This window comes from Balaenoptera musculus, chromosome 3 (genome assembly GCF_009873245.2).
Source record: "Balaenoptera musculus isolate JJ_BM4_2016_0621 chromosome 3, mBalMus1.pri.v3, whole genome shotgun sequence".
NCBI lineage: Eukaryota > Metazoa > Chordata > Mammalia > Artiodactyla > Balaenopteridae > Balaenoptera > Balaenoptera musculus.
In genome coordinates, this window is record NC_045787.1 from 35,016,047 (window position 1) to 35,160,225 (window position 144,179).

General features: G+C 38.7%; 1 protein-coding gene across 5 annotated transcripts; it reads left to right on the plus strand.

Moving 5' to 3' along the window:
- Positions 1–12,849: 12,849 nt before the first annotated feature.
- Positions 12,850–109,865, plus strand: NNT (nicotinamide nucleotide transhydrogenase). Of its 5 annotated transcripts, none has more exons than XM_036845315.1 (22): positions 12,850–13,073; positions 23,832–24,035; positions 28,624–28,853; positions 31,228–31,445; positions 35,098–35,185; positions 40,196–40,284; positions 44,131–44,318; positions 61,557–61,690; positions 61,973–62,164; positions 62,705–62,858; positions 66,222–66,383; positions 67,199–67,309; positions 68,165–68,310; positions 69,528–69,723; positions 72,332–72,565; positions 73,866–74,026; positions 75,200–75,379; positions 82,887–83,046; positions 85,176–85,257; positions 104,201–104,319; positions 106,405–106,520; positions 108,059–109,865. In XM_036845315.1, exons 2-22 carry the CDS (start codon positions 23,885–23,887, stop codon positions 108,206–108,208), a joined length of 3,261 nt encoding a protein of 1,086 aa, XP_036701210.1. In that variant the 5' UTR covers positions 12,850–13,073; positions 23,832–23,884; the 3' UTR covers positions 108,209–109,865. The 5 variants fall into 5 exon arrangements, with proteins under 5 accessions (XP_036701210.1, XP_036701214.1, XP_036701211.1 ...); XM_036845319.1 differs by having other exon boundaries at positions 12,874–12,941; positions 108,059–108,465; XM_036845316.1 differs by lacking the exon at positions 12,850–13,073 and adding an exon at positions 13,347–13,481 and having other exon boundaries at positions 108,059–109,027.
- Positions 109,866–144,179: the final 34,314 nt, after the last annotated feature.

Consider the following 144,179-nt stretch of genomic DNA (forward strand, 5'->3'; position numbering starts at 1 on the left):
ATGCCCCCCACCCCGGCCCATCTCAGTTCACTGTAGATATTTATCACAGTAGGTCACACTGTGACCAAGCTTTACTCTCTTCCCTTTTCTCTTCCCCTCCAGAAATTTTAAGAAAATACCCTACCTTTCAATGAAACTCTCCTCCTTTTCATCTTCTACCAGTGCCGTCCAATCAAAATAAAATGCGAACCACAAATGCAAGCCACTTATGTAATTATAAATTTTGTAGAAGGCACATTACACGAGTGAAAAGAAACAGGTGAAATTAATTTCCATAATATAGTTTACTTAACCCAATAGATCCCAAATGGCATCATTCCAACATGTAATTAATATAAAGATATTAATGAGATTTTCTCTTTTTTCATACTAATCAAAATCCAAAGTGTATTTTACATTTTCTGCATATCTCACTTGGGATTAGACACATTTCAGGTGCTCAATAGCCCCCTGTGGCTAGTGGCTACCGCATTGCACAACAAAGTTCTAGACATTATTTATGTGTAAATTATTGTTTTAATCAGTCCTGACGGTGCTAAAGCCAAATGAAGGATGAATATAAGTAATGAAAAGGAGGGGGAAAAAATGATTTCTTTACTGTTAGATTGAAACATCTCCACAAATTGATTGTAGCCCTGTATTTTAAGCAAGCCTTAATGTTTTTCACCATTGTCATCTTGAGAATCATTTCAGTTAAGAAAACTCTTTTGAACCATTTTCTCTTCTTGCTAATGAAGAAAACACTGACATCTTCACCTAAATGAAAGAGGAAAATGGCTCTGATGAAGGCAATCGTGAATAAATGATTCATGCTGTTGATTGTTGGCAAAAATAATGAAGTCAGGGAAGGAAGCCAGCACAAAGTGTGGTTCCTTGGTGCTGAGAAAGAATGTAGGGTTCAAAGTAGGCCAGAGCATTGGTTTGGATCCTGGCCTAGACCCTTAATGCCTGTGTGGTCTTGGGTAAGTAAGGGATTTAGCTTCCCTGGGCCTCAGTTTCCTCATGTATAAAGTAAGTATGTTGTAGCACTGAGCATATATTACAAAGACAAGACAAGATTACAATTTAAAAATTAGATGAGGTAATGCCAATAACATAAAAATCCATTTTTTTAGGTAGTCGTCAGTCACTTCTTGCCCGGTCTTTTCTACTGCATAGGAAAGCCGCACAAACTGTACACTCAACAACAGAGTTATCCTATATGTTCCACTAAAGCAGGTGCTCCAATCCTGTCTCAGGCTTTTGTTTGCATTCACCACCCTTTATTTCCCCTTAGAACTTTTATGATGCCTAACTCCTTTTCCTTACCTAAGACTTTCTTATCTGAGGATGAGGCTATTCTGCATCCATGGTGACATCAGGGTATCTTTACAGTCCCTTTTGTTAGACAAGTTAGATAATTGAGATGTTGTCCTTTGCCTCTCCCTATTTACTGTTATATAACTTTAGCCCTATTCTCATGACATATGAAAAGTGGACTTGGGGACAACATGAATGGATTTTTTTACACTGTTGTTGCTCTGATTCTCAGGTCTTCAGATTCAGGCTAGAACTACACTACTAGCTTTCCTGGGCTTCCAGCTTGCAGACATTAAATCATGGAACTTCGCAGCCTCCTTGAGCACATAAGCCAATTCCTCATAGTAAATCATATATATATATATATTATATATAATATATATATTAGTTCTCTTTCTCTGAAGAACCCTAAGAAAGAATCTGATACTCAGAAGTGGGGTGCAGCTGTAACAAATACCTTAAAAATGTGGAAGAGGCTTTTGAACTGGTTAATGGGTACAGGCTGGTAGTGGTTTTTGATGCATGCTAGAAAAAGTCGACATTGCCATGAAGGGGTTGTTAATGGTAATGCTGGTCAGGGCTGAGAAAGGAAAAGAGGAGAGCTGTAGAGAAAGCTTCCATCTTCTTAGAGTATACAAATAATCATGTACAGAATGTTGTTAGAAATATGGACACTAAAGGTGATTCTGATGAGGTATCAGACAGAAATGAAGTTGTTTTTGGACAACGGAGAAAAGGCAATCCTTATGATAAAGTGGTGAAGGTCCTCTCCATCTGTGAACCTGTGAAACCAGCTAAGTGATGTGCTTCCACCCAGTCTGTGGTATTTTTGTTAAAGCAGCCCAAATTAGGCATTTATTCCAGAGAAATGAAGATTTATGTTCACACGAAAACCTGTACCCACATTTTTATAACAGTCTTGTTCATAATAGCCCAAACGGGGAACACCATAAATTCTTTAACGGGTGAATGGTTTAACGGTGGTATTCATACCATAAAATACTACTCAGCAAGAAAACCACTGATAAATGCAGCTTTGATGGCTCTCAAGGGAATTATGCTGAGTTAAAAGAAAGTAATCTCAAGAGGTTATTGTATGATTCCATTTATACATGACAAAGTTATAAAGATGACAAAATTATAAAGATGGAGAACAGTTTAGTGGTTGCCAGGGATTAAGGAGGGGGTGGGATTTGGAGAGAAGTAGGTGCGGCTATTAAAAGTAGGTACTATGAATAATCCTTGCGATGGAACTATTCCTGTCTTAACTGGTGGTGATCACATGAATCTACACATGTGATTAAATTGCATAGAACTAACTACATGTGTGCACACACACATACACAAATGAGTGCATGTAAAACTAAGGTGGGTGTATTGTATGTTGTCAGTTTCCTGGATGTGATATTGTATTATAGTAATGCATGGTTACGTAAGATATTACCATCAGAGGAAACTGGGTAAAGGGGTAATGAAATCTCTCTGTATTGTTTCTTACAACTGCATGTAAATGTACAATTGTCTCCAAGTAAAAAGTTTAAAAAATAAGCCTTATTTCATTTTATTCCATCACTCCCCACTCTTTCTTAGCTAATTCTGTTCACTTTTCCCTGCCCAAATCATCATGGCAACTAATATATCATTTTTAATTAATGGGGGCCTCCTTAACAGAGAGAAGAATTAGCTGATGTGTTTGTTCTCTTGGGTCTCATTTGTGTGAATTATATTCCTCTCCTAGTCTCCCGGGCCTGCTATGAAATGTAGCCCCAAGCCAGTCAGCACTTGACTCCCATCTGGATCAGGGCTCCAATCCATCTTCGAGAGCCAGGAAACTGCCTGGGATTTCCCCAACATCTAGTGCACACATTGGTTTAATGTTGATCTCTTCGCTGGACTATAGCTCCATGAGGATAGGAATTCATGCATTTGTTCCTTCAGTAAATATTTTTTGCACGTCTACTAAATGCCAGACACTGTTCTAGGTGTGAGGACGCTCAGAGGTGTGAGCTTAGTAGCTGTGAAGTGTGTGACACTAGAAGCAGGAAGACCTGTTTGACGGCTGTAGCAGAAATTCCGGTGAGAAGTGATAATGGCTACTAAGGTAATGGTTGTGGGGTTGGAGAGAAGGACCAAATGCAAGAGATGTTAGAAGGAAGCTGACAGATGTGTATAAGGCATTAATGAGAGGCCAGAGACAAGGATGACTCCCAGGTTTCTGGCTTTGCTGCCTCAGTCCCAAAGAGTGAGAAAACCAGAGGAAAGCAGACTCTCACCGGGCCTCTCGCTAATTCCATTTTGGACATTTCATTTGGCACCCGGAGCATCCAAGTGGAATTGTTCGGTCAACAGGTAAGTCATGGACTTGGAGTTCAGAGGGGTGTTGCCTAGAGTTAGAGATCTGATAGCTGAAGCCACAGGAAGAAATGAGATAACTTAGGAAAAAGTATACAGAGGCAGAAGAGGAAAGAGAAGCACCAAACTGAATGGCTAGGTCGAAGAAGAGGAATCTCTGCTTCTACATAGGACAAAAACTGAGAGAAGACAGTGAGGAATAGAAGATTAAAGAGGGAAAGCCCAGGAGTGTCAAACTGTGCCAAGATGTCAAATAAAAGTAGGATTCTAAAGAATCCAGGAAAGCACACCCATTCCCTGAGTTTGAGCCCTGAAGTCACTTAGGCAGCTGTGTGCTGTCTGAGGTCATTACAGAGCTCAATGAACAACCACCCCTGGGAACCACGCCCTCCTTCACTGAGCCATCTTCTGACTATAATTTGACTATCTGGATAGATTTGCATTTTGAGAGGAAAAATAACAACAATAATAGCTAATATTTAGCACCAACTCTGTTCCAAGTACACTTTACATGGATTATCTCATTTAATCTTCAAAACAACCCTATGAGGTAGGTTCTATTACTTACTCCATTTTATAGATAAAAACACTGAGATTCAGAGACGTTAATTAACTTGCCTAAGATCACATAGTTAACGAGCAACTCAGTTTTATTAAGTCAAGAGTCCACAAACTGAGACAATATGCTATACTTTATCTCCAGAATAAGTGGATGACACTGATACAAACATTCTATTCTGTTTGGGTTATATTTCTCACTATAAATTAATAAATAGGCATTCCAGTGATATTATCAATTGGAATAATATAGATTTGTGAGTGATTTGGGTGCAAGCAATTGCCAGTATTAGGAAGTATAGACAGCTCTAAGCTTGACTGTGAAATAAATGGGAGAGATATGAGAAGTTTGCAAGACAAGTGTATTAAGGACGTTTTTGTTGCTATTATGGGTTTGTTTTGTTTTGTTTTGTTTTTAATGGGAGAAAGATTAGTTTGTTAGCCAAAGACAATGAGGTAAGGGAACACATCAGGGAAGAGGGAGGAAAATTGAGAGATTAAAGGACCAGAGGAGGTAGCAGTTCATAAACTCAAAGTACAGGCAGCAGGAATAATTTGAGATGGGAGAGAAGCTATGTCACTAAGAAATGGAAGCAAATGCAGATAAACTGCAGGAGAGGGAAGGTGCTGGAAACTTCAGACAGTCTCCATGTTCTCAGCAAAAAAGAAGGAAATGTCTTTACTTTGAGGGTGGGAGACATAAAAGAAGGGACTTGAGAGAGGGGCAACAGTTGGAAAAGCTGCTCTGGGAGAGGAAGCTGAGGAGGAAGGGGGAGTGCTCACAGGAAGACAGCTGGGTGGTACCGAAAGTCCCCCTGAGGTTGGAGACCAGGGTCTTGTAGGGGCAACACTCTGAACAATTTCGTGACTTTTCTCTAGCAACTCTTCCCAACCTGATATGGAAAATGAGAAGCCTGTTAGTGGGAATGTAATTTCATGGTGCAGTTAAGGCAGAAGAACAAAAGCAGAAGGGGCTGAGAGGCTGTTCATGGTTTCAGCTAGCTAGAGGAAGGGTTAAAGATGAGGGTGATAGATTGGAAGGAAAAGGGGAATCAAAAGAAAGAAATAAGGGAGTTGGCATGAAAGTGGTGGTCCGAGCATGAGACATGAGAGTTAAAAATTTTAGAGGAAGTTTCGGTGAATAGTTCCATGTACAATATTCTACTAATTGTACAGTTCAACTAATTGAACTGAAGTGCTTGCTGGCCAGCAGGAAGGTAATGTAATAGCTGGGAATGCTATTTTCAGCGTTGAAATTTGGCATTCAAAAGACAATTAGGAATGTCAATGTCTAATGTATAAATGTCAAGTATGAGGCATGTTCTGCTTCCCTATCTCTGGCACAGTGTATTCATTGCCCTTTCTGTTGGCACCTAGATTCTATCATTAATATTTTACTACACCTGCCAGGCTTATTTTTTAAATTAAATATTTTATTTTGAGATAACTGTTTATTCACGTGCAGTTGTAATAAATAATACAAAGAGAATATTTGTACTCTTTACCTAGTTCTCCCCAACGGTAGCATTTTGCAAAACTACAGTATAATGTCACAACCGGGATATTGACATTGATACAGTCAAGATATAGAACATCTTCATCATCATAAGGATCTCTCCTGTTGCCCTTTTATAGTCACATCCACCCTCCTCCTTAACTCTAGAAACTTCTAATCTGTTCTCTATTTCCATAATTTTGTTATTTCAAGAATGTTTTATAAATGGCATCATACAGGTATGTAACCTTTCAAGACTGACTTTTTTTCTCTCAGCATAATTCTCTGGAGATTCACCTAAGCTGTTGTGTGTATCAATACTTCATTCCTTTTCATTGCTGAAAAGCATTCCATTGTAAGGATATACAACAGTCTGTTCAACCTGTTGAAGGACATCTGGGTTGTTTCCAGTTTTGGACTATTATGAATAAAGCTACTATGAACATTGATGTACAGGTTTTTGTGTGAACATAAATTTTCATTTCTCTGGGATAAATGCCCAGGAGTATAATTTCTGGGTCATATGCTAGTTGCAAGTTTAGTTTTTTAAGAAACCACCGAACTGTGTTCCAGTGATGAGTACCATTTTACATTGTCATTAGTGACGTGTGAGTGATCCAGCTTCTCCCCATCATCGCCAGCATTTGGTATTGTCACTATTTTTTTTTTTTAGACATTCATATAGATGTGTAGTGATGTCTCATTGTGGTTTTAATTTTCATTTCCTTAATGGCTAATGATGTTGAACATCTTTTCATGTGCTTATATCCCTCTTTGGTGAAATTTTTTTAATGCCTTTTGCTCATTTTCTATTTGGATTTTTTTTAACTGTTGAGTTTTGAGAGTTCTTTATATATTCTAAATACAAGTCCTTTGTAGATCAGGAGGGAATTTTCTCATGTTGAGTTTAAGATATATGTGGATATCTCAGTGGAAATGACCAGCAGGCAGTTGGCTGCATGAGTCTGGAGGTTAGGAGAGAGATTGGGGCTGGACATTAAGCTCTTGGAGTTGTGATAGCACAGCTGACATTAAACTGGAAGGAAGACAATATTAGAGTTAAAAGGAAAGAGGGCCAAGAGAACATTTGCACATTTAAGCGGTGAAAGAACTGAGAAAGAATGGTTAAAGAAGTAGGAGCAGATAGGAAAGTGGTAAGATGAAAACCAGAATCTGGTTTTTGCTTTTTTATTATGGGTAACATCTAGCATTAAAAAGAGATCTACAAAGAGATGACGTTAACAAAACTGCTTAAAAAGTATTTGAACTAGAGTTTTCATCAAATGCAACATTTAAAAAGTTAAGTAATAAAAACCCTCCAGAAAGTAGGCATAGAGGGAACTTACCTCAACATAATAAAGGCCATATATGACAAACCCACAGCCAACATCGTTCTCAATGGTGAAAAACTGAAACCGTTTCCTCTAAGATCAGGAACAAGAAAAGACTGTCCACTCTCACCACTATTATTCAACACAGTTTTGGAAGTTTTAGCCACAGCAATCAGAGAGGAAAAAGAAATAAAAGGAATCCAAATTGGAAAAGAAGAAGTAAAACTGTCATTGTTTGCAGATGACAAGATACTATACATAGGGAATCCTAAAGATGCTAACAGAAAACTACTAGAGCCAATCAATGAATTTGGTAAAGTAGCAGGATACAAAATTAATGCACAGAAATCTCTTGCATTCCTATACACTGATGATGAAAAATCTGAAAGAGAAATTAAGGAAACACTCCCATTTACCGCTGCGCCAAAAAGAATAAAATACCTAGGAATAAATCTACCTAAGGAGAAAAAAGCCTTGTATGCAGAAAACTATAAGACACTGATGAAAGAAATGAAAGATGATACAAACAGATGGAGAGATATACAATGTTCTTGGATTGGAAGAATCAGCATTGTGAAAATGACTATACTACCCAAAGCAATCTACAGATTCCATGCAATCCCTATCAAACTACCAATGGCATTTTTCACAGAACTAGAACAAAAAATTTCACACTTTGTATGGAAACACAAAAGACCCCGAATAGCCAAAGCAATCTTGAGAAAGAAAAACGGAGCTGGAGGAATCAGGCTCCCAGACTTCAGACTATACTACAAAGCTACAGTAATCAAGACAGTATGGTACTGGCACATAAACAGAAATATAGATCAATGGAACAGGATAGAAACCCCAGAGATAAAGCCACGCACATATGGTCACCTTATTTTTGATAAAGGAGGCAAGAATATACAATGGAGAAAATACAACCTCTTCAATAAGTGGCATTGGGAAAACTGGACAACTACATGTAAAAGAATGAAATTAGAACACTCCCTAACACCATACACAAAAATAAACTCAAAATGGATTAAAGACCTAAATGTAATGCCAGACACTACAAAACTCTTAGAGGAAAACATAGGCAGGACACTCTATGACATAAATCACAGCAAGATCCTTTTTGACCCACCTCCTAGAGTAATGGAAATAAAAACAAAAATAAACAAATGGGACCTAATGAAACTTAAAAGCTTTTGCACAGCAAAGGAAAACATAAACAAGATGAAAATACAACCCTCAGAATGGGAGAAAATATTTGCAAATGAAGCATCTGACAGAGGATTAATCTCCAAAATATACAAGCAACTCATGCAGTTCAATATCAAAAAAACAAACAACCCAATCCAAAAATGGGCAGAAGACCTAAATCGACATTTCTCCAAAGAAGATATACAGATTGCTAACAAACACATGAAAGGATGCTCAGCATTACTAATATTTAGAGAAGTGCAAATCAAAACTACAATGAGGTATCACCTCACACCAGTCAGAATGGCCATCATCAAAAAATCTACAAACAATAAATGCTGGAGAGGGTGTGGAGAGAAGGGAATCCTCTTGAACTGTTGGTGGGAATGTAAATTGATACAGCCACTATGGAGAACAGTATGGAGGTTCCTTAAAAAACTAAAAATACAACTACCATACAACCAAGCAATCCCACTACTGGGCATATACCCTGAGAAAACCATAATTCAAAAAGAGTCATGTACCACAGTGTTCATTGCAGATCTATTTACAATAGCCAGGACATGGAAGCAACCTAAGTGTCCATCAACAGATGAATGGATAAAGAAGATGTGGCACATATACACAATGGAAAATTACTCAGCCATAAAAAGAAACAAAATGGAGTTATTTGTAGTGAGGTGGATGGACTTAGAGTCTGTCATACAGAGTGAAGTAAGTCAGAAAGAGAAAAACAAATACAGTATGCTAACACATATATATGGAATCTAAAGAAAAAAAAAACTTGTTCTGAAGAACCTAGGGAAAGGACAGGAATAAAGACACAGATGTAGAGAATGGACTTGAGGACACGGGGAGGGGGAAGGGTAAGCTGGGATGAAGTGAGAGAGTGGCATGGCATATATACACCACCAAATGTAAAATAGATAGCTAGTGGGAAGCAGCCACATAGCACAGGGACATCAGCTCTGTGCTTTGTGACCACCTAGAGGGGTGGGACAGGGAGGGTGGGAGGGAGGGAGATGCAAGAGGGAAGAGATATGGGGATATATGTATATGTATAGCTGACTCACTTTGTTATAAAGCAGAAACTAACAGACCATTGTAAAGTAATTATACTCCAATAAAAATGTCAAAAAAAATAAAATAAATAAAAAGTTAAGTATAAACATGTTAACTGCTATTATGGAGTTTATGATCAAGTAGTTTGACAATGGTAACTATGTAATATATAGTTATATTTTTTAAAAAATTGAAGGAAAAATTCAATTAGGTTGAGTATTAAAAAAGCAAACAAGTTTATAGGAAAATTCTTCTAATTATTAATACAAAACAACTTTCACCTGAGTTTTCCCCAAATAATTTGAACTTTCACTTTAAACTCAAGAGCTAGTAAATCTACCCATGTTAAAAAAACAACAAAAACCTGTTTTTACATTTTGTACCCTTAAACACACAGACTGCCCCTGTAGTGGGTTGAACAGTGCCTCCCCAAAATTTGTGACTACGCTTATTTGAAAATACAGTCTTTGCAGATGTAATTAGTTAAGGATCTCATCCTGGATTTAGGGTGGACCTTAAATCCACTGACTGTTGTTTTCGTAAGAGGAAGAAGAGGGAGATTTGGGCACAGAGAGACACACAGAGAAGGCGGCAATGTGAAGAGGAGACAGAGATTGGAGTGATGTGTCTACAAGCCAAGGAACACCAGGGATCGCTGACAACCAGAAGCTTTCTCCACAAGCTAGGAGAGAGGTGTGGGGTATTTTCTCCCTCAGAGCCTCCAGGGGAATCAACCCTGCTGACACTTTGATTTCACACTTCTGGCCTCCAGAACTGTGAGAGAGCATATTTCTGTCATTTTTAAGACACCCAGGTTGTGGTAATTTGTTACAGCAGCCCTAGGATATTAATATAGCTCCTATCCCTCACCATTTTCCCAGGCCCCCAAAGATATCATTAAATAAATAATTTTTTGTATTCATTAAAAAAAACCTAGATTTTTATCACTGGCCCTTACTACATGGAGAGAACAAAGGTGTGCTTAGAGATGGTGTTTTAGGTGCTTACAGTTGTAAATGCAAACTTGTTTTACTTAACTTAAATGGCCAATTATTTAACTTTGTGCTGGCTGCTTATTGTCAGTTCTCCTCTATCCTCTTCCAATTACTGTTGATTAGTGTAAGTTCATTCAGTCAGTTAATATTTGCTTCCTACAATCAAACACACTTTTGATTGGTCTGCCTGAGAGAAGAGGGCTGAGACTGACATTAGTGATGGTTGCTTCAAAACCTGTCAAGTGTCTGTATAATTAAAAATCCCCGGAGTCTAAGCATATTATCTCATTGGAGTTGTTTACTTTGCTAATAATTACTTATAAAAGGGAAGGTTGAAAAAACAAACTGCCGATAACTGTTTAAAGTAATAACCACAATGAAAACACATTAAATTGACCTGTTCTCTGGCCTGGTTTTAACTAGATGCAGGGTTTTGGTAACATGTTATCTTTGGAGTTAGGTTTCTGATCACACATTTTCTCAGGCTTAGCCTACATTTTGATTTTTGGCTATTGGGCACCTCTGTGGTTTGAGGCTTCAAAGCTGACTCTAATGGTGCGTTACACTCTTCTAAAGATTTAAATCTTTTTTGCTTTGGATAGATTAGGACTCTAAATATTAAATAATATCTTTAAGCATTTGTGGGTACAAAGTCTCCCAAATTTTAGAGGGTTTAAGTTTTGATGTGTATCTTGACTTTAAAATATATTTAAAATTAAAATATCCAATCACAGAACAATCTGTAATGAAAACTTGCATATATGTGAGAAGTACTGTTCTAAGTGGGATTGAAGGCTGAGAAGGCCAAGGAGGAAGGAGCAGATATCAAAATGGACAAAGTCCTCACCACCTAATAGGGGATACAAAATCTTGGCAAAAATTTTATACAAGACAGTGTCTAAGATTCAGAAGCAACTAACTTAAAACAAACTTTTGGAAATATTCCTATTTTCTTTGGTAATTCCTATGACTATATTGTAATGATTATGTAGGAGCTTAAAGCCTAAAACAATCCTCCAAATGACAAATGTTTTCATCTGGAGCAATGCACGCAAATTACGTTGGACAAATGAGCAGAATGAATTTTTAAAATTACCATACACTGGGCTTCCCTGGTGGCGCAGTGGTTAAGAATCCGCCTGCCAATGCAGGGCACATGGGTTTGAGCCCTGGTCCTGGAAGATCCTCCATGCCGTGGAGCAACTGAGCCCGCGAGCCACAACTACTGAAGCCCGCGCGCCTAGGGCCCGTGCTCCGCAACTAGAGAAGCCACTGCAATGAGAAGATGACCCGTGCGCAGCAACAAAGACCCGATGCAGCCAAAAGTAAATAAAATAAAATAAATAAATTTATGAAAAAAAATTACCATATACTTACTATTTAAAAGAAAAAGTGAAAATCGATATATCATCTTTGGATTTGCTCTCCAGTCATATAATCACAAATTAAGTCAAATTAAATAAGCCATTGAGAATTTATTTAAGCCAGGGTTTTTCAGTCTTGGCACTGTTGCTGTTTGGGGCCAGATAATTCTTTGTTGTAAGGGGCTATCCGGTGTAATATAGGGTGTTTAGCAGCATCCCTGGCCTCTACCCATTAGATGCCTCCCCTTTCCAGTTGTGATGACCAAAATGTCTCCTGACACTGTGGGATAAAATTGTCCCCAGCTGGGAACCACTGATTTTTAAGCCTTGGGAGAGAAAAGAAGAAAACCCCTGCTCCACCCCCCAACACGTTTTAAACCTACCTTAGTTTTTTCCCCAGTTTTATTGAGATATAGTTGACACACAGCAATGCATATGCTTACGGCATACACCATACTGATTTGACTTACATACATAGTGAAAGGAGCTTAGTTTTAATCCTTATCAACTACTCATGCCTTACTGTACTTGCAGTATTTTGAAACTGTTTCTAGGGTTGCACTTATCACCGTTCATTATTATTTTAAAACATGAGGCTGTGTCCTTTCCTGTCTGTGAATTCTTCCAGGACAGGAACAGTGTTTTTACCTCGTCTGGATGCAGTGGAAGTCCTCAAGTTGTATGACCTTTTGTGTTGGTTAAAGACAAGAAATGTTCTCAAAATAAGGGTTTCCCTGTAGTTTATTTCTTTTTAAGGATATGGAATATCTGTTTGCCTCATGCCTTTGAGATTCATAATTTTTAACTCATCTTAGATATCTCAATTAAAGTAAAAATGCAGTGACCATACTGACACTTCGTGATAATTCAGCTTTGGGTAAGCGAACCAATTTATACTCTCTACCTTATTATTCCCACTTTTAATCAGAAGACACCTGTAGACTAAGTAACACAAGTCATTACGTTTCAGCGTCCTTCAGTTGTTTTGCCGAAATCAGCCTAGGCCTAGTCAGGACACTTAACGTCCACCAAGGGCGCTCTCCAGCCCCTGGATATTAATACGAACAGAAGCACACGACTTTCTGTGGGCGTGCCGTAGGAAGACCAGTCAGCAGATGTGTGTTAATTTTGGAGCCTTGACTTCTTCTCAGAGGAATTTAACTCCACCCCTCCGTCCGGAATGGAAAAACAACGCCCCCATTCCCGCCCTTCACCACCTCCTGGCCTCCTCCCACTTGTCCTTTGGTCTTCTGTTTTAGAAGTTCTGATTTTTCCTAGACAGCTAGAGGAAAGTCAGGTACCAAAAGTGGAGGTCTGTTATTTCATTCGTTCTGGTGGGACACGGGAGAGGCGATCACACTTTGTAACTGGCTCTCCAGGAGAGGACCAATGTAGCCCTGGAAACTTCAGCGCCTGCGTTGGGCTCCAGGTTTGATTGACAAGGACGGGCCGAGGGAAAGTGCGGGGGGGCGGGGGGCGGGGAGGCCGCAGGTCGAGCCCGGGACAAAGAGGTTTTTGGCTGCCACCAAGGAGAGGGAAGGGCTCCTTGGGGTAACTGGCCTTTGTGCGCTAAGGGGCATTTCGTGAGGTCGTTTTCTCATTCGGAGAGAGGGCTGGCGGGCGGGCGGGCTGGTGGAGGCGGCCGGGCGGGAAGAAGGGCCCGGCGAGGAGAGGGCGCTGGGCCGGGGTGGGGACTGTGCCGTCGTCACGTGGCCTCAGCCACCACCGGCTTGGGGCTGTTCTTCCGGGTTGGAGGCGCCGCGCCGCGGGGCTGGAGCCCGGGTCTGCCAGCGCGGCGTCCCCTCGCAACCCGCGGCCGCCCCGCCTCCCTGCCAAGGTGAGCGTCAAGGCGGCGGCAGCCGGGGCGCGCTCCTGGGGCGCAGCTGGGAAAGGGGCGCGGGGCTGGTCCAGAAGATCCCGGCGCCCGCGGAGAAGGAGACCTGTCAAGGAGCCGAAGGGGGCGGGGTCGGCAGTGACCCCGGCACGTGGTGGACCCTCGGGAGCCTTGGGCCGGGAAGGAGAACTGTGCCTCGAGGGCCCCCTTTCTTGTCTCGAGCGGGGGCGACGTGGAAGCAAGTGGGGGATGGTGGATTCGAAAACTGCGTCTTCGCTGAGGGCAGGAAACGAGGTGTCAGCTGTGCAGGTGCAGATTTTGGAGCTTTGTGGGGCGGCGGGAGTTGTACGGGGTTGTTTCAGGTTACAGGATGGAAGGAGGGAAGGAGGTCATAGAGGACTCTTGGTACGGGGTGCACCCGGAGAGGTGGCACCTGGACGCCCCGAAATTGTTCTTGAACCCGGAGGGAATTTGGGGTGGGTGACTGGCTGGAGACACAGTTGGTGTCGAAAGTTGTGAGTGTATGTCGGAGGCGGGCTGGTGGTGGTCGGGGCATGCCTCTATTGGGCCGAGAGTGGGGCCGGGGCTGGCAATGCGGGAGAGACAGCGGAGGGGGCAGAGCTGATTCGAACTCCGGAGGCGGAATGACTATTACGCCGCCTCGGCCAATCGGCTTCCGGGGAAGGTTATAAATAGCGGTCCCGGGCAGATGCCAGCAGGGTGGCAGTTTAGTTGCAGAGGGAGGAGCTAAACCCGTGGCTTTGGGCGACGTCACGCTGCCTGCCAGTCTAAGCTTTTGTAGGGTATTGTGTCCTTGGTTGGTTTGTCTCGTTTTAGAAGTGTAACTTGTTTAATAAAGTTGCAGGCGTCCTTTATTTGCCCTCTGGTGCAGGGAAGTCCTTAAGGAATCTGTTCGTAAGGAGTCTTGTAGGACAGGCTCTGTTAGGAACGGTGAGGCTTGTGTGCTTTAATTTAAAATATTTCGCTCTTCTCCAGGGCACCCCTTTTACTTGCAAACTTTGGCTTTTTTTTTTTTTTTTAAATTGAATGGACAGTTTAGGATTGCTTTCTTATCAGCAAGTGTGCCCAGGCTGCTTAGCTTTGCTGATGGAATCACTTTTCCACAAAGCTACATAGCATTTAATTTTTAAAGGAAATTTCCTGAAGCTCCTTGGAGAATGTGTTCATAGATCCCCAGGCTTCAGGTTACCTATCCCTAGTTATTCATTCACTCAGTCAAACAATACTTGTTGATTTCCTCTATTTTGTGCAAGGCACTGGGCCAGAGGTAATACCAAAGTGAACACTGATAGCAATTAAGATACTGTGTCCTTTTAATCCTCACAATAACCCTATATGATAGGTGCCATTATTATTTTCCCCATTTTAAAGGTGGTGAAATCAGACACAAAGAAGTGACTTGCCAGGGTGACACAGCTAATGCGTTGCAGAGTGGGGCCTTCCAACCAAGAGTTCACCCTCTTAGTCTCAATGCTGTCCTCTCTCAGGTGCTTGCCTCCAAGGATTTTAATCTATTAGGGGAAATATTTACCAAAATAACTTACATTAAACGGCTGTATGAATGCCATACTAAAAAAAACAGTTTTTTTTTTCAATTTTGAGTTGTAAAGTTTTTCTCCATTGCTTAAAAGCCATAGAAGACATGGATAATATAACAGCAGAGCTTTAAAGCGAAGATAGGAGAAAATGTGACAATCAAGGTGGAAGGCTCTTGAATAAGGGCCCTCTGTATCTGCAGTTGCTCCCCATCCGAGGATTCAGCCAACCATAGACTATGTATATTGTAGTATTGTTAATATTTACTATTGAAAAATAGCCACCTAGGAGTGGACCCATGCAGTTCAAACCCCCGTTGTTCAAGGGTCAACTGTACTATCTTTGATGTAAACAAGTACTAGGCTGTGATAGCATGGTTCAGATATTCTCTGAATATCTTTCAGGGTCATTTTTATTTGATTTAGGCTTAGTGACATTTTCAAGTAGGCAGGGCTAATTTTCCAGGCCATGAAATAGGACTTCAGCTTTAAAGCATTGCAAAATCTCATCTAATCATAAAACTTCTAGAGCCTAATGGGGTCCTAGAAAGGAGCTTTCCTGTGCTCGTTTTATAGATGAGCAGACTGCGGTGCTGAGAGATTCAGGTCAAACAGCGAGTGAGTGGCGGCAGGCTTAGACGATACTCGGCCTGTATTCTAGCCAGCTTTGTTCTTTTGCTGATGAGGTCTGGCTAAGCCTGACCAGTGAGAATGGTGGTTGTTGGGGAGCTGGGATGATCCAAGAAGAGAAACTAGGGTAAGTGGGGAAGTTGGGATAGGACTAGGTCCTTGGTAATGGTAGTTCAAAACCTCCCTCAAGACAAGAATTATCTTTTTAAAAAAAAATTTTTAAATTTAATTTAATTTATTTTTTTATACAGCAGGTCCTTATTAGTCATCAATTTTATACACATCAGTGTATACATGTCAATCCCAATCTCCCAGTTCCTCACACCACCACCCCATCCCCCTGCCACTTACCCTGCTTGGTGTCCATACGTTTGTTCTCTACATATGTGTCTCAGTTTCTGCCCTGCAAACCGGTTCATCTGTACCATTTTTCTAGGTTCCACATATATGCGTTACTATACGATATTTGTTTTTCTCTTTCTGACTTACTTCATTCTGTATGACAGACTCTAGATCCATCCACGTCTCAACAAATGACCCAATTTTGTTCCTTTTTATGGCTGAGTAATATTCCATTGTATACATATACCACATCTTCTTTATCCATTCGTCTGTCGATGGGCATTTAGGTTGCTTCCATGACCTGGCTATTGTAAATAGTGCTGCAATGAACATTGGGGTGCGTGTGTCTTCTCGAATTATGGTTTTCTCTGGGTATATGCACAGTAGCGGGATTGCTGGGTCATATGGTAATTCTATTTTTAGTTTTCTAAGGAACCTCCATACTATTCTCCATAGTGGTTGTATCAATTTACATTCCCACCAACAGTGCAAGAGGGTTCCCTTTTCTCCACACCCACCCTCTCCAGCATTTGTTGTTTGTAGATTTTCTGATGATGCCCATTCTAACTGGTGTGAGGTAATACCTCATTGTAGTTTTGATTTGCATTTCTCTAATAATTAGTGATGTTGAGCAGCTTTTCATGTGCTTCTTGGCCATCTGTATGTCTTCTTTGGAGAAATGTCTATTTAGGTCTTCTGCCCATTTTTGGATTGGGTTGTTTGTTTTTTTAATATTGAGCTGCATGAGTTCCTTATATATTTTGGAGATTAATCCTTTGTCCGTTGATTCGTTTGCAAATATTTTCTCCCATTCTGAGGGTTGTCTTTTCGTCTTGTTTATGGTTTCCTTTGCTGTGCAAAAGCTTTGAAGTTTCATTCGGTCCCATTTGTTTATTTTTGTTTTTATTTCCATTACTCTAGGAGGTGGATCAAAAAAGATCATGCTGTGATTTATGTCAAAGAGTGTTCTTCTTATGTTTTCCTCTAAGAGTTTTATAGTGTCTGCTTTTACATTTAGGTCTCTAATCCATTTTGAGTTTATTTTTGTGTATGGTGTTAGGGAGTGTTCTAATTTCATTCTTTTACATGTAGTTGTCCAGTTTTCCCAGCACCACTTACTGAAGAGGTTTTCTTTTCTCCATTGTATATCCTTGCCTCCTTTGTCATAGATTAGTTGACCATAGGTGCGTGGGTTTATCTCTGGGCTTTCTATCTTGTTCCATTGATCTATGTTTCTGTTTTTGTGCTAGTACCATATTGTCTTCATTACTGTAGCTTTGTAGTATAGTCTGAAGTCAGGGAGTCTGATTCCTCCAGCTCTGTTTTTTTCCCTCAAGACTGCTTTGGCTATTTGGGGTCTTTTGTGTCTCCATACAAATTTTAAGTTTTTTGTTCTAGTTCTGTAAAAAATGCCATTGGTAATTTGATAGGGATTGCATTGAATCTGTAGATTGCTTTGGGTAGTAGAGTCATTATCATAATATTGATTCTTCCAATCCAAGAACATGGTATATCTCTCCATCTGTTGGTATCATCTTTAATTTCTTTCATCAGTGTCTTATAGTTTTCTGCATACAGGTCTTTTGTCTCCCTAGGTAGGTTTATTCCTAGGTATTTTATTCATTTTGTTGCAATGGTGAATGGGAGTGTTTCCTTAATTTCTCTTTCAGATTTTTCATCATTAGTATATAGGAATGCAAGAGATTTCCGTGCATTAATTTTGTATCCTGCAACTTTACCAAATTCATTGGTTAGCTCTAATAGTTTTCTGGTAGCATCTTTAAGATTCTCTATGTATAGTATCATGTCATCTGCAAACAGTGACAGTTTTACTTCTTCTTTTCCAATTTGTATTTCTTTTATTTCTTTTTCTTCTCTGATTGCTGTGGCTGGGACTTCCAAAACTATGTTGAATAATAGTGGCGAGAGTGGACATCCTTGTCTCGTTTCTGATCTTAGAGGAAATGCTTTCAGTTTTTCACCATTGAGAATGATGTTTGCTGTGGGTTTGTCGTATATGGCCTTTATTATGTTGAGGTAGGTTCCCTCTATGCCCACTTTCTGGAGAGTTTTTATCATAAATGCGTGCTGAATTTTGTCAAAAGCTTTTTCTGCATCTATTGAGATGATCATATGGTTTTTACTCTTCAATTTGTCAATATGGTGTATCACATGGATTGATTTGCGTATATTGAAGAATCCTTGCATCCCTGGGATAAATCCCACTTGGCCATGGTGTATGAGCCTTTTAATGTGTTGTTGGATTCTGTTTGCTAGCATTTTGTTGAGGATTTTTGCATCTATATTCATCAGTGATATTGGTCTGTAATTTTCTTTTTTTATAGTATCTTTGTCTGGTTTTGGTATCAGGGTGATGGTGGCCTTATAGAATGAGTTTGGGAGTGTACCTTCCTCTGCAATTTTTTGGAAGAGTTTGAGAAGGATGGGTGTTAGCTCTTCTCTAAATGTTTGATAGAATTCACCTGTGAAGCCATCTGGTCCTGGACTTTTGTTTGTTGGAAGATTTTTAATCAGTTTCAATTTCATTACTTGTGATTGGTCTGTTCATATTATCTATTTCTTCCTGGTTCAGTCTTGGAAGGTTATACCTTTCTAAGAATTTGTCTGTTTCTTGCAGGTTGTCCATTTTATTGGCATAGAGTTGCTTGTAGTAGTCTCTTAGGATGCTTTGTATTTCTGCTGTGTCTGTTGTAACTTCTCCTTTTTCCTTTCTAATTTTATTGATTTGAGTCCTCTCCCTCTTTTTCTTGATGTGTCTGGCTAATGGTTTATCAATTTTGTTTATCTTTTCAAAGAACCAGCTTTTAGTTTTATTGATCTTTGCTATTGTTTTCTTTGTTTCTATTTCATTTATTTCTGCTCTGATCTTTATGATTTCTTTCCTTCTGCTAACTTTGGGTTTTGTTTGTTCTTCTTTCTCTAGTTCCTTCAGGTGTAAGGTTAGATTGTTTATTTGAGATTTTTCTTGTTTCTTGAGGTAGGCTTGTATAGCTATAAACTTCCCTTTCAGAACTGCTTTTGCTGCACCCCATAGCTTTTGGATCGTCGTGTTTTCACTGTCATTTGTCTCTAGGTATTTTTTGATTTCCTCTTTGATTTCTTCAGGGATCTCTTGGTTATTTAGTAACGTATTGTTTAACCTCCATGTGTTTGTGTTTTTTACATTTTTTTCCCTGTAATTCATTTCTAATCTCATAGCGTTGTGGTCAGAAAAGGTGCTTGATATAATTTCAGTTTTCTTAAATTTACTGAAGCTTGATTTGTGACCCAAGATGTGATCTATCCTGGAGAATGTTCCGTGCACACTTGAGAAGAAAGTGTAGTCTGCTGTTTTTGGATGGAATGTCCTATAAATATCAATTAAATCTATCTCGTCTATTGTATCATTTAAAGCTTGTGTTTCCTTATTTATTTTCATTTTGGATGATCTGTCCATTGGTGTAAGTGAGGTGTTAAAGTCCCCCACTATTATTGTGTTACTGTCGATTACCTCTTTTATAGCTGTTAGCAGTTGCCTTATGTATTGAGGTGCTCCTGTGTTGGTTGCATGTATATTTATAATTGTTATATCTTCTTCTTGGATTGATCCCCTGATCATTATGTAGTGTCCTTCCTTGTGTCTTGTAACATTCTTTATTTTAAAGTCTATTTTATCTGATATGAGTATTACTACTCCGGCTTTCTTTTGATTTCCATTTGCATGGAATATATTTTTCCATCCCCTCACTTTCAGTCTGCATGTGTCCCTAGGTCTGAAGTGGGTCTCTTGTAGACAGCATATATATGGGTCTTGTTTTTGTATCCATTCAGCAAGCCTGTGTCTTTTGGTTGGAGCATTTAATCCATTCACGTTTAAGGTAATTATCGATATGTATGTTCCTATGACCATTTTCTTAATTGTTTTGGGTTTGTTTTTGTAGGTCCTTTTCTTCTCTTGTGTTTCCCACTTAGAGAAGTTCCTGTAGCGTTTGTTGTAGAGCTGGTTTGGTGGTGCTGAATTCTCTTAGCTTTTGCTTCTCTGTAAAGCCTTTGCTTTCTCCATCGAATCTGAATGAGATCCTTGCTGGGTAGAGTAATCTTGGTTGTAGGTTATTCCCTTTCATCACTTTAAGTATATCATGCCACTCCCTTCTGGCTTGTAGAGTTTCTGCTGAGAAATCAGCTGTTAACCTTATGGGAGTTCCCTTGTATGTTATTTGTCATTTTTCCCTTGCTGCTTTTAATAATTTTTCTTTGTCTTTAATTTTTGCCAGTTTGATTACTATATGTCTTGGCATATTTCTCCTTGGGTTTATCCTGTGTGGGACTCTCTGTGCTTCCTGGACTTGGGTGGCTATTACCTTTCCCATTTAGGGAAGTTTTTGGCTATAATCTCTTCAAATATTTTCTCTGGTCCTTTCTCTCTCTCTTCTCCTTCTGGGACCCCTATAATGCGAATTTTATTGCATTTAATGTTGTCCCAGAGTTCTCTTAGGCTGTCTTCATTTCTTTTCATTCTTTTTTCTTTATTCTGTTCCGCAGCAGTGAATTCCACCATTCTGTCTTCCAGGTCACTTATCCATTCTTCTCCCTCAGTTATTCTGCTACTGACTCCTTCTAGTGTAGTTTTCATTTCAGTTATTGTATTGTTCATGTCTGTTTGTTTGTTCTTTAATTCTTCTAGGTCTTTGTTAAACATTTCTTGCATCTTCTCGATCTTTGCCTCCATTCTTTTTCTGAGGTCCTGGATCATCTTCACTATCGTTATTCTGAATTCTTTTTCTGGAAGGTTGCCTATCTCCACTTCATTTAGTTGTTTTTCTGGGGTTTTATCTTGTTCCTTCATCTGGTCCATAGCCCTCTGCCTTTTCATCTTGTCTGTGTTTCTGTGAATGTGGTTTTTGTTCCACAGGCTGCAGGATTGTAGTTCTTCTTGTTTCTGCTGTCTGCCCTCTGATGGATGAGGCTATCTAAGAGGCTTATGCAAGTTTCCTGATGGGAGGGACTGGTGATGGGTAGAGCTGACTGTTGCTCTGGTAGGCGGAGCTCAGTAAAACTTTAATCTGCTTGACTGCTGATGGGTGGGGCTGGGTTCCCTCCCTGTTGCTTGTTTGGCCTGAGGCAACCCAACACTGGAGCCTACCTGGGCTCTTTTGTGGGGTAATGGCGGACACTGGGAGAGCTCACTCCAAGGAGTACTTCCCAGAACTTCTGCTGCCAGTGTCCTTGTTAGCACGGTGAGCCACAGCCCCTCCCCCCCCCCGGCTCTGCAGGAGACCCTCCAACACTGGCAGGTAGGTCTGGTTCAGTCTCCCCTGGGGTCACTGCTCCTTCCCCTGGGTCCCTATGCGCACACTACTTTGTGTGTGCCCTCCAAGAGTGGAGTCTCTGTTTCCCCCTGTTCTGTCGAAGTCCTGCAATCAAATCCTGCTGGGCTTCAAAGTCTGATTCTCTAGGAATTCCTCCTCCCATTGCCAGACCCTCAGATTGGGAAGCCTGACGTGGGGCTCAGAACCTTCACTCCAGTGGGTGGACTTCTGTGGTATAAGTGTTCTCTAGTCTGTGAGTCACCCACCTAGCAGTTATGGGATTTGATTTTACTGTGATTGCACCCGTCCTACCATCTCATTGTGGCTTCTCCTTTATCTTTGGATGTGGGGTATCTTTTTTGGTGAGTTCCAGTGTCTTCCTGTCGATGATTGTCCAGCAGCTAGTTCTGATTCTGGTGCTCTCGCCAGAGGGAGTGAGAGCGCGTCCTTCTATTCCACCATCTTGGTTCCAAAATCCAAGAATTATATTTTATATATCTTTGTATCTCCCTCAGTTCTTGGCATAGATTCAGTGAATGTTTCCAGTGGGTGGCTGAATTCTGAACTTATTTGCTCTCTGTTCTCAGCCATGAATAACCCTAGAAGTGACCTATGAATGAATGAGGAAGGTATTTATTGACTCAGGAATGCTTTAGGACTGCGGTGAAATGACATATATGGAAATGCTGTGAAAATATAAAACCTTCTATTTGAATGCAAAGAATTATTCACATTTTTGATTGCATGCCTGAACACATCTTGCATGCTCCCTCTTCCTTAGCTTTTTTCATAGTATTCTCTCCTTCTCAAACGCCTTTCCCTTCCTTTTCTTAGCCTTGTAGGAGGACATGATCTCCTTTGATGCCTGGAACTTTGGATTTGTGTTACTCTGCTTTCCATGTTATTACTTGTTGACTTTTCTTATCTCCAAGTCTGTGACCTATTCCAGTTTAATTCTACAAATGCTCCTAATGGCTGTGCCTCTGAGACTCAGCCCTCAGTACATGTTTGTTGAACTAAAGGACATCTTAAGAATAAGCCCTGGGCTTCCCTGGTGGTGCAGTGGTTGAGAGTCTGCCTGCCAGTGCAGGGGACACGGGTTCGGGCCCTGGTCTGGGAAGATCCCACATGCCTCGGACAGGCTGGGCCCGTGAGCCATAGCTGCTGAGCGTGTGCGTCTGGAGCCTGTGCTCCGCAACAAGAGAGGCCGCGATAGTGAGAGGCCCGCGCACCGCGATGAAGAGTGGCCCCCGCTTGCCGCAACTGGAGAAAGCCCTCGCACAGAAACGAAACCCAACACAGCCAAAAATAAAATTAATTAATTAAAATACTTATTAAAAAAAAAAAAAAAAAAGAATAAGCCCTACCTGGATCGAGCACTTCTGTTCCCATTGTTGCTTTCTGGTGTTTGTAGGAAGTTGCTTCAGGGAGTTGTGGCAGTAGTTATGACATAAAAAATGAGTTAGACCCTTCTTCCTCTGGAAGCTGGAAGTATGTTTATGGAGTCTGCTGGGTTTGGGTGCTGGACCCCAGGAGGGCCCGCATGATGGGGCAGAGCCTAAAGGCATAGTTAGTGGAGTTAGCTGAGGTTGATTGATGGAGTTCCAGGTCCTCTACTTCTTCCCATTTTTGAAGGAAAGAGAGCATTGGGAGTCAGGGGGATGGTGGGAGTGCCTTCCATGTACCCCTGGGGATCTGCCACGGAGGGTGGTTGAGGTAGCCACTGAAGCCTCAGAAACAGCAAAGGTCAATGACACTTCACCTTGCTCAGTTAGAGCTGGCAAAAACTGGCCACTTGTCGGAACCACTGAGAGAATTCCTAGTTATGCCCACATCTGCCAGCACAAACCTATGTGATAAGGTTAACCATGGAATTTTTCTTTCTTTTTTAAAATTGGAGTCATGTTCCATGCATGTTTAATTTTCTTGTGATGTACACCTAACAAACATGAATCTCTCATTCACTGAGTCAATCTAGGTTTGGGGGGGTATCTCACAGGATGAATACCCTGCTGCACTGAAAAGTATGCAGGTGTTTTCTGTATAACACGGTGGCTAAACAAGTACTACTGTATTGTACAGTATTTTAGACAATCTAAGGGAAATTATTGGTAATTTTGATTTTACGCAATTTTTGCTGGACAAGCTGACTTAGACAGTAACTTTCATGTAAGATGTGACTGGACTTTATAGCATTTTTTTTTAACTTTCCAGCTACATTAAGGATCAATTAGACTTATGTGACCTAGGCTTGGAATTGAATAGTGAGTTTATAACTACAATTTAAGTGGGAAACGGATTCCAAGTTTTAAATACCTGAATTGGAAACAAACTTTTGAAGCATCTTCTGTAAGTAAAGGACTTGGCAAATAAATTCATTGTAGATGCCCACATTTAACTGTTATTTTCCAACCTCTTTGAATTAGCTGGGTTTTTTTTTTTTTTAATGTTTTTGATGTACAAAAGGCAAAGTATGTTTTTCTCAGCACATAAATGTTTCGTTTTCTTTCCTTTAGTGATTTACCTTCAAGGAAATTGGGGATTCAGAAAGTTGGGAGCTCCTGTGAACATGGCGAACCTACTGAAAACAGCGGTGGCTGGCTGTTCCTGCCCTTTCCTTAGCAGTTTGGGGTCCTGTAAGGTTCTACCTAGGAAGAAGGATTTTTTACGAACATTTCATACACATCAGGCGCTGTGGTGTAAAGCCCCTGTAAAACCAGGTAAAGTCTCACTTCATGTCATGGGAGCCAATAGATCTCCTGATGATAGATAAAATAAGGCACGCAGTTTTACAGCCCTGTGTTTGCCAGTGATCATTTTGAGTAAAAAACGAAATGAGTGCTTTCTTATATTTTCCATGTATGGAAGTTCCTGACTGTCAGTGCTAACAGAAAAGAAAATATAACAGAAAAAAAAAAGTCAAATCAGTTGAGTTGTACCCAGGGAACTATTGCTCATAGTATCTATTTCTCCTAGCAGCTCTTCCTCTTTCCTGGTCGGTGTTGGGGAATTGTACATATATGGCTCAGCTATGCTCAGGAATTAGGAACTAGGTGTATTAATTGATCTGCATTAATGTTTCTTGATTTAGTAAATGGCAACTTCATCTCAGTTGCTCAGGTCAGAAAACTTGGAGTCATTCCAGAGCCTCATAATCGGTATAGGTCAGCTCTACCTTTTATCTAGACTCTCTCCTCTTCTCACCATCACCACTGTTATCCTCCTGGTCCAAGCCACTATCATCTGTCACCTGGATTATTGCATTAGTCTTCTAAGTGGTCTCTGTGCTTTCTACTTCTGTCCCCGACAACAGTCTGTTCTGTACGTGACAATGAGAATAATCTTTTTAAAATGAAAGATCATGTCACTCTTCTATTCAAAATTTGCAACTAACTTCCTAGGTCACACAGAGTAAGAGCTGAAGTCTTCTAGTGGCCTACAAGGCCTTCCTTGCTAGGACCTCCACTTGCTTCTGTTCTGGGGTGCAAGCCAGAAGGAGGAGAGTATCAAAGGGGAACCTTCTAAGCTGAGTCAGATCCCTTTAAGCATCTTGCCCAGAGACCCTCCTAGCACTCTGTCTACACCTCATTGGCCAGAACTCAGACAGGTGGCAATATGTAGCTCTAAGGGAGACTTGGCCATTTAGTTTTTTATTCTAGATGGCAACATACTCAAATAAAAATAGCATTCTGTTATTTTTAGGGGAGGAACAGCGTGGTTATTTGAGAGAAACCAGAAGTCTTTGCCGTATAGAATAATTCCCTTTTTGTTTGTAGGACTATTTGTGCATTAAGGACGCCTAAACTGCTAGGTTTTTTGAGTTCTTATGTCTGCCTTTTGTAGATTTCACAGCTCTTTTCTTGTTCTCTCATGATAAGTCACTATTGGCAGGGTACCTGCCTCTGAGAGCCCTCAGCCTTATCTTCAGATTTTTTTAAAGTGTTCTGAAAAGCCAGATTATCCAGTGTGATAAAATTGTGTATAAAGTAAAAGTCAGTAACTACTTTGAGCACATGGGAATTGTCCTTGTGAGTGAAAGTGCGGACTTCAAGATCTCTATATCAACTATGCATGAGACTTTTTTTGTTTGTTTAATTTCTGGTTCTTGACTGTTTCCTAGATAATTATTTTTTACCTCTAAAAGATGAGGGTCCTATTTATTCCTTAATATAACCACACTTTCATTACCACATTGAAAAGCATGAAAAGTAATTTCAGTCAGTTTTCATATTTTCTCAATTTTTTCTTTTCTCTTTTTTTTTTTAACAGTTGCCTTGTCCAAACAGGGTCTCTTTTGATCTGTATGTTCCTCTCCTCTGTTTTCTTTTTAATTTATTTTTTGAAGAATTTAGTTGTCCTGTAGAATTTCTCACATTCTAGGTTTAGCTTATTGAATTCCCTTGGTATTATTTAACCAGTTTCTCTGTCGCTTGTATTTTCTGTAACATTTAGCTAGAGCTAGAGGCTTGATCAGACTCAGGTTTGCTTTTTTTGGCAAGTGTACTTCATAGGTGATGCTGTGTACTATCTGTTGCAGCACATCAGGAAGATTAATCAGTGAGTTTAGATGCTCTCAGTGTGATCCATCTATTGTGAAGTTCCCATCAGTTTTTCACTCAAAGGCTGTAGCAGTCATTTGATTGATGATCATTAACTAAATCTGTGATTTTATCAGGGGCTTTAAAATGGTGATATTCTATCATTTTATCTTCATTTATTAGCTAGAATTTTTCTATTAAAAAATCTTTCCCTGTATTACAGTCATCCCTTGGTATCCATGGGGAATTGGTTCTAGGACTTCCCGTGGATACCAAAATCTGCGGGTGCTCAAGTCTCTTATATAAAATGGTGTAGTATTTGCACATAACCTCCACACATCCTCCTGTACACTTTAAATCATCTTTAGGTTACTCATAATGCCTAATACAATCAAGTTTTGCTTTTCAGAACTTTCTGGAATTTTTTTTTCTTTTTAATATTTTTGATCTGTGGTTGGTTGAATCTGTGGATACGGAGGGCCAACTGTATTTAGTTACTCTGAGATTGTACTGGAAGGGTGGGTAGATGTTTGATTATTTTCCATTATTTACTAGTTTTGCTAATCTGTTCGTTTTCTTATGTATACATTTTCTACTTCTGCTGTAACAGATGATCACAAACTTACTGGCTTCATATAACACAAATTTATTATTTTACACTTCTGGAGGCCAAAGTCTGAAATGGTTCTCACTTCCAGAGGCTCTAGGGGAGAATCTGTTTCCTTGCCTTTTCCAGCTTCTGGGGACTGCCTGCATTCCTTGGCGCATGGCCTCTTCCTCCGCCTTCCAATCCAGCAGGATAGCGTCTTCAAATTATTCTTTGACTGTGATTCTTCTGCTCCCTTCCTCCACATTTAAGGACCCATGTGATTACATCGGGCCCACCCAAATAATCCAGGATATTCTCCCTGTTTCAAGGTCAGCGGATTAACAACCTTAATTCCATCTGCTACCTTAATTCTCCTTTGCCATGTATTGGGTTCTGAGGATTAGGACATGGATATATTTGGGAGACCATGATTCTGCCTACCACACCTTACTTTCTCCAGAGTTGACCAATGAAGCTTTTAGAAAATATTTATCTTTTGAATATTTTATTTTTTGAATTTTGAAATATTTATTATTATCCTGAACTCATGGATTTTAACATCTTTATAGATGTATTTTACTACATTGCAATTAATTATCCTTTTGATGCTCAAATTGGCTCATATTTGGCCAGCAGAAGCCCTTTGTGGTTGGATCCTAAATCCTTTTGATATGACTTCATTTGTCTTTGGTAGCTTCCTTGGCTTATATGTAGGACCTAGATAATTTGAGGTTGTCAGATAAGTGAACTCCAGATAAGTTTATGTAATTTAATTTTGCACATTAATTCAAGATATTTGCCAGCTTTCAATTATTTTCCTCCCTCTCTTTTAAGTAGAGAGCAAGATTCAGCATATGTTTGCCTTTGGCTTACTATCAATTATTACTGCTTAAACAGTGTGGGATCTAAGACTGTATGTCCAAATGCAGCTATTTTAGGTTGATTTAGTCTCTCTAAGGTCTCAATAAATTACTCTGTAGAGATAATTTGATTTATTTTTTTATTATATGTATTCAGAGTTTAGATTGCTAGAGTGGCTTTTCTAAACTTTAGTAAAACTTATATAGAAGCAGACGCTCTTCATTAAAAAAAAATATCTGTTTGTGTCCATATATTGAGTAAAACAACAGAAGAAACTAGTCTACTTTAGCTAAGTCTGGTCTGAACCATATATAAATAATTTAACTCTTGTGTTATACAGGTTCTTTTGTGTTGCAGGCAACACAATCACATCAGGTTATATTTTGTGATGAGGGTTTATTTTTACGGATTCTTGGGAAGTATGGGAGCCCAGGAAACCCTTCATCTACTTCTTGGAAAAGTGGGATGTTATTCTGAATTTCATAGCCATGACTCCTCTGCATGTCCACTAATGATGTTTCTACTACTGTGGCTGCTGACCTCCCTTTGATTATCTCATGGCTGTGTTTATGAATAGCTGCTGCACCATTCTACTCTCTTTGTCCTTTTTGGTGGGTCTTGCATCCAAACTCCCTTTGAGAGAACCTGATTGGGTTGGATAGTCATTGGCCAACATGGAGTGTCCTCGGGCAGAGTTCCTGTATAAGTCATCTCATGGGCTGCTGGTTTTCCGTAGGTTTGGCCTGTAGGCTGTTATCTCTGATCCAGCTGCCAACCCCTGGTCTAATCAGTTGTGGCCAAGAATGGAAGGTCTTAAGATACAACACTTGGAAATCTATGAAGAATCGCCTGTGGCCAAATTGCCAAGAAAAGGACTTTGGGTGTGGCAGGCCATCAAAGTGTCTAGTGTAGGATTGTTTTTCAAAATAGTTAATTACTTCTGTCTTCCTTAAAGGTAAAGACCAGGAGACTATAAACCTGAGAGAGTTAGTTAGATGAGTGGGGTTAGCCTGTTGAGTGGCCTTTCAACGTATTTTTCCCTAAGAATAAACTAAGCTAGTTATAGGCCTTGAAGAGAGCCATTTGGTTAAATAAAATATTTAGGATTTTCAGGAGAGTGGGTATAAAAATTTCCAGTCATCTTATCAAAAAAAGTCAAAAAATTATGAGTATGAATCAGGAACATCATTTTGAACAGCAACCTGTATGTGCAGTATATTTTGAACAGACTGCCCATTTCTGTTTTCTGAACCATATTATTAAAACACTGACTTTTGGTGTTGTTATTTACCAAATTTTTTTTTTTTCACTTTGTTGTAGGAATTCCATATAAGCAACTGACTATTGGGGTCCCCAAAGAGATTTTCCAAAATGAGAAGCGAGTGGCATTGTCTCCTGCTGGCGTTCAGGCCTTGGTCAAGCAGGGTTTTAATACTGTTGTGGAATCGGGTGCTGGCGAAGCTTCCAAGTTCTCAGATGATCACTACAGAGCAGCAGGTGCCCAGATCCAAGGGGTGAAGGAAGTGCTGGCTTCTGATTTGGTGGTCAAAGTAATTATTCCTTTCCCCCTTCCATTTATGGCATGCTGACTTTTCTAACTCTTCTTGTAGAAAGATTACCTCTTCTATGCTTATAGTTTTTCATACTTTTAAATGATGCTTTTTTTCTCAAAGAAATGGTTGCATGTTGTGAATATTCTTCATGTTCCAGTAGAACTTTTATCAGGCAATGTCACCTATATTTAACCATGAGAAAAGAAGAAGTGATCTTCCTTTTTACATTTGCTATGTGGAAATTCCCTTCTTATTGCCTAGGGAAAATTTGCGGTACATGGTTCCTATATGTCCACAGTACCCTCAGGTGAGTGTTTAACTGCTTCTAGAATGGAAAGGAGGCATGGAACTCCTCCTGGGACCGAATGTAGAATGATCTACAGGTATGTTCCTGATACCTTGAAGGAACAGTGATTTAACTGACTTAGGTACTATTTCTAGAGAGGGAAGACTATTCTGGAAAAAGCAATGTTGGGCTTAGAGCAGCCTTACCTGCTTTAATAAAAGGTCCTAAGGTAATGTGTAATAGAGGTCTATATGCTAAAGAGCTTTACAAATAAAATCTTGAGTAAAAAATCATGTAGAGAAAAGAAGAGAGACTGTATCTGAACATTAACTTAAATCCTAAGCCTTCTGTAACCAAGGCAAGTAAGGAAGTATGGATTAAATAAGCATGATTATCTGGTTAAAATAAGCTTCTTACTTTTTCAGGATAGACCCACTTTTTTTCTACATTAATTTCTAAAGGGGAATCAATAACATAGTTTTTTTAACATACAGTCCACTGAATAACTTGATAGGGTCTTAAATAGTGTTTTTTTTGCAGAGACACAAAACTTTTCTTCTATAGAAAATTAATAACAATATGATATGGAGATAAATAGTAATTCAGTTTAAGTTTTTAAGTGTTTAGGTATAGTGATACTTGGTAATGTAACTTGGTATAATAAAAGAGCTTAGAGAAAATAGAAAAATGAGTATAATCCATTCTAATGTATGTTCTAGTGGCCAAAACCTTTTGAGATGTCCCACAAAAAAGGATTAGTAGGGTGCACATAAGTTTTAGAAGTGCTCTGTGTTCCTTTTAGGGATTCACAATGTGTATGAGCATGTTAAATGCACTGAGAAATCCTACAATATAAAAACTTAAGTAACCTTATACTTGTACTAATAAACTACTTGATCTTAGGGTCTCTTTTTTGAGTCAAGTCTGTTAATATCCTGAGGAGCTAGTGACCCGAAAAGCACCTTCAGGGAAACGTTCTAGTGGCTTAACTCACTCAGATGTCAACAGTCTCAGCTGAGCATTTGATAGGGGCCAGGAGAATTAATTCAAAGTTGTCCTCTAATTTTTATTAAATCTATATTATAGATTCTCACTGAGGAAAAATAGACCTTGTCAGAGAGTCTTAATTAAAGTCCAGAACCTAAAATCACATGCAGCACCAGATCAACAACTGAAATGGGAATAGCAGATAAAGGTGTCTCATAGGTAAATTGAGATGAAATGCTGTGAAATGACAGTATTGACCCAGTGTTTGTGTTTCTGTTTCCTTTTAAAACATAAGTCTCAGAGCTGTTTTTTTTTTTTCTGTGCTTACTAGCCTAAAAGCACTACTGCTGCAAATTGGGAGCTAATGAAATGATATACTTTAAGATTGATTTTAAACAGGGATGTGAAACACATTTTAAAACACCTTTTTAAATGGAATTTTAAAAAATTTGGCTTGAAAAAGTGGACGTTTGAAACTTTCAAGCATGTGCAGTGTGTGTTCATTGACTGATACTTAACAGAATATATTGTAGCTTTTTGCTTAAACCCAATTCAGTAAGGCTACTAGTTTGAGTTGTGTTCATCTATAAATATTCTTGTGGAATTTTAAGGTGACATAAATTGATACATATTACCATGGATATTTTAGTTTATGTTGTTCTTAACTTCTCACCACTCCAAATGTTTGTGCTTGCCAAAATTAATAATAATTGAATCTTTGAACACACAACAAAAACTTCCTGCCTGTTTATTCTAATGTGTCTTAATTTTACCAGAGTAATAGATTTTGGGAGAACAGGTTTGTTGTAGAACCTACATATTTTTTTACTGCTCTACCTGTCATTATCAAACCTGTCCCAACCCTATTTCCAGGTATGTGTGCTCCTTACTCAGACCAGGTCATAGGTTCAGTGAGACGATAGGTGGCATAGATCTTTGTGTGCTTTATTTTGTTTAGGAATTGAGTCAGAAATTTATTGCTGAGAGATTACTTCTGGAGTGTTATTTCAATCATGGCATATTATTTTAATTGTTTTGTTTACTTAAAAATATTATAAAGGCATTTACATTTTTAATTGGTGATGACTTTTTTCTTAGGTGCGAGCCCCTATGCTTAACCCAACGTTAGGTGTTCATGAAGCTGACCTTTTAAAAACATCGGGAACACTGATTAGTTTTATTTACCCAACCCAAAATCCAGACTTGCTAAATAAACTTTCCAAAAGGAAAACTACAGTTCTGGCGATGGACCAGGTTCCAAGAGTCACAATTGCTCAGGGATACGATGCGCTAAGCTCCATGGCCAACATTGCTGGGTAGGTTGATTCTTTTCCATTCCCGCTGAACAAAAGCACAATGGTGCTATAGAAATACTCTCACTGTAGCTCTTCTCTCTTACAATGATTTTACTTGTAATGATTGTTGGAGATTGCAGCCTTCTGAGAGTGCACTTAAATTATTTTTAAGACTTGTATTGTTTCACAGTCATCAGTGGGAAATGACTCTTCACTTTGCATGCTATTGTACACTACTTTTTAATCTTCATGGGGAGAAGGGAAGTAGTATTTCCTTCCACCAAAGGAAATGACTTTTTTTTAATGAAATGCAATATCTTAATATCTGTTTTCATGAAAAACTGTATGGTAAGTAAACCACAGTGTTAGTAATTTCTAATTATCCAAAAACCTTAATAGAGTAAACTCATATTTTACTGAAGTCGATAGCAAGGGTAGTGATAACAATTTAGAACAAATGATTTAAAATTCACATAGATCTAGTACTGTTTTGCAGACTGTTAGTCATAAAGGATGAGAAAGGGAAAGGGTGCAATGTAGAAAGTCTTATTTTTAGTTTACTAATTATAAGGCTTCTGAGCCTATGCTAAGAAAGTACTTCTGACTTCTGAATACATAATGTCCCAAATTTTGTTCTTTGGAATTTATCTGTTCTTTAACAGGGATACACTGTATTTCATGTGTGTGTGTGTATATATGTGTATATTTATGTATATATTAGGTTGAAATTACTGTTTTTTCCCTCAGTTTTATTACAGTATGACTGACATAGAACATAGTGTAAGTTTAAGGTGTAAACAATGATTTGCTATATATATATATATATATATAGTGAAATTATTACCACAATAAGTTTAGTTAACATAAATTGCTGTTGTCATAGGGTCAAAAATGGTTGGATATTAGCAGTTTCATATGGTTCAATCTATTGTATACATATTGGTAGATTTACCATTTTAATTAGGTTTTACGTAGGTAAATTCATAAAATATTTAATGAATAGGGAAAATGCGTGCACTTGAGGAAGTTTCATCTGGTGTCAAAACCCATATTGATAACTGAGGACTAACTATGGCCAAGATGGCAATAAACTTCATTCGCCCACCAGCACTAATGCATTCCCCATTGATTGCCTGGACCACTGTGTATAAAAGAATTCCAAGGCCCAATCAGCTCAGAGGAATGTGGCTGTGACTGAGTAACCATGCCTGCCACGGGGCAGGGATAGGAATAGCTATGTGAGTACAGTGTATTGCTGACTCTGCCTGGAGAGTGGGAAAAATCTGGAAGTCAGATGATGCTTATGAAATCAGCTCATCTAAGAAACCTGTTGAATTAGATTTTAAGCATGAAAACTATTAGTAGTGACAAATTGCTAATATGAATGAGGCATCGACAAATGAAAATGTTTAAAAAATAAAACGGTGCATGAAAAAAGACTAACCTGAATAGACGCTTAAAGCTAACACACGAACTGAAAGTTTTCTTAGGTTTCATATCTTAGATGTAGCATATCAAATGTGCCACAGATTCTACTTTGGGTTTCACCTTGTTCACATTTGATATAAATGAGATGCAGTAAACAAAAATGACAAGTTAACAACACATTTTGTTATCCTTATGTAATATGGCAAGTGGTTGGTTTGAAGATATTTCTTGTGATGTGACTTAATACTAAGGGACAAAATAAACTTTTGTCATATTTATTTAGTTTTGGAAGAGTTATGCAATGTGGGACTTAAAATTTTATATAGGAAATGTACAATGTAAAGTTTTAAGGGCGCTGTTGATTTTTGTCATGTGAAATGCACATGTGTGAAAGGTTATCCCAACCAGTAGCTCTAGATCAGTGGTTTTCAGCTGCAGAATCTTTTGAGCAAATGAAATATGAAGCAATATAAACAAATCCAATAAGAACAGAGTGGTCTTCATTGAATTGAGGGATGGAAGGGTGTCTAGAAACATTCTCTCTCCGTTCTCCATCCCAACCACAGTGGCCCCAGAGTTGGCTGAAATTTGAACTTTTGGGGATCCAGGGACACAGTTTAAAGAATCACTGTCTTACGTCCTGAGCTGATATATGCAAAAGGCATAGTTTGAGATGAATCATCTAGTATACTTACCCATACAATGTGTGATAAGTCATTACCTAACTCACACACACAGCTGTATTACCGTGAAGACGTGCTCCTTCTGGTTCACTGATGTTCATTCTGAGCCTTTTTGCTTTCATCAAAAAAAAGGCCCACTTTTATCACCTTTTCCCACTATCAACGTTTTCTTGTACATTTTCTGTGTAATCAGTCTCGTTTTTGTTTTTTTCCAGTATAACAACTGAATCTTTTAAAACGTTAATTCCAAAATTAATTCCTTATAGTGACCTTTGAATCTTTATCATGTTTGCCCTTTGAAAATTTCTATCACTTGGATTCAGAACTAACAAATAATGTAATCATTAAAATATTTTTCTGCTCTAATATGATTTAACTTAAAGTAATAGTGGTAACTGTTCCATGCTTTTGCATTAATTATTATATCAAGTATTATTTTACAAAAATATGACCAGGGAAAGGTTTTTTTTGTCAACTAGCAGGTGGATCTTATCATTATAATATTTGCATTATGATATTAATCTGTGTATCATAATGTTAAGGTAGAGTGTGTGTTACTGAGAGTGTGCAAAAGTGCCTTTTAAGTATAATATAATATGAGAATGAAACTAATGTAATAGGAAATGAAATTAGTGTAATAAAAACATCCTGTTAAAGAAAAGGTGGTATAAATTACTAGTTTTTGACACATAGAGCGTTTCTCTAGCTAAAAACATATTTACCAAGCACTTATTGTAACAGGTTTTATGATAAGGGCTTTACCTGCATTATCTCATTTAGTCCTCACAACACTAAGAGACTCTTTGTTCCCATTTTAGAGATGAGAAAACCAAGGATTAGAGAACTAAAGAAATTTGCCCAAGGTCACAAAGCTAGTTAGTGATAGAACTTGGACTTGAACTGAGGTCACTCTGTCTCAAAATCCCATGGTTTCAACCATTAGAGATCAAGGGAAGTGTTTTTTGTTGTGAGGTTGGAATTTTGAATTTTATTATGTACAAGCATATAGCCAATCTACTTTTTTTAATTTAAAAGATTTTTTTCCTCTATTATGTAAAGACTACACAGTCAACAAGGAAAATTTGGACAATAAAGTAAAACAGAAAGTTTGAAGTATCTGTAGTCCCAGCTGCCAAAGAAAACCATTGTTAGCATTTTCTTGTCTTCCCTTCATTTCTTTTTTGTATCCCAACTGAGCTTCTGTAGTGCTCATTACGAAGAGGTCAGAGAGCGTCACGGGTAAGAGTGTGCCTCTGTAGGCAGCATGCCAGGGTCAGACGTCTGGCTCTGCCATTTACTAGCTGAGGGATCTCAGTCAAGTCTCTTCACCTCTGTGTGTCTGTTTCCTCACCTATAAAATGAAGATAATAGTTATACTTATCCATAGGATTGTTGTGAAGATTAGGAGTAAGCATATATACAGCACTTAGAACTGTTTTTGACAGATAGTAGTCACTATAAAAATGTTAGCTATTCTTATTCTTTAATAATTTCTCCTACATAAACTTAAGTTCTTTAATTTTATAGAATTATTTATCCATTTATTTTTCTATTTTCTTAAGTTACAAGGCTGTTGTACTAGCGGCAAATCATTTTGGACGTTTTTTTACTGGTCAGATCACAGCTGCTGGAAAAGTTCCTCCAGCTAAGGTAGGTAAAACTTTAATATTTCTTCATACTATGAATTAGGCAAGAGTATTATAGTTTTTAAATAGTTATTTAAAAATGTTTTGTTTGCAAATGATGACGTCCGTATCATATACAAATATATGGCAGAGCCTCAAAGCTACTTAAGGTTACTTGAAAACAATGAATTTTGACATTTCTGGAAGTTCAATTTTTTTTTTCTGTTTTTCACTTTCTAACTTGAATTGTTTTTTTTTTTTTAATTAATTAATTAATTAATTTATTTTTGGCTGTGTTGGGTCTTCGTTTCTGTGCAAGGACTTTCTCCAGTTGCGGCAAGCGGGGGCCACTCTTCATTGCGGTGCGCCGGCCTCTCACCATCGCGGCCTCTCTTGTTGCGGAGCACAGGCTCCAGATGCGCAGGCTCAGTAGTTGTGGCTCACGGGCCTAGTTGCTCCGCGGCATGTGGGATCCTCCCAGACCAGGGCTCGAACCCGTGTTCCCTGCATTGGCAGGCAGATTCTCAACCACTGCGCCACCAGGGAAGCCCTCTAACTTGAATTCTTAAAGGGATTTTGGATGACTTGTTTATTAGTAATTGTTTAAAAAGCCTCGTGATACATTCAGCAAATTCTCAGCTTCCCAATGATTGTGACACATTGGCTCAGGAAAGACTTGGTTTTCTCACTTTTTGCCAGATTTTGGGTCAAGAGGACAGGAAATAGTAGGTGGTATAATCAGGGTGTTTGGCAGGGGGAAAGGGTGCAGTTTCTTTAATCTATATTGAGAGCAGAGAAGAGCAGTTGATGAGAGGTGGTGGTGGCTAGGTGAAAGAATAGATTATGCTGTGACCCTTCGAGGCCACAGACCCTAAATAATAGTGTAAGCCTTTTAGCAAAGTATAGGAAACAGGACCTTAAACGTTGTCATCTATCTGCAGAGTATACTCTGTAGGGTGCAGGTTTACTTGGTGCTTCCTGCTCTTAATTACTTTGTTATATCAACCCAGAGCTCTCAAACAAAATAAATCTTCTAGGAAAAATGAAAAAAAGACAATAGCAGCTTTGAGAAATCTAGTTATACATGGCTTTAAAAACAGACCAGGTGAAGACAGTGGCACGTGGTTCAAGTGGAGGCCAGAATACTTAACAAGAGAGTATGAGCAAGCAACACAGAGGTGTGATACGTAAAGTGATTACATCTGACTTCTTTCTCAGGATCATAAGAAAAGGTCTGGCCCTCATGGTGGCCAGAAGTTGGCTGCTGTTCTTAAACTGGCTGAATGCTTTGATGCACAAATCCACTACTCAGTTTTGGTTAGAATCTGTCTGGAAGGTGAGAGGAAAGCTGTTAATATAAGGGATTAAAAAGTGAAACAGAAGACAAGAGGTGTAAAGGAAGGAGAATCAGTAAGCTTTTAAAAGGTGGAAAAGTGACTCTCTTTACTGAAAATTTAAATTGCAGCTTAAGGGATTTTAGTTACATGTCAGAAACACTTTCCTGATATTGAAGAATTGGACAATAGATGGACTTATCAAGGTAGATTGCTTAGGGACTTCCCTGGCAGTCCAGTGGTTAAGACTCCGTGCTTGCACTGCAGGGGGCATGGGTTCGATCCCTGGTCGGGGAACTAAGATCCTGCATGCTGTGCAGCACGGCCAAAAAAAAAAAAAAAAAAAGGTATCTTGCATAATATTTTATTTGGGTTTCCTTTAAACATGGTGTGTTCTTACATGTCTAGAATGAGCTAAAATCAATCGGTTGATGGCTTTTGACGTGCCAGGCACTGTTCTAGTAGCTGGGGATATGGCATGAACAAGGCAAAAAAATCCCTGCCACAGAAATTTACACATAGTAGGGACGACAGTGAGGAGATAAATAAACCATCAAACACATATGGGAGATCATTTTAGATAGAAAAGAAAAGAACAGCATGATACGGTGGTGAGTCATAGGAGCAAGCTACTGTAGTTAGGGTGATGGGGAAGGCACCGCTGACATTTGATTGGGACCTAAAGGGTGGGAAGAAAGAAAGCGGGGTTCAGGATTCTAGGCCAAGGGAACAGCACATATAAAGGTGCTGTGATGGGAAAGAATTCAGTGCTTCTAGGAGAGTAAAGAAGGCCATTGGTCTTCGAGTGTGGTGAGCAAGGTGGAGAGTGATCTGAGATGATGTTGGAAAGGTAGGTCGGGGCTGGATGATGTGGGGCCTTTCTTATGGGTCATGCTACAGAGTTCAGATCCTCTTTTTTCTTTTTTTTAAAAAATTTATTTATTTATTTATTTATGGCTGTGTTGGGTCTTCATTGCTGTGCATGGGCTTTCTCTAGTTGTGGCGAGCGGGGGCTACTCTTCATTGCCGTGCACGGGCTTTTCATTGTGGTGGCTTCTCTCGTTGCAGAGCACCGGCTCTAGGCGCAGCGGGCTTCAGTAGTTGTGGCACGTGGGCTCTAGAACGCACGCTCAGTAGTTGTGGCGCACAGGCTTAGTTGCTCCGCGGCATGTGGGATCTTCCCAGACCAGGGCTTAAACCCATGTCTGCTGCACTGGCAGGCGGATTCTTAACCACTGCGCCACCAGGGAAGTCCCAGATCCTCTTGCAGATGAGGGAATGTCTGATTTAGGATTGTTTAGGAAAAACTCCACTCTTGCTCCTGTGTCTCTCCTTAACTTTCATATAGAACACTTCACTTCTGATACTTCCAGTCACCAAATGTGTGGGGATTTTCCCCACACCAAGCAATTCTGTGACACCAGCTGGGTGCCCTACAATTTCACTTAATTCTGAAACTATCTGCGTGGAGATAGCATCAGATCTCACAGGTTAAGGACTCAGGCCCACAGGACTGTCCCCACCCCCCTTCAGATGCCAGTCACAAGTCTAGGTTGTCACCTGTGCTTCTGACAGGTTGGCCGTAAGTCAGAGGTTCCCACAACCCCCCTTGGGTTCAGTTAATTTGCTAGAGGTGCTCACAGAACTCAGGAAAACAATTTACTTCCTATTTACCAGTTTATTATGAAGGCCTATGATAAAGGATGCAGATGAACATCCGGTTGAGAGAGATGACTAGGGAAAGGTATGTGGGATGGGGTGTGGGGCTTCCATGCCCTCTTTGGACACCATTCCTGGAAGCTTCCAGAACTTCCTGGAACCCTGTACGTTTGTGATTTTTATGGAGCTTCATAACGTAGGCATGATGGATCATTAACTCCATTTCCAGCCCCTCTTCCCTTTTTGAAGAATGGATTCTGTCTTTTAAATTATGGGGTCTTTTGTTATTTCTTGATTCAGGATAACTTGGCCCAGTCCTATGACTTTTACTTATTTTAATTTCATTTTTTTTTTTTTTAGTGGTGGTGGGGCTTCGGTGTGTGGAGTGGGGATTGGTGCCTTGGAGCCCAGCAGCGTCTTGTTCCCTCTGGTCCCTCTTTGTCCCCTTTCTTGTAGACCCCCCAGAGAAAGCATTCCCATTTAGATCAATTCACACAATCTCTGAGACAGTACCCCGGGGTCACCAGAGCACAGTTCCACTAGCCTAGTCTTCTTAAAGAGGCAGAAGAAGTGGGCGTGAGGGGTGGGTGGGAATTTATAAACTTCACTCTTTCTGTGGGTGGCTTGTTTTTTTTTTTTTTTTTTGACTGCGAAGTATAATAGGTCTTTTCTCTGGAAGGCCCATTCCAGATTACATTGTTCTTAGTTTGTTTCTTAGAAGGCAGGGAGACTCTTGTTTCTGAGGAATTCTATGATTTTCTTGGCTCTGATCCTTCCTTGGTTAGGGAGATTAGTTACATTGCTTTGGATTTCAGGTGCAGTTCATTGAAAGTGGATCAAAATTAGGTGGTTGGTCACCTGCTGTTCCTCTTAGAAGCTCAAAATAGGAGTAGGTGTTTCACCAAAGTTGTACCCGTCTTTGAAACTTACTTTGATATTTTATGAACATAGAAAACCTTAAAATTTGAGAGGGGAGAGGGAGCTAGAATACTATAATATATAGTATTAGTAGAAGTAGCTTTGATAGTGTGGGAAAGAACCTGTCAGTCTTTAACATATGTAACACTGATGGTGTTGTATGTAGCTTTTACACTGAGATGCTGAGAGTCACACTAGTTTTAGTGAAGTTTTTGGCCTTTGCCATCAGCTTTAAAAAACTTTTTAAGGGCTTCCCTGGTGGCGCAGTGGTTGAGAATCTGCCTGCCAATGCAGGGGACACGGGTTCGAGCCATGGTCTGGGAGGATCCCACATGCCGCGGAGTGCCTAGGCCCGTGAGCCACAACTACTGAGCCTGCGCGTCTGGAGCCTGTGCTTCGCAACAAGAGAGGCCGCGATAGTGAGGCCCGCGCACTGCGATGAAGAGTGGCCCCCACTTGCCGCAACTAGAGAAAGCTCTCGCACAGAAACGAAGACCCAACACAGCCATAAATAAAATAAAATAAATAAAAATAAAAAAATAAACAGGAGCTGTTGTTTTAAAAAAAAAAAAAAACTTTTTAAAACAGTGGTGGTCCGGGGAATTCCCTGGTGGTCCAGTGGTTAAGAATCGCCTTCCAAAAAAAAAAAAGAATCCACCTTCCAATGCAAGGGACTTGGGGGTTCGATCCCTGGTTGGGGAACTAAGATCCCACATGCCGCGGGGCAGCCAAGACCGTGCGCGGCAACTACTGAGCCCGCGAGCCACATCTAGAGAACCCGTGTGCTGCAAATACTGAGCCTGCCCACCACAACTAGAGAGAAGCCCCTGCGCTGCAACAAAGAGCCCGTGCGCCGCAACAAAAGGTTCCACGTGCCGCAAGGAAGATCCCGTGTGCTGCAACGAAGAAAAAAAAAAAACCCGAAAAACAGCGGTGGTCCAGGTACAGAGTAGCCTATCCACACAGTACATTTATTCAGGGCTGATCATCACCACCAGCACCACCTGGTGTATTACTGCATGCTGACTGTGTACCCGGCCCTGAGAGTTACTAGCGGATGATTTTACATAATCAGTTGATCATGAACTTTATTTAAAACTTACGGGTTCTGCCTTCTTTCCTAGATTCTGATAGTCGGTGGCGGTGTGGCCGGGCTGGCTTCTGCAGGTGCAGCAAAGTCGATGGGTGCAATTGTTCGGGGATTTGACACAAGGTGAGGGCTTTACTAGCGATTGCTGTTAAGGTAGAAACGTTTTGTTTTAGATGGATGTTATGCTTTCCTTTTGCAAATTGAAGTAGCACGCTGAAACTGCTCTGTAAGCTCTTTTCATTTAAAAGTGTATCCATTTGTTCAAAGTTAACTCAAAGTGAAAATGTATTACTTAGTGGAAAAAAAAAAGTTTAAGGACTCATGCCCAGTACAGCAGAAATAATTTTAAAAAATTGCAAATGAACTGCTCACACTCAGTCTTGTATTTTCATGTAGATTAGCAATGGGACCAGAGTTCTCTGTATCCTGACTTTCTACCATGTTGCTCTGCTGTGTTTTATTTCTGTTCAGAATGTGTTTAGTCACTAGGTAGGGCATGAACAAAGATGTTTGTGAGTGTGAAGAAGGGGAGTAGTATGGGAGACATCTTGGAGAGCAGACTGGGGTGGGGGGTGAGGGACGTGCTCGGCATCGAACAGACGGAAGCAGATAAAGCTGACTGGGCAGCAGTAGAGCCGCCAGGTGAAAGTGCTTGGTTATGTTCATTGCATATTTCTTTAAAGCAGACACATCAACATTTTCCTGGAATTTCTTTAAAGTAGACACATCAACATTTTCCTGGAATTTCTTTAAAGTAAAGAGAAGTTGAATTAAAATTGTTCTTCATTGCAGAAGACACTAGATACTAGCTTTTATTACGTGTTTTTTGAGTATTGTTATCATTTATGCGTTCCAATACTTTTTTAAGGTTGAAACATGTAGTTAGTTATTATCCGTTGAAGTCAGTAGAGGAAAAATACCATTACTAATCTTGAATATAGAATGATGAAAAAGAAATGCAACCATTCAAAGGTAAAAAGAATATGACATTTCAGAGTAAAGGCTGTTCCAATAGAATATGGTTTACAGTGCTTACCTGGAGTTTAGAGGGGTGATGTGCTGATAAAATGCTGTCTTGCTGAAATGAGAAAAGGCATTTCTGAAGTAACCAGGACACAAGCCAGGGATAGCCACAGTTAAGTATGTCATTAGTCCTAGCTTTTAATTTTTAATGTTTGCAGATGTGAAGTTATTGAAGACCCCCCAAATCTGGCAAAAGTAGGTTGTTCAAGTTTTCATTGTAGTGGACAATACTATTAAAGTGGAAGTGTATATATTTGACTTGGAGATGATGTGAAACTCAAGTGTTGGGTTAACTACTGAGAATTTATAAAAGTTTTGTTGATGTCTTTGGTTTAGATTATGTAGAGAGTAGACAGCTAGAATATAGCTGTTGCTTAACTTCATTTTTATTTACAGTTTATTAAGATAACTCAAGTATACAGTGAAGAAAGATGTGGCTGATCTGATGTAATGCTTTTCTTATAATTATAGCTCATTAGTTAATCTAATCACTATTTTGAGACTGGGGGTTAGTATCATGTTATAAATGTGAAATCTAAATATGTTGGAAAACACACTTGATTATAAATTCTTGTTGGAAAACTGAATGGTATTATTTTCAGTTAAACACCCTAAAAGCAAGGAAAACTCATTGCCTAGCGGTATTATATGGGTGTGATTTTCTAAATTCTTTCAGACAATAACTAGGAAATTCCACTCATTGCCTATTGTCTCTATTACAAAGTTTATAAAGTCTTTACTTTCCTTTTTTGGTGTGTATTCCAAAAAGCTTTATTTGCAAAAACAATTGGCTGGTCAAGAGCTTTAGTTTTCAGATACCTGTACTAAATGCTTACTCTCTTCCAGGCATTGTGCTCTATGCATTATTTGTTCTTTATTGTAAGTATATGAAATAGGAATAAATAACCCTATTTTACATAATATTAAAAGAAATATAAATCAGTTTAATAACTTATCCAGTTTACTTTTTCTGATTATAAAAATGCTTATTTTCCCAATTCAGAAAAATATAAAGAAGTACAAAAAGTGAAAATAAAATACCCTACAACCCTGCTAGAGATAACTATTAACATTTTAGTATATGTTCCCTTTTCTACACATTAATTAAAAATGTAATTTTACTAATAGTACAATTTAACTTACTTTTTTACTTTTTTTTAACTTAGCAGTAGATCATGAAGCTCTTTACTTATCTGCAAACATATTTAATGGCTGCACAAGATTCATTGTATAGAAATACAGTGACTTGGGGCTTCCCTGGTGGCACAGTGATTAAGAGTCCACCTGCCAATGCAGGGGACACGGGTTTGATCCGTGTCCGGGAAGATCCCACATGCTGCGGAGCAACTAAGCCCGTGCGCCACAACTACTGAGCCTGCGCTCTAGAGCCCGTGAGCCACAACTACTGAGCCTGCGCTCTAGAGCCCGTGAGCCACAACTACTGAGCCCACGTGCCACAACTACTGAAGCCAGCACACTCTAGGGCCCGCATGCCACAACTAGTGAGCCTGCGTACTGCCACTACTGAAGCCCGCACGCCTAGAGCCCGTGCTCCACAACAAGAGAAGCCACTGCAACGAGAAGCCCGCGCACTGCAACCAAGAGTAGCCCCCGCTCGCCACAACTAGAGAAAGCCCGCGCGCAGCAATGAAGACCCAACGCAGCCAAAAATAAATAATTAATTAAAAAAATAGACATTTCTAAAACTTTTTAAACCTGTATCCCTTTGGATAACACCAACTCAAATTGGCCTAAACTATAAGAAAATGTGTTATCTCTCCGAAGTGAAAATCCATGGAAAGGACTCCCTTTTCACGCTAGAGGCAGCCGCTGGTCGGTGCCATCCAGGACCAGGTTCCTTCTGTCTCTCCTCTCTGCTGTCCTCAGCTCTGGCTATTCCCCCTGTGGTCACAAGTTGACCTCCGCAGGCAATTTGGGTTACAAGCTTCCTTGTTCAAGTCAGCAGAAGCGGAGAGAAGCTCTTGTTCATCCATGCCTTACCTTTTCTGCCCTGCCTTCTGTATCCTACCTTTGTGTCTGCTCCCCGACCATGACAGTTGCAAGGGAACTGATGGGCTCAGTCCACTGTTTCCCAGACTTCCCTTACGGCAAGAATTACCTACAGCTCTTGCTGAAAATAGAGCTCCTGGCCCCTCTGCTGGAGATTGTAATTCAGTGGGTCTCAGAAGGGGCCTGGGAATTTGAATTTTTAACAAGTGCCTGGAGCGACTGTTGTCGTTAGGGAGGTTTGGGATTCACTGTAGTGGGATGGATGTTGGTGAGTTAAACACTGTCCGCCACAGAGCTGAGAGCTTTGTTGGCTCTGGTTTCCCAACTAGTACACAGAACTTGGCTAGCATTTATTTATTTATTTTTAAACTGAATGTATTTTTACATAAGTTAAATGTGTTGGCTCTTCACATTTTGCCATTTATGCCATTTATAGGTCGCTTTTCTCAAACACAATTTAATGAGGACTAGGGGCAAAAATCACTTTGTAGCAGTATTTCTAAGTAAAAGAGTCGTTTATGTGGGAAAAGTCCCTGTAAGTCAGAACATTTACAAGTGAAAACCTCAACTTGAGTGATTTGAATGATGTCAAATCTGAATGTAGGTCAGATCTCACATCATCAACAGTGGGACCACTGTCAAGAAACTCAGGTAATTGATGACTGGAGTTGGCAGTAGTGAAATTCCTTTTGTAACTTAACTAAGTAAGAGTTGGAATTTCCTATAGTTTTTTTTTTTTTTTCCGGAAAAAAATATTATCATAAAGTTGTTACCTGCCTTTAGAAAAAAATTCAAACGGTCTGGTCAGAGACCTCAAAAGAAAGTTTCTACTTTTGAATATGTAGAGTTTTCTTAAAAATGTGTATGTAAATGATGATCTTGATTTCTGTATTAAGGACCTGAAATAACCACTGCTTTCCCTTCAATAATCACCAGGGCCGCAGCTTTGGAGCAGTTCAAGTCTCTGGGTGCTGAGCCCTTAGAGGTGGCCTTGAAGGAATCTGGTGAGGGACAAGGAGGATATGCAAAGGAGATGTCCAAAGAGTTCATTGAGGCCGAAATGAAGCTCTTTGCTCAGCAGTGCAAGGAGGTGGATATCCTTATCAGCACAGCACTTATTCCAGGTGTGTCATTACGTTAGTGGTTATCGATAAAGCAGTTTTACTAATGAGACTTCAAAATGAGGGTGAATAATTGTTTAACGTTTGCATTTCTTTAAGTAAAGATTGATTTACTTTCTAGAGAATGAGAAAGCACATGAAAGGCAGAAAAGACAAAATCACTGTGGCCCCTGCACAAAAACAGTTATTAATAATTTGTATATTTTCTTCCAGTCTTTTTTTCTGTGTATTTTTATCTGTTCATAGATCATATTCTGTGTACAGTATTATATTTGTAAGCAATTTGCTTTGTTTACACCCTTGATAATTGTTTTTTAATTTATTTCTGTTCTCTTTGTTAAGATACTACATTTCTATTGTAGGACATCTAAACAGCACTGAAAAATATGAAGGAAAAAAGTACAGATTGGAAGTTCTACCAGAGTGACCATTATTTTTAAAAATTTATTTATTATTTTTAAAATTTTATTTATTTATTTACTTATCTTTGGCTGTGTTGGGTCTTCCTTGCTGTGCGTGGGCTTTCTCTAGCTGCGGCGAGCCGGGGCTACTCTTCGTTGTGGTACGCGGGCTTCTCATTGCGGTGGCTTCTCTTATTGCGGAACACGGGCTCTAGGCGCGCAGGCTTCAGTAGTTGTGACTTGTGGGCTCCAGAGCACGGGCTCAGTAGTTGTGGCACACGGGCTTAGTTGCTCCACAGCATGTGGGATCTTCCCGGACCAGGGCTCGAACCCGTGTCCCCTGCATTGGCAGGCGGATTCTTAACCACTGCACCACCAGGGAAGTCCCATTATTAATATTTTGATGATCATTTTTTTATACATGAGAAGGAGAGGGGGACTTTGTGTGTGTGTATATATATTTATGGAATTTCCCGTATATGTTTTTTACTAAAGGTTATGATACTTTGTTACTTTGTAATTACTTCCTTTGACTTGTTTGGTCTTTGCAATCAAATCGTGAGCTCTTTGATGTCAGGAATTACTTTTTAGTCCTTTATAACATGCTTTTCTGAAGAATAGATGCTTGATGTCAAACCAGCCAGCATTTATTAATCAGTAATAAACAGTAAACAGTAGCTTGATCTAGCAAGACTTGGGAGTGAAGAAACTCTCTACCTTTTGTATTTCTATCTCCTCTCCTGTCCTTTGCTTCTGTTATTGAATAGTGACTACCATGCTGACTCTAATTTTTTTACCTTTCTAAAAGAAAGTGGGCCAGATAATGAGAACTTACAGGGTTCAGGTTACCTGTGTTCGATCCTCCTAAAGGAGCCTTGCTTTCTCTCGGGGACCGTGGAAAATTAGGAGAAGCTGCTTTGTCATGAGGTTCTGGGAAAGGAGAAGTTCTCTTCTGGCACCCCCTTCCCCCAATCTGGCTAATATACACCCAAGGGCAGGAAGCTGATTGGCAGCATATCTGTGAGCTTGTGGGGGAAAACATGCCTCTCAGGCTCTTCTTTCTGTCCTCTGTTTACCCACATGATACCCAATAGGTGAGCTCTTCTCTCCAGACATCCCCATCCCACCGGGGCTGGCTAGATGAAGCAGACAGCGGGAGAGTGACATGGGCTCAGCCCATAGAAGAATCTGTGTGTGTGTGGAAATGAGGCTGGGGTTGGTTACTGGAGGTGGGTGCAGATCAGACAAGGCAGGGGCCACAGGTGGTGTTTGTGAAATCTGCCAGCGACAGTAGGACTCATGAACAGGTGGTGGCAGGAGAGCACTTCGGGATTCATCCTTTCCTTTTGTGGCGGTGGCTTCTGGCTCAGCTGTTGCAGGTGGCTTTCAAGGAAGGATGGGGTGGCTTTTGCTGTAGCCACCATTTGACCTTTGAAAGGTAGTTGCCTGTTGGGGAGATGAGTTGGGAACTGACTGTATGTAACAAGTGGCCAGCAGAGGGTGCTAAAGCATTTACTCATGCAGTAAATGATGAAGCCCTGAAGCTAGTAGTTTTAAATCATTCTCTTTATAAATAACTGAGTAGATCCACAGACATAGAAAACAAACTTAGGGTTACCAAAGGGGAAAAGGGTAGAGGGATAAATTAGGAGTTTAGGATTAACATATACACACTACTGTATATAAAATAGATAACCAACAAGGACTTACTGTATAGCACAGGGAACTCTACTCAGTGTTTTGTAATAACCTATGAGGGAAAAAGTCTGAAAAAGAATATCTATATCTATATATCTATATATAAAAGCTGAATCACTTTGCTCTACACCTGAAACTAACACAACCTTGTAAATCAACTAAACTTCAATAAAAAAATAAAATAATAAGAAAAAGAAAAAATAAAGTATATGTCACTAGGTTAAAAAAAAGAACTGAGTATACTTTGGATATAGTATATAGAATTATTATTGATGGTAAATCTTAAAGTAAGTTATAGAACTCAAGACTTCTTATATAAAACGCATATGGACTTTTAGGACCTACCCCCCATAGTATCTTTTTTTTTTTTTTTTTGAACAAAAAAAGGGCATGTGAACAGTTGACTAAACTTTAACCTCTTATTTTTTATAAGTAGTTTACAGTAAGTGTACCTTAGCAGCAGTTCAAATTATATGATAGTGTTAAAGAGGACTTGTTGAAGAAGTTTTACCAGTTTGTTCTGCTGAGCCTTTCCCGTTTTCAGCCTTTTCTGAAGCCATCTGGTCAAAGCAGTTTAAACTTGCACAAAGTCCCTGACCGGTGGATTGACCCAGAGTTCACACTCACAAGGCTGGTCTGAAAAGCACCTTTCTGTTACTTTTTTGGTAAGCCCCCCCAAAGAGAAAAGCTAATTTGAATATAATAAGGAAGAAGATGATCTTTCTAAAGATCTTTCATATCCCTAGGGGACTGAAACCTGAAAACCTGTGAGCATTAAAAAAAAAAAAAGATTGAAAAGATTATATAAAGGTACACATGCCCTTTGAAAAACAGTGTCCTTGGCATTGTACCCTTACTGGTGTTTGTCCTGAGCCTTTGCATGGGTCACCTGATGGTGTATCTTGCTCCTGAAAGACTCTTGGAGAAGTTCTTCTAAAGTTTTCCTTGAGTGGATCCAAAGGGGATTAAGTTAAATGTCAGAAGTTCTCCAAGTTGCGCTTCCTTAGACCGAGATCCTCGTGGCTGTACTGAAGACCTGGCGTGGATAAGAGCACTGAGAGAGGAACATGGGCAATGAGCTCGCTTCAGGTAGCAATCCTGTGGAGTTGGTAAATTTTCATTCCTCCTAGGCACACGTCAGTCAGTGGGCTTGGACACACAATAACGTTGTACTTATGAGGATCGTAGGTAAAATGAAAGGTTTCTGTAGCTAGCTACTTATTATGCTGCCTGGTATCTTGTACCATTGTCTAGACCCCCTCAATTGGGTTGGGCGATGGATGCAGGGCTAGCATTTCACTTAGTACAGGTAACTTCAAGAGAGGGCCTAGCAGACAGTCTCATTTTGTGGTGCTGTGCCCACGAGGGAAAGCTCCCAACCTTCCTCTCCAGCTCCGTGACCTTTCGGGTTACCACTAAAAAGTTCGGCAGCCCCCCTCTCTGATAACGTTCAGGCCGTGCTCATAATCTTTTCCAGGAAACCTTTTGAGACACAGGAGATTTTTTCAGCATTCTTATTGTTCTGAAACCCTTTTAGAGAGACTTTTCATAGACTTGGAATGTTTAATCAGGAAGAAACTGAATCAGGTTGAAAATCTGATTCGTAAATTAGGGATTATAGCGGTGGGGTGAGGAGAATCACAGTGGTTTAGCAGTGACTGTGTCTTAGGCAAATTTTGCCTAAATTCCTGTGAGAATTAGGAGTACCGTGGGGCACACGCTAAATCTACCCTGACGGAGACAACTTTCTCCATTTAGAACCTTTCCTGATGATGCCTAATTAAAAATCATAAGCATCATAGGGTCATCTGGCTTTCCTGCTCTCCCCTTCCCCACCTCAGGTCCTGCCCTCATTTCGTAATTGAACCATAGCTACTGGGAAGCCTGGGGTTTTGTTTAGTAATGACAGTAACTTGGACCACTCAAGTTCCCAGCATCATTAGGTAAAGGCATCTAAAGTCCTCAGGATTGGACCACCTCCCCTCCCTCCCCACCCCACCCTTACCTGTGCTCTAAATTTTGCACCCTTTAGTAAGGTATTTCTTGCCTTTCAGTTTCTAGTCCTGATTGAGCTTTTGGACCTCATGTGAAACTCATTTCTTGCTCTCTGGGCCCGATTTCAGTCACGCGTGCTGCTATTATCTCCACAAGGAGGCCAAGGACTTTCAGGCCTTGCACATATTGTTCCTTCTCTTTGGAATGCTGTCCCTGCCCTTCCCTGCCTTTTTTTTTTTTTTTTAAACATCTTTATTGGCCTATAATTGCTTTACAATGGTGTGTTAGTTTCTGCTTTATAATAAAGTGAATCAGTTATACATATACATATATTCCCATATCTCTTCCCTCTTGCGTCTCCCTCCCTCCCACCCTCCCTATCCCACCCCTCTAGGTGGTCACAAAGCACCGAGCTGATCTCCCTGTGCTATTTGCCTGCTTCCCACTAGCTATCTATTTTACATTTACTTATAGTATATATAAGTCCATGCCACTCTCTCACTTCGTCCCAGCTTACTCTTCCCCCTCCTCGTGTCCTCAAGTCCATTCTCTAGTAGGTCTGTGTCTTTATTCCCTGCCTTTTGAAGTCCTACTGAGCTCAGCAGTTTCTCCAGAGTTCCTGCCGTCTCCTGCTCCGTAGTAAACACTCTTTTTTCTGCATTCATAGCATCTGCCCGTGCCTCAAATTCCAGTAGTTCTCAGTCTCACTGCCCTTTAGTTGCCCTGGCTCATCTCTGCCACGAGGGTGCTTACCAGGGAGCCTTGTGTACAGCTGTGGCTCAGCAGATGTTCCTGAGCTAATGTGGGTTCCTTCCTTACTTCTCGGTTGGTACAATCCCTTTTATTTTTCTGGTGCTATCCAAGGAAAGAAAGAACACTCTTGGATAGGAATACTGCAGCAGCTAATTTAAGACTGGGAAGCTAGCTTTCTTAAATTTTCAAAAGTAGGACACTGGCCACGTTTGCAGTTTGAGGTGTTGAGCTAGGCCTCTCAGGAGATAGAATTAGGAAGTAGTGGGAAGGTCTGTTCAGGAGTTAGAAAGTGTCCTATCAGCCAGGAGGGAAGATATTCATTGCTTGATTATAAATTATGATCCCTTAGGCCGTATATCCTTGCACCTCTTTTTAGGTATGAACCAGATTAGGGTAACAGTCCTTTTAATTTTTATCTATATCAGATAGGCTCTGTAGTATACACCCATCAGAGGAGCTTTGTGGCAATTTTGCATGACCCTGGAGAATTGGGAGAGGGTGTTTTCCCTTGATATACAAGGGCTTTACACATATGAGACCAAACCTGAGGGATCTCACAGTCTCCTGGAAAATCAACATTGGTTCTCCATTGGATGCTGCCTGTCTCTTTGAAGCCATCTTTCATATGGAGTAGAAATATAATACAAAAGAGTAACTTTCCATAGTAACTTTCACACTTGTTCTTTTAGGCAAGAGAATAATTGATACAGCAGTATACTCTTCGTTTGTGAAATTCCACAAAGATAATATTGTTTTGATGACTACACAAGGTCTTCCCCTAAAGTAAAGCTTTATTTTTCAGATTGTTTCTTTCGTTCTGTAAACATTGTGGTCTTATAGGACAGTGATAGATCAGGGATTTTCAACTATTTTTGAATTATTTAACTTTCTTTTACTGACTAATCTGATTCATCTACCATCCTCTCCTCCTTTAAATGCATTGTATGATTGTATGGAATTTTGTAATATTTCTTGTACAGAGTTTCATTTGTTTTGAGAATTTTGAAGGACAGAGAGAAATACTTAAGTGTTGCAACATCAAGGGTTGGTAACCACAGGCTGTCTATACACCTCTTGGTAGCTTTCAACAGAGACAGGGCAACTTGTCATCAAGAGGAAGATGCCAAAACTGTGGAGTTTTCCGTCGTCATTATCAATCTTGACTATTTAGAGTGTGTTTGAGCACATTTAGTGAGTGACTGGGCCAAATTTAACGAATGTCCTGGTAGGAAGATTTATGGCACAGAATTATGTTCTGGTTTGGTCTGTTATTTCTCCCAAAGTACGTTGCAAGATTGGAAAGCACTGTGCTTCCCTCCGTGGCAGTCCCTGAGTTGAAAAGGATTGGGAGGCTGAGGCTGTCCTGTCTCTGGTGAAACAGCACCCGATAGATAGAGTTACAGCTACAACCAGCACTTTCCACCATGGGCATTTCTGTTCTTCCTTCTTTCCACTTTCTCTGTACTTTCTTATGTCTCAGTATTAGTTAGGATGGTCTAGCTGCTAAAACAAATTCACCCCAAAGCTCAGACATTATAGAAATTTACTTCTTGCTCAGTTAGCAGTAATAGGTGGTTGACACATTGGAGGGCAGCTGTCCTTCAGGTGGTCCTCTGGGGATTCAGGTACAGCAATGTTGTCATTGTTATGAGGCTGTGAAGGTCACTCAGGGCACTGTCTCTGTTCCAGCCGGCTAGAAGCAAAGGGCCATGGAGGAGTGTGCATGGGACGCCCAGAAGTGGCACACACCACCCCTGCTCACATTTCTTTTGCTAAAGACCTAGTCACATGGCCAAACCTAACTATGAAGGAGGCTGGGAATTGTTGTCTAACTGTGCCCCCAGGGATAAGAGAACATTGTATTAGTTTGCTAAGGGTGCCGTAACAAAATCTCACAGACTGGGGAGCTTAAACGACAGAAATTTATTTTCTCACAGTCTGGAGCCTAGAAGTCCAAGATCAAGGTGTTGGCAGGTTTGGTTTCTTTTGAGGCGTCTCTCCTGGGCTTGGAGAGGGCCTCTTCTTGCTGTGTCCTCACATGGTCTTGGTGTCTTTTTTGTGTCCACATTTTCTCTTGTTTTAAGGATACCAGTCAGATTGGATTAGGGCCCACCCGGATGGCCTCATTTAATGTAATCATCTCTTTAAAGACTCTATCTCCAAATATAGTCGTATTCTGAGTTACCGGGGGTTAGGGTTTCAACATGTGAATTTTTCTGGGGACACAATTCAGCCCATAACAAATGTGGATTTTGGTGAGGAGCTAAAAGCTTCTTTCCTCTTCCCCAGTTTTAAATTTTACCTGCTTATGTTTAATCCATTCATTGGCAATCAGATCATGGATTTAGAACCAGATAGAGTAGATTCCAATTCCAGTTCCACTGCTTGACAGCTGTGGCTCTCCGAACCTCAGATTCCTCATTGCTGAAAAGGAAGTAAACCTTTTTATCTTGCAGAGTTGTTTTGAGGACTACATGAAGAAAAAAGCCCAGTGTAGGGCCTGGCGCATAGAGCATTAGCATAATCGCCTTTCTTCCATTGGTGATGCCTGGCCTTGCAAATGGTATCCAGACTGAAAAGCTTATTGACTGTTGCAATAGAAAGTCCAGACATTCTTGAGCATTATGTGGCATGTCAAAGATGTTCTCTGAAATCATCAGGCTTATGGACATACTCACGAAGTTACAAAAGCATTGCCATTAGATGGCAATCTAGCATGGATTCCACTGTGGAAAACCATGGCTTAACTTGCTTTTTATCTGACTTTTCTGAAGATATCCATTTCATTAAGGCTTTTTTGTCAATCTCATTCTGACTTAAGTTTTTTTTTTTTTTAATTTTATTTACTTATTTTTGGCTGTGTTGGGTCTTCGTTGCTGCACACGGGCTTTCTCTAGTTGTGGTGAGCAGGGGCTACTCTTCGTTGCGGTGCACGTGTTCTCATTGTGGTGGCTTCTCTTGTGGCAGAGCACAGGCTCTAGGCGCGCAGGCTTCAGTAGCTGTGGCACGTGGGCTCAGTAGCTGTGGCTCACGGGCTCTAGAGCGCAGGCTCAGTCGTTGTGGCGCACGGGCTTAGTTGCTCCGTGGCATGTGGGATCTTCCTGGACCAGGGATCCATCCCCTGTCGCCTGCAGTGGCGGGAGGTTTCTTTTTTTTTTTTTAAATCTGACAATTGGGTCCCAGACTTAATTAGTATGTTGCAGAGCAGTTTTAAATTTATTTTTTTATTTATTTTTGGCTGTGTTGGGTCTTCGTTTCTGTGCGAGGGCTTTCTCTAGTTGTGGCAAGCGGGGGCCACTCTTCATCGCGGTGCGCGGGCCTCTCACTATCGCGGCCCCTCTTGTTGCGGAGCACAGGCTCCAGACGCGCAGGCTCAGTAATCGTGGCTCACGGGCCTAGTTGCTCCGCGGCATGTGGGATCTTCCCAGACCAGGGCTCGAACTCCTGTCCCCTTTATTGGCAGGCAGATTCTCAACCACTGCGCCACCAGGGAAGCCCCCGGCAGGCGGATTCTTAACCACTGCACCACCAGGGAAGTCCCCTGACCTAAGTTTTCTGACATAGAAAATGAGATAAACGGCATTATTTCTCTTTTAAAAAATAACCTCCTAATTATTTTATAAACAAATGTATAATAAATATTCATTAATTTTTTAGGGATTGGTAGCTAATGTACATCTAAACATGTATTGGAGGGAAGACAAAGAATGTTATAATTTATAAAAGAATATTATTTAATGTATTATATATAATATATAATATATATTATATAATATATATGTTTCCTTTCTATGCTACCATTTAGGTTTGGTAGGTTGTTTTCCTTTTTTTGAGAATTCCCATAGCTTATGAAGCCATGGTAAAGCCTTGACTGATTTTGATTTTTATCTATACAGAATTTTGCAGCTATGACAGGTCAATTATTGAGGTAATCCTCAAAAAATTTTTATAAATGTGTTCTTTAATTATTAGGTAAAGGCTTGTTTTCAGGTTTCTTCTTTAAATAGATCTTTAAGGATTTCTCTTATCTGCTAAAACATGCTGTTGACTAATCATATTTCCTATGTATTATATTTAGAAATATCTCAAGGCATCCAATTTGTAACAGTCAAGTTTTTGCCACCTGGCTTTCTCTCTGGTTCCTTATACAAATAATTAATTAGGCAGAGAAAATTTTCATCTAGTTCCAGGAATAGAACTCACAGATAAAGCTTGACTGGTTAAGCTTGGGTCAGAATCTCTTTATGTTCATGAACAAAGCTATCTGTAGCCTCTCTAGTGATAACAGAGATGGAGGGATTGTATCCGTGTGTTGCTCTGTGCACCACAGGGCTGGCAGAATCAGAGACTTATTAGATCAGTGGGTCAAATGTTCAGCAGTTTTTTGCCACATCCAATCTATTACATAACCAATTATCTTTTGTTTTTCATATGTATACATATATGTATAAAAAGCCTTTTGTCCTTATCTGTAACATTTTTATAGTTTAAGACTCAATATTTTGGACTTCCCTGGTGGCGCAATTGTTAAGAATCCGCCTGCCACCGCAGGGGACACAGGTTCGAGCCCTGATCTGGGAAGATCCCACATGCCGCGGAGCAACTAAGCCCGTGTGCTACAACTACTGAGCCTGTGCTCTAGAGCCCGCGAGCCACAACTACTGAGCCCACATGCCACAACTACTGAAGCCCGTGCACCTAGAGCCCGTGCTCCACAACAAGAGAAGCCACCGCAATGAGAAGCCCATGCACCGCAACGAAGAGTAGCCCCCGCTCACCGCAACTAGAGAAAGCCCGCGTGCAGCAAACAAGACCCAACACAACCATAAAGAAAGAAAGAAGGAAAGAAGTAGACTATCATAAAGAATAGGAATGTGTTAAAAAAAAATAGACTCAATATTTTAACCCCATCTATGATTTTGTAATTCCAAAAGAGCCTTTGGTGTGTATCGATTAGGGTGCCTTTGGCTGCCAGAAGCAGAAATTCCAACACAGTCTGCCTTAAACAAGAAAGGAGATTTGCTGGGTCTCGTAGCTGAAGGAAGCTAGTTATAACTGGATAGGTGTGCGTCGGGACTCTGCTGTGCCGCTTTGTCCTCTTTTAGCTCCGCCCTCTCTGAGTTGGTTTCATCGTCAGGAGCAGAGGCAGGCCTCCACTGTGCGCAGCACACATCCAGAGGGCAAGGCAAGCCGTTCTGATGGCTCCCTCTTGAAGAGCAAGGGAACTTCTTTTTCACAGGCCCTTAGCACACTTTCCCTCATTCTTATTGGCCTTGACTGGGTTACATCCCCACTTCTGAACCAATCCATGTAGGCAGGGCAATGAGATGCCCCTCAGCTTACACCTGGATTTCTGAACTGGTCTTCAGTAGGTGCTGAGATTACTCTTAGGCCAGCCAGGCCTGCCTCTGGAGTAGTTTCAGGTCATTTCTCCTGAAGCTCATGGACTGTGTGGAGAAAATGGAAATCAGAGTAGTGACAAGAGGGTGCTGGATAAACACTAGTGCTCAGTATAAAATTGTATGCTTAGAATGACATTTCTTAATGTATAAATACTAAAGTTCAGAACATTTTTACATGCTCTGTTTTGCATGTAGTCAATATATAGTATTGTGTTGCATTAAAAATTATCCTTTTATTTATAGTACTTGTTCATGAGATATCTATTTTGGTTTGCAGACATATATTCTATAATTTATATTATTAATCTCTTTACTACTATACTGTTAAATATACCATGTTCTTGTTAAAGCAGAAAGGTTTTCTTTTTGCTTTGTTTTTATAAATTTATTTATTTATTTTTGGCTGCGTTTGGTCTTCGTTGCTGCGCGCGGGCTTTCTCTAGTTGTGGCGAGTGGGGGCTACTCTGCGTTGAGGTGCACGTGCTTCTCATTGCGGTGGCTTCTCTTGTTGCGGAGCACGGGCTCTAGGTGCACGGGCTTCAGTAGTTGTGGCATGTGGGCTCAGTAGTTGTGGCTCGCGGGCTCTAGAGCACAGGCTCAGTAGTTGTAGCGCACGGGCTTAGTTGCTCCGTGGCACGTGGGATCTTCCCGGACCAGGGCTCAAACCCGTGTCCCCTGAATTGGCAGGCGGATTCTTAGCCACTGTGCCACCAGGGAAGCCCAGAAAGTTTTTCTTGAGCCTGCTTAATTTGATGCCTTACAGGCCAGGAAGTTAGGAATTTCCCCATCTGATTAAATGCCATTGAATAATTCCAGTAAATAATGCTAAATGCTCTTTGGAATTATTATAAAATTTTGTGGTAAGCATTTTTCATCTTGGTGTCTTGTTGTTCTTAATATTTTTAGTGGTTTCCTATTTTTCTTTATTTCCTTCTTCCTTCCTTACTTTCTTTCTGTTTTTTTTTTTGTGTGTGTGTGTGTGTGATTAAAGTTGTTTGTGAGGGCTTGAATCTTTTTCCAGTAAGATAGAATCTGAGAATTTATTGATTTCAGATGATCATGTTAGGCCTGATTTATTCAGAGAGGTATAATATATTGCAAAACTTTCCAGTAAATCTTTAGCTGTTGAGATTTAGTCTAAGCCAAATCTCTCTTTTTTAATTTATTGTTGTAGAGAGGCCAGTGGTATATTCTTTTGCCGCATAGTGATAAGTTGTTAAAGCTATTTTTAGAAAACTAATTTTTTTCTAGAAATTTTTGAATTTACTACTTTAAGAACTGCATCTTAGTATTCGTTTAATGAGAAAACATGAGTATGAAAAGATACGATGAATTCAATCACATTTCAGAATAACTTTGTGTGAATCACAGCCATACATACATACGTCTAGAAACAGTGCACATGTGTGAGGCATTTTTTTCTGTCTATTGTCAGTTCTCGGTGCACACAGAGATTCAAGGTTGCCTTACACTAATCTTGGCAACTCTACTCACCCCAAATAATGGCCATCCCAAGGCATCCAATTGGGAAACTCTATAATTAAAACTTTTAGATGAGTGCTATAAATATCTCAGCTATTCTCCTAATAAAAATGTTCACTACTCTTTGAATGCAACCTCTTTCAGTCCTAAACTATTAGACCTTAGAGCTGTAAGTAAAGCTTTCCTTCCCCATCTAGCCTGCACATGGTAGGCACGAAGTTATTACTTGAATCAATGAATGGATGAATACTTGAATGATGACTGTGAGTGAATGATGTCCTACCATTGTCTTGGCAAAAGTATGGAAATAAACTCCCAACGGGGAGGGAACTGAGTAACCTTACCAGGAACTTAATGTCCATGAACCATAAGGAACCAAGAAATATTTCATGAAGTTGAACATCTTTCACCCACAGTTTGTATTGTGCCAGGAAATATATTAAATTTTTTTTTTCTCCTTGTTAATTTTTTCAATCATAGTGATTTTTGGGGGAGGGTGGTTTGAAGAGATGTAACAGTCTTGGTCTTTTTGTATATCTCATCTTTTGCAGATAAATGATAAAATTAACAGAAATGAGCAGTCAAAAGGGGAAAGCCCAATTGTGCCTCTAAAAAAATACCTCTTATCTGCCTTCTTTTATTAACTCTTCTGCTTTCTACAGTCCTGTCTTGAAACACCTGATATGCTCATTTGATCTTTTATCCTTGTGTCTAGGATCTGCCCAGGGCTGTCACTGGGGTAATTATGGGACATCTCTATATGGGACATCTCTAATTAAACATTGGATATATTCTTTTCTATGTTATATATTATAAAAAAATCTGTGCACATCTTCCTGTCTGTTATCCATCCTTAGTTATATTTCTGTCTCCCTGTATAAGTGTTTGGATTCACTCTTTGAAAGGCTGTCCTAACTGTATAGCTTCCCTTGCTGTAGCAGGGAGGGCAGAGGATTTTGAGTTCAGTGTTTTCAATTGGTAAATTAACAGACTGGTTAAGGGCATTTCTAAGTTATTTTAATTCTTCTAGTGCAACTCTTTAATCTCTGTCCTCAGCTTAAAGGGGGAAACTTTAAAACTTTATGCTTTATCTGTTTATTTTTATAAAAATAGTATCTGACTTTTGTTGGAAATGCAGTAAAGTACAAAGTAGAAAACAAAGATCATTTGTGATGCTTCTACTCAGTGAAAAATACTCTTAACATTTTACCATTTTCTTTCAGCCTTTTTTCCATGCATTTTTATCATGTTAGATGAAGATAAAATATCTTTCTTACTTTATCCACTTAATATTATTATATCATAAGTTTTCTCCCTTAACATAATAAGTCATTAAGAACTCTTCGCAAATATATTTTAATGGTTTTGTGGAATTTTCTTGTTTGAATGTACTGTATTTTACTTAACTGTTCTCCCAAAGTTAGCCTTTTCATTTATTTCCAGTTTTTGTCAATTAAAAATAATGTTCTAACATTTTTTTTCTGCTTTATTCTTGTATCTGTATTTTCATTTATTTCCCCAGGATTAATCAAACCTTAGAAGTAGAATTACTGGATGAATGAATATCAGTATTTTTGGCCTGTTGATACACACTTGATCTACTATGCTTTGCTGAAAGATTATACAGTTCATAATTTCATTAGCAGGTTTTCCAGCTAATTGTTTCATTTCAGCAGTATTTGGATTTTGTTGACTCTTTCAGTTTGAGGGCAAAAATGTTTCTCACCCTTTGTACTCACATTTCTTTCAGTCTTACTGAGGGTGAACTTTTTTCATTTGGTTGTTACCATTCTCTTTGAGTTGGCCATTTGTATTTGCTGTTCATTTATCAATTAGTATCTTAGTGTTTTGTTTTTATTTAAATTTCTGTGAGCTTTTTATTATATTAATTTTTTGTCATGTTTATTTTTTTTTGAGGATAGTAATACATACCTTTTTCATATTTAAGTCTATTGACGTTTTCCTTTGTAATTTTTCCCATTGCTGTAAATTTAGGAAGTACTTTTCAATATAAAGACAGGAGAGATATTCACCAAGGTTTTCCTTTTTTTCTTTTCTTTATGGGTTGATTCTTTTCTTTTATAATTAATTCTGACCTATAGAGTTCAGAGTTTAGTTTGAAGTAAGGTATTAGGTTTGGGTAGTTTTTTTCCCCCAAAACCTAACTAATCATTTTATTGCTTTGGTTCCTTCCATTTTGTGATGCCACACTTACCTTACATTTTTTTTTTTAAATTAATTAATTAATTAATTTATTTTTGGCTGTGTTGGGTCTCCGTTTCTGTGCGAGGGCTTTCTCTAGCTGCGGCGAGCGGGGGCCACTCTTCATCGCGGTGCGCGGGCCTCTCACTATCGCGGCCTCTCTTGTTGCGGAGCACAGGCTCCAGACGCGCAGGCTCAGTAATTGTGGCTCACGGGCCCAGCTGCTCCGCGGCATGTGGGATCTTCCCAGACCAGGGCTCGAACCCATGTCCCCTGCATTGGCAGGCAGACTCTCAACCACTGCGCCACCAGGGAAGCCCCTTACCTTACATTTTTATCATAGTAGGCCATCAGGGTAAGATAGTATTTTGAAATTTCCTTCTCAGTCTTTCCCTCCCTTGACCTAATCTTTTGAGGATTTGCTCATTTGGAACATTTATGTGCTACTCGGCTCCTCTTTTGGCTCCCTTTCTTCCCCTCTTCTGTTTTTAATTTGCATTTCTGCACTTTTCAGAATTTTCAAAAAATTAAGCCACATGTGAGTTCTTAAAGGCAGCTGCACTGTTATATTCATCATTGTATTCCCTGTAGCCCTTATTGAATTTTTAAAAGTATTACATTAAAACAAGCTCTTCTAGAACACTTGGGAGATAAGAAAAAGCACAAAGAAGGAAATAAATTATTCCTAGTCTTACTACTCAAAAGACATCCTGATATTGTTAAACATTATACTCTATAGAATTTGCTAGGAACTATATAGTATATGTAATATTTTGTGTGTGTGTGTGTCTGTGTATCTATATACGCACACACACACACACATACTTGAAACATTCATATATATGTATATATAAATTTTTTCTTACTGAATGTGAACATCCTATACATACTGTTTTGCTGTGTGCTTTTTTTTACTTGTAATAATTCCATGTCTTTTAAACATTCCTCTATAACTTAAGTATACTTTTTTAACATACCCTCCAGTTATTTGGCTATGTACTAAGTAAAATACTCTTACGTGAAAGAAAATGCTATCCTTTCAAAAGTGGTTGAATTTCAGAGTGATACTATGGACGGAACACCTGTTATCTCTGTTATGACACAAATGTGTGTGTGTGTGTGTGTGTGTATTTAAAGTTGTGTCAGCCACTGAAAAATTGTTTTGTGAAGGTTGAATAAGTAAAATCAAAGAAGAGAAATAGGTGGTACATCAGATGTTTGCTAGGGAGCCTAAATGGTTTTGGCCACTTGACGTCTTATAAAGTGGGCAGCATTACAGATTCAGGGTCTGATCTGTAGCTATAGATATCTCAGAAGGAAGAAGGAATCCAGAATTTCTAGGGCAGGAGAAATTAGTTCGATGCCAAATTAAACTTGTGAGGTTGATGGTCGTAAAGTTGGTGTGGTTAGAATTCAAAGGGGTTGCACCTGGATCCAAATTGGTTCTGGCCAAAAGAGTAGCTTAAGGCACGTCGACCTAAGACTGGAGGGTACAAGTAAGGTGGGAGGAAAGGCTGTGACAAACGAGAGTCTGGTTAATAAAGAAGAGGCTCTGGACAAGGGGTGGGGGTGGGTGGTGATGACAGTAAATACCTGGAAAGTACAGGTTAGCCCTTTAAATTTGCCACTTTATGGCAAATTTATGGCAGCCACGTCACCCAGAGCTTTAAATCACTGCAGTGCTGGTCAGCATGACCTTTATTTTGGGACGAGTCCTCAGATGTATGTTGTTTGCATCCCCAAATTCTCCTGCTCGAGGAAAGTTTAAGTATTCAAGATACCTTTAGTGGACTACAGTGCGGGAGGGTAGAGGACAGGAATATGTAATTCCAGAGAATTTTGAGAAGTGGCGAAACTACCAGGACTAAAGGGTGTTGTCTTTAGGAAAAGATCTCCTCATTCTTGCTCTTTTTCATGGAGACTCAGAAGAGAGAACCAGAGCTTCTCTAACAAACCATTGTGGCTGGAGCAGAAGGTCCAGTGGGGCAGGAGTGAGAAGAAATGCTAAGAAGAGTGCTTCAACCCGGGGAGAAAGGCCTTCGGCAATAGGAGGCTTAGGAGTTGGATTTGATCTTGGCAGTATAAAGTTTGCATTGAGAAAGGAGGTACACCCACATGTATCTTTACAACTTTTTTTTTCACATGTGCTACAAAAAAATGTTATTTTTCTTTTTTGAATCACATATATTCCAGTCAAGTAGATTGAAAAGCAGATTATTACCATGCAAATTTTACTTTGAATTAATTTCCATTTATAAAACTGACAGTGCTTTTTACTAAAATTCTGTAGACACAGAGTTGAAAACTTTCGAAAGAAGAAAAAAAGATAATTAGGCTATTAACTCTCTGCTTTCCTGTGGCCAATCTCACAAGTTTATTTCCTTTTTCTTTTGGCTTAGATATTTACACTGTTTTATGAAACTTGAACAAGGTATTATGCCCACAGTGTGGACCCCTGTTGAACATATTAATTTATGTTAGCTTGAAAAATCCTTATGTTTGGTGCGTTATCCTCTATGTAAGGATTAGTAAATGATTTATTATAAAATGTGAAATATCTCATGATGGGCAGGCTTCATGAGAGCAGGGATCTTTTCTGTTTATCTACCAGTAAACTCTCCAGCACCAGGCATGGAGCTCGACTCACCAGAGGTGCAGAATAAGTAGTTGTTGAGTGGGAATAAAAATGTATGAGTGATTCCTAAGATTTTTTGGAGTTGTGGTATCCTACTGTTTTCATTTCATGGCACTTCCCTGTCTCTCCTCGAAGTTATCCTGTGTTAAATTAAAGTAGATTAATATAGCATGTGGGAAAATCTGGTGACATCGGTTAAGATGATTGGAAATACTTTATTTTGTAATTCATAGATTACTATTGAATGTTCCCTTGACATTTGTGATCTTTATGAATCGTCCAATTTGGGTGCACATAGTTTCCTTACTAGCTTATTTATTATGCATGTTTTAAAAAACAGGCAAAATGTTGATCTCTTCATGAGTGGTACTGGGTGTAAACCAGTTGGAAAGAGCAGTGCTAGCTGAAATTTCCATGCTTAGCAAATGACAAGGCTTGCTCTCTGGCTAAGCGGCTCCCTCCCACCCACGGACTTTGCAGCTCAGACTCATCCTATTTCTTCCTTAGGAGACTGACCAGTCTCACCTGTGTTATGAACTTTAGGGGGTCTCTTTGAAAGAGTTGAATTTTCAGATGTTAAATTCCTGGGTATCCAGAGACTCCTGTAATAATTAGAATATAGAGTTTTAAGAAATTACCATGTAATTTGTACTGTTTTCTTTGGTTTTATTAGGTAAAAAAGCTCCCGTTTTGTTTAGTAAAGAAATGATCGAGTCCATGAAGGAAGGTTCCGTTGTTGTGGATTTAGCTGCTGAGGCTGGCGGAAACTTTGAAACCACCAAGCCAGGAGAACTTTATGTTCATAAGGTATAGCACAAAGCTTCCTCTATCTATGAACCTGTTCCTATATCTTTAGTGATTTGTGAGAGGGTGTTTATTGCTTGAAATATTTAGAGAAACTGAGGCCTGAAATTTTCTAAAATTAAAAATAGTCACATTTAAAGCTCCTTTTGAAATATGTATTTGTGAGTGTGTGTGTATATTTATAAAGATTTGTAATTTCAGAACTTAGCCTTGACTGAGAACTGTCCTAGAAAGAATATGGGCATTTAGTAACAGACCTTTCTGACTGTATTTTTGTTTGTTTAGGGAATTACTCACATAGGCTACACAGACCTTCCCAGCCGAATGGCCACTCAGGCCAGCACCCTGTATTCCAACAACATCACCAAGCTCCTGAAGGCCATCAGCTCTGACAAAGACAATTTTTATTTTGAAGTGAAAGATGACTTTGACTTTGGTACAATGGGTCATGTCATTAGAGGAACTGTAGTGATGAAGGTAAGTAAAGAGATCTGTTTCTCCTGTGTTTTCATTATACATTTGTTTTAGGATTTTTGTTTATGGAACGATCCTATTTTGGAATTGGGATATATTCTAATAAAGTATCGATGTGTTGGGTTTATGCCAATAAAAATTGTTTAAAAATGTAGAACAATTTAAAGAAAAATATTGCAAGATTTATATACATGTGTGACTCACCTAAAATATGCATTGCTTTTGAAAAACAGAAACAAAAAAACAGGCAAAAAACCCAGAACTGAATAAAGTAAAAATTAAATATTCCCCCCCCACCTATCTGCTTTTAAGTTTGTTCTGTATTCTTCCTTATATGTTCTATACACATACTAATTGTACATCTATGTATGTATGCATGACACAGACATTATATATTTATATACATGTGTGTTATATATTTATATAAAGTGATGTTATAAATTGTGTGAATTTCTATATTTATTTAAAATTATTTTTCAGAGAAGAGTTTTTCCCCAACACTGGATTGACTTCAAAAAGTGCTATTTTTCTAATTTCTGTTAGGATGGCGAAGTGATCTTCCCTGCTCCCACGCCGAAAAATATTCCTCAAGGTGCCCCAGTAAAACAGAAGACAGTGGCTGAGCTGGAGGCTGAAAAAGCAGCTACGGTCACGCCCTTCAGGAAGACGATGACATCAGCTTCTGCATATACAGCAGGTGAGGGTCCCATCTATGAAGATTTAGTCCAAATTCTTTGAACTTTGTGAGTAATGTATTAATTGTCAAAATTAGTAAATGAAATGCTGTTGTCCTTTGTTGGATTCCATCAGGACTTGGGCCTGTTAGAAGCAATTTTCACATACATGTCATCTGTCCACCTCTGTGGACGTGGAGACTGCATTGTATACCCTCAGAGATGCAGGCACTGGGATAAATGCTGGATTGAATGAGTATGAAATAATACATAGGCTGTTAATACTTTTCTTTTATAGAAAACATTTAAAATATAATCGTTAATATTTTTCTATATATCAAATGAGTATTGATGTATGTCAGATTGTGTTGGTGTTAAGTGCATGTAAATGTGGTTATTGGTTTATTTTTTGTGGTTTATAAAACATCACTTGTGATTATCTACACCTCTGGGTAAGACTGGGGAACCAAATATTTGCATTGAAGAATAAACAGTAAGTTATTCACCTAGTAAAAAAAAATTCAATTTTTAAATTTTTATCTCTGTCTTTACAATTTAACATAGATTCTTTGTTTTCTAATTCACCTTCATGAAGGCAGTAAAGAATTATCGTAAAATAATGATAAATATTCATTCTGGCTATGAACTGTTAGAGTCTGAAATATGGATATTTGATTTTAAATTGGTTTCTGTCTCATAGAATGAATTAAAAATGTTTAGATTTGCTTAGAGCCAAAATAAAAACAAAACAAAAGCAAACTATAAAGAATAAGGACCAGTACAAAGCACACAGAATTCTTGTAGCCTCAGCATTCTCCAAATTCCCATGTGAGTCCAGATGTTTTAAAGCTAAATATGTAACTCTCCTTGAATAAAGAGCAAGTCTCAGCAAAATGACTGAAAAAGCCTTTAGTTGCGAACATTGTGAATAGATGGAGCAGTGTCCCTATTTGCTCTTACTTGTTAAAAAAAAAGAAACCATATTACTGTATTGTGCATGGAGAGTACTGTCAGCAGGGTTGTAAATTTCCATTTCTCTTTACAATTCATAAGGAAATGTAGTGAGGCATGAATGATGATTTATTTTTCTAGGTTTCTCTTATGTTTATTGAGTCAAGATTTATTGCATTTTAGTAGATGTAACATTGGCATATTCCAGTGAATAAAAGGATGGCCTTATATTTGTTTTTCTGTGCCCTAAAACTTCCTCCTTTATAATAAAACCGAGTGTTTTTCTTGTGTATATGTTAGGAATCTATTTGACTAGCATTCTTCAAAGAATGTGATTTGCTTTTTTTCCCTTTTCTTTTTTTCTCTGTTTTTCTTTTCTATTTCCTGTGTTATACAAACTAAATATAGCACATTTGAAATTACTGAATGTATTATAGAAAAGACTTTAGTTTATTAAATAGTTAAAAAGAAAACCTGGGGCTTCCCTGGTGGTGCAGTGGTTAAGAATCCGCCTGCCAATGCAGGGGACACGGGTTCGAGCCCTGGTCTGGGAAGATCCCACATGCTGCGGAGCAACTAAACCCGTGCACCACAACTACTGAGCCTGCTCTCTAGAGCCCACAAGCCACAGCTACTGAGCCCGTGTGCTACAACTACTGAAGCCCACACGCCTAGAGCCTGTGCTCCGCAACAAGAGAAGCCACTGCAATGAGAAGCCCGCGCACCGCAACAAAGAGTAGGCCCTGTTCACCGCAACTAGAGAAAGCCCTCATGCAGCAACGAAGACCCAACACAGCCAAAAATAAATAAATTTATTAAAAAAAAAAGAAAAGAAAACCTTCAGATGTGGGATTTCTATCTTAGATGCCCAACACAATTGACTGCAGGTTATGGTAATTTAGTGCTTCTGAACTAATGTGGGCATTTAATGAGTGCTAGGCATTGTGCTAAAACACTTCATGTGCCTTAACTCATTTATTCCTTATAAGTACTCAGTAAAGTGGGCATATTATTATTTTCTTTTTCCAGATGAAGACAGAGAGGGTTAAAAATTTTACAGATGAGGGTACTGGAGCACAGAGAGGTTGAGTAACTTGCCTGAGATCACACAGCTGACAGGCAGTAGAGCCAGGATTTGAACCAGGCAGTCTGGCTTAAGAAAACATGTCCTTAAATATAACCCTGCACAGCCCTTCTCTGATGTTTAACTGAAACACAAAACAATATTCTGTCTAACTCTCCCTCCAGATGGTTAACAGGCCATCCATTGGAACCCTGGAAATCTTGTATGTGGGTAGGAAAATAAAAATTAAAACTACAGAGACTTCCCTGGTGGTCCAGTGGTTAAGACTGCGTGCTTCCACTGCAGGGGGCACTGGTTCAGTCCCTGGTTGGGGAACTAAGATCTCACATGCTGTGTGGGGCAGCGAAAAAAATTAAAAAATTAAAAAAAAAAATTAAAACTACAGTCTTATTGACTGATTTAAAGTTAAATGAATGTCAACTGCTAATGTTCCAGCTATGCCACTTGAAATAGTTTATATCAAGGGATAAAAGTACCTTATTCAAAAAAGTTAAATTCCAGCTTCCTGGTCACCCATTAGCATTTGGTTTTCACTGACCACTAGGTAACCCTTTCCTCTGTTGTAGAACAGCCATCCACATGTTTGCTATTAGGAAAGGCGATAATTAAAGATGTATGTTGAGAGCTGACTGTTTGTATTCTGCACATTCTTAATTTAATTCGCTTTTTTTTTTTTTCCTTTTCTTTGTAAAGTCCTGTTTGCTGACTTAGTGTTGAGGCTGGAGCTGACTGCCCTGGCCAGCAGTCCAGTCCAGATTCAGGAGCAATTGCAAAACTTCTGTCCCGGGTGGGTGGAAGCCATATGTTTTGGGGAGGTGCTGGAGTGAATGAAATCCTGCCTACTCTCTTAAAATCCTTCTTCCTCAGCCAAATCTGAGAGTGACATGAACTTGGCCTCACAGAAGTCTGTCTTATAAAGGTTGTGTGTTGCCCAAGTAGAAAATGCTTTGGTAGATCCTTTATAGGCCTATAATTCTGGAATAAAAACACTTGTATAAACACATGTGGCACTGTCAGTGAAAGTTAAAACGGGGAGGAGGACAAGTTATACAGAGGAAAATGTGCAAATTGTTATTAAGGTGACTCATAAATTTTACTAGATGTTTAAAATTTATTATATTTTGGGGAGTGGTGGTCAGGAAGTTGAATTTTGTTCGCAATACCTTTAACTCCCTTTCACCACCCCCCTTCCCAGTCATGGAACATCTCAAAAAATCTCATTATTGGTAAGGGTGTGGAATTTTAAAGCATTAACTATCCCACATGTTTGTTTGTGTGTGGGTGTGTGTGTGCTTTTAATCCTCCCGAGATAATTGGATGTGAACTCACACTCTTTCCTCTCTTTCTCTAGGTCTCACTGGGATACTGGGTTTGGGCATTGCGGCTCCCAATTTAGCCTTTTCCCAGATGGTGACCACTTTTGGCTTGGCTGGCATTGTGGGCTACCACACTGTCTGGGGAGTGACCCCCGCTCTCCACTCACCACTGATGTCTGTGACTAATGCAATCTCAGGTTTGTTCGCCTCTTGTTTTCCCTCAGTTTAGGTTTTCAAGGGCTTATTCAACTCTAGGAGTGCTTTCCATGAGGTTTATAAAGTCTGTGTTTTCCAAATTGTAGGGCTTGGCATCTTGGTGGTTGCAGTGACTTGGGCTCCCAGAGGGTGCAGGGGTAGGGTTGGAAGTGAGAGGCTAATGGAGTGTGTCATACCTTTGGGCTGCTCCCATTTCAGGCAGTGCAGAGCTACTGTTCCTTCTTTCAGTTATGATTTCCTTTAAAGAAGGGATTCCTCTGATAAAATTTGGAAACTGTTTCACAGCAGCAGCATGGTCCATGCAACAGTCCGCACAGTTATGTGGACAGATGTGGGAGCTGCTGTGGCTTGGAAACCTCATGGCCCCAGTGGGCATCTCTTGCACAGGCATGGCTTTCAGGATCTCCACTGGGAACGGGTCCAATTCCAAGAAGTACTATGCTCAGGAAAGGCCAAAGCTATGGGCTTTCACCATCATATATTTATAGTTCATGCATAGTATTTTCCAGTTCTGTAACCACCAGAGGTCCCTTTGCTCCATAAACAATGTTGTCTAATAACATTATTGATTTATATCTTTATCAGGGGAACAGAGCTAGAAAGTAAAGGTTAAAATTCTTATGCAAAAGGAGAAAATGTTTTGGTAACTCTTTGCCCACAAAAGTACTTCAGTGAGAACGTGTGTGAGAACTTTCTCCGTTATGATGCATGTGCTTGTGAGGTCTTTCAGCGATGACATTTGATTTGGCAGCATGGCTATTAGCTACTGTTTACCATATCCATGCTTTCTTCCCAGGGTTGACCGCAGTTGGTGGGTTGGTGCTGATGGGAGGACATTTGTATCCTTCCACAACTTCTCAGGGCCTCGCTGCTCTTGCTGCATTCATATCCTCAGTCAACATTGCAGGTATGAGGACGGTGAAAGAACCCAGAGTGCGATTTTTAGTGGAGACACGAGAAGCAAATATAAATCAATATAAAACAAACATTCTGATTTTAAGAATTTAATCGTGCCTTTAAAAAATGTTTCACTCAGATTATAAATGCTCTGTGTGAAGGAAAATTAGTTATTTTGCCCATTGGTAAGTTTTAGAAACTATTTGATAAGAGAACACCCCTCCCCCGTGAATGCCCCAAAGGTTAACTACAATGCCTACAGGTTAACTGGAAAGTTATTGAATGCATAGTTTTGAATTAAGCTGACTTAGAGCTATCACCATAACATCTTTAAATGGGTATAATTTTAGATAAAACTTTAGCCTTTTGCCTTATCCTGGCCTGTGTTCCTGAAAACTGAAAGCCTAGCATATCACTTGTATATGAAACTCATTCGATGATATTTTGTAGCTATAAATTCTTTAATGTGTCCAAACAGACCTGGTGCCCGTTGATATGGTATTTTTTCTTTTATCACTTATTATAGGGTTTAACAAACAGAATAACCTATTAGAAGAAAAACACTGGCCTTTGATCGTTTGCATTCCCGAGCTGTTTGAATGGCTGTTTATTTTTAGTCATGCAGAAATAGTTGGTTTTGTACTCTGATAGCAAATTTTCTTCCTGAATGTATTAAGGGTTCCTCCCTTCAGTGTAACTGGCTTGAATAATAGAATAACTTCAATTCTGAGGTTCTAAAATGTTACTTAAAATGATATTTATTCCGAGATGATAAAGATGTACTTAAAATAGAAAAATTGTAGCCCTTTAAAAATTATGTTGCTCAATGAGATACCTCTTTCTGTTTCATATTTACTTGGATAAGGTGGCTTTCTGGTGACTCAGAGAATGCTGGACATGTTCAAGCGTCCCACCGACCCCCCAGAATACAATTACCTGTATCTGCTCCCTGCTGGTACCTTTGTTGGAGGATATTTAGCTGCCCTCTACAGTGGTTATAACATTGAACAAGTAAGAGTCTCATTTGAAAGCTTTTATTTTTGTTCTGTGTCTTCATCCCAGGTAGACTTAACATTATCGTTACCAAAATTCAAATTCTGTCAAGCAAATACGACAATAACTTTTGAAACATCTTGGTCAAATACAGCATTCTCATCCTCTAAGAATCAGGACCTTGGATTCTAGAGGCAGATTTGCCTGCTAAGTCTGCAAGGATGGGTTTACCTGTTTGTCCCTAAGTTTTTCCACATGTACAAAGAGGCAAGAAGTTTATTAGTACCCTTTTTATGTATCTGGCTAGATTGTTGTAGGGATACAATGATATAATCAGTAAAAAATTTGAAAAAATTTTTATTATTAGATATTATTAGTCCTTTTCCTACTTACTTTCTTCCCCTATGGATCCAGGAGATGTTATGCCAGTGCATTTAACAAAGATAATTTAAAAATGCATGCTGTATAGAGAAACAGAAATAATCAAGTTGAACTTTGAAAGTTCCATGTCTAAATATAATTTGTAATAGAGACTCAACTTTGTTCCAAACTCAGTCATACCTTTCTTTTCAATAACTATTTCAGCCTCTCTGACAGCTGAAAAATCATGTCTCCTTTGGTTTCTGCTATTTCTAACGTGTAGTATTTGTTGAATGAACACAATCTTTTTTGAGAAGAGTTAGAACAGTGAGTCAGGGAGACTTAGGTCTGCATCCCAGATTTGCTATTTACTGATCGTTTGCCCTTAGAAAAATTATGTAGCCTCTTTAAGCATCGGTTTTCTCTTTTATAAAACGAGGATGATGATTCTTTCCTCCTGTGACTCTCATGGGACTGAGTTACAGCATAAGTAAAGTATACAGCACGGTCTCTGACACTTACAACCTCAGGGGTTGGCGCCCTTATAGCATTAGGTCAGGTCTAGATCCCATAATAACTCTATTTAAATTTAGGTACTTTTATATGCATTTGTATGCTCTCAAGTCCAGAAGAAGCCAGTGTACATAAATGGTATAATTGCAAGTACAATTTAAAGTATTTAATATGGTAATATCCTTAATGGATAGGAAAATACATTGAAATATTTAAAAAAAGAGCTCATATTGGTCCTTCTATTGTATGAATTTAAAATTGTCCTCAGAGAATCATGTTTCCTCAAGAGGAGTTCTCCTTAAGCTAGTAGACTGAAGGTTTTGATAATCTCTCTCTCTCTCTCTTCCCTTTCCTTTGAAAAGATTGTGTACCTGGGCTCCGGCCTGTGCTGTGTTGGTGCCCTGGCCGGGCTTTCCACCCAGGGAACTGCGCGTCTTGGCAATGCATTGGGCATGATTGGGGTGGCTGGAGGCCTGGCAGCCACCCTTGGAGGCCTAAAACCGTGCCCAGAATTGTTAGCTCAGATGTCTGGAGCAATGGCTTTGGGCGGTACCATTGGTAAGCACTTGTGGGTTTCTGCCTTTATGTTAAGTCCATGCCCTTTGAACACCTGATGGCAGTTAGGCTCAGAGATTTAAGAATACCTTTTTTAGGAGTAAGAACTTTTTAATTGCACTTCAGTTTCTGAATATACATATTTCTGTTGGAGGCCCGTATTGATGAAGGAATTAAATTGCCTTAATGGAAGTTCCTTCAGTAAATATTCTTTTGGCAAAAAGTCATCACAGTTGGTATAATTCTCATTCAGAAGTAAACATTTTAAAACACTGAGTAATATCAACTGTGTCAAAAGAGTCGGCTGAGAAATGCCTTGTGCTCAGTTCTTGTTTTCCTTTATTGACTCTGTCCAGTTAGCCAATAATAGAACAGGGAATTGGAATACTTATATGTGTACCATCTATAGGCTCATCTTTTATTCGGCTGGGTATAAATAACAGCAGAAGATTCTGCTTCAGAGACCTGTTAAAAACGTGAAAAACACGTGCCAGCAGAAAAAACACTCTTTTAGTCTTATTCAGTGGTGTGCTGGGGTTGGTTGGTAAATTTTCAAGAATCTTTCGAGCTGGTTATTAAACACAGCTATTATCAAAAATTAAATTATATCAACTTAAAATTAAATAAATTAGAAACAAAGGTAATAATCCTAAACACTCATGACTTTCTAATGAATTCACTAGCTTTTATTATCTCTTCTTTTGAGATTATCCATGTGTCTTCTGTCTGTGTGGTAGAAATACTGTGTAATGATGGGCTTCTGTACATCTCTTCCTGAATCCATATTTAATGACATCATGTTGGTAGCTTGAGAGCAGCCATGGCCGTTGTATTTACACCATGGAAATCAACAAACGCTACGAATCTGAGTTTCATTTATTGTTTTGTTCATTGTCCAGACCTAATAAAGTGATGGAGAAAATATGAATAATGCAAGCTTAAACTTAAAAGTGTGTTTTGTCATTACACTGTGAATTGCACAAAAAAAATTGAGCAAATATTCTTCAAGTACTTGGAAACTATTATCAGATTCAGCAAAATTGCCACTTACATGATTGACAGTGAGTGAAGTTCTTATATACATCTTGTTGTTTCACTCTCGTCTTACTCGTTAGAGTAAACAAAAATCTCAACCAACATTCATGTGGGAACCACACTCATTCATCAGTTGCAAACACTAGGTTGGCTACAGATACCAGAGTTTGGTAACATTCTGTGAAAGTCAATTGGCTATATGAAACTTACAGTAAAGAGTATTGTATATATTTTTATTGTTTGAAAATTGTGTGCTACATACATTTTTATGAGTAAAAACTCACGTATGTATTTACACACGCACGTTTTTATTCTGAGGGGCTGGTGGTTAAATACTTACCAAGCACAGCATTAGCTTTACGTCTCCTTTTATACTTACCTGGGAAAGCTGTGCATCCTTTCTTGACAGTCCCTGGAAAAGCACTTGAAGGAAAATGCTTGTGCTGTAGGTTCATGGCGGGACAGCCTTTAGGCATGGTCTTTGCAAATGTTGTGAGCCCCAGCCCTTCTATTCCCCCGCCTGTAGCCAGGCAGCTCCTTCAGAGTCTCCTGATTTGGTTATTTACTACTCAGATATTTGCATTTCATTACCTTTGGACTTGGCTCCCATCCACTCACCTGAAAACCTAGACCTTCTTCATATTCCAGTTGTTCCTTGTGTGCTCAGGGGCAAATGTTGGCTGATAGGGAAGAGAGCCTGGGTTATTCATGCAGTGGGGAGAATTTAAGGGGTTTAGCTGGAGCTTTAAGTAATCTGAAGAAGCGTTAGTCCGGGGGAGCGTTCAAAGGTTGTAAGGAACGTTGATGCTATGTGTTTGGGTTCTTTGGAGTTGGGCATTGGTGAGGTGTGTTGAAAGAGCCTGCTATTTGAAAGGGTATTTAAGCCAGTGTTCTTGCCTGAATAGTCCCTGTAAGAGAATATTTTGCCAGGAAGCAGATAAATACTTATTAATGACAATGATGAATAACCTTAAGTGGCCCGTTTTTAAATTGAGGTATAATTAACATATTATACTAGTTTTAGATGTATATAATAATTTGATATTTATATATATAGATTGCAAAGTGATCACCACAATAAGTCTAGTTAACATTTGTCACCATACATAGTTAAAATTTTTTTTCTTGTGATGAGAACTTTTAAGATCTACTCTCTTAGCAACTTTCAAATATGCAATACAGCTTTATTAGCTATAGTCACCATGCTGTACATTCCATCTCCAGGACTATTTGTTTTATAACTGGAAGTTTGTACCTTCTGACCCCCTTCACCCATTTTGCCCACCCCCCCGTCCCACCTCCCGCCTCTGGCAACCACCAATCTGTTCTCTGTATCTATGAGCTTGTTTTTTTGTTTGTTTGTTTGTTTTTTCAGATTCCACATATAAGTGAGATCCCATGGTATTTGTCTTTCTCTGTCTGACTTACTTCACTTAGCATAATGCCCTCAAGGTCCATCCATGGCAAGATTTCCTTCTTTTTTATGGCTGAATAATATTCAAGTGTGGTCTTTATTGGGTTGTTTCTCAAAGGTCTGTCAAGTTTTAATTTCTCTTTGACTTTCACTTTCCAACAGGATTGACAATTGCGAAACGCATCCAGATTTCTGATTTACCTCAGTTAGTTGCTGCTTTCCACAGTTTAGTGGGCTTGGCAGCTGTGCTTACGTGCATAGCTGAGTACATTGTAGAATATCCACATTTCGCTACGGATGCAGCAGCTAATCTTACCAAGACCGTGGCCTACCTCGGTACTTACATCGGTGGTGTCACGTTTAGTGGTTCTCTTGTTGCCTATGGAAAATTGCAGGGTAAGTGATTCAGTATAACATAGAGGTAAATATCTATTATTTAGGGTGTTTAGGGGTCCATTTCAATTTCAGAAAATAGCTTAGTAGTAGAACCTGTTAGGTGAAGAGTATTTGTATGACATTATGAAAGTTTTTTTTTTCTCCATAAAGATGGCTTCTCTTTATTGATCCTTACAAATCTCACAAAGCTTTGAAGCCATGTCTTCTGCAGACAGCTAGTGAGGTAGACTAATGCACAGAAATTCACATAGAGGGACTAGTTGACATTTGATAATATGTATGAACAAAATAATGTCTTTATAATCCTTGGTTAGAGATGCCGGTGTAGTGTTCACAGAAATGATTTATACATTTTCCAGAATAGAGAGAGGCTTATTGAATAAATTTGTGTGATTAGTATACAGTACTTACTTTTAAAACAAATACACATTTTAGGGGGCTAGCCTGGCAGCTTTTGCTACCGCTAAAGCCAATCATGAAAATAGAAGTGGAGGGGAAAACCTCACATAGCTGCTTTCAGTGTTTTCATGAAAAAGCAAGTCTCTAGAGAAACTAGTTTGTGATTTAAAAACCTGGTCTTGTCTCTCAGTAATCAAGTCATTAGAATTAAGTGGGGGAACTTCCATGAAACTTAAAAATCACAAAAGAACTTAAAGCCTACGATATTCTTGTCTCACGCTTTGTCTTTATTATTTTATTTTTTTATGGAGCTTATATTCTTGGGGAGGAGACAGTCAAAAAGGAAGGTAAACCAAAAAATAAATAAAACAGCAGTGGCAACTTTTACAAAAGAAACAAAAAGGGGCTAAAAAAAGGAGAAGATGTACCATAAGTAAGATGTTAGTTCATGCTTTGTCTTTAGAACCAATTAGCAAACAAGGACCCTCTCCCTTGGGCTCAGTTGATAGAATCAGAAAGGCTAATGTTCTAGGACTCTGTTTTGACATTTTCAATAAATAAAACCACACTTAACTTCTGTATTGGTCATATGGGGAAAAAAAAAATCACTTTTCATGATTCCATGACAAAGAGTGAGGAAATTGTTGTGTGATCAAAGTAAAGGACAATTAAGTCGAGCCCTACCTTTCCTACTTCCGTTAGTATTTATGTGTAAGAACTCTAATTTACTTTTATGTTTCAGTAGCTGGTGATATAAAGTGATATTTTAAGTAGCATGTTTTTATCCTAATATTAAATTTTGGTGGTTTAGGATTAAATGACACACACTTAAGAGTGTGTGTGTGAGGGGGTTTCTTGTGACACGTTCTAGGTTCTGATTCCCACGTGCTTGGCCCTATAGGTATCCTGAAATCCGCCCCTCTGCTGCTCCCTGGGAGGCACGTACTCAATGCCGGCCTGCTGGCTGCTAGCGTGGGTGGAATCATCCCGTTCATGCTGGACCCCAGCTTCACCACTGGCATTACCTGTCTGGGCTCTGTGTCAGCTCTCTCTGCTGTCATGGTAAGGGGTCAGAGATGGAAAGCACATTCTTAGCGAGGAACTAAGTATTTTGTTAGGTCACAGTCTAATCTTATTTCTGTCTCTTCAAGACCCCTGATGGAATAAAAATGTTTCAAAGTGCTGTTATGTATTCATCTTTGGAGAGTCTGGAAAATATAGAAAAGTGTAAGGAGAAAATTACTCTTTCTCTTCACTTACTAATTCCTGTCAAAGCTGTCACATGGGACATCTTTTTTGCTCTGGGGTCTTTTCACTGGATCAATGTGTTGGTGAATAGGAATTTAAAAAGCCAAGGGTTTCATTTCCGTTCATTAGGTGCCTGCTGTGTGACAAGCCCTATAAAATAAGTGTCAGAGAGTCCCTGCCCATTAGTTGCTCTCACATTTGTTGGAAGCTCTGATACCAAACCAAATGATCGTATGAAATGAAATGTTTTTAATAAACCCTGTGTGTTCAGTGAGGGAGTTAAGTGAAACCTTTCAGGATAGGTTGGCCCTCCTTTTCCTCTCTAGTTACTGCTTTAGTATATGGATACATACAGTATTCTTTAGGTGTCTGTATGTCACAGTTTAGCATTCTATTTATAGCAGTGTATGGTGCGGCTGTATATAGCTCTGTGCCATTCACTGATTACTTCATGTTTGTCTAGTATACTCTTAGTATATACTTTATAGACAAGGTTTATGCTTAAAAATTTTTAAATCATCTACAGTGCTTAGCACAAAGTTAGACATACAGTAATTGCTTAGTCACCCTAAACCCTATCCTCAGATTTTCAAGCTAGTAAGACTGGGCTTATATTTTAGTTTTAGCGGCTTCACTTGGCACCAACAGGACCCTCCTCATCAGCTAAAGTCATAAAAACTGTGACATTTACTCAGTGCTGTTACTTTTTTCCACGTGTAGACCCCTCTCCAATTTTTGCCTGCTCTTCATCACTGCCTTTTAGGGATTTAGGGATTTTTTTTGCACAGGGGTTGTGGTTCAGCGTTTGCACTTGTTACGTCTGTAGGAGAGTTGGTCCGATAGGGGTCACTCGGTCATTACCAGGTGTGGAACTTACGTGTAAATATATTAATTGGAAAACCGGAATGATTGCGAGCCATGATGCTCAGCGTCAGAGGTTTCTTTTCATCGCATGAATTTTGAGTTCCGCTCTGGTTTTTGTGCTAGGGTGTGACTTTGACGGCTGCCATTGGGGGTGCTGACATGCCCGTGGTCATCACTGTGCTGAACAGCTATTCAGGCTGGGCCCTGTGTGCAGAAGGCTTCCTGCTCAACAACAGTCTGCTGACCGTCGTGGGTGCGCTCATCGGCTCCTCCGGTGCGATACTGTCCTACATCATGTGTGTGGTAAGGAAGCAGCCAATGGAGGAAAAGGAAATGCTGTTCTGAAAACTAGGGTCTGTTTGTCATTTCTTTTATTTGCAGTAAAAATGACTGTGTTGGTTCTTTTTCTCTCCAGCAGAAATATCAGAGTGTTTCGTTTGAATAAATTTGCCATACTGCTTTTAAAGTACCCAAGTGTAGATAATTTGGAAAATTAAATATAAGATAAAAATCTTCTAACTCCCTGCATCTGGTGATAAACACTTAAGATTTTATTTCCTTCTATTCTTTTTCTTTGTGTATTACATATCTGTGTGTTTACTTATCTGATCATATTGTACACTGTTTTACGTTGAGTTTTTTTAATCTTCCAAATTATAGTCTTGCCACTTTCTTATCATTAAAAATGCTTTTTAAATATGATTTTAAGGGTCTTCCTACTAATCTAGAATATGGATATTCGAGATTTATTTAATTTTCCCTAATGCTGTACTTTAAGGTTGTTTGATTTTTCTTTCTCTTTGTACCTAAATACATTTTGGCTTCTGAGTTTTGTCTTAGGATGATTCCTAGAAGTGAAAGGGTGTGCTCATTTTTTGGTCTCTGTCTACTTATTGCTGTGTGGTTTCCGGAAAGCTTGCTCCAATTTACACTCCCACTCGTCATCTGTGAGAGTGCCTATCTTGAAGTTTTGTGGTCAGCATGATTTAAAAAAAAAAAATTAACAAGACACATACTTCCTAAGCTTCCTTTTTGTTTCTAATTCTCTTCTTAATGGCAAGAAGATATCCTGCAAATAATTAAAGGTTTGACTAAAAAACTTTTTCAAATTATAGATATTATTCTCTAAATAATAGTTTTGAATGGCTGTGAAAGGACAAGCATGAAACTGGGTGAAGTTAGAATGTGACTTTATGCTGATTAATAACTCAGGCAGAAAAATAACTTCACCTTCATTCTTTTATTACAATTAAAAAAATACCTTATTTTACAACTCAGAATTTCTCTTATGTCTTTAATTGAAAAGTCTCATTGTAAATTGAATGCTGTAGTTATCTTTTCATAATTAAAAATTAGTTTGCTTTGGCTATATTGTAAAAAACAAAAATTTGAAAGCCTAAGTTCAAAACAAGCTGAGAGGTTTGAAATTAAATCCCCCAAGTTCAAGGAGTTTGGACAGGTGTTTCCTACTGGAAAAGTGTCAGGATTTGGAGTTTTTATTTATTTATTTATTTATAAATAAATTTATTTATTTTTTAATTTATTTTTATTTTTGGTTGCATTGGGTCTTCATTGCTGCGCGCGGGCTTCTCGTTGCGGTGCACAGGCTTCTCATTGCAGTGGCTTCTCGTTGCAGAGCGCGGGGCTTTAGGTGCGCGGGCTTCAGTAGTTGTGGCTCGCGGGCTCTAGAGCGCAGGCTCAGCAGCTGTGGTGCAGGGGCTTAGTTGCTCCGCGGCATGTGGGATCTTCCCGGACCAGGGCTCGAACCCGTGTCCCCTGCATTGGCAGGTAGACTCTCAACCACAGCGCCACCAGGTAAGCCCGAGGATTTGGAGTTTTTAAAAACAAATGTTTATGAAGGAGAAAAATTTATTCAGTTGTATTAGAAATAGTTTTCTCTAAAAATGAACTTTTAACCCTTAGTTTGACTTTGCTTCATTTGGTGAATTTCAGTGACCAGCAGGGGGCAGCAGATTGTCATTAATACTTAAACTTACGGTTTGTCAAATACTGATTTTAAAATTAAATGGGAGTATTTGAATTTTTACAAGGCCAGTGGCATACTAATGGGGAGAGGAGGTCGGGGCTTGTATATAGTTCTTGGAGTGTCAGCATGGGTACCTTCTTATCTTTATCCTTTTTCTCTTAAATGGTTTTCTTTAGGTTCTTAAATTTATCAACAGTATTTCCCAAATTTCTGTGTTTTATTTCCTCTCCTTTCCCTTCTCTATTTAGCTTCTTTTATTGTTGGTTATAGTAACTATAGTAACCTTTGCAGTAGCATTAACTAGAATAAGGTATAAAAGATACTTGTTGACAGTACTCTTTTCTACATGTGCTTCTGTAATTATACCATCTTTCTCTTAATTTTTATCCATTCTTTCATATTTCTTGATCTGTTTTTTTCTAGTTCTTCTGTTTCTTTTCTTTCTGTTTCCACTGCCTCAGGCATGCCATTCCACTGTCAGCATACCTCAGATATTTTTTATTCCTATATTGTATGTAAGGCTAACAAGGTCTCATAGCTGTCTGTGACCATAAGTATCACACTGGGTTAGATATTTTGTTTGTAATAGCAAATTGTAGTAATTTGGATTCGAGACCAGTTGAAGCTTTCATTTTTTAAAAAATATTAATTGCAAAAATAAAAGATGTTTAATGAAACATCTTTCATTAAGGAAATAGAAAAGGATAAATAAGGGGGCTTCCCTGGTAGTTCAGTGGTTAAGAATCCGCCTGCCAATGCAGGGGACACGGGTTCGAGCCCTGGTCCAGGAAGATCCCACATGCCGCGGAGCAACTAAGCCTCTGCACCACAGCTGCTGAGCCTGCGCTCTAGAGTCCATGAGCCACAACTACTGAGCCCTCGTGCCACAACTACTGAAGCCTGCGCGCCTAGAGCCTGTGCTCTGCAACAAGAGAAGCCACCACAATAAGAAGCCTGCGCACCACAATGAAGAGTAGCCCCCGCTCACCGCAACTAGAGAAAGCCCGCGCGCAGCAATGAAGACCCAATGCAGCCAAAAATAAATAAATAAATAAATAAATTTTAAAAAAAAGGATAAATAAGGATATAAAATAATCTATAATCCCATTACCACTTAACTGTTAACACTTAATATTCTAATTCTTGTCTTTTTTCATATGTATATATTTAAATACATTCTATGTTAACGTTTAATTTTCTAACCAATAAATTTTAGTGTCTACATGTTATTATATCACAAACATATACCATAATTTATTTATCCAAGTCCATGATATTAGTTGTTCTTAACTTTTTTTTCTGCAGTACTCTTCCTTGTGTGTTGTTGATTATTTTCTTAGGTCAGATTTCTATAAGTACAATTACTTGGTTAAACGGAGTAAGATCTTTTTGTTGGCTGTAGATATTGATAAATTGATCTCCAAAGGACTCTGCAGTCAAAGCTCCCACCACTGATGTGCAGAGTGCTTGTTTTACTGCTCATGTTCTACTCCTATGACTTATTACAAAACAGACAGCAACAAAAACACACCTGCATGGTTTTCAATTTCAAAGATAGAAATTTTCTTTTCTTCTAAGTTTTCCTGCTCTCTGACTTTTCACATTCATACTCATTGACTCTTATCTTTATTATAAGAAATTGTTTATTTCTTATAATAAACTGTTTATTATAAGAAACTGTTTCTCCATGGCTTGTGCTTAGCAGCTCAGAGTGGTTCATAATAATAATACAAGTGAAATAGCTGCTCGTAATTGGGCGTAGTAGAATATGCTGGGTGCTTTACAAATATTAACTCTTTTAATCCCCAAACTAATTCTGGAGGTAGGAAATATTATTCTCACTTTACAAGATATTTTAAGACACCATTTATTTATTTATTTATTATTATTTATTTATTTTTTAAAAATTTATTTATTTTTATTTTAGGCTGTGTTGGGTCTTTGTTGTGGTGTGCGGGCTTCTCATTGCAGAGGCTTCTCTTGTTGCCGAGCACAGGCTCTAGGCACGTGGGCTTCAGTAGCTGTGGCATTTGGGCTCAGTAGTTGTGGCTTGCGGGCTCTAGAGCGCAGGCTCAGTAGTTGCAGCACCCGGGCTTAGTTGCTCCATGGCATGTGGGATCTTCCCAGACCAGGGCTCGAACCCGTGTCCCCTGCATTGGCAGGCGGGTTCTTAACCACTGCGCCACCAGGGAAGCCCTTATTTTTTATTTTTTAAAATTTATTTGTTATTTTATTTTATTTTTTGGCTGCGTTGGGTCTTCGTTGCTGCATGTGGGCTTTCTCTAGTTGTGGCAATCGGGGGGCTACTCTTCGTTGTGGTGCGCGGGCTTCTCATTGTAGTGGCTTCTCTTGTTGCAGAGCATGGGCTCTAGGCGCGCGGGCTTCAGTAGTTGCAGCACGCGGGCTCAGTAGTTGTGGCTCATGGGCTCTAGAGCTCAGGCTCAGTAGCTGTGGTGCACGGGCTTAGTTGCTCCACGGCATGTGGGATCTTCCTGGACCAGTGCTCGAACCCGTGTCCCCTGCATTGGCAGGTGATTCTCAACCACTGTGCCACCAGAGAAGCCCTAAGACACCATTTATTATTCACCTTTGTGTTTATGGAGCCTGCCCTAGCACCTGGCACATTCAAATGAGTATAATAATTGTTAAATGAACATTAGATGAATATTCTATTTGTTAGCTCATTTCACATTTTGGAATCCTCTCCAGATAGGTTATGGTAGCAGAAATACTACCACATATCAAATATCTATGAATATTACTAGTATGTTTACCTTCATTATTTTATTATTTATTGAAGGAAACATGCAAGTCCAAACCAGCACAGAGTGGTTTTATTATGTGAGAGGGAATGGAATGCACCCTAAGTGTAATCAGCATCCCAAAATTGACGTTTTGTTCTGACAAAGAATTCTTTTGGGTATCCTCTGAGCCTAATGCTTGGTTACACAACACCCAATATTACAAAAGCTGAAAAATGTTGACAGTGTCAAACAGCCAGCTCAAATGAATGATTTGCTTTATATCCAGATGTCGTATAGACATTAAACTCTTCATGATTTTGCAGTCCCTTTACTTGAGATAGTGTCCAGATTGCCTGGGATATAGACGGCTTACAAAAATGCAACAGCATTCTCAGACCAAATTTTCTGATTTTTGTACTTTGCTGCTTGTTTCCAAATGAAAAGAAAACAGAATGAAGTAGATCAAAGCCAAACCAAAAATAACTTTTTTTTTGCCTTGCAATCAACTAATTAGCACCTACAAAGCATTGAAATGTGAGATGCTAGTCAATGGTATACATGTTGTTAATGTTGTTATTGCTTTGTCTATTTTATGACCTTTCCTTTGTTTTCATATTTATTTCTTAGTTTGCTTGGAATTATGTGAATTAAGGATATCTTTAACATAGCATACAATTTTCATTACAGGACTTAATAACTTGAAAGGAACAGTCTTGGACAGTGTTGCAAATACTTTGTCTTGGAAGTTGGGAACTCTTCAATCTGTCCATCAGTGGTCACAGGATAGTCTCATTAATCACTTAAGCAAGCAAAAAAAAAAAAAAAGGAAACAAAACAAAGCCCTAAACCCTAAACATTTGTTGGAACTGTGATGTTGTTGCAATGGTAAATTCAGAGATGAAAATTAATTTAGTCTAGTTTTTAAGAGACCACATGGAATTAGCTTAATGGTGATATGCTTGTGGATATGTATTTAACAAGTTGACTTTGATTGTTAAACTGCTGTGTGGTTCCCTAATTTCTCTTTGTAAGATACCTTCAGAAGTGGGTACACGTTAATTAAATGTCCTCAGAAATTCTTTCCTTCTCCTCCATTCAGTTCTATAGGAAGAAAAGGAGGGTTCCTTTTAAGCCAAGTTAAAGTGGTCATATTCTTCTACATCCTGTGCCTCTGTCATCTCTCCCTTTATACAGGACTGTGTGATGCAGGTGATGGAACCTCTTTGTACATTTCACTTTTTTATTTTTAAAGTTATCTATGGCAGAAATATCTCAGTGTCTGAAATTGGCCTTTGAATCAGTTTTTAAGGGCAAGAATTTGGTAGAATGTATTTCTGGTAATTTTGTTTCAGAATCCTGTGATTTAAAAGTAGAAAGGATTTATCAAAATCAGCAAATGTTGAATGTTTGGGAAGTGTCAGGTATGGCCATTTGGATTTTCATTCAACCTTGGATTTAAGTGTAGGAAGTTGTGTTAAGAATTTAAAACTCCACGTTGGATTGGGATGAAGAACTTAATTAAAAGCATCACTTTAATTTTTCTCTGACCCTCTTATCTGTTAGTAATATGCATAAAGATATTCTGAACTTTATTTTATATGTAAGAAACTTAGACAAATCCACCAGACTCTGGGCTTTGTGAAATGTGAATGTTACATCTGATAAATGGGGTTAGGTCAAAAGAACAATTTAAAAAATTCTGACAACATTTTGATCCACATCTTTGAAACTTATGATAAGTCAAGTGTGGCTTTTTGCTCATCTTCTCTGCTCTTTTCTTCCCTGCCTTTGCCTCTGTCCCACTTCAACAGTATATGTAAATCTCTCTCCTTAGGTGGTAGCAGGCTTGCCTATCTTTGGATGAGTGGTCATGTTTTTTTTTCTCTGATGTGTTCCTTATCACTGAAAATCTCCAGGTGCTTTTTGCTCTTTAATAATAAAGTGTTGTCTTTTTTTAAAAGTATAGGTTGACACTTACATAGCTTTAAAATAGTATAACTGATGGATCAATGATATGTTTATTACAACCCTTAAAATAGGATTTAATTTTTTGGAATTCTTTATGAAGTGATACATTCAGTTATGATCATTTAGAATGACTACTTTGATCACATAGTGATTTGAATTCTTAAAATGTTTTTGATTACTCAAAACATCTAGCTTCCTGTCTTTTTTTTTTTTAACCACCACACCTCCAGAGGTCTACAAACAGTTTTCAAAACCAGATCCGTATTGTCACATATTCCAGCCGTGGTGTTTGTATGGTACTTTGTTGGATGATTGTAAATGAGCATGCAATAAATGCCTTCCTCTTACTTTTTCCTGACATTATTTTTCTAGTTAAAGGGTGGGTGTAAATTATAGCGAAGCAGTGTATAAACTAACTCATTTATCTTTTTTGGAAGTGAAATATTTTAGAAGGCTAATGATGAATCCAGTCACTTCTGTTATTGCTTCATGGAGCTGTAGTTGATTCGGAAAATAAGACAGTATCAACTCCTGCATTTCCTTTTTTCCTGATGACAGAGGGTAGCAGACTTCTAAATGATAGGGATCCCTATCCTTTGATTCCTCCCTGTTGCCTCTTGACAGCTTGCAGCTGGTAGCAGAATTCACCTGAGATCTGTAGAGTCACCTTGTAAAATTTCTTATAGCTATCATTCTCTTTTACTCTGGTGAAATACATGTCAGTATGGAGGTAGAACTTGCTCAATCAGTACACAGATAATAATGACTAGATCTGAGTTTTTCACATATATGTCAACATCACTGGTAATTTTCCATTAAATTTTTAAAAGTTTATTTTGACTGAAAAGATATCAGTGTACACTTGATTTTATAGAAAAAAATGATGTGATTTCCCAGATGTCTTCTTATCATTTAAATTTTTGAAATAATTTTCAGAAGCTAGATCAAATTGATTTGGTTAAAATGTTTTAGGTGATCAAATAAGCCTCTTTAAATGATTCTGAATATCATATACACAAAAGGATTCTGAATACCATATACACAAAAGGATTCATACCATTTTCAAAAGTTATGTGGATTTAACTCTCACAGCTACAATTTTACTCTCCAGGCAATGAATCGCTCCCTGGCTAATGTGATTCTTGGAGGCTACGGTACCACTTCAACAGCTGGTGGAAAACCCATGGAAATTTCTGGCACACATACAGAAATCAACCTTGACAATGCAATTGATATGATTCGAGAAGCTAATAGCATTATTATTACTCCAGGTAAAAAACCAAAACCCCAAAGCAAACAAACAACCTGTAATAGCTGTTGTAATGGATTACATTAAAATAATTTCTTGTAATAGGGAAAAAAATCAAAGTGGAACGTCTTCACTTTTGAAAACTTAATGGAAATTTAGAAGCAGCCCTGTGATTACTAAGTGAAAAGTACTGAGAATTCTTGGCTTAGGTTAATATTTTGGGAATCACATAGAGATTCTATAAATTGAGGTAGTGGATTCTACCTGTGTCTTTTTGTGGTTCTGTACCAATGTTTAAATCATCTTTGAGTCTTGGTTATTTTTTGCTCATTGGTAAATTTTGGGCCTATGTCAGCATTAAATTAGTATATGAAAGTGTCTAACTTACTTGTTAGACTTGCTCAGTAAAGGTTGGTAAATGTTAATGTCTTTCTTTTCTTTTCAAAAGTAAATATTTAAAAAATCATTGAGAATCATGTGGTTTCCAACAAGATGAGGTAACAAGGCCCAGTAGAAAGGACTTCATCTAAGAGTCATAACACCTTACTTCTGTTTTTAATTTTGCCTCTAACAATTGACATATGTGGACCAAGTCAGTTAATCTCTCCAGGCCTCAATTTCCCAATTTTCTGAGGTTTAGCCCAGTACTTCTTTACTCATCGCAGAATGCTGTTGTATTTATTACAGGCAATACATTGATTCCAGATTAGGATTTTCAACTCTATCATGGTATCATAGAAGTTTTCTATAAAGAAAATCAATCGATTTGACATGTGGGTAGTTTGCTGGTTGGTTATATACTAAGATGTAAATAAATAACAAACCTTAGCAGGATTGAATATTCAGGTGCAAGCCTTCTCAAGTGGGGGCAATATCATTTTCTAGGGGCGTTTGAAACACGTGGGTTTGGGGTTTTGGTTGTCTCCAAGATGGGGCTGCTACTGTCAGCTGGTGTGTGGGAGCAGGTAAACTAAATATCCTGTAAAGCCTGGGACATTCCTGCAGCATGGATTGTCCCAGCCAGAGCGCTTCGGCATTACCTGTTGAGAAACGCTGTGCCGGAGTGTGAAGGGGAAGAGTAAGAGACAACACTCCTTTCCCTTTAGGCATTTTCCATCTAGTGGAGAAGTCAGATAGATAAATAATGCACGGTGGGTTATGATAAGGGCTGAATTGGATGATGTAGACACTTTTTCTATCATGGGAAACCTAAGCAGCATTGTTGGGATGTGAGGATTTGTATGGGGCCCTAGAGGATGGATGGCACTGGGGGGGAGGCAGAGGGAGTACCTGGAGCAGAGACTTGGTCTTTGGAAAAGTGAGGGTAGGAAAGTGGGGACAGATGTGAGATTCATTGCACAGGGAGGAGGGACAGAGCACAGGGGTTCAAGGGGAAGGGAGATGACTGACATTTTCGGTCATACCTGTAGGACCATCAGAAATACGGAGCACTTTATTCATTTATTTTTTTTTTGGCAGAGGGGGAGGGTTTTAAGTTCTTATTTGGAGACGTTAAGTTTGCGGTGGAGCTGGGACAGCGGACAGGCTGAACTCGAGCTCAGTGACGGGCTGAGGCTGGAGACAGGTTGGGAACCGTCAGGTGGTCGTTGAAGCCATGGGATGGGCTGAGATTTTCCAAAGAGAGAATGAGGTGCAAAGTTAAAGCCCTGGGGAGCTTCATCATTTAAGGGCGGGGGCACAGAAGGAGAAGATCCGTTCAAGGAAATCGAGGAAGAGTAGTGACACAGTCAGGAGGGGCACCAGGGGACTGTAATGTTATCAAAGCCAAGTAGGGAGACAGTTTGAAAATGTTTATGTGAGAGCGAGTGAGAGCCTGTGCACAAGTGTGTGTGTGTGTGTGTGTGTGTGTGTGTGAGTGTGTGTGTGAGATGTGTGATATGTGATGTAGGGAGGGAGTGCCTAGCAGTGTCAGACACTGTAGGAGACTGAGAAGGGACCATGAAAATTTGAATTTGAAATTTAGGCCAATATTTTTAAAAGTCCATATTGTAAGTTTTTTGTTTTCACTTCTAGTCCTGTTAACTGATTGCCCTTTTTGGCATAAAAATATGTTTCAATCAAGAGAGAAATTGTAGTTCATAAAATCTGAAATAAAACCACATTCTTCTGTGTTCTTAATGTTCCTTGTAGGCTACGGTCTCTGTGCGGCCAAAGCTCAGTACCCCATTGCTGATTTGGTAAAGATGCTCTCCGAACAGGGCAAAAAAGTCAGGTAAGTGCTTGCAGTTCGTGTGTGAAAGGAAAGGAAAATAGATGACTTCCTTTAGGTGACTGTTTCTTCAAGTGGAGTTTTACCTGTGGATACTAGGTAGAGAAACTATTGTAAGTTGTAAAAGACTCTATTCTAGCCTTAGTCTTACCTGTTAGTTGTCACTATCTCTAATAGCCTCAAACCTAAATACAGTCTCATTTTAGAAAAGGAAATTTTATTGTACTAAATTCCAGGATAGTTATCAGTAGGGAAAAATAGAAACCTGGTTTCTCTGTGGTTTGATTTGGGGAAGGAGGTCAAGCAAGGCATCTGAATCACATCAAGTTGTGTCTTTTTGGTGTCTGTTGTTCACACTGAAGAAAAACATCTCAAACGAGTGGTCTCTGAAGGGTGAGACCCGGTGGTAAAACTTTGGCTGGTTAATAGCTGACTGATAAAGCTCTCACACTCAGGCTGGAAAAGGCTGCAGGAAAATTTCTTTTCCTATGTATAAAATAGGTAATCAATAAAGCCATACACTTTTTGAATTGTGAATTAGAATGGCAGCTGTTCCTGCTGCTTGCCATTTGGGCACTGGACTCTGCTCTTGGGCGGATATTAAGCAGAATGGCAAAGTCAAGGACTGTGCATTTCTAGATTATTCCCCGTGACCTTGGATAAAGGGTTTTGTGGGATGTAAAAATGGGGCGGGGGGTGGTGAACCCTTGCAGTACTTTGCGTCTGTTCTGCGCACCTTTGGATCCATGTTCTGGAACTCCGCTGTTAGGAAGCAGCGAAGAAGGGACCGTCTGGAGTTGTCCCTGAAGCATAGCTGCTTCGTGTTGTGTGGGGAGACGGGTTCCCTAGCAGTTTCACTGACATGGTACCGTAAGTCAGAGCGACAAGATAACTCTCTTGTTCAATAAAATTAGTTTGTTCACCAGGATGTTAATGTATGTTGACAAAACAGTTAATGTCTGTTAATAAAAATTCCTTTGAGCTGTCAATCTTACACTTTTGTCTGGAGGCAGATGATAAGAAAATAAGCCACAGTGTGCCTAGATCTAGTCAGACTATCTGTGCCAGACTGGATGCAGAGTCCTAATCTTCAGCTTGAATGTCCCAACTATTAATAGCGGTAAAAGAGACTTAGATGATGAAATCAGAGGGTTATCTAAAATATTTTAGTGTCAGCTACATTTTATTTCTTCCTTTCTTCCCACCCTTTTTTCCCTTCTTCAGTCCTTTTCTTGCTCTTGACCTTCTGTGATCTATAGTGAGTCTGTGCTTTTCAAACACACAATCAAAATACTGTTTCATGATAGGACCATCGTTTCTGTGATGTAGGCGGTTTCCACGTTTGGTAAAATCTTAGATGAATTGAAGATAGAAGATGAGAAAAGGCATCCTCTTTGTTTTCTAATTTTCACATAAGAGGTCTCATTTTAGTAACTTATTCCTGTTTTCATAGAGGGTGTTAAACAGTGCTTCCCTTTTAGTCATCGTCTTGCCACTTAAAGCATTTGCAGACCTGCAAGTGGAAAGGATGTGTTACAGAATCTTTCATGATTTTCCTAAAAAGAAATTGTTTCTCTTTATTCAATCCACATGTGAAAAATTCTAATGTATTAGTAATGCCTTCTGTCACCACATAACTGTTTAGGAGATGAGTGGCAATCATAATAAAACAGAGAAAGATGGCTTTCATGTCTTAGTTATCCTTAGGGAAGGGAATGATTAATTTGACATACCTCTCTTATTACCCACTGGTCAGTCCAGGTTGTGGGTGCAGGTTGAGCAGCTTGACGGAAGGCAGGATGTGAAAGGAAAGGAATTAAGAGGGAAGGAAAAAAACCATCTGAAAAGAAAAGGGATAAGACAAATGAAATTCTGGTTTCTGACCTGATTAAAATTTGAATTTTATCCATGAGGACATAATATAAACTGCTGTTTTAGGAGGAGGATTTCTGTCACACTGCATTGGAAAAGTAATTATTTGACTTAAGATTTATAGCAGATATTTAATTAAACATATATGAAGAGTTTCTCAGTTACAATTTGTTTTTTATTGAAGTAATTTTGTGGCCAGAACATCAGGCTTTTCATGAGAGCTTTTGTTTCATATAATTGTCATCAATTTTTCAAATAAGTTGTGAATAATAAATTTGTTAATAATTTATTATGTAGGATCAGAATAAAATTATTGGTCAGCCTAATCTCTACTTGTGAGTTAGGAAGAGTAAGCCATTTATATTGATCTCTCTATTTCATATTAAAGATGAAATATATATTAATATGTCCAAGGGTTTTTTTTGACTATAATATGTTGAATTTTCAACGTGGGCTTTGTCATAAGTTATGTAAATCTCACATTTGAATTAAACAGAAGAGAACTATTCTTGCTAACATGATGAGAGTATATTATCATATTTTTCCTTCCTAGCGTCCGTGTGGGGATTTTTTTTTTTTTTTAAAGAGAATATAGCAACTTTGTTGATTTTGCTTTATTTGTGTCATCTTTTCGTAGGAGAGATGCAGATTTTCTTTATGAAGTTAGGACTGTGTGTATACATGGATGCTAGCTTTTTCTTAAGAGGCAAATGTCTGTTTGAACAAGAGATGGCTGCAGCAGTTACCTCGTATTTTAATGAAATAAATCTGTATTTACAGTTTGCAGTAATTTAGTCCTTTCATCACTCTGTGGAGCTCCCACGGTGTTCATTGAGCACAGCTGCTGGGCCTCTGCTGTTAGTAGATCTTTATGCCTCCGGACCCCAGCATGCCTAGCATCCAGATGTGGTGACATATTAGCACACATTCCCCATGGAAATGTGCCAGTGTGGACATACGATTGTCATCAATTAGTTATGCCCAAGTGGTGCCAAGAAAAATTGCATCTGTCATACAGTCTGTCTGGCTTCATGGCCCACGGTTGATTTAGAGACACTCCTGTTTTCCTTTACTCTGGCCATAGTCATAACATGCTCACAGAGAGTTGAGATTATCTAATGAAGCACATGACATTTCATGACAAGAGCTCGTTTCAGAATGTCATGGAAGTTCACTGACTTAGCTATTCTTTAGTGGCCAGGATATTGTTGCTTCCCGGGCACCCAGAACACCTAATTTATGCTTGATCTCGGAAAGCATTTTATTACAAAAATCTTATGATACAAGAGCACAGACATTTTTTTCTCTTTGTTTCCCAATCTTTGGATTGATGTGATAGGCTTTTCATTGTAAAGCTGAGATAATCTTTCCAAGGAATAATTCTTAGAAAGAGGTATATATTTTTTTCTTTTTGCAATTAATCACTGCTTGATTTTCTTTGTATAAAGGCATTATTGCTTTTAAATTTATGAAACCACCTTTCAACTTCTTTGATTGACTAACTGATGTTATATATTGCTTTCATGTTAATGTTCAACTCTATCTTTCTATTAATAATTTATTGATAGAAACTTATTACTACGTACTGAGAATACAAGAATGTGTAAGCCCAGTTCCCACTCTCAAAAGTTTATAGATATAAAGAGAACAAATTGATCAACAAATGAATCAGTGAATGAATTCCATTCAATGTGATAGTATGCTAAGAAGAGTACAGTAGAAGGAAGGTAGGAATGCAAAAGAGAAGAGTAGATAAGTGTCCGGGGGATATTTTAAACTTTTTATACTACTCATAACATGACATTTTTTTTTGCAGGTTTTAAAAAATAAATATTTATTTTTTCATCCTCTGTCTAAACACTTCTAGCTGCCAATGGTATTTGAAGTTTAATAGTGTTTTACAGTCTTGTGTGACCTGGCTATAAGTTTAAATATATGTTATTTTTGCTAGGAAACCCATTCTTTGGAGATAGTTGAAGATGAAATACTTTGTTGATCTAACTGGATTTTCCTGTTTTTCATGGATTAAATGTAATCTAAATAAACAAGAGTTCAGCCGTCTTGGATTTTGTTATGTTTTGGGGTACAAGAAGAGCCAGGACATGCAAATTTATTAAGTAATAAAGGTACATGCATCTGAGAGTAGAAGTTAGGCCAGATAAAAGATCCAGTATAGTAGTTAAATAAAGAAATAGATATTATTTATGAGTTTCTTACCGGCTTTGCAATACTTTCTTATCAGCCATGACTATTCATGTTAATGACAATTCACTGTATGAATAATTATATAGTACTTTGTGCCAGGCACTGTTCTAGGTCCTGAGAATACATCAGTGAATACAAAGATAAAAATTCCTGACCCTGTGGAGTTTTACATTTGCTGGGAACTTAGATAATAGGTGTTAAGATATTCTGAGTTGAAGACGCTTATAACCTCATTGTGTTTCCAATTCAGATGCTAGTTGAAATGATGAAGAACAGCAAGAGCGTAGGTCATTATATCCGAGTTTCAGAGTTACAGCTGGCACTATTTGGTGATGAATTAGCCAGTGCTTCTGGTTTTCTGAAAGAATATGGTGTGTTTCTTTGCACTGAGCCTGCCTTCTTGTAAAACATGGTGACAGGTGGGTGGGTGTGATGGGAGTTATTTGTGTAATTAGTCAAATGAGTGAAACTTTTGGTAGAAGAAAAGAAAGCTAAAGAGCACATGTGTATTCACTTACATCTCTATATTCAATCTATGGTATAAAATTGCCAGTAATCCCTCAGATCAAAATATGTATTTATTTTAACATCTTTATTGGAGTATAATTGCTTTACAATGGTATGTTAGTTTCTGCTGTATAACAAAGTGAATCAGCTATACATATACATACATCCCCATATTTCCTCCCTCTTGCGTCTCCCTCCCACCCTCCCTATCCCATGCCTCTAGGTGGACCCAAAGAACCGAGCTGATCTCCCTGTGCTACGCAGCTGCTTCCCACTAGCTATCTGTTTTACATTTGGTAGTGTATATATGTCCATGCCACTCTCTCACTTCATCCCAGCTTAGTCTTCCCGCTCCCCGTGTCCTCAAGTCCATTCTCTACATCTGTGTCTTTATTCCTGTCCTGCCCCTAGGTTCTTCAGAACCTTTTTTTTTTTTTTTTTTAGATTCCATGTATATGTGTTAGCATACAGTATTTGTTTTTCTCTTTCTGATCTAATTTTATTGATTTGAGTCCTCTCCCTCTTTTTCTTGATGAGTCTGGCTAAAGGTTTATCAATTTCATTTATATTCTCAGAGAACCAGCTTTTGGTTTTATTGATCTTTGCTATTGTTTTCTTTCTTTCTATTTCATTTATTTCTGCTCTGATCATTATGATTTCTTTCCTTCTACTAACCTTGGGTTTTGTTTGTTCTTCTTTTTCTAGTTCCTTTATGTGTAAAGTTAGATTGTTTATTTGAGATTTTTCTTGTTTCTTGAGGTAGGATTGTATTGCTGTAAACTTCTCTCTTAGAACTGCTTTTGCTGCATCCCATAGGTTTTGGATCATCGTGTTTTGGTTGTTATTTGTCTCTAGGTATTTTTTGATTTCCTCTTTGGTTTCTTCAGTGATCTCTTGGTTATTTAGTAATGTATTGTTTAGCCTCCATGTGTTTGTGTTTTTTACGTTTTTTTCCCCCGTAATTGATTTCTAATCTCATAGCGTTGTGGTTGGAAAAGATGCTTGATATGATTTCAATTTTCTTAAATTTACCAAGGCTTGACTTGTGACCCAAGATGTGATCTATCCTGGAGAGTGTTCCACGTGCACTCAAGAAGAAAGTGTAATCTGCTGTTTTCGGATGGAATGTCCTATAAATGTCAATTAAATCTATCTGGTCTATTTTGTCATTTAAAGCTTGTGTTTCCTTATTAATTTTCTGTCTGGATGATCTGTCCATTGGTGTAAGTGAGGTGTTAAAATCCCCCACTATTATTGTGTTACTGTCGATTTCCTCTTTTACAGCTGTTAGCATTTGCCTTATGTACTGAGCTGCTCCTATGTTGGGTGCATATATATTTATAATTGTTATATCTTTTTTTTTTTTTTTTTAAACCAATTTTTTTTTTAAAATTTTTTATTTTATTTATTTATTTATGGCTGTGTTGGGTCTTAGTTTCTGTGCAAGGGCTTTCTCCAGTTGCGGCAAGCGGGGGCCACTCTTCATCGCGGTGCACGGGCCTCTCACCATCGCGGCCTCTCTTGTTGCGGAGCACAGGCTCCAGACGCACAGGCTCAGTAATTGTGGCTCACGGGCCCATTTGCTCCGCGGCATGTGGGATCTTCCCGGACCAGGGCTCGAACCCGTATCCCCTGCACCGGCAGGCAGACTCTCAACCACTGTGCCACCAGGGAAGCCCTATAATTGTTATATCTTCTTCTTGGATTGATCCCTTGATCATTATGTAGTGTCCTTCCTTGTCTCTTGTAACATTATTTTAAAGTCTATTTTATCTGATATGAGTATTGCTACTCCAGCTTTCTTTTGATTTCCATTTGCATGGAATATCTTTTTCCATCCCCTCACTTTCAGTCTGTATGTGTCTCTAGGGTCTGAAGTGGGTCTCTTGTAGACAGCATATAGATGGGTCTTGTTTTTGTTTCCATTCAGCGAGCCTGTGTCTTTTGGTTGGAGCATTTAATCCATTCACATTTAAGGTAATTATCGATATGTATGTTCCTATTACCATTTTCTTAATTGTTTTGGATTTGTTTTTGTAGGTCCTTTTCTTCTCTTGTGTTTCCCACTTAGAGAAGTTCCTTTAGCATTTGTTGCAGAGCTGGTTTGGTGGTGCTGAATCCTCTTAGCTTTTGCATGTCTGTAAAGCTTTCGATTTCTCCATTGACTCTGAATGAGATCTTTGCCAGGTAGAGTAATCTTGGTTTTAGTTTCTTCTCTTTCATCACTTTAAATATATCATGCCACTCCCCTCTGGCTTGTAGAGTTTCTGCGGAGAAATCAGCTGTTAACCTTATGGGAGTTCCCTTGTATGTTATTTGTCGTTTTTCCCTTGTTGCTTTTAATAATTTTTCTTTGTCTTTAATTTTTGTCAATTTCATTTCTATGTGTCTCGGCGTCTTTCTCCTTGGGTTTATCCTGCCTGGGACTCTCTGCACTTCCTGGACTTGGGTGGCTATTTCCTCTCCCATGTTAGGGAAGTTTTCAACTATAATCTCTTCAAACATTTTCTTGCGTCCTTTCTTTCTCTCTTCTCCTTCTGGAACCCCTATAATGTGAATGTTGGTGCGTTTAATGTTGTCCCAGAGGTCTCTTAGTCTGTCTTCATTTCTTTTCATTCTTTTTTCTTTATTCTGTTCCACAGCAGTGAATTCCACCGTTCTGTCTTCCAGGTCATTTATCCGTTCTTCTGCCTCAGTTATTCTGCTATTGATTCCTTCTAGTGTATTTTTCATTTCAGTTATTGTATTGTTCATCTCTGTTTGTTTGTTCTTTAATTCTTCTAGGTGTTTGTTCTTTAATTCTTCTAGGTGTTTGTTAAACATATCTTGCATCTTCTCAATCTTTGCCTCCGTTCTTTTTCCGAGGTCCTGGATCATCTTCACTATCATTATTCTGAATTCTTTTTCTGGAAGGTTGCCTATCTCCACTTCATTTAGTTGTTTTTCTGTGGTTTTATCTTATACCTTCATCTGGTACATAGTCCTCTGCCTTTTCATCTTGTCTGTCTTTCTGTGAATGTGGTTTTCGTTTCACAGGCTGCAGGATGGTAGTTCTTGCTTCTGCTGTCTGCCCTCTGGTGGATGAGGCTATCTGAGAGGCTTGTGCAAGCTTCCTGATGGGAGGGACTGGTGGTGGGTAGAGCTGGGTGTTGCTCTGGTGAGCAGAGCTCAGTAAAACTTTAATCCGCTTGACTGCTGATGGGTGGGGCTGGGTTCCCTCCCTGTTGGTTGTTTGGCCTGAGGCGACCCAGCGCTGGTGCCTACCAGCTCTCTGGTGGGGCTAATGGCAGACTCTGGGAGGGCTCACGCCAAGGAGTTCTGGAGTCCCAGAACTTCTGTTGTCAGTGTCCTTGTCCCAGTGGTGAGCCACAGCCACCCCCTGCCTCTGCAGGGGACCCTCCAACACTAGCAGGTAGATCTGGTTTAGTCTCCTATGGGGTCACTGCTCCTTCCCCTGGGTCCTGATGTGCACACTACTTTGTGTGTGTCCTCTAAGAATGGAGTCTCTGTTTCCCCCAGTCCTGTTGAAGTCCTGCAGTCAAATACTGCTAGCCTTCAAAGGCTGATTCTCTGGGAATTCCTCCTCCTGTTGCCGGACTCCCAGGTTGGAAGCCTGATGTGGGGCTCAGAACCTTCAGTCGGTGGACTTCTGTGGTATAAGTGTTCTCCAGTTTGTGAGTCACCCACCCAGCAGTTATGGGATATGATTTTTTTGTGATTGTGCCCTTCCTACTGTCTCATTGTGGCTTCTCCTTTGTCTTTGGATGTGGGGTATCTTTTTTGGTGAGTTCCAGCGTTTTCCTATCGATGAGTGTTCGGCAGTTAGTTGGTGCTCTCACAAGAGGGAGTGAGCGCACGTCCTTCTACTCCGCCTTCTTGAACCAATCTAGGAAACAGTACTTTTTTGCCTTAATAGTATCTATAGAAGGGTTAAATGTGGCCTTTTGAAATTTGACACTATTCGACACTTGAATATTAACTACAACCAAGTTGCCAATGTGTGCACTGTTCGCAATTATTGGCCTCAGTCTATATTGACTATATAATTTCTCTAGTTTTTTTGTGTAGTTGCAAGTGCAAAGAATTTCTGGCTTTCATTGGACCATACTGATATTTACTGGGATTTCAAGGTAAAAATTAGAAAATTAATTCAGAAATGTTGACAACAAACCACATTTGTTTTACTGTAAAAATTTGTGTTTTTTTAATGTAAATGATCATTAAAAATGTGCATTTATTTGAACAATACAGATGAGCATTTATATCACAAAATGTATTTCAATAGACTATTATAGTTTCAGGTTACATTTTTTAAAAATAATTAATTAATTAATTAATTTTTGGCTGTGTTGGGTCTTTGTTTCTGTGCGAGGGTTTTCTCCAGTTGCGGCGAGCGGGGGCCACTCTTCATCGCGGTGCGCGGGCCTCTCACTGTCTCGGCCTCTCTTGTTGTGGAGCACAGGCTCCAGACGCGCAGGCTCAGTAGTTGTGGCTCGCGGGCTCCGTTGCTCCACGGCATGTGGGATCTTCCCAGACCAGGGCTCGAACCTGTGTCCCCTGCATTGGCAGGCAGATTCTTAACCACTGCACCACCAGGGAAGCCCTCAGGTTACATTTATTAAGGGCTTATGTATGCCAGGCATTGGTCTAAAGTATAAAAAGCTCTTTACATGAACTGTGTCCCTTGAATCTCACAATAATCCTCTGAAGAGGCTTTATTATGAATCCCATTGTACACATGAGGAAAGTGAGGCACACAGGTAAATTGTCCAAATGTTTTGAACGCAGGCAGTGGCACTCTAGAGCTTTTAACTGCTACTCTTTACTACTTCCCTGAAATCTTTCTCTAAAAAGAGATAATAGAAAGGTTGAGTCAGTGTACTTTATTGGGCACACTATGTTCCTTAAAACCCTTTCCTTCCCTCCCTTTATTTGAGTCGCTCTAATAGAGTGCCAGGTACTGTGGGAACTGATAAATAAGACACAGTTCCTATTCTCAAGTTGCTCCCAGTTTGGAGAGCACAGTTTTCAGCCAGTTACTATGATGCAGTGCATCGTAAGGAGGAGGAGCATAAGGAAAGAGTCCTTGGAGCATGGAAGATTTTTCTGTGATCGCATTTTAGTAGTTATTCCCCTTCTGTAGAATTACGTTATGGACAAGGACAGCTGATCCTGTTTTGTTAAGCATGTATACAATAAAGATAATTTTCATGGTTCATAGGGAAGAACCAAAAGGCTGGTAGGCTTTGCATTTTGGAATCCTGGATATTCTTCATGTGATGATGGAATGTTGATGAGCTTTGGCCCTTAGTTCCTGGAAATTGCTGGTCATGGGCAACCAATATCTGATATAATTAACTTTAATCCATACTTTGAAGATTAGCCAGTTGCATGGGCCAGAATTGTTGTAAATTCACATTGACTCATCAGCCTGCACATGCATATTTCTACAAATTTAGTGTGTTCCGTCTTTTCTCTCAAAACATTGGCATTCTCTTGTAATAGCCTGGCATGTGTTTCTTTCCAACTTTAGATTCTTAAAGTTTACTATAACAAATTATTATGCAAACAGATATAAAGTGATCTGTCCTTTGGGATATTCAGCATAACATGTTAGTTAGCTTTATGATTATTTACCCTTCACAACTAGCTCAACAGAAACATTGTCTTTATGCAGTCTGCAGCTAATCAAATATTACAATAATAACATATACATTTGGAGGTCTTTAATTTCTAATTTGGACCAAGACACCTCAGTTAAAGCATAAAGATGATTGCCAGATGGATTAATTTAAAAATAAGCAAAGGCAGTATTAAAAACAAATAAATAAATTTAAAAATTTTTTAAATTACTGGAATCAAGGAGGGATACAGAATTGGAATACAAAAGTAAATCACAAAGTGTGTATTGGTTTACTCAGCTAAAATAGAATCTCTAGTTCATGGAATTTTAGGACTGGAAAGGGAGTTTGTGGTAGTCCGAATAATGGCCCCAAAGATACCCACCTCCGAAGCCCCCAAACCTGTGAATATGTTACCTTATATGGCAAAAGAAACTTTGTAGATTCAGTGAAGATTCTGAGCTGGAGAGCTGATTCTGAATGATTTGGGTGGGCCCATGTAATCACTAGGGTTCTTACAAGAGTGAGGAAGGAGGGTCAGAATCAGAGAAAGAAGTGTGACAGTGGAAGCAGAAGTCAGAGTGATGTAGCCTCAAGCCATGGAATGGGGGCCTCCAGAAGCTGGAAAAGGCAAGGGACGGATTTTCTCCTAGAGCCTCTAAGAGAAATGCAGCCCTGCCGACACCTTGATTTTTAGCACAGAGAAACTGATTTTGGATGTCAGACCTCTATAATCAATTTGTGTTGTTTTAAGCTACTAAAATTGTGGTGATTTGCTATATCAGCAATAGGAAGCTAGTACGGACCTTAAATGTCATGTAGCACAGTGACTCTTAGTCTTTCTGAAGCCTCACCAATCAGGTTTTGGGGAGAGGAAGGGACCTGGGGGAAACAGGAAGCACTTGTTGATGCTCAGAAAGATTAGGAGAAATTTTTGGTGTCCAAGATTTACTATGAAGATCTCAAAAGAGCACATTCATTGCAGTTAGTAGTATAGGACTGAGGTAGAGCCATGTTTTGCAGTGGCTCTGGGAATCCTCAGTTCCACCAAAGCTGCTGCTCTCTCTTACTAGTAGTTTTGATCCCTCCCCCTCCTCCCATAAATGAAGGGCTGTCTCAGCTATCGTAACTGCCTTGACTACGTCCACTGCCAGCCAACCATCCTTTACATTTATTTGTGAAATCCCCTTGAATCCATTTTGTACTGAATTGGTGGTTTGTATGTCAGCTCAGATTAATGAACCTGTCTCTGCCTGATCCACAGGAAAGAAGCCTGAAACTTTCCCTAACTAGGAAATTTGTTCTAAATTGTTGACAGAAAGTCTTTTTTTTTTTTTTTTAAGTCTTAATTGAATTTGTTCTTCTGTTTTATGTTTTGGTTTTTTGGCCGCAAGGCATGTGGGATCCCAGCTCCCCGACCAGGGATCAAACCCACACCCCCTGCATTGGAAGGTGAAGTCCCAACCACTGGACCACTGGGGAAGTCCCCGAAAGTATTTTTTTTTTTTTTAAAGTTAATTCCAACTCTTTCTTTTTCATTTGAAGACTATTTTCTTTTCTTCTGTTTAATGAAAATGAGGAATATTTGGTCAACTTCTGTTTTATTTGGTCTGCTTGAAAATCAGTTTTGCCGATTTTTTTCTAGCCAGTTTATCTTTTTTCACTTAGAGCATGTTATTTTCTAAGTTGTTAGGTATTTTGTGTTTCTCTTGAACCTTATCCAAGTGCCCTCTGATCCTTTTAAGCTGCAACTCCCTGAACTAAATCTAGTTATTTAGTTTTCTCATTGGATCTAGTCAGTGGTAGAAGATAGAGTACCTTTTCCTGATGTGTGAAAACAACCCTACATTAATTTTGAATGTTGACTTGAAATTGACACAGTTGAAATATAGATTGGCATTAACTTTCAATACAAATCAGCTGATTAATGCAATTTGATATGTTAACTATATTACTAAGAACCTCCATAAAGTGAAATGACCTTTTCAAACTAAAATTTTTTACTTTAAGATGTGTTCTTTTGGAAATTATTTTGTTTCATCATTATTAAAAAATAATGACACATGAGGGTCCCTGAATTTAATTATAGAATCTCTGCCTTTGATGGGGCACATTCTTTGTGCCTTTAGTTCTTCCACTTGATATTTAATTGTTTTGTGTTTGTTTTTGTAGGTCCTTTTCTTCTCTTGTGTTTCCCACTTAGAGAAGTTCCTGTAGCGTTTGTTGTAGAGCTGGTTTGGTGGTGCTGAATTCTCTTAGCTTTTGCTTCTCTGTAAAGCTTTTGCTTTCTCCATCGAATCTGAATGAGATCCTTGCCGGGTAGAGTAATCTTGGTTGTAGGTTCTTCCCTTTCATCACTTTAAGTATATCATGCCACTCCCTTCTGGCTTGTAGAGTTTCTGCTGAGAAATCAGCTGTTAACCTTATGGGAGTTCCCTTGTATGTTATTTGTCGTTTTTCCCTTGCTGCTTTCAATAATTTTTCTTTGTCTTTAATTTTTGCCAATTTGATTACTATGTGTCTCGGCGTGTTTCTCCTTGGGTTTATCCTGTATGGGACTCTCTGCGCTTCCTGGACTTGGGTGGCTATTTCCTTTCCCATGTTAGGAAAGTTTTCGACTATAATCTCTTCACATATTTTCTCAGGTCCTTTCTGTCTCTCTTCTCCTTCTGGGACCCCCATAATGCAAATGTTGTTGCGTTTAATGTTGTCCCACAGGTCTTCATTTCTTTTCATTCTTTTTTCTTTATTCGGTTCCACAGCAGTGAATTCCACCATTCTGTCTTCCAGGTTACTTATCCGTTCTTCTGCCTCAGTTATTCTGCCATTGATTCCTTCTAGTGTAGTTTTCATTTCAGTTATTGTATTGTTCATCTGTTTGTTTGTTCTTTAATTCTTCTAGGTCTTTGTTAAACATTTCTTGCATCTTCTCGATCTTTGCCTCCATTCTTTTTCCGAGGTCCTGGATCATCTTCACTTTCATTATTATGAATTCTTTTTCTGGAAGGTTTCCTATCTCCACTTCATTTAGTTGTTTTTCTGGGGTTTTATCTTGTTCCTTCATCTGGTCCATAGCCCTCTGCCTTTTCATCTTGTCTATCTTTCTGTGAATGTGGTTTTTGTTCCACAGTCTTCAGGATTTAGTTCTTCTTGCTTCTGCTGTCTGCCCTCTGGTGGATGAGGCTCTCTAAGACGCTTGTGCCAGTTTCCTGATGGGAGGGACTCATGGTGGGTAGAGCTGACTGTTGCTCCCACTTGATATTTAAAGAACATAAAGTTAAAATATTCTGTACACCAAATATTTTGTGTATACCAAACCGTGCCTTAAAATACATAATAAATTAGTTTCAATTTAAGTTCTTCTTGGCTGAGATTTGGTTTGTTAATCTTGGTAATTTATTTTATTAGGTATTATAAGGAACTATTAGCTAGGGAGAAAAAGAAATACAGACTCTGCCCATTTAACCAAATGCCCATTGAGCAAAGTATCCAGATGTTCTAACAACTACTTATTATTGATCAATTTCGATAAAGTAGCTGTCAGAGAAAGCAGTGAAAGTCTTTACTGATTTTTTTTTTTCTTTCTCTGTTGAGCTCTCTTTAAGACCTTGCAAAATCCTGCTCCTCATTCAAGCTTTACTCCTTAGATTGAGCATGTGCTGCTGCTGATTTTTATCTGAACCAAACTTTATTATGATGGTGGCAAAATGGTGGTTTTATAACCCCACTACATTTATCAGTTGATGGTCTACCACTATAGGGGAGAGTGTTCCCACCCTCCCTTCCTTCCTTTCTTCCTTTCCTTATTGACTTATGAATCTGTTATCGGTTTTGACTCATGAATTCCCACTTTCCGCAGTGGGTTATAGTCCATGACTATCCTTATTTATTTTGATGTTCAAATTACTTTCTTTATACACCTTAGTGTCATACGTGCCTTTAAAGACACATGTCCATGTCATTCTTTCATGCGCATTTATCTTGCTTTGTGCTCTGCCTTCTTTCTTACTTTTTGTAAGGATTACACAAATTCAGTCTTTCCTCTTTTTTAAAATTCAATTGTTTATTACATATAAGTGAGCTTTACCTTCTCTGAGTCTGTTATTGTCTTTTTCTTACTGCTTCTGTTATTTCCTGTGAAGCTAAGGAATTGTTCATCCCTCCCCATCATTGAAGAAACGTTTAAAAGTCCTGAACTGGAGACTGTGATGCTTGTTTACAAAATCAAGCACCTCTGAAACTTCATTCATCATGCCTTTTCTTTTTCTACATTCATGTAATCAGCAGGCTTAGGAGTATATTTTGGTTATTTCAATATACTGCATTTTTCTCTCTATTTTTTATATTCATGCTTAAAATTCTATATTATTGTTAAAATATTAAAATGACATTCATGTTCAAGACTGAGGGTTAGTATTGATAACTCCCATTTAATGAGCATATAGTTTGGTGCCTGGAGAAATTTTTTTTTCAAATGTTTTATCTTATTGCCATTGTAAAGGTATTAAAATTTTAAAGTAGACATCTCAACCCAAGAGTCTGTGTAACATTTTGGAAATGCTTTCTCTGAGGCAGTTTGAAAATAGCTGCAGTAGTGCTGAATATAGTTTGTGTTACTACATGAAGAGTATGAACATGAATTGTCAGTATTTTGCCTCATTTCTTTTGTTTTCAGGAGTGATTAAAAACCCTGGTTTGGAACAGACAATGACATTAGGATAGCAATGTCTAGCCAAAAAAAAAACAATCTTGTTTTTAGAGAACATTTAAACATTTTTACTCAACTGTTGAACTGTTACATTTCCAAAAAATGATTAATTTTATTTATTTATTAATTTTATTCTCACCAAAATAAAGTAGTAAATCAACTATACTTCAATAAAAAAAATAAAACTCTAGGTAGCCCACTGAGGGAAGAGATGATAAATGCCTTTTAAAAGAGTCTTACATATACACACCAGTATATATAAAATAGATAACTAATAAGGACCTACTGTATAGCACAGGGAACTCTACTCAGTACTCTGTAATGGCCTGTTTGTGGAAAGAATCTAAAAAAGAGTGGAGGGACTTCCCTGGTGGCGCAGTGGTTAAGAATCTGCCTGCCAGTGCAGGGGACACAGGTTCGAGCCCTGGTCCAGGAAGATCCCACATGCCGCGGAGCAGCTAAGCCCATGTGCCAGAACTACTGAGCCTGTGCTCTAGAGCCCATGAGCCACAACTGCTGAGCCTGTGCACCACAACTACTGAAGCCCACGCACCTAGAGCCCGTGCTCTGCAACAAGAGAAGCTACCGCGATGAGAAGCCTGCGCACTGCAACAAAGAGTAGCCCCTGCTCACCGCAACTAGAGAAAGCCTGCACGCAGCAACGAAGACCCAACGCAGCCAAAAATAAATATAAATAAATTAAAAAATAAAAAAATAAAAAAGAGTGGATATATATATATGTATAACTGATTCACTTTGCTGTACAGCAGAAACTAACACAACATTGTAAATCAACTATGCTCCAATAAAAAATTTTAAAAAGTCTTAGATAATTAATAGTCCATTCTATATAGTTCATTCTACCTCCTACCCCTAGTAATTTTTCAGAACCTACTTCCCCAGCATTTAAGAGGTGCTGGTAAATGTTTTGCATTGTCGCAGGTACTTTGTGTACTAAGAGACATTTTTTTCTCCTATGTCCATGCAAATACTTAATTAAATTAAAAAAAATTTATAGCTTATAGTATTGTTTGAAACTTTCTGGGTGCTCAGTTTTTCTCAACACTGTAAATTGGATTCTTAGAACTCCTTATTTCACCCATTCAAGCAGAGATATATAGGTATTTCTCAAACCTCTTCTACAGAGTTTAATATAGCCCTTGGCATGATGTGGGCTTGTAATAACAGGTGGTTAGTACTCTATGGGAAAATTGAGAGAGAGGGAGCTATTAAGTAACTTACTGAACGTCATGTAACTAGTTAACTTGAGCTACTAACTAAACAAAAATACCTCGTAAATGCTTGACTATACTGCCTATATTGTATAGTAGTGAAAAGACTCTTGAGGCCGAAAGACCCGAGTTCGACTTACAGGTTAGCTATACTAAAAAAGTTGTGCAAATTGTATAGCACATCTCAAAGAGTCAGTATTAGCCATTATGCCCAAATATATGCTGGCAGCCCCTCATATATATTCTTGCTCTCTTCTTTTTTTAAGGTACAGGAATGTAGCTCTAAAGCCCAGTTTATTTAACTAAGTCCTGGATTTGAATCAGCTGCTCTAAATTCTAATTCTTGATGGAGATTATTAAAGATGATTAGGGATAGAATGAAATAATATATAAGAAATTTGTAAATTGTATCACAATATAAAAGCATGAAGTATTAATTTATTTTAAATGAAGTTAATTTTTTCCTACCATAAAATTGTTCATTCTCATAGAAAATTTGGAAAACATTTTTAAATAGAGGAGAAGTAAAATGATTTGTACAAAAATCTGTTGTACAACCACCTAGAGATAACTGTTTTGTTTCCTTTTAGCCCTGAGTTTCTGTTTTTTTAAATATAAGTTGATTATTTAGGAACATTCAGTGGTCCCAGAATGAAGATTATATAAAAGAGAATTTGGGGGACTTCCCTCATGGTGCAGTGGTTAAGAATCCGCCTGCCAATGCAGGGGACACGGGTTTGATCCCTGGTCCGGGAAGATCCCACATGCCATGGAGCAACTAAGCCTGTGCACCACAACTACTGAGCATGCACTCTAGAGCCCACGAGCCGCAACTACTGAGCCCAGGCACCACAACTACTGAAGCCCGCGCTCTCTAGGGCCTGCGTGCTGCAACTACTGAGTCCACGGGCTGCAATTACTGAAGCCCTTGTGCCTAGAGCCTGTGCTCCGCAACAAGAATAGCCACTGCAATGAGAAGCCCGTGCACCGCAGTGAAGAGTAGCCCCAGCTCGCCGCAACTAGAGAAAGCCCACACGTAGCAATGAAGACCCAATGCGGCCAAAAAAAAAAAAAAAAAAAAAAAATTGATTAAAGAGAACCTATCATTTTATATCTTGTTTTCCAATTACGAGCTCCCCAGTAATTCAGGCACTTCATTATCAGATTATCTTCATTATCTTCATTTAAAGATGTAGAAAACCATATATCAGTTATTTGGACAATATAAATAGCCACTTTATAGCTCTTTTCAGGTCTGCTTTTGGGAGGGGTCAATTCCTATGGTTTTTTAATCTGTTCCTAACAGGGACTGTGTTACGAGTGGGGAGGCCTGGCTTGGCAGCAGTTCCTGTGAAAAGTAACAGGGCATCTTTTTTTTTTTTGGAGTACAACTGCTTTACAATGGTGTGTTAGTTTCTGCTGTACAGCAAAGTGAGTCAGCCACACGTATACATACATCCCCTCTTCCTTGGATTTCTTTCCCAATTAGGTCACCACAGAGCACTGAGTAGAATTCCAATAGGGCATCTTAAATAACTGTCAGTGATAAAAACCAGCAGTGTGGTGTGGGAGCTGTTACAGACTTAGGCTTCTGAAAGGGGCCTGAGGGTATGACTTTCCTGCTGTGCCTTGTGCATCTAGATCACATCCAGCATATTGTATTTACTGTGGGGGACTGAGGTTTGAGCTGGACGGTGACAATATAGGAACAGGTGACTAGGACAGCAGTGAGTCTAGAAGTCCTGTCAGTCATTGAACAGTTGAAAGAATTGAAGATGTTTTGCTTAATAGGCATCCTAGGTTAGCTCAGAGGAATCCACATGTGAAAGAGGGAGTAGACCCTCAAACTACAGACCTTGGAAAGCAATGAGTTGGAGGTTCTTTTTGGTTTAATATAATGAGCATGTGTGTATGTGATATGTAATATATATTTATATAGTTATTGGGATTTTCTAGTAATGGAATAGAGCTAGAATGGAGTTAGTTTCTGGTCACTGAAGGTATTTAAGCTGAGGTTGGATGGATCCCTGCCTAGAGGTAGTATAAAATGCATTTCTTCACTGGATTCATTCATTCATTCACTCACTCACTCACATTGTATTTGGTCCTTCCTGTGTGCCAGGGACTGTGCCCAGTGCTGAGGAGACAGAGATCAATACTGTGGGCAAGAGGTTGGATTACATGACTTCAGAGATCCGATTATGGCTGTGGTTGAACGAAATTGCTTGATGCTTCAGTTTCTTTTGCCTTAATAAAAGAGCAGATGTCTGATTTGTGTATTACTCTGCCTTTTAAACACTCCAGCGTGTTACTATCACATTTCTTCTGTGATGTAGAGTAATGCTGCATATTACTCTCTGAAAGTAGGCCTTTAACTTATGTGCATGACAGTGTTTTTCATGGCAAACGTTTAATTCCAGGCTGACTTCAAAAAGATTCAAAAATTATCATAAAGTATCATGAGAGAACATAATGCTTATTAAATGTAAGGTGATATTATTAATGTTGTTGGGAGTTCATTGAACTTAAAACATATATGGAAGAGTCAGATTCTAAAGTCACACTTATTTTTTTGAGAGGAGTTACAGTTTGTATATACTGAGATCTTGAATCTCCAAACCTTACTATTTGTAGATTGACCATATATCTAGACAGATTCTATTCCTGCTTGTAGAGATCAGATAGTACCAGGAGAAGCAGAGGTGCCAAGAACAAAGTGTGCAGATTTGGAGGTGATATTGGGGTCTCTGTACATTTCGGCCCATCAAGTAAGGCCAGCTGTTCATTTGTTTCATGTCTAGGTTTGGAATTCACCCAGTTGCAGGCCGGATGCCTGGTCAGCTTAATGTGCTGCTGGCTGAGGCTGGGGTGCCATATGATATTGTGTTGGAGATGGATGAGATCAACCATGATTTCCCAGGTAAGTGATGGGGATAATGGTAAAGTTTAGGTATTCTTAGTATGAATAGAGTGATGCCAGTCTTAGGGCATAAATTGTGGGATTACTGAAGACCTACTAGTCAGATGAAGAGTAACCTGCTCCTAGTGAGTATGCAGTTGAAATTAAATAAGCGAAAGACAATACTGAACAAGGTGCAACAGATTTATAAGCAGCATGGGTAATTTTCTCCCTCTGAGGAGATCTGAAGGATGGTGAAAATCTTGGGGAGGCAGTGCAGTGGACTGCATTGCAGAGGGATTTGGAACAGACCTGGCTTTGGAATCCAGGTCCTGAGTCTCATTTGCTTGTGGCCTTGAACTAGGTACTCAACCTCAGGTTCCTCATTTATAAAATTGCTTCTGCTGATGATTTAGTGTCTGATTCTTGCCAGTGTCTGAGATTTTACTGGTTTTCAGTTGTACCAACTCATGGTCAGTAAGTAGTTTTCTGTTTTCTTGAAAGTACCAGGACCTCACTAGATAAGGTGTTAGACTTTGTGGCTGTCACTGGGTAGATGTTGAATGCTATGACATTTGGCCCCAGATCATGTTTGTGAAAATTAAACCAGTTCCCTCTGGCACGTATCCACTGTAAACTTAAAAAGTCCTGTTTATTAGAGAAAAATAATGAAATTGTGTGTATGTCTAGATTCACATGGCATTTTTGGCAGAGTTCTAAGGTACCTTATATTATGATCCTTAAAGACGGAATTTAGACCATTTTAATTTTATGCCCCCTTTCAGATTTCACTGTTGCTAAATTATGTGTGAAACCTGCCAGTTCCAGGAATTATGGACACAGCTTTAATATAGTACAGACTCTTAGACCATTTTCTTTTAGACATTGAATTGCATATTAAGTAGTCATTTTAAAAGTTGAAAATGGAATGCAGATCCTTTTTTTTTTTAACATCTTTATTGGAGTATAATTGCTTTACAATGGTGTGTTAGTTTCTGCTTTATAACAAAGTGAATCATCTATACATATACATATATCCCCATATCTCCTCCCTCTTGCGTCTCCCTCCAACCCTCCCTATCCCACCCTCCCTATCCCACCCCTCTAGGTGGTCACAAAGCACGGAGCTGATCTCCCTGTGCTATGTAGCTGCTTCCCACTAGCTATGTATTTTACATTTGGTAGTGTATATATGTCCATGCCACTCTTTCACTTCGTCCCAGCTTACCTTTCCCACTCCCCGTGTCCTCAAGTCCATTCCCTATGTTTGCGTCTTTATTCCTGTCCTGCCCCTAGGTTCTTCAGAACCATTTTTTTTTTTTAGATTTCATATATACGTGTTAGCATACGGTATTTGTTTTACTCTTTCTGACTTACTTCACTCTGTATGACAGACTCTAGGTCCATCCACCTCACTACAAATAACTCAGTTTCATTTCTTTTTATGGCTGAGTAATATTCCATTGTATATATGTGCCACATCTTCTTTATCCATGTCACAAAGAAAGAAAACTACAGTCCAATATCACTGATGAGCATAGATGCAAAAATCCTCAACAAGATACTAGCAAACAGAATCCAACAGCACATTAAAAGGATCATACACCATGATCAAGTGGAGTTTATCCCAGGAATGCAAGGATTCTTCAATATATGCAAATCAATCAATGCGATACACCATATTAACAAACTGAAGGAGAAAAACCATATGATCATCTCAATAGATGCAAAAAAAGCTTTTGACAAAATTCAACACCCATTTATGGGAATGCAGATCTTTAATGTTACTGGCAAGATCATTTTGGGATCATAAACGAGCTATAAAGTCAGATTAGGTAGATCCATTGAGGGGAGGGAAAGCATAATAATGCAAGTTCCAGTCAGGGTGCTCAGGTATCAGATGCAGGACCTATTGCTTTTAAGCTGTGTGACATTGGCTAAGTTACTGAACCTCTCTGATAAAGCTCTTTGTACAGTGCCTGGCACAAGTGTTTGTCCTATAAATATTAGCTTCTGTTGTTGTTGTTGTTATAAAGTCAGGTCACCATAATTTGCCTGAAAGTAAAAGTGACCCTTTTAATTTTTGTATTTTCTTTTATTATGTAGACACTGATTTGGTCCTTGTAATTGGAGCTAATGACACTGTTAATTCAGCGGCTCAAGAAGACCCCAACTCTATTATTGCAGGCATGCCAGTCCTTGAGGTCTGGAAATCAAAGCAGGTAAAGTTTCAGACTTGTGTTTCATTCTAATAATTAAAGGTCTCTTAAAATACATACACAGAACTTTCCTTGGTCACTTGATGAGAAATGATGATGCCTTTTAGGAGACTCAGGAGTTAGAGGAGATTTAGGGTCCAGCTCTCTACATCCAGCTTCTGTCTGTTCTGTGGTCACCAGAGGACCTGAGTGAATGCCCTGATCTCGATTAGAACTAGAAGAGATTATCTGGGTGGGTTAACACAATCCGTAACCACAGCTGAAAAAGGACCTGTGAGCTTTTGGGATGAGTCTGGCTGAATTCCAGGCCGAGTCCAGTGAAGCAAATGGCTTCCCTCCAGGACACTGAGGCAGTATCGTCGCCTTCACATATGACGATGAGCACAGTTTTTCATTTAATTTTTTTGAAAGGGAATTTGTATGTTATGGAGTGTACAGAAGAAAGGTGATTTAGAAAACCAAACAATCACATGGAAGGAAGCAAGCCCTGCTCACAACACATTACTTCTGAAAAAGCTAATTGCTAGATTGCAGAGAACGCAAACGCTTATAAATTTTCCTCTGCCCCGACTGTGGGCAAGTCTATTTACCATTCTCAAGTCATATCTGCATTTTAAGAATCATTATGACGTAACGTATATTTTCCCTTTAATTTGTCTCTCTTTATTGTAAATGTGTGAGTTTTAAACATAGTATTTGTGGTGAGTGAGTAGATATGACATGCACTTGTTCATGTGTATATGGACAGTTGCATTGACCACCAATATTTGAGTTTGTAGGGTACATTACTGTATTAATGGTATATGGAACATGAATAACTTTGCTCTGCTTCCATTTTTGAATAGACTGCGTGTCCTAAAAGACCATAGAAAGGCTTTTCATTTCATGAAGAATTGACTTGATATTCAACAGGACAGCAACATCCACAATCCGTGTAGTTGTAAATGTCTAGAACACATCGGTATTAGGGATGGATGGACTTAGCCCTTCATTTTTCTTCGTGGAAGCATTCTGTTAGTCATTAGCTCTGTTCTGTGACACACTAGATTGCTCTTTGCGCTCTTGTCTTATATCCTTTCTGTCTGATATCCTTTGCTTTAAAGCAATGGACTAAGAATCATACCGTTTTCCCACTCAACTACATTTATCTTAGGATGGGTACTAGAAGCTTATGCACTAAATTTGTTCTCTTTAGCCCATTCAGAGAAAGATGCTTATTTTTCTGACTAGAAAATGTTATACATAGTCTTTATAGAGAAAAGCACTGAGAAAAAAAATCACTTATCACTTGGAGATATACTATTGTTAAACATGACCTTTTCTCTAATGGATATAAGAGTACGGGCACATTTAAAGAATTAAAGTTAATACAAAGTAAACATGCATGTAAAACTACTCCTTGTGTATTTTAAGTCTTTGTAGTAAAGAATTAGTCATGGTACCTGCTTTGTTCAGAGTCAGGGCAGGGCAATGTTGGTTTGTCGAACAGGTCCTGGCCAGGTCTGTTCAATACACCGTCTCACTTAATCTTTGGTTCTCAGGTCATTGTTATGAAGAGGTCCTTAGGCGTTGGCTATGCTGCAGTGGACAATCCAATCTTCTACAAACCTAACACAGCCATGCTTCTAGGCGATGCCAAGAAGACATGTGACGCCCTGCAGGCGAAAATTAGAGAATCCTACCAGAAGTAACACACAGAGTCAAGCTGTTGTCTAACCAAGCCGCCTCTTCACTTGTGGGAACAGGCAAATAAATTATTAACGTATACAGCTGATACACATCTACATCAGAGCTCTTGAAAGAAAAGGAAGACTCTGAAGAAAGCAAAGCAAATACAGGGAAAATTTTCAAGAGCAGCAATCCGTCAATTTAAAAAAAAAAGGATTGACAAGTCTAAATGTCTTCCTGTGCATATTTTTTGTGTTATGAATTCCAAAAGTATTTTACACAAGGAGAAGGAACAGCCTCATTTTAGATGTAATCCGTTTGGATTTTCCTCAATAGTCAGCAGTGTTTTAAGAAATTAAGTCTTTATGATTTTTTAGGACTTACATTATACATAGATTTGAAAAAATCGGACGCAGTGTAAACATTACAGCCACCTGCATTTATGTTTTTTCAACAAATGTGACTAATTTGAAACTTTCATCAACTCTTGAGCTGTCCCCTTACCATTTAACCATAATCTGAATTAAGCACATCAAATTAGTTTCAATTTTTCAAACTGTACTTCTGATTCTATATTTCAGGGGTGTATTTTCTCACTTCTATTTTAATACATTAAAGGACTAGATAATCTTTCAGAGATGCTGGAAACAAATCATTTGCTTTGTATGTTTCATTAGGACACCAACGAAACGTATAATTTGAAATCAGTATTAGTTGTATTTTTTAAACCCCATTTCCAATTGGAGGTCTCTCTAATTTCAATCAATTTATAATGTGTAGTACTGTATTAAGTGCACTTGAATGGAATTCAACTATTTGACTAATAAAATGAGTTCATCATGTTTGCATAGTGATGTAGCAATTGTCTCTGGTGACGAAAGGCTAAAATCAAGTAATTCTGCCTGTTATTAATATCTGAGGAAGATTTTGCTACCATGAAATAGATGAGATTAATCTGTCTTAACTGCTTGGAAGAATAATTTTTTTCCCAAATCAGAGTGTGTTTTAAGGTGTTATGTAAATGATAACATTTGAGAGAAATGGTGGCACTTTTTAGCTACCTCTTTGTTTAAGCGCCTGTAAAGATTATGTCTTTTTAGCACCAGTAAAGATTATGTCTTTTGCAGTAAAAGTGTAGATTTTCTTCGTGACTTTGCCATTATGCCAAAAGCTCTGTATAGGTTGAATGTGTGAAGAATATTTGGAATATCTATCTCTATATATAATTAATTTGGCATTAAGTTTCTTGAAACAATTATTAACATGTAAAAAGTATCTCTAAATCAGAAAAAGAAATAACTGGTGTGAAATTTTTTACTATAATACTCATGTTTATTGAGTTTAAAACTCATAGCATGTGTTGGTTTGGTAATCAATTTCTTTTTTGCTGTGCCTGAGATTAAGATCTGTTTGTGTGTGCATGTGTTTTAAATCAGGAAAGACTCCTTTTTAATTTTTAAGTGGTAAATGCAATTTGTTAATGGATCTCAGGTCATTTGTAACCTCAAGACTGGATTATATCATGAAGGTTCTATTAGAAGAAAGTAAATAGTATCTTGAGTCATGCCCTTTTCCTTTTCTCAGAGTAGTGGTAGGTATATCTGGGAAGCAGCAACTTGGATTTTTTGTTTTTTGAGATAATTCCTGCATTCAATTTAAATTAAAATAATTATACTTGGATTTATTAATTTATTTCCATCATTTACAGTAAATATTTTTCTATATTTTAAAAATTTAGGATGATCTCATTTCTTTGATACTTGCTAATCCTTTGTCATTCAGTTGTGTTAATTGAATTGAAAATTCATGCTCTGGTTGGTTTTATTTTACTTTATTGTTTAAGTGATTTAAGGGATTTTGGGGTATTTAATTTCTTAAAGTAATACTCCAAAAGATTGTTGATCTTGGGTTATTAATTATGGCGAGATCGAAAAGCAACAAAAATAATTTTCGTTCACCTTATTTTATTATTCCTCCCTTTCTGATAAATCATATAACTGATAAATATGACTTATTTTAATTCTGTGTTGATCTGTTGTTCACTATGTCTTTTTGAAATTCAACTAGAAATAATTTTTTAAAAATCCATTATACCCTACAGTCTGTTACCAAAAAAAAAAAAAAAAAAGAATTAGGCAGTAAAGTGCTAACATTGATTTGTCTTTTTGGCCTTATTAACCATCCTTTGTTTTCTCACGTTTGTCTTAATTTGGGAGTTTGTGTTTAAGTTACGCATCCAACTAAGGAATAGTATATAGTAAATGTATAAGTTTTTATACATTCTATCTATCTATCTATTGATTTATCTATCTAACTTTGGAAAGTTTTCCGGTACATAAATCTCTTTATCATTCTATATACTCTTCTTTCTAGGGTTGTAATAGAGAGGACTAATCTGTTCATGCAGTAGACTTTCAGATTTTCCTGAGCCAGTGAGTATCAGTTAAGTATTTGGTAATGAATCTGGAAGGTGGGCCTTGGCCTTTCTGATTGCATTTAAGTCATTACCCTAACTTTCAGATTTTACTGTTTTCCTATCCAACACAAATATGGGATATATTATGTATCATTCAGCTTTAGGGTTTAATTCAATTTATCTGATCCCAAAGCCTTAGTTTGTATAATTAATAACTTATAACCCATATGTTCATCTGACTTAGAGGCAAATTTTCTAGTCCCCTAAGGCATAAGTCTTGTTAATTAAAGCATTTTAGTACTGGAAAGTTGGACAGCTCTTTTGTATAGATAGGGGAGAATAGTTCAGATATCTAATTTATAGCTCTTGCCAGTTTTTGAGAGTCTTTGCCAACAAATATTACTGGGGCAGAATGGTTAAAAAACAAAAACAAACCCAAACCCCAAACTTCACTCCAGTGGCAGCAACTTTCATAATCCAGCTGCTCTTTGGATTCTCAAGGGAAAGAAGAATTAGGTTAATTAACAAGGAGAAAAAAAAACTTTTTTAAGTGAAATTTTTAAAGTTGATTTACTAAGGCAGCAAAAATAGTAACATTTGAATTTCAAAGCACTCAAGATTGCTGTTCTTAAACTCTTATTTCTTAGACGTATGTATTGGGCTGAGGAAAATTGAACTGTTTTCTTCACTATTTAAGTAATTACAGACATTTAACACTGTAAGTCTGGATGGAGATCTTTTGGATGCTGGTAAAATAGTGATATAGATGATGAGACAGTAATTAGAATGACCAATATTTGAAACTGTTACATATAATGATTAAGATAGTGGTAGGAAAAAACAGTTGGATCATAGCAGATAATTCATTTGGGGGAAGAGTGGAAAACCATATTGGATCTCGGTCATGTTGATTGTCAAAGCATATGACTGCCTTGTTCTATATGAAATATTTGTACTTCATATTCTTGCCAAAGATTACAACCTTGAACTCTGCTTATCAGTTCTTTCCAAAAGCCATTTGTGAAGAATAATACTAATGGAAAGATTGCTTAAATGATATGGAGTCCAGTTTGCCCCTGGATATTTCAAGTTTCACTCATAGACCAACTTCTTCAGAGAACTGGGTGCTTGGGCTGCCTTGTCTGGGTCACTGTGAGTAACAGAGACGTGAAGGCACTGGCATGGAGAGGGTGCTGGTGAGTTCAGGGGGGGAAGCCACGTGGCAGCAGTGGACTGGCAGGGACCAGAAGTGGTTGTCACGGACTTTGAGAAGAATTGAGGAGGGGATGTGGATTTGGGGTACTCAGGTGACACCTGACGTGATGGTGGCGTGATGTTCCTTCCCCTCGCAATGGAGAGAAGTGAAAAGGGAAGGGAGGACTCAGCAGGGGGCCAAGGGTGCTCCTGTTTCCTCTACTATACAGATGGAAGAGGAAGATCTAATAACCTTTTTCTCATTCTCCTTCCTGTTGCATTTGGGAAGATGAAAAACCCAGCAGCAATGGGATCTGATGTACGGGATAGTAAAAACCCATGGAATGAATCATTTAGGAATTGAAATAAGGCCATTTTCCCCCCCATCCTCCTCCTTTGTTTTTGGTTTACGGTAGGAAAAGCAGAACTTGGGAACTTCTACAGTAAGGTATAGGACGACATTTAGCCTGTGAACTTTGCTTTAAACCAGTCCTTTCCTGGAACTGATTTTCCAAATGCCAGTGAGTTGCTGTCCACCAGCCTTGGTTTTTTTCTCGCTTCTTTCTCCCAGTTAGGGAGTGCGCTTTCCGGAGTATAATACGGTGGCTAAACCAGTACAGCAGAGTCTTGTGCTGGTTAATTCTATTCAGACCTTGTGATTCTAGTCCTCTACTGCACACACAGGGTTAGAACTGAAAGGTCACATCTAAACCTCTCCAGAGGAATGGGAGAAAGTGTGACTAAATACATAACTCCTTTGAATTATATCAGCAGGGTGATGATTTTTTCCTCAGAGGGATGAAACAGAATGTCATGGCTTTATCTTTAGAATGTTTCGTCACTACTCTCCAAGTTTACTGGAATGCTATGCTTCAGAAATCACGCCTTCTAGAAAAGGCCTTTGAAAGCTTTCAGGGCTTTACTGATTCATGGAAAATTTTATTCTTGCAAATTATAGTTAGCTCTGTGGTTTTGTCCCATTGGGATATATATGGGCATGGAAGCTTAGGCATACTTCAGGTCCACACCCTTGTGTCTGGGGATAACTGCTTCATTAGTGCTGGGTAGAATTATAGTAACTTGGAAACATGGACTCATAAAGATTAGAATGATCATTGTAAATGAGACCAATAGAACATTTAAAGACTATGGCAAAAAATCTTACGAGGATACTGTATACATAAGAATTTCAGAGTACCTATACTGGCTTTGGTCCTTGCTGTAATGCGTCTCACCCAGAATACTGTCCGTGAAAGTAGCAACAAAGGTGGATTTTAGTGATGAACCCAGGTTGAAGAGTCGGATAGTAGTGTCACTATGAAGGATGTTACTGTTTTCTACATAATGAATCACTTTTGGTCATGCTTACACTTCTGGAGTGTATCACCTTTTGGTAAATTAAGCCATTTTAATAAATATATTACCATGCAGGGCAGGAGGGAGGGGGGTGCATTTTTATGTGTGTTACAGTTGACTTCTATTCAGTATTTAGGACTCATTATCTTAAAGTTTATCTTAGCTTTTTTTTTTTTTTTTTTTTTAATAATAATAGCTCTCATTTATTTTTTATTTTATTTTATTTTTTCACACACACACACTGTATTTTATTTTTATAAGAGATAAATAGACTGACACCAAGCATTGTACATGGATGACCACAACAAAAGCAACAATGATTGCAATTACCAAACATGAAACACACTCATACTATGTCATAATATTGACATTCAGTCCAGTAATCCTCCACTGTAACAGCTCCTTTACTTTGCAGTGAAAATTGATTTGTATATTCTTTGCCTCTGAGTCCTTGTGGGATTTTTTTTTTTTTTTTAAATTCAGACAGAAAGTCACCAAAATTATACTCATCCTCATCAGTTCACTCAGTCCCATGTAATTCATTTTTTTTTTCATCTTGATATTTTGTTAGCACTTTTATGAGTTCATCAGTTTTTCATTAGAGTTCTGAAAATGCTTATTCATTCAGTTCAGCAGTACAGTCAGTTACCAGAAACCTGTACTTGTCAGAGTCTTTTCCATGAATTTCTTGAAGATGAAACCCTTTTATAGGAACATATTTGCAAAATCATCAGAGTACACCCAGAACTGTCTGTAAATGACAGAAGACTTAAAAATGACCACGGTTAAAGATTTGATGAGAGTTCATAATAATGCAGTTGACAAGAAAATTAGTTATTTCTGAGATATACATTTTAAAGTAATAACTAGGATTATTACTTATAACATTATACCAGAACATATAAGATTTTTAGAAATTTCATGTAATGTCTGAAACATTTATATTAACATATTTCCATACATATTTCCATACAAATACAAATATAAGATTTTTAGAAATTTCATGTAATGTCTGAAACATTTATATTAACATATTTCCATATAAATAACCCAATGAAAGTTTAGTATTAGTTGTTTTGTTTGTTTTTTTATACTGCAGGTTCTTATTAGGCATCAGTTTTATACACATCAGTGTATACATGTCAATCCCAATCGCCCAATTCAGCACACCACCATCCCAACCTCACCGCAGTTTTCCCCCCTTGGTGTCCATATGTCCATTTTCTACATCTGTGTCTCAACTTCTGCCCTGCAAACTGGCTCATCTGTACCATTTTTCTAGGTTCCACATACATGCGTTAATATACGATATTTGTTTTTCTCTTTCTGACTTACTTCACTCTGTATGACAGTCTCTAGATCCATCCACGTCTCAACAAATGACTCAATTTCGTTCCTTTTTATGGCTGAGTAATATTCCATTGTATATATGTACCACATCTTCTTTATCCATTCGTCTGTTGATGGGCATTTAGGTTGCTTCCATGACCTGGCTATTGTAAATAGTGCTGCAATGAACATTCGGGTGCATGTGTCTTTTTGAATTACGGTTTTCTCTGGGTATATGCCCAGTATTGGGATTGCTGGGTCATATGGTAATTCTATTTTTAGTTTTTTAAGGAACCTCCATGCTGCTCTCCATAGTGGCTGTATCAATTTACATTCCCACCAACAGTGCAAGAGGGTTCCCTTTTCTCCACACCCTCTTTTACAAAAAAATTCTAGATAGCAAGACTCTGCCTTATAGTTCACTTTAGTAGCTCAGTGAGTGGGTAATAGTAACAGTAGCTATTAGTAGCTACTAGTAACAGTAGCTGTTAGTTAATGATGCTCATTTTGTGCTGGACAACCTCCTATCAACATCCTGAGGGTCTTCAGTGCACTCTGCCACGTGGTGGAGTGGGACTTAAACCCAGATCTGGCTGACAGCCAGCAGGTCCACCACCCACCCTGTTGATGTTTGTTAAACAAAAATAGCTGAAGGAAAGGATAGCACTCATGAAAGGGAAGATTCACATCATTAGAAACTATTTAAATACTTTTTTTAAAAAACCCAGTTAAAATTTCAGCAAGAAGATGCCAACCACTTATAGGAAGAAATGTGACACAAGTGCCTGCTCTCTTTATATAGCATTACAGAAGTTGCCGGTTATCCAGTCAGGATTTGTCCTTCCACTCATTCTCTCTTTTTGCCTCATACACAAAAGCCTAAATCCTGAGGATGCTTCCTATTCAGGAGCAGAATAAAGGAGACTTTGGAGTAGTAGGTGCTCCACTTTTCAGGGCTTTGCTTTCCAGGACCATACCTGCTATACCTCCTTGCCTGCTTTGACTTCCGACACCTTCCCACCTGACAGCTAGTCAAGCCAAAGGTTTTTGCTGGGAATTTTCACAAACTGGCTTTATTTTTCTATAAATGAACTTAATTCCTCAGACCTCCCACGTTTGCTGGTGGTGGAAACTTGACCTTAATTCAGGGTGTTTTGTCCTCCTACTCCTGGGGGCACATCTTCATTCAGAGGTAAAGGGGGGTGGAAGTCTGGCATCTTTTGAAATATATATTGTCTTGCCTAGTCCTGGTTACTAATATATTTGCATATTGACATCCTCTACTGAATGAAATCAAAGAAGTTACAAGATTGTTTAAAGCAATGTGGAATGGGGAGGAAGAAATACATAAGGTGAAGGATATGATAATCTCAACATATTTTGGCAAATTTCTCCTATTACTATTTATATTTGGGGTGAAACTTTAAAAATAAAATACAATTTATATTTGGGGATAAACTTTTTCTCCTTTGTGTGAAAATGGAATATTGTTATTTCCACAAAGAAAGGAGTAGGTGCTCTATTGTTTAAATAATTTGAAATGGAATTGACCCAAATGATTCCAGCAAAGAAGTTTTAAGGAGGAGTCATTTAATTATTCTCCTGAGAAAACCTGAATTGCTTCAGAAATCTGTATTTTTAAAAATTTAGTGAGACATTGAGTTGTTTTGGGGAAGGGTTTTTTGTTTTTTTGTTTTTCCTCCCTGCCCTGTGAGGAATGTAAAGTGCTCTATCATCTAATTTCTGTTAGTTTATCAGCAGTGCTTTGGTGTTAAATCTATAGCCAAAAGTTGAAAAGAAACATTCATTCATAGTCGGAGCACATCTGAAACAAAGCAAGGTCAAAACACAGCTCTTTTGATAATTAGTGTCTTTTTAAGGACACAGGTTAGCGTTTCTATCCCAACTAATTTTTTTGTCCTGATGAAATATTTTTTTTAAAATAGTGATTTCTGTGTATGTTATTAATTGTAATTTTCAACTGGTGAAATTGGAAAACAGAGCATCGCAATCTTCCCGTAATTACCCTGTGGCAGATGGAACAAAAAGAACCATATCTTCTTTCAATTAACTATTTTTTTCTTAAATTATGGGTGCTTGGTTGTTTCAATAAATGTCATGGTTCCTATTTTATGCATAAGCTTTTTGCGCCTCTGGAATAGTGTTTTCCCCCCATGGAATTGCAGGAAATTGAGCAAAACAAAGAAGATATTAAATCATGGCTATTTAAAGCTGCCATGATTTAGTATTTTCATGCTACCACTTGCAATAGACTACAAGGGAGAACATGGGGCAGTAAGGAAGAGCTTAGCATAATAGGTGTTCCCAAAGTACCTGAGCCTGAGGATGAGAGGGGCTTGTCAAGGTGGAACAGAGTGTGAGAAGAGTGAAGTCACTGAGCATGGGGGACCATTTACTTCTGTGATATGGGGAGGAAAAACCCCTGGGAAGAGAGAGACCAAAGGAGCATTTCATGAGATGGGTGAAAGCCAAACTACTGTAGATTCCAAATATGGAGGTAAGGAATGTCAAAGGAGAGAAGAATCAATCATTGGCGTGATATTTTTGGAAGGGATGTGGAGTAAGGAGTTGCAATTCAAAGTAAAAGAAGCCATAAAAAAGAGCTAACGGTAGCAGTAATGACATTTTCTAGATTAGAAGATGATGTGAGAAATTGCTTATACTTGAAATGTTCTTAATTCTGTCCCTTCCACCATTGACTTGGTTTGGCCTCTTCTCTGTAAGTATAAGTTACGGAGGTAGCTTATAGAAGAGAATCATTTCCTGGGGAAGAGTAGGAAATTCTGGGGAGCATTTGCAGAGAAGTGTTCTGGAAGATAAATAAGAGATGATTAGGCACACAAGGAAGGAACACGTAAATATTTAAATGGAGGAGAAAGCATGTGAAAATAAACTGAATCAAGAAAATTCAAAGGTAGTAATTCTCTTCCAATGTGGATCACAATATAGTTTTTTTATTAAGTGCTATTAATGTTTTAAATAAAACGTGCTAGAGGACTGCTATTTTCTAGGTTATTGTGAGGAGGAGGCTGGGGGTCATGACTGTTGAAATAGTCACTTTTTTTTTTTTACTCCCTTTCAATAGCCATTTGTCAATTTTGCTTTCCTTATGCTGCTTTCAAGCAAAAGTAAAATAAAAATAACATTCCTAGGATTTTTCACAATATGTTCCTTACATGAGGCATTGAAGTTATGATGATCAAAACATCTCATTTAATGACTTCAACCATTCCTCCTAACAAATATTAAAATTAGGTGAATCACATTTCACCACCTTTTACAAACAGATTGAATGGTAGATTCAGTTAGTGATTCTCCTAATAAATGATTCTTTTTTCCAGAGGACATCATTTACTACCATGGGGGATTTAAAACACTTGTAAAATCTGTCTTCTTTGTGGCAGAGAGTGGGGGTGTGTGGGGAGAACGTTTGAACATTTGATAAAAAGAGAAGGCTAAATATTTTTAGTGATGCTTTGGTGTAGTATATGCTCACATACAGAGAAATACAACGTTTTTAGGAATTCAAAGAGCACTCCTTCTTGCAGGTGGGGATCAGTCCTTCTTTGACTCTGCTTTGGGCGGTGGGGCGTTAACGAGCGACATGCAGACAGTCTTGATAAGTGCCTGTGCCTTGGGGCTTGGCTTTTTGGAAAGTTCCCTCCTGGGAGCCTGTTGCCTTGCTATAAGGAAGCTGGGCTGAATCACGAGAGGCAGCTTAGAGAGAGTCTTGGAGGATTGGGGTTGTCTTGGACTTACCAGCTGAAGGCAGCTGCATGGCCTACATCCATGGAGCCGGAGGACCACCAGCTGAACCTTGCCAGAATGTCTAACAAAACAGAATTCTGTGAAATAACAAATTGTTGTTTCGGAGTGGTTGGTTACACTGCAGTGGAACACTGAAACAAGCTGTGACAAAGCAGTAATAGCAAACTTGGTTCCTTTTTTTTTTTTTTTTTTAAACTATGCATTAACTTAGTTCTGACTATTCCTTTTTCTACCCCTTCCTTGGATTCCTTCTTATTTCTTTCCATTGTCTCCACTTCCCTTTTCCTGTGGAAGCATGGATGGTCATTCTTCTAGGCAGCATGAGTTGGGAGACACTTGGAAACCCTGCTTACCCCAGAATATCTTCCTTATCAGTCTGTCCTGGTACTTGAATCTTCAACATTATTTAAATAATGATTTTCCCCCTAAGCTAAGACTTTACATCTCCAATGATGAACATGCAACTATCTGGACACGTAACATTATTCTTTGTCATTCACTACTGAGCCAGGAGTACTTTGTTAGTTTGCTTTCCCAAGAAAGGGCTAACCGAAAGCGACTGCTTACCAGACCCTTGCTTGCCAGAGGGCCTTGCCCACACGTTTACTCCTGCCTGCTAGGCTCTCCCCTGATTTTGCCATCCAGTTAACTATGACTCTTCCTTCAGCTCCTGACTCCATTAATACTTTCTTAGGGAAGTGTCCCAGAACCCCCAATTAAATCAGTTCTCATGTTATATGTACGCATAGAACCAAATATCTCTTCTTCAGAGAGATTTTAATTCAACTTTTTTTTATATGTAATTATATTTGTACCTCCTGGAACTATAAGCTCCAAACTGATAGAGATCTTGTCTATTTTTTCCCACTGTAGTATCATCAATACTTAGCATATATTCTGACATCTGGAACATATTCAATACATATTTGTTGAATGAATGAATGAACTGAGATTCTGAACAATTAAATCTTCTCTTACCTTTGTACTTTAGAAATTTTTGTGCCTGGACTGGGTGTTTCGTTACTATTGTGGGCAAGAAAGGCACATGGCATTCTAAAAGCTCTATGAGATATTTCAAGAGGGGAAATAAAAGCTAAGAGTGCTATGCTGAAACTAAGACTTATTAGAGCAATGTGGACTCCCTTACAATGCCTCTTCATTCAAATTCTAACCCATGGATAAAAACATTCCCAGAAGCAAGAAAACTAGTAAGAGCTAACATGAGTACTAGCATGCATTGTAAAAACATCACTGGGCTGCCATAAAAATTATTTCTGTTTTTCCATGCAATAATAGTTAAAAGCTTCCTTTTCTTTTATAATTAAACAATTTTGGATTCATGAAGGAAGAACTATAATGCTTTTTTTATTGAGGTATAATTGTCATATAACATTATATTAGTTTCAGGTGTACCACATAATGATTCTATATTTGTATACACTGTGAAATGATCACCACAATAAGTCATAACTGTAATGCTTTAATACACTGCAGTTCTCAGATTTATCTTCATTAAAGTCTGTAATAATTAAGTTGAACAGAAAAAATGCTTAGAGTGGGCTTACTAATATGAACAGAAAAAGGAAGTATTAGAGCTTTATGTTTTGCTTTAACATTGCTATTCTGACTTTGAATGGGTTGAGCAAGAATAGCAATCATGATTTAACCAATATTCCACTTATGAATAGCATTTTTATAATTCTCTGAGGGTTGTGAGTCAAAAGCCTCCACTTTTATTTCTTTAGGGATAACTGCTGTTTGTTCTTCAATTTAGAATATTTGGGAAGTAATTGACCAGGAGAAGCATTTCCCAAAATGTGATGGGAATGGCAGGTAAGAGAAAAATAGGTTCTGTGGTTACAGAAGTTTAGAAATGCTGGATTAAACAAAATTCAATGGTATTTTTCTCTCTTTAATCACAGGACTGATAATATGTGCTGTAAATCTCCAAGAAGAAAGGATATAATATACAGCATTTCCCATTGTCATCTGATCACTGAATTTTTTAATTTAATTAAGCATTTTTATTTATTTATTTTTTGCTTAACATGTTCTTTGGAATTTAAATGTATTCTGCTAAACACTTTGGGAGACGTAACCCAGAGAGAAGTCTCCTCTTACACATATGGGAAGGTATAGAAATTTACCAAACCCCTGGTGACATATTTCTCTCCTGTCCTTTCCCTTAACCACAGCCCTATGAGCCTCCTGTTCTAGGAACTACTTAACTGTGTTCCTGTTCCTACAACTGTGCTAATTATAATAACAGCTAACACTCATTGAATACTCACTATGTGCCCGGCATGATTCTAAAGATTTTCAATATAATAACTCATTAATCACAACAGAACAATCCTTTCAGTAGGTATCCCATTTTACAGATGTGGGAGCTCAGAGTTCAATTAATTACGTAGGTGGTGGAGTCAGGATTTGAACCTGGGCTGTTTGGCTCCACTCTGAACCACAGTACTATGCTGTCATAGAACTGATTTGCCAACTAACTTTTTTTCTTATAAGTTTATTTATTTTATTTATTTATTTTTGGCTGTGTTGGGTCTTCGTCACCGTGCACAGGCTTTCTCTAGTTGTGGTGAGCAGGGGCTACTCTTTGTTGTGGTGCGCAGGCTTCTCATTGCAGTGGTTTCTCTTGTTGTGGAGCACGGGCTCTAGGCGCGCGGGCTTCAGTAGTTGCGGCACGTGGGCTCAGTAGTTGTGGCTCGCGGGCTCTAGAGCGCAGGCTCAGTAGTTGTGGTGCCTGGGCTTACTTACTCCGTGGCCTGTGGGATCTTCCTGGACCAGGGCTCGAACCTGTGTCCCTTGTGTTGGCAGGCGAATTCTTAACCACTGCGCCACCAGGGAAGCCCATTTGCAAACTAACTTTTAGAAAACAACTTCTTGGTAAGTTGGGAACTATTTGTAATTTGTGAACTCTTTGGGATTCTAAACAAAGAAGCAAAGAAGTACAGTTTAATGTACCAGTTTGACATTCGCTTAACATCATGCATGTGTTTGGCAGAGTCAATTTTTCTGAAAGATTTCTTCACCTTTTAGAAATACAGAATCTGTCATTTTGACATGGTGCCATGAGAAGGATCACTCCTAGAATATGAACTACTTGTTTTTAAGTGCAGGCTACTCTTGAGTTTTCCTTTTCTTTCTTCCTTCCTTCCTCCCTCCCTCTTCGTCCCTTCATCCCTTCCTTCCTTCCTTCCTTTCTTTCTTTCTCTTTCTTTCTCTCTTTCTTTCTCTCTCTCTCTCTTTGTTTCTTTCTAATACTGTAGCCATAGATCTTGTTATGTACTTATGCATACGTATCCATACAACAGGCTACAAATAATTCGACTGCAAAAGCACATTGTGGTTCTGGTGTTAACTACTTTTCCTTCTTTACTGGAAAGTTATGAAGGCTGTTGTCTAGTCTGGTTTGGGCAGATTCTCTGTCCTGCCTCTATCTCTGGCTCTCCTTTTTGTTATTATCTGAGTTCTCCATTATCTTTTGAACTTCTTTATTTCATGCTAGTCCACGTTTCCTGTAGAGGTTGATGCTTTACAGTAGAGCTGATCAAATTTTTGCAGAAAATTGCCTTTCCATCCACAGTTTAGACTCCTCCTTTCTTTATACTAGCCCAATAATTCTGCTAAACTATTTTCTAGTTCCTCTATATTACCTTAGAACTAATCTTTCTGATATGCTTATTTATATAATACATGTAAAATTAAAATAAAATACAAAACCATATGGATTATTAGAGGCAGAGCATAGCTGAAGCTGTATAATAATCTCAGGAAACTAATATTGCTTCTTAGTTTTAATTATAGTTTTGGTTTTTGCTCACAATTGCGTAAAATTAGCAAAGTTCTCTAAAGCAAGAGAACTTAACATTAATCCAATACTAGTTTATCTTCTCTACTTAAATGCTATTTTCTTTCCTTTACCAATCAGGCTCTCAAGTGGGTAGTTTACTTTTGCTCATACTCTCTTTAGGCCTCAAAAACCTTTGTTGTTGGCTCCTACCCTAATTATTTAGCAGAAATTACTCTCTTGAAAGTCAACAATGATGTCCTTATCACCAAATATAAACCTCAGAACTCATTTTCTTGGACATCTCTAACATTTGACACCATTGACCAGCCAGTATGGCAAATGTCTCCTTTTTTAGGGTCCTACTACTGTAACTACTGTAATTAATTTAGCCTGTGAACACATTACCTCTTTGACACTTACTTTTATTATATTGAACTTAACTAAAATCCTTAACTCTTTCTTTACGCAGGCTGCTGATAATTTCTCTCCCATTTACACTTCTTTTCTTTTTTTTTTAACTTGACTTATTTGGGCCTATTTTCTTTTTTTATAAAAATTAATTAATTAATTTATTTTTGGCTGTGTTGGGTCTTTGTTGCTGTGCGTGGGCTTTCTCTAGTTGCAGCGAGCGGGGGCTACTCTTTGTTGTGGTGTGTGGGCTTCTCATTACAGTGGCTTCTCTTTGTCGCAGAGCACGTGCTCTAGGCATATGGGCTTCAGTAGCTGTGGCACTCGGGCTCAGTAGTTGTGGCTCGCGGGCTCAGTTGCTCCGTGGCACGTGGGATCATCCTGGACCAGGGCTTGAACCCATGTCCTCTGCACTGGCAGGCAGATTCTTAACCACTGCGCCACCAGGGAAGTCCATGGGCCTATTTTCTATCCTTGGAGATCAGGAACTTGAGTCTGCCATTCAAAGGTTGGCTGTTCCTTCTAACTTTGTGTCATCTGCAAGTATGGCATCAATTTTCTTATTGAATTCATTGAGAAGAAAAATATTTTCCTTATTTTGTAGGGCTTAGGACGAAACAGGACAACACATGCTGCACACTCTTCTCCAAGGCTGACTTTCATTTGTTAATCAGGACATTTTAAGTACAAACAGCAATAAATCTATTGAACTCACATTTCTTCACTTTTTGTCCAGAAGGGTATCTTTAAAAGCTTTGTCAAATGTTTTCCAAAAATGCAGAGAAATAGGAAACTGACTAACCTAATAAACATACAATGGGTAATGGGTTAGTTTTGGTAGGGTTTGTTTCCTATGAACTAATTCACACTCAACACTGTTCCCTTTTTAGATGCTCATAGTCTGAGATTTTAATAATTTGTTCTAGAATGTTGTTGAGGACAATTAGTATATTTCCAGTCCATCGTTTTCAATATCAACTTCTTGCCATTTCTGGAAGGTCAGGAATATATTTGCCCATGATCAGTCTTGTAGCATTTTTCCTGCTTGTCTTGATTCCTCATTGATGGCTGACGATAGAGTCATCAATCTCAAGGTGTGTTCTGAATTTATACTTGGATATAGTATGTACAAGTCCCATTTGGGCACATTGTAGAGAAGTTAGGAGGTTCTTTATAAAGTCTCTCTTCTACCTTTTCCAGCTAAAGTTCAATATACTTTACACAGAAGAATGGAAAGTAGGATTCGAGGAGATCAACTTTGCCTCTGCTCCTTGTTATTATGGCATCGGCTACCATGGTTCGAAGACTTTTACCTCTCATGCTCTCATTTTTATCTAAATATAATTTAAAGAGCCTAGTTTATTGTTCTGTTCTTCCACAATCTTGAGCTCATGTTATATTTTACCTTCTTTGACAACTTTCTTATACCTCTGTGCCACTTTTAAAATACTATTCTTGATTATGAATCCTTTTATGATGTTTACTTTTAAAGTTTTAGATCCTAGGAATGCCGTGCATTGTCTTTCTTGCATAAAATATACCCATAAGTATCAGCTAAGATTTCCAGGTTTTTTAAAAAATTAGGGCAAGAATCTAAAAACATCTTCAAACCAATCTGAATGCAGAATTCTTCTAGAATGTTGTTTCCCCACAATCGTCTACACTTGTCTAACTCCTACCTAATTTGACACCAGTTTTCGAACTTATATTTGATTGATTGATGTAGTAATTATTTAAGTTGTGTAGTTAATATTGTGTAACTACAACTAAAACTGGCTTAAACATATTTGGGAACAAAATCCAACTGCCTCTTGTTAAGCATCCAACTCAGCTGGTAGGAACAGATGTTCATGAGTGTTTAGAAAGCCTTCTAGCCCTAAGCATTCACTGTGCAGTGAGTATGAGTCAATATATTTTATAGACGTAATGGAGAGCATTGGTTAATGTGGTGAGTTGGTTAAATGGAGGTTGATTAAGAGAGCATCTACTGTAGAATAAGATGTGTTCCTTGCCTTCTGAGGAAATTGCAAAATGGAAGCCAATTCTTTCTGACCCTTCTGATTAGAATTGATTAATTGTAGTGTAGTGATTCTACACTATATTATACTCTATCATAACACCTGTAATACTTTGTTTCCCTAAAGTCTGTACTTACTGGACTATGAGCTCGTGGAGGGCAGAGATTGTCCTTGATAAATGATTAGGTGAATGTATTTAAGAAATTATAATGTGATACATGAAAAGAAGGAGGAAAACAGCAGAACATGGGCTGATATGGAAAAACATGTTTCAAAAACCATCCAGGGTTATTGGTACTGTAAAATGTGCCATTTAAAATGCTGTCTAAGGACATATAGTCAACAGTAGCAGAAAGGCCAATGGAGTTGGAAATACAAAGCAAGCTAATTCTCATTTCTAAAAATTTAAAACAATAACAAAGCTTGAAATACATATTTTAAACCTTAGCTGTAATGTTTGCATTTAACCAATCTTCTGTTTGAGAACAGTGATATAAAATGGTGCTGACTTAGGCTTTATTAGTACAGATTAAATCCTGTTCGCCGGGAAGAATCGTTCTGTAGTTATTCTGTTTCTTCGCTAGATGGTGCTTATGAGCTAATGAGAAAAAAGATTGAGTCCATGGTTTATTCATTTAAGGGGAAACACAAACTTGTGAATTAAATAGAATAAGGCAATAAAAAATTAGAAAAATTTAAGACAGCTATTTACAGTTGTTAGACTACTCGGAGAAAAATCTCATCTTCCTTTCTGGTAAAAATGTTAAGCTCTTGGGAGAAAAAAAATTATGCATTAAGATCATTAAATCACCAAATTCTCAATGTTCTGTAGGCTAATTGTTCAAGTCTAGGGAACTAAAAAATTCTCCTTACTCTCCTTAAAATACAACATTCATCTTTGGCTGGAAGTAAAACCATTTAAATTGTTATATGATGAGAGTATCATTTCATTTCATAATGTTATTTTGTGAAATGGGTCGTTGACTAGATTTTAAATGGTGTCTGATAGGCAATATTCCTTTACTTCCATTTAGAGGTATTAGAAGTTAAAAGTGTAGAAGTTAAAAGGGAAGGCTCTGGATTCATACTGCTTGAGTTTAAACCCCAGATCTGCCACTTACTAGCTGTGTATCTTGGTACTTTACTTCTCTAACCTTCCTTTTCCTCATCTTGCAAAACGAGGGTGCCATGGTTTCCATTTCATAAGATTGCTGTGACTTAATATATGTAAAAGACTTAGAACAGTGCCTGGGACATAGTAAACCCTCAAAAAATGTTAACTTTCATGACATTTCTTATCATTTTTCACTTACTAATGAAGACTGATAAGTTCCCAGTCACAAAACAATTCGGGGAAATACCAATTTAATTACATTAACACCCTTTCCTTCCTTTCTCTCATTCTGGTATTCTAACCTATTCCTCCTCTGCCTCTATCTATGAAACTGACTTATATTTTACCAAATTACTTATTTAGGGAGCAGACTGTGGCTTAAAGTTCAATAGAGGCATTTATATTCTAATGTGTGGTGTTCGGGATAGCTTAACTTCTGAATTTCAGGAAAAGATGGTTTTATTTCCTCATTATAGTTTCTGAGACTGAACAATTGCAGTGACTGATAGCAAACTTTTCCTAGTGGAGCATCTGTTGCTGACAGGTATCTGAAAGTTGCCACGATGGTTGGCCAGTATCATGGCAAAGATAGACAAATATATGAGGAAGAAATTATTCAAAAGAAATATATATATATTGTCAAAATAGTGGCAATACAGATGTGAGAAAAACCATGGAAGGACAAACATTCGAATAGATATGTTAAAACTGAAGAAAGGCTATGTCCACTTTTAGGAAGAATCATGAACAAATTCATGAGTCAGAGTTTTTGTTTACAGTTCTATTTTTAGTGTGTGTGGACCCCGGTGCCCCAATTCACAGTTATTAACATGTGATATGTTTGATAGGACCTGTGTCCTTTGCTCTCAAATGTAGGAGATGATATATGAACATAAGATGATGGCCACAGGCATCTGGTATTTACCAAAGGGTTACTCTGTACTGTGTGTGGTGGTGGCAATTCCACCTGAAGTGTTACATTGAATTCTCACCGCAACTCTGCTAAGTAGTTGTCATCCTCATTCTAGAGCTGATGAAATTGGCATTTGGAGAAGTTAAATAGCTTTTCCTCGATTACATAGTCAGTGAACAGTGGTGCTAGTATTCAAACCCTCTTCTGTCTGACTCCAGAGCCTCAGCATTTACTGAGATGTCAGTTCAAACAAAGACATTGTTTGAGTTGATTCTGGAGGTTTAGACAGCACCCTAAATGACACATTTCCTAATTGGTCTTCCCTGCTGAGACACTAACTTGTCGACACAGGGCATTATGCTTCGTTAGTTCTCCGCATGCCTGGACAGTTAAAGAATCAAATTGTCCTTCATAATTTGAAGATGATACCACCGCATGTGAGGCTGTGGCTGAGAAAAACCAACATCTGACAAGCAGTTCTTTCCACATCATGTATACATGCAGATTGCTCTTTGGTTTGTGGCTCAAGCTCTGTTGGCAGAGCCTCACTTGTGTGTTTCGTTATGCCAAAGTGTGGTTAGCGAAGCTTAGTTTGAACAAGACTGCACTATCACTGATGCTATATACTCATCAGGGCGTTCTCTGTTTTTGTCCCCAGCCATTTTTAGCTTTGCCACACCATCCTTTGGATTGAAGGTTCATCAGAAGTCTTTAGGCCTCCCAGATTTTATATGCAAGATCTGTTTAAATAGTGTGCTATGGTCCCTTTTAAAAACATGTCTGGTCCACCAGATCTGAGTTGTAATGATTCACTGTTTCAAGGCTGGTGGACCAAATGAACTGCCAACCTTGGTTACTGGGTCTTGCCATTTATTGTTCTCAGGCCTGAGACACGTGTTCACAGGATAGGGGATGGTGGCTGTGTGTTAGAGTTAAAGGGAGGTTTGATTACTCTCTCTGTTTTTATAAAACTTCACTGTGGTCTGGTGCTCGACTGCTCTTCCAGGGCCCTCCAGTTTGTACTTCTTATCTAGTCACCCTATGACCAATTGTCCATGTAGATAGACAGCTGGTGGCTGAGATTAGGGAATGCACTTGATGACAGCAGGTCACGATAGCTTGGCATTCACCATAACAGAAAACAGCTGCAGTGAACTCATCTCCTTTGTACAGCACCATTCCTCCTCCAGCTCTTCCTCCTCCTCCTCTTTTGGGAAACATTTATTGAATGCATACTGTAAGCCAGGCATTAGGCTAAGTCAGGGATACTCAACTTCCGCACCTTTCATATTTTGGTCCAAAAAAGCCTTTGTGGGGGGGGCTGTCCAGTGCACTGTATGATATTAAGCAGCATCCCTGACCTTTACCTACTAGATGCCAGTCGCAGCCTCCCCTCCTCCCCTAGTCATGACAATAAAGATATCTCCAGACACATTACTAAATGTCCCTGGGCGGGGGGCAAAACTACCAGTTGAGAACCACTGGTCTAAGGATATTATCTAATTTAATCCTCATAACAACTCTATGAAATAGGTAGAATTACTTATTATTTCCCATGCTTTTCCTTCTACCTAGATTAACTTTGCTTCCACTCTCCATCTAGAGAAACATCTTAATCTTGATAGCCTGAGTTCTAATGTCCTCTCTTCTATGACGTTAGGGCTGGCCACAGCTCATGTACCTACCACTCCCACTCCAACAAGGTGCCAGAGCATTTTGTATTTATAGGTAGAACATGAATGTAACAGTAAGTGACCTTCTAAAAATATGAAAAGGAAGGAAATAAGGTTGTAGTCTGAGTTAAAATGTGTAATAAATACATACTATAACATAGACTTACAAAGTTACCTTAAAGAGACCAAATTGTTCTGTGGCTTAAAAGATTTGACTATTTCCTGTAAAAGAATTACTGTATTCAAAGAAAAAGCTTTGTGCATTAGAATAGGGCTTATAATCATAGAAATAAAGTTAGAAGCAACCACTGATGGGTAAAGTGGGTCCTGTCAGGCCAATGTAGCACCGAGTTAGTCTGCTGGTTATATCTATTGTGGAGATTGGGACATCAGAGTAGTAGATCCTGACTTTGTTAGGTGTTTGATCATCCTTTAAACTATTGTCTCCCGAAGGATGGAGCACATACCACTGGGCATAGTCAAGATGATGTAGGTAATGTATGTACGTTCATAAATAATGTAGACTTGTGTGGTGAGAATGTTATCCACTTAAAATTTCTACCAGATGTTCTGATACAACAAGCAGAAAGTTTAATTTTGGGGCTAGTATGTCTTTAATGCCTGATACTAATCTTCCTTTTAAGTATAGAGAGAGCAGGCCTCAGGCTCAGATCCCTTCACAAGTAATAATAGTTTCTAGTTAAATTTAATATTATTGCTTAGTTTCCATTTACTTTTATTTCTATAATATATTTTCTTGAATTGATCAAAGGCAAATGATGTTAGTTTTCTATTTCAGGCAGTGATTTAAAGTTTCTTTTAAAAGTAATAAGAAAACAAAATGAACCCATTTCAAGAAAACATTAAATAAATAATCATAGGTGTAGTAAGCAGATATGGTGAAGTCGCGTAGGATTAGGGTGACCAACGCATCCTCACTGGAAAACCGCAAGTGCTGAATCCCACCTCAGTTCTGCTTAAATTGAGACCCTAGGTCACCCTAAGTAGAATATGAGAATGCTTGGTGTTTCAGAAATGCTCTATTACTCATTCAAATGGCAGGAAATGCAATTCAGCTCAGGTAATTCTAATGAAGAGACTTACAGAGGTGTGAGCAGGTTGAGAGATCAGACAGTGGATACTGAGGTGGTCCACAGAGACTAGAACAACTGGAAATTATTACCTACCTGGAGGAGGAAGTGGTGTTTCCAGGCTCAGAGCCCAGAGAGAGTGGAGCTGGACCACAGATGCTGAGATTCCCAGTGGCAGTTGTGGTCTTGAGGGATGAGGCTCCTGCCAGATAAATGGAACCAAGCAAGGAGGGAGCAAGGAAGAGACATCCCAACTCTTCCTTTTCCCACTCTCTAATTTCAAGCTGGTGCCTTTCAGTAGCTGAATCCAAACAGAAGCCTCTGGACAGGAGGGTAGGGTCGTGTGTACAGGCCGTGGGGGCCAGCCTCTCTGGATATAGTGCAAAGCAAAGAAGGGCAGAAAAATGGATCTGGAGTAAGGGAAGGGAGCAGAGAAAAGCCACATAAATTCCAAGTTCATTAGATCATCTTCTGGTACGGCTTCTGATGTAGGTACACGGAGAGAATAGGCTGGTCGGCCTGACCCTTAAGTGTTTTTCCTCATTAAATATTGATGAATCAGCATGTTGGTTTTATAAACCGGGATTTTGTAAGTGTTGTCAGAGTAAATTTCCCCGAGTCTGATGAACTCTGGGAACCTGTTGGGATAGTGCTCTGGAGAAACAAAAAGTTGCTGGGCTTGGTGAATTCAACATAATGCTGCCTTGTGCTAGATTGTGTGAGCAGTCAACGGGCCTCCCTCAGGCAGAAAAGAAATACTCCAACCACCTCACAGTTGAATGAGCTGTACTTCTTTGATTAAAGTTTTACAGTTATTATCTCAACTTCAACACTCTTTGAGTTATCCAGTTGCCACAGGGAGTGAATTTCTCACCCATGAACCTACCTTGTTCAAGAACTAGATTGTACCTCTTATACCTAACCCATCTTGGTGGTTAAATCCAGAGTCTTTAGTGTGTCACATAAAGTTCTTCAAAACTTGGCTCTTGATTTCCTCTTTAGTTTTTGCATGGTGTACCTTTTTGGGATAATTTTACTTTCAACTTTTCTATGCCCTTCTGTTTTTGATATGTTACTTGGAAATAGTTCGTTGCTTGATTTAATTGTTAAAAATCCAGCCATTTACATACACGCACGTATATACACACAATCACATACATATTTATAATTATATTTATTTCTCTTTCTCTATATATTGAAAACCATAAATTCACACCAATATTCCATCCCTATTCTAGTGGGATTCTATTTTTCTCTCTTTCCATATTTGTAACTCAACAGTGAGAAAACTTGCTCACATTACCCTAAATATATTTACTAACGTGACCAATCCCGCTGTAGGTACCCAGGTTCCTAATGCTGCTGGTGCACTGTCCCAGGGGATGCTCTTTTCACCACACTGGTTCTCCAATATATCATGCTCACTTGCTCCTCTTATGTGAATGCTCTCCTCACCCTGCTTGGGCTTTGACACCCACAACTAGCTGCCTGCCTGCATGGAACCCTCTTCTGTTCAGATCCTTCTTTCCCCCCTGCTGGGCTACCTCTGTGTGTGGACGTCCTCCTCATCCTGCTTAGGTTTTGACCTCTGCACTTGGTCCCTCACCTGTATGGACACACTCTAGTGTCCAGACGGTAGTAGTAGTTCGGATATCCTTCTTGCCTCACTTGGGCTCTGATACTCCCTGGCCACTGTCCCTTGTGAAGGTTCTCCTTCCCCTGTTCGGTCTCTTGAACCTAATGCCTTCTCCCTGGCCATCCCCTCCACACCCATGTGGACTCCTTCCTCATCTTGCATAGGACACCTCTCTGTTGGACACCCCATATCAGACCACCCTATTGCATGGATGTCCTTCTCACCCTGTTTGAGCTAAGACTGCTCTCCCACATGGATCCTCTCTTTACGCTGCTTGGCCCGTGATTCCCTACCCGGGACCACCCCTGTCTATGGATGCCCTCCTCCCCTCAGTCCTCCCCTCAGTAAGGCTCTGACTCCCCACCACAGGAAGCCCTCCTATGTGGACACTACTTACTCCACTCAAGGCTATGATACCCTATTCTGAGCTACCATAGCTCCCCCAACTAGGGGGAGCCTACCTTGCTTTGCTTTTCCTAATGGCTTTAGGAGCCAATTTCTGGGGATGGGAAGATAAGGAAGGAAAGAAAAGGGAAGGGAAATGGGAAGAGCTGACTTATATTTTTAAAAAGATCACTCTGCTATTCTGTTGAGAGCAGATGGAAGAGGAGCCCAGACAGAAGCAGGGGTCCCAGCTGGGAGGCCAGTCATCTCTCAGTAAAATGTCGGTGATTCCAGTGAGTACGTTAACAGTGGTCACATTCTACACTTATTGTTAAGATAGTGCCAATAAGATTTGCTGATAGAGTGAAAAGAGTTAAGGATTACTTTAAAGTTTTTGGCCTGAACGAGAAGAAAGATGGTGTTGCCATTTATTGGAATGAGAACAATTTGGAGAGGAGTAAGATTTGGGGTCGGAAATCAAAAGTTCAGTTTTGGACATAATAAATTTGAGATGCCTTTAATCATCTAGATGGAAATGCTGTATATAAGAGGCAGGAGTTTAGGGAGAAATTGGGATTGAGGGTCATAAGGGTAAAGATGGAATTTATAGACTTGAGCTCATCTTCGAGTGAGTATAGAGAACAGAAGAGGTCTTAGTACTCTAACATTTAAAGTTTTGGAAGGTAAGGAACAATCAGCAAAGGAGACTGAGTAAGAGTGGTCGTTGAAGTAGAAAAAGAACCAAGAGGGAGTGACGTCTCAAACCAAGAGAAGGAAGTGTTTCAAAAGAATGAAGTAATATTGCGGATCCAGCGGAGAGGAAAACTGGTGATGCAGAGGTGAGGAGGAGCAACTGCAGAAGCCATGACCTTGATTCAGTGAGAGCAGACGAGAACCATGGAAACATGGAGGAGTTGGTCCTGGCTGGGAGCATGGGCAGTTCACCGATTCTAACAGGCAGGGAGGCAGGGGATGCAGAGTAGTAGGTGAGGTGGGGGGAACACATGGAAGTTACTCTTCTGATGGCTTCTATTTTCTCAGTAAAATAGGAACTAAAGCCCAGAGCTGAGGGGGAGGAGGCATTGGAGGTATTTGCAGTTTGAATAGAGAAGTGCGAAATAGATTCCTGGGCAAGTAGGACAGTGAATGGACCAGGGAAATGAGAATTGCCAGGCAGTAAGAAGAGGCCTTTTTACGTAGCTGGAAATAAGTGTAAAGTGACACCCATTGTATGGTGGTTTGCTTTTCTCTAGCCACATTGAGTTTCTCAGGCTATGCACAGAGTAGGCAGAAAGTTGGATTTTAGTACAACTAGGAATTTATGAGAGGGGCAAGGGAGTTGACTCTGAAGTACCTAAAAAATGCTAGGCTACTGAAATATTGCTCATGTAAAGTTCTCAGGGGTTTTGTATTAGATTAATAAATCAGAATGTTTTAAAAAATTAATATGTTAGTCTGTTGGTAAATGGGAAATACTAAATTCTCCAGTTGGTTAAACAAAACAAAGCAAAATCTAACAACTTTACTGAAAATTTTACATTTTTGTTTGATATCAATTGATTTATTCATTCATCAAAGATTGGTTGTTTATATATGTGCCAGGGTCTAGTTTAAAGCATTGGGGACACACAGATGAATGAGACATGATCTTTACTGGCTTGGAGCTTGTATTTTTATTATTTGATAAATAAAATTAAGAGCTTATACAGTAATTACAAGACAGAATCCTAAATACTAAAAGATGATAGGAATAATAGGAAGGGTTCTAGAATTTGACTTACTGACCTCTTATTCCAATCCCTCCGTGTACTCGCTATGTGAATTTCAGAAATTAATTGAACTTTTCTAAGTCTCAGTTTCCATGTTATACAATGGAGATAATAATAGTACCTTTTGTGTAGGGTTGTTATTAGGATTATGCTATTTAATGCATTTTAGACACTCAGTAGAGTTATTAGCCCGTGATGAGTTCTCAATAAATATTAGCTATTATTATTATTAAGACAGACATATACAAAGTGTTTTGCAAATGCCAAAGAATGAGCAACTGACTGAGGCATGTTTACACTATTAGTTTGTTCCATAAATGGTGTTTGCAAAGCAATGGGTGAGAGTTAGCCTACCCAAATTATCATACACTAGAAATGACCTTCCTAATAAATTTATGAAGTTATACTGTAAAAAATGGACAACCAAGTACAGGTGGTCCTCCATATCTCTGGGTCTGCAGATAGAAAATATTCGGATAAAAAATTCCAGAATGTCCCCAAAAGCAAAACTTGAACCTCATGCTGGCAACTATTTACATAGAATTTACATTGTATTTACATCGTATTAGGTATTATAAGTAATCCAGATATGATTTAAAGTATATGGGAGGATGAGCAAAGGTTGTACGCAAATACTATGCCATTTTATATAAGGGACTTGAGCATCCTTGGATTTTTGGTATGCACGGGGAGGGGTCCTGACCCAATACCCCTCAGGCATTGAAGAAAGTCTGTATTTACATGACAAAGAAAAATGAAAATGCATTTTAGAGGCGAGATAATGGATGAGCACACAATGTGGGCATAGACATGGGAACTGCATATCAGACTGGGCAGGAATCAATGAGAAACAAAGTGATGTGGTAAATGGAGCGATGGAAGTTCATGAGTGGTAGTATGAAACTGAACTGAAATTTCCACTGACCAACAGTTCTTTTCACCCAAGGCATTTTCAGTAATGTAATTTTGGCTTTTGTATGTAGAGTTAGATATCCATTCCCACCACATCAGAGGAGACTTGTATTCAACATTGATAAATGATCCATAAAGTGTTCATGTTTTGTTATGCAACTGAAATAGTCTTTAAAATGGTTTGTTGAAATCCTTTTTTCCAGTTTTGTAGCAAAATAGTTTTAGAGCCTCCATCTTAAATGGCTAGAAAATTTTGTCAATCCATCTTATGTAACTGTAATAACTACTATTTATTTAGTTCTCATTATGTGTTTTACTAAGCACTTTGTGTGTGTGTGTGTGTGTGTGTGTTTGTGTGTGTTTAAGATCTTCTTTAAAGCTTACAGCAGCCTTGTTAAATAGGCATTTTCATATCCACTTGACAAATAAAGTGAGGCTTAGAGAAATTAAACAGCCTGAACATGGGATACACACCTAGGTAAGTGATGGGGAAGTAGGATTTGAATGTAGCTTTGACTGACTCCAAAACCTGTGTGCTTCCTATGACTCAGAAGTAGTTTTTTTGGAAGTTTAATTTTTATCATTTAAAATGGCATAACTGGGGACCTTCCCTGGCGGTCCAGTGGTTAATACTCTGTGCTTCATCAGCTGCATAGCACAGGGAGATCAGCTCGGTGCTTTGTGTCCCCCTAGAGGGGTGGGATAAGGAGGGTAGGAGGTAGATGCAAGAGGGAGGGGATATGGGGATATGTGTATACATATAGCTGATTCACTTTGTTATACAGCAGAAATTAACACACCATTGTAAAGCAATTATACTCCAATAAAGATGTTAAAAAAAATAAAATAAAATAAAATGAAAACTATTCAAGTAAAAAACAAAAACAAACAAAAAAAAGGACTCTGTGCTTCCCCCTGCAGGGTTTGATCCCTGGTCGGGAAAATACCTTGTATTTTCCATTTAATATAGTTTGAAGTTATCCCCTGTATCTTTGGGAAGAGATTATGTTGATCAACTTTTAGATTTTATCCAGCCTATGAGTGGTAAATGGTATGCTGTAGTTTTGATTTATATTTCTCTTATTATGGGTGAGGTTGAGCAGATATTCATATGTTTAAGGGTCATTTGCATTTCATTTTCTGTAAACCATTCTTTCTCAACTGCAGGTGATTTTGCCCCCCAGGGGACATTTGGCAATATGTGGAAACATTTTTGTTTGTTACAACTGGAGGGTAGTGCTACTGGCATCTCATGGATAGATGCCAGAGGTGCTGTTAAACATCTTATAATTTACGAGGCAGCGCTCCCACAACAAAAGGTTATCTGGCTGAAAATGTCAATAGTGCCAAGTTTGAAAAACCCTACTGGAAATGTATCTATTGATCATTTCTCATATAGAGTTGTATTTCTTATTTTTTTCCTCATTGCTAGAAATTCTTTGTAGGGTTTGTTATCACTGTTCACGAAGATTGATACTCCCACCTATAGACTCCAGCATCTCCATGAGACTTGCTTTGGCAAATAAAATGAGAACTGAAGCGCTTTCTCTGTAGATGCTTGAAGAAGCAGCCCATGGTCAGGCATGCCCTGTTTCCTCTTCCTCTGCTGTTGCGGAAGCGTGTGTTGAGATGAAGCCTCCATTAGTTTGGGTCCCTGAGGCAAAATGATTATAGCGCTCCCTGCTGATGATAAAAGGACACAAAGTGTAAGCGAGAAATAATGTTTTATGCCCCTGAAACGTTTCAGGTTGTTTGTTACTACAGTAAAATCTAACCTATTGTGATGGCTATAATCCTTTTATATTAAGGGTGTTAACGTTTTGTCTGTGATGATATAAATTTCAAATAATCTTCCCAATTTGTCATTTGTGTTTTTACCTAGCTTATGAAATTTTTTGCCTTATAAAATTATTATTATTTTAAAATTTGTATAAATGTAGTCAAATATATCAGTCTTTGCGCTTATTGCTTCTGGGTTTTGAGTTCTGGTTAGGAAAATTTTTCTTACTCTCAGATCATTCAGAAATTTGGTTAGTCAGTTCTACCCACCACCAGAGCCTCCCATCAAGCCTCTTAGATAGCCTCAACCACCAGAGGGCAGACAGCAGAAGCAAGAAAAACTACAATCCTGCAGCCTGTGGACCAAAAACCACAGTTACAGAAAGATAGACAAGATGAAAAGGCAGAGGGCTATGTACCAGATGAAGGAACAAGAAAAAACCCCAGAAAAACAACTAAATGAAGTGGAGATAGGCAACCTTCCAGAAAAAGAATTCAGAATAATGACAGTGAAGATGACCCAGGGCCTCGGAATAAGAATGGAGGCAAAGATTGAGAAGATGCAAGAAATGATTAACAAAGACCTAGAAGAATTAAAGAACAAACAAACAGAGATGACCAATACAATAACTGAAATGAAAACTACACTAGAAGGAATCAATAGCAGAATAACTGAGGCAGAAGAACGGATAAGTGACCTGGAAGACAGAATGGTGGGATTCACTGCTGCGGAACAGACTAAAGAAAAAAGAATGAAAAGAAATGAAGACAGCCTAAGAGACCTCTGGGACAACATTAAACGCAACAACATTCGCATTATAGGGGTTCCAGAAGGAGAAGAGAGAGAGAAAGGACCAGAGAAAATATTTGAAGAGATTATAGTTGAAAACTTCCCTAACGTGGGAAAGGAAATAGCCACCCAAGTCCAGGAAGCGCAGAGAGTCCCATACAGGATAAACCCAAGGAGAAACACACCGAGACACATAGTAATCAAAGTGGCAAAAATTAAAGACAAAGAAAAATTATTGAAAGCAGCAAGGGAAAAACGGCAAATAACATACAAGGGAACTCCCATAAGGTTAACAGCTGATTTCTCAGCAGAAACTCTGCAAGCCAGAAGGGAGTGGCATGATATACTTAAAGTGATGAAAGGGAAGAACCTACAACCAAGATTACTCTACCCGGCAAGGATCTCATTTAGATTTGATGGAGAAATCAAAAGCTTTACAGACAAGCAAAAGCTAAGAGAATTCAGCACCACCAAACCAGCTCTACAACAAATGCTAAGGGAACTTCCCTAAGTGGGAAACACAAGAGAAGAAAAGGACCTACAAAAACAAACCCAAAACAATTAAGAAAATGGTCATAGGAACATACATATCGATAATTACCTTAAACGTGAATGGATTAAATGCCCCAACCAAAAGACATAGACTGGCTGAATGGATACAAAAACAAGACCCATATATATGCTGTCTACAAGAGACCCACTTTAGACCTAGGGACACATACAGACTGAAAGTGAGGGGATGGAAAAATATATTCCATGCAAATGGAAATCAAAAGAAAGCTGGAGTAGCTATACTCATATCAGATAAAATAGACTTTAAAATAAAGAATGTTACAAGAGACAAGGAAGGACACTACATCATGATCAAGGGATCAATCCAAGAAGAAGATATAACAATTATAAATATATATGCACCCAACATAGGAGCACCACAATACATAAGGCAACTGCTAACAGCTATAAAAGAGGAAATCGACAGTAACACAATAATGGTGGGGAACTTTAACACCTCACTTACACCAATGGACAGATCATCCAAAATGAAAATAAATAAGGAAACAGAAGCTTTAAATGACACAATAGGCCAGTTAGATTTAATTGATATATATAGGACATTCCATCCAAAAACAGCAGGTTACACGTTCTTCTCAAGTGCGCACGGAACATTCTCCAGGATAGATCACATCTTGGGTCACAAATCAAGCCTCAGTAAATTTAAGAAAATTGAAATCATATCAAGCATCTTTTCTGACCACAACGCTATGAGATTAGAAATGAATTACAGGGAAAAAAACGTAAAAAAGACAAACACATGGAGGCTAAACAATACGTTACTAAATAACCAAGAGATCACTGAAGAAATCAAAGAGGAAATCAAAAAATACCTAGAGACAAATGACAATGAAAACACGACGACCCAAAACCTATGGGATGCAGCAAAAGCAGTTCTAAGAGGGAAGTTTATAGCTATACAAGCCTACCTCAAGAAACAAGAAAAATCTCAAGTAAACAATGTAACCTTACACCTAAAGAAACTAGAGAAAGAAGAACAAACAAAACCCAAAGTTAGCAGAAGGAAAGAAATCATAAAGATCAGAGCAGAAATAAATGAAATAGAAACAAAGAAAACAATAGCAAAGATCAATAAAACTAAAAGTTGGTTCTTTGAGAAGATAAACAAAATTGATAAACCATTAGCCAGACTCATCAAGAAAAAGAGGGAGAGGACTCAAATCAATAAAATCAGAAATGAAAAAGGAGAAGTTACAACAGACACCGCAGAAATACAAAGCATCCTACGAGACTACTACAAGCAACTCTATGCCAATAAAATGGACAACCTGGAAGAAATGGACAAATTCTTAGAAAGGTATAACCTTCCAAGACTGAACCAGGAAGAAACAGAAAATATGAACAGACCAATCACAAGTAATGAAATTGAAACTGTGATTAAAAATCTTCCAACAAACAAAAGTCCAGGACCAGATGGCTTCACAGGTGAATTCTATCAAACATTTAGAGAAGAGCTAACACCTATCCTTCTCAAACTCTTCCAAAAAATTGCAGAGGAAGGAACACTCCCAAACTCATTCTATGAGGCCACCATCACCCTGATACCAAAACCAGAAAAAGACACTACAAAAAAAGAAAATTACAGACCAATATCACTGATGAATATAGATGCAAAAATCCTCAACAAAATACTAGCAAACAGAATCCAGCAACACATTAAAAGAATCATACACCACGATCAAGTGGGATTTATCCCAGGGATGCAAGGATTCTTCAGTATACGCAAATCAATCAATGTGATACACCATATTAACAAATTGAAGAATAAAAACCATATGATCATCTCAATAGATGCAGAAAAAGCTTTTGACAAAATTCAACACCCATTTATGATAAAAACTCTCCAGAAAGTGGGCATAGAGGGAACCTACCTCAACATAATCAAGGCCATATATGACAAACCCACAGCAAACATCATTCTCAATGGTGAAAAACTGAAAGCATTTCCTCTAAGATCAGGAATGAGACAAGGATGTCCACTCTCACCACTATTATTCAACATAGTTCTGGAAGTCCTAGCCACGGCAATCAGAGAAGAAAAAGAAATAAAAGGAATACAAATTGGAAAAGAAGAAGTAAAACTGTCACTGTTTGCGGATGACATGATACTATACATAGAGAATCCTAAAACTGCCACCAGAAAACTGCTAGAGCTAATTAATGAATATAGTAAAGTTGCAGGATACAAAATTAATGCACAGAAATCTCTTGCATTCCTATACACTAATGATGAAAAATCTGAAAGAGAAATTATGGAAACACTCCCATTTACCACTGCAACAAAAAGAATAAAATACCTAGGAATAAACCTACCTAGGGAGACAAAAGACAAAACAAAAATAAAAATAAAAATAAAGAAGGTGGAACAGCAGGAAATCTCAGATATTTCTGGTGAGAATAGAGGTGGACTCAACCACTTTGGAAATCAGTTTGGCGCTACTGAGTAAATGGAAACCTGCACATCACCTCGAAGCCAGCAACTTGTCTCCTAGGGACACGCGTTAGGACAATTCTTGCACATGCGCACCAGAAAACATGTTTTAAAGTGCTCACGGGAACAACATTTGCAAAAACTTGAACCTGGAAACAGCCCCCACTTCCAGTAGGCTGGTCAAGTAAAGTCCGGGATATTCACACACTGGATAATTATCCAGCGTTGAAACTGAACGAACTATAGTGCTGCACATCAGCGTGAATGAGTCTTTCAAAATAAGGTTTAGCAATGGAAATAAGAATATAAACCATATGGTGCCACTTACATAGAGTTCAAAACCAGGCAAAGCTAAATACTATTTTGTACAGGGATGCAGGTGTAGATGGTAAAAACTCATGAGGAAACAAGGAAATGATTATTGTAGAGACTGGAATAGTGACTTCCTTTTGGGGAGAGAGCACAGGTGCAAAGAATTGGGTCATCTACCCAGGCGCCAAGGAAGCAGAGGAGCTCGTGGACTTTGGTGAGTAACTGCAGTCTCTTACAAGGTGGGAACTAAGAGGAAGATGTAGGAAATGAAACAAAGGGATTTATCCAGAAGTCCAGTGGAAAGAAATCTCAGGAACGTACCTGTTGCAGCAAGCCTAGAAAGCAGTTTTCCTGTCTCGTGGGTAGAAACCTAGGAGTGGAATCACTGCGTTGTAAATGGCAACTTTTTAAGAACCTGTCAAACTGTTTTCTACAATGGCTGGGCTATTTTACCTGCCCATTAACACCGAGAGTTCCACTGCTCCACATCCTTGCCAACATTTGATATCATCAGTCTTTTCCATTTTAGCTATTTGTTGCATGTATACTGATAGAATGTAGAGAATTTGCATTTCTCTAATGACTATTGATATTGAGCATCTTTTCATGTGCTTTTTAAAAATTTTTATTTATTTAAAAAAAAAAAAAGAAATTTTGTTATGCTTGTGTCTAGTACTTTCGTGGTTTTATACATTTAGATCCCTAATTTACTTGGTATGAAAGCTGACTTTCATATGACTCTTTAGTTGTCTCCAAACCACTTATTAAGAACTCATTTCCCCCAATTATTTGTGATGCTTTATTTATTATGTATTAAATTTCTGTATGTACTTCGGTCTATTTCTAGATTTTCTATTTCATTGGTCTGTCAATATCATACAATTTTAAGTACAGGGGCTTTAAAATATATTAAATGTCTGTAAGACCACCCCTTTGCATTGCTCTTGTTTTAAGACTTTTGCTTACTGTTATTGCTTATCTCTTTTTCCAGACTTTATAACCAACTTGTCTAGTTTTTGAAAAAAATTATGGGAGCTATTTTTATTTGGATTTAATTAATTTATAAATAAATGTAGGGAGAGATGACGTCTATATGATGTAGAGTTCTCTTTAAGAACATGGTAGGTATTTCCATTTGTTCTGCTTTTGTGAGTTGCAGAGAATTTTATAAATTTTCTCAAATAGGTTTTGGATATTTCTTTTAATCTGCTTTAAAAGTATGCTTTGGATCATTGCTGTTTTGATAAGGCAGGAAATACTCCCTATTGATTTTTTAAATCAGTGGAAAATCTGAGTCCTTACTCTACTACAAATTGGCTACAACACTCTAGACTATCCACCAATTAATCTGTAACCTAATTTTCTTTTTTTGGAATAAAGGGAACAGGTCTTGTTTGAGATCTCAGACTGTGGGATTAGAGAAGCTATAAAATGCAAGCTAGTGGTAAGGTATTCTTCAACTCATCATTGTTAGTTTATGTATTTTATAAACAGTTCTCCTTAACATTTTCCTCTCTCAAAGCACATAATCTCTTTTTAAATTCCTGCCTCATATTATATCGCATGAGACAAATTCCCCACAGTACAGAACATTCTGAAAATTTGCTATAAAATAATATTAGATAATAGAAATACTGAGCTCATATATTCTTAATTACATACAATCAAATGTATATACGACACAAACCTAGCCTAATTTTGTTTGTACAACTTGGGGGTAAATGAAATCCTATAGGAATTAACCACAGATTACAAGGCTTATAAATGGATGTTCCTGTGAAAGAGAACCACTTTCTGGAACATGTTGTTAAATTGTCAATGAAAGTGCAATTATCATTGGCAAGTAGTTGTGGTGTAACCTAAATCCAGGACATTAAGCACTAATATTTTACTTGTTTTTTTCTTCAAATAAAAATTTTCTTCCTCAAGCTAGGTTTTGCTAAAGTGGTAGATACGCTTTAAAACAGAAATAGTCGTTCCATTTTGTTGCTATTCTATTTTTAATTGACAGTTTTTACAAATAGCTTTTTTTAATTAAAAAGAAAAAGTTGTGGTAAGATTTTGCTCTCCCCAAACTGTCAGAGGCAAGTGGCATAAGGGCAGCATAGTTGTGGTTATAAGCGTGGACCCCAGAGTCACTCTGCTAGGGTCAAATCCTGGGACGGCTAGTCTCTGGCTATGTGACGTGGACAAATCAATTAACAAATTAATCACTAAGTAGCTTTGACCTAATAGTGTTGATGTGAAGATTAAATCAGATAACATTTTAAACGCTTAGAACAATATCTGACAAATAGTAAGCTATGTAACTCTTCGATAAATTAAAAACAAAAAGAACATACTTCACATTACTGTCTTTGTCAGCATCTTGTTTCAGATGAAGTTAAGTCAAAATCAACATCAAAGATGCCTTCAGGTAGGGGTAGGGACAAAGGGAGAAAGCTCAAGCCAGGAAAGGCATGACTCCGCTTCACTTGTTGTGGTAATAATGGTGGAGGGATTCACAGGCTGATTGTTTTCATATGACCTGTGTCTCTCCACCATCTGGTAAACCTACCTCCTTCCATCCACTGGGAAATTTCTCTGAGTCTGCCCAGTATAAGAAATAGGATCCCACAAAGCTTGTGGTGGAGGCAATCAGCTAAATTTGCTGCCTCTGAAGGAAAGCCCTGGGAGCAAAAACAACAGTAAAATCATGACAAGTCAGCAGAGAGACTGTTTTGTTAAAACTAGTTAGAGCTAACCCTGTTTACTCATATTCTGCTTAATAGAATCCTTAACCACTGCCCATTTCATAGAATGTTCGTCCCATACTAGTTAACTAGCTCTTTTTACTGAAACTCGAATCCATATACAAACTATGAATATTTAAAATAGGAGATAATGGGAATGTCTGTCTTTTGAATTGTATTGGACTCAAAGGAAAATAAGAAACAATACAACTCAGCATTTCCCGTTATTCCTTTTCACATAACTCCCCAAAGTGAAACAGAGCACCTTTCACATGTAGGGATATTTTTCTCTCCAGTGTTGTCATTGGTCTCCACTAATAACTCTGCATGCATGCTCGGGGAGACCACAAAGAATGAAATTAAATGGAAACTCAGGCAACTGTGTGCAATAGTACAAATGACATAATGAATCCTTAGGGCCATACATAATTGCCTACTTTCATAGAAAATTTTAACTGTCTAGGCTTGTGGAGAAGATTTAGTAACATGAAGTATTAATACAAGATGAAGCATATGCTGGAGCCAATTCAGGCAAAATTCCTCCAAGTACGACTCTCCTAAAAGACTCAAAGTCTACATTTATGGTATGTATCTCATACTGTTACCTTTCTAACTCTTTTGATTCATTGATTTGTTCATTCATTTATGCAACAGAAATTACTTAGCACCTACTACATGCTATGCACTGTTCTAGGGTTTGGGGATACTGTGGAGGACAAGGCACGGAGCTTACATTCTAATGGAGGAAAAGAAATAATTATAGAATTACGTGACATGGGCTTTCCTGGTGGCGCAGTGGTTAAGAATCCGCCTGCCAATGCAGGAGACACGGGTTCAAGCCCTGGTCCGGGAAGATCCCATGTGCTGCGGAGCAACTAAGCCCATGTGCCACAACTACTGAGCCTGTACTCTAGAGCCCGTGAGCCACAACTACTGAAGCCTGCACGCCACAACTACGGAAGCCCACCCACCCAGAGCCCGTGCTCTGCAACAAGAGAAGCCATCACAATGAGAAGCCTGAGCACCGCAACGAAGAGTAGCCATGGCTCGCTGCAACTAGAGAAAGCCCACGCGCAGCAGTGAGGACCCAACACGGCCAAAAAAAAAAAAAAAAAAGAATTACGTGACGTAATGTCAGGAAGTGATCAGGGATTCAAAGACAAAAATAGCAAGGCAAGAGGCTATTTAAAATATGATAATTAGGGAAGACTTCTCTGATAAGAGGATATTTAAGCAGAGGATGAATAAAGTGAAGGACTTCTGAGGAAGAGGTTTCAGGTATCTTGAACAGCAGATGCAAAGATGGGTACTTGGAGGGTTCTTGGTGCAGTTGAGGAACAACAGAAAGGAAATTTGGTTAGTGGGGTGAGTGTGGGGAGGGTGTCAGCTGATGAGGTTGGGGAGCTGGCCAAGGACCAGACCACGTAGGACTTGGTTGGCTGTGGACTCCATTTTTTGTGTGAATGGAAGATGTTGGAAGGTCCTGAGCAAAGGAATGATTTATTATTTTCACAGTTCACCCGCTGCCGTGTGAAGAATGGAATGTAGAAGGGCAAGAGTAGAAGTAGAG

Coding starts and splice junctions, on each gene's coding strand:
- NNT (XM_036845315.1), top strand. CDS start 23,885: ATGGCGAACCTACTGAAAACAGCGGTGGCTGGCTGTTCCTGCCCTTTC. Junction 85,258..104,200: donor GAACAGGGCAAAAAAGTCAG/GTAAGTGCTTGC, acceptor TTTCATGTCTAG/GTTTGGAATTCACCCAGTTG. Junction 104,320..106,404: donor GATCAACCATGATTTCCCAG/GTAAGTGATGGG, acceptor TTTATTATGTAG/ACACTGATTTGGTCCTTGTA.